Raw genomic sequence first — 141,364 nt, 5'->3', positions numbered from 1 at the left:
AGTGAAACTCCGAGTCTGTTTTTGCAAAACCGACGCCCTAAGGTTTTGTTATATCCTTGAATGGTTCTAATGTAGTTACTGAATCCGAGCTTTCCTCGTTTTTTATGTGTTTTTATGGCATAATCCGTTGTTCCCCGACGTCGGCCATGGACGAGCACATGAGTTGGAGTCGCTGTTCGTTTCCGGCGATGGCTTGGTTTGGAGCCCCACCGTGTCAGTTTTATATGCTTTACTTTGTACGTGTATGCCTGTTGTTTCAGACTTAGAATCTGTAGTTGGGGCCGAAAGTCGGGTGGTCGGATAGTGAGTTTGGTTGTCGGTGGGGAGTTGTGGCTGATTCTTTAGGTGGCCGGCGATGACGGCGTAAGGCCAGCGTCTGTCGTCAATGCTGGCGGCCCAAGCCAACGGCCGACGGCGGGCGTTCCCGGCGTAGCCCCAGTAAAGGCGGGAAGAAATTCTCGGAAGAAGAAGTCTCAGCGAAGAAGCAGGGGAGGAGTTCTGGGCAGAAGGCACGAAAAGGGTGGGGAGGAAGACCAGAAAAGACAAAAATAGAAAAAAGAGGGATTAAAAAGAAAAAATAGAAAAAGAAAAGAGGGAAAATAGAAGAATAAAAAAAAATCAGAAAAGAAATAGAAAAGGGGTCCCGGGCGGGTTAGAGAGCCGGATCAGATAGTCAGGCGGATCGGGTCAGGGGATCCGGTCTGGAATTTTTATTTTATTAATAAAAATATCAAAATATATTAAAAATATTAAAAAATTCCAAAAAGTTCCAAAAAGTTCGAAAAGGTTTAAAAATCCAAAAAATATTAAAAATTCTGAAAAATATTCAAAAACATCAAAAAATAGAAAATTAAAAAAATTAAAAAAAGATTAAAAAATTAATTAAATACTATTTAAAAATTTAAAAAAATCAGAAAAATTCCAAAAAGATCCAGAAAATTTGGAAATGTTCAGAAATCAGTTTGTTGGTTTAATTTCACTAGATATTAATGTCAATTTCATTCTAGATTTAGTCTAAAACTTGTAAAAATTGAGAAAACCTTTAAGAATTGCTCCAAAAATTGAGCAAGCCATTATGGCTTTACCATAGGACTTTTGATTGCATTTTCTTTTTTAGAGACGATGCTAGGTCGCTAGTTGTTTATTTACATGCCGATTATTTGATTGCACACCTTTAATACATTAGTTATTATTTTCCATTTTTAGCATGGTTAGGATGAACTCTAGGCTCCTCGATAGGCTGCCCTGGTGCGTTAATTAGCAAGCGATCAAGTTTAGATACCAAAATGGCACTAGTTAGATGTCTAGTGCAATCAAGTCCCCGATCTTTAGAATTTCTGGTTTTCGCACGTATCGAGACGATACTCTCGCGTCTCGATTAGGGTTTCTAGCCAACCTTTGATTATGGCTAGTGGCGACTCCATTTGATTACGTAGATTAGACAATTCTCGTCGCGTGAGGTACGAGGCTTGAGAGCGCCTTGGTCCTTGGATTAATGAACTATTTGGTTCGTCCTTCAAACAAATCAATCGATGTTCACATTCATCGACAAATACCTCCTGACCTAACCAATTAAATTTAAATCCCCCGATCGGGACGGGTAGGTTGCGACAACGTATTGTATAAATTCCAATGTAATCTTGAACTAATCAATTCTTCCAACAAAGCATATTAAACCTTTGTGTGAAATTCCAATATAGTTCTTTCGATCAATTTTCGTTTGAAATTGCTGACGTGATTGTTCAATTATCATGGATTGTCTTACGTGGTACGACCGACTATCTGACATAGACACGTTTACTCAAAACGGCACCATTTTGTTTAATTTTAAGTCTTTTTTGTTCTTTTCTATTTTCTTCCGGTGATTGCTCATCTTCCGAAGTTGTACTGTTTGTCTTCTTTTGCCAATAACTCCAGCTTAACTTGTTCGTAGTTCTTTAAGGCACAGGATCAACGCCTTCGTTTCCACAGAGCAAGAATCGTCGGCCAAATACAGGAGGAGGCACGAGATAAAACACAAGGCGGACGACAGACAGAACGGCAGAGTCATCTTGAGCCAACGCATGAAATTTTTGATCGCCATCGAGAGCGGTCGAAGCGATGAACGAGCGAAACTATGCCGAGCCTTTCTGTGGGGCGCGTCGAGCTCCCTCGAGACGGTTGGCCTTCCCGTTCCATATCAAACGGAGGAAAACGAAATGCTTCTGGTTCAAGAGACAAAGGTGAAGAACACCAGTCACTGGTCAGAGACGGATCGATCTTTCAGATCTGGTTCAGCTCGTCGCGGAGGGTTTGGACAAGATTAGGGAGGTGCTGAAGCGAGGCGAAGCGACCCAGCTTAGAAGCTCGTGGACTCAAATGATGCGAGCACGGCACGGCCAGACTAATCTTCACCTGGCCATAGACCTGTTAAACGGGTGGATCGGGTCGGGTCATAAATGGTCCGACCCAAATTGACCCATTTATTTATAGTGTAAATATCTTGACCCATACCCGACCCATACCCAACTCATACTCGACCCGACCCGACCCATATTGCTAAAACACTTTTATATTTAACCTAATCTAGGAATACTTGTTTTTTATGATTTTTTTTAAAATTATACTGCTAAAACATTTTATGCAATACAAAGCTAGTGAAAAAATTTTATAATTTTTTTTAAAATTGAGGTTCTGTTTGTTTTACGAAAAATGCGACATTTCTAAAAAATATTTTCCATAAAGTCATTATCCAAGAAAATAAAAAAAATTAATATTTTTTTATTTTTTAAATTGAATTTTTAATTATTTTTTATTTTTATTTTTATTTGTTTCTTTTTCCTTTATTTTTGGCCGATCGCCGGCCGCCGTGGCCGACGACCGACCACAGGCGAGGACAAGCTCGCCGGAGGCTGGCGAAGCTTGTTCTCGCCAATCTGGCGAGGCCGAGGCCTCGCCGGCCTCAGGCGAGGCTCCGGCCTCAGGCGAGGCTCCGGCCTCAGGCGAGGCTCCGGCCTCAGGCGAGGCTCCGGCCTCAGGCGAGGCTCCGGCCTCAGGCGAGGCTCCGGCCTCAGGCGAGGCTCCAGCCTCGCCGATCTGGCGAGACTCGAGCTCGCCGTCCTCAGGCGAGCTCGACCTCGCCGGAGCTGGCGAGGTGGAGCCTCGCCCAAGGCCGGCGAAGCTCGAGCTCGCTAGCCTCGGGCGAACTCGACCTCGCCCGAGGCTAGCGAGCTCGAGCTTCGCCGGCCTCGGGCGAGGCTCCACCTCGCCGGATCCGGCGAGGTCGAGCTCGCTAGCCTCGGGCGAACTCGACCTCGCCCGAGGCTAGCGAGCTCGAGCTCGCCGGCCTCGGGCGAGGCTCCACCTCGCCAGATCCGGCGAGGTCGAGCTCGCTAGCCTCGGGCGAACTCGACCTCGCCCGAGGCTAGCGAGCTCGAGCTTCGCCGGCCTCGGGCGAGGCTCCACCTCGCCAGATCCGGCGAGGTCGAGCTCGCCTTAGGCCGGCGAGCTCGAGTCTCGCCAGATCGGTGAGGCTGGAGCCTCGCCGGGATCGGGCGAGCCTCAAGGTCGCCAGAATCGGGAGAGCTCGAGGCTCGCCAGATCGGCGAGGCTCGAGCCTCGCCCAAGGCCGGCGAGCTCGAGCTTCGCCGGCCTCCGGCGAGGTCGTCCCGCCCCGGTGGCCGGTCGCCGTGGCCGACCACCGGCCGGAATAAAAAAAAAAAAAGAAAAAGAAAGAAGAGAAAAGAAAAAAGAAAAAATAAAAGAAAAAGAGAAAAAAAAATAATTAAAGAGGGAGAGAGTGTATGGATAGATCTAGTAGGTGGGTTGGACATGGGTTCCAAACTCAACCCATTTAGACCCATTTATCTTTAAGCTTTAAAATTTAAAACCCATTTAAGGTTGACTCTTTAAAATTAAAGTGACCCATATATGACCAATTTATTTAAATGGGTCATATATGGGTTTAAGACCCATTTTGACACCTCTACCTGGCCATCGTGCAGGGTCAAGGCGACATCCTCCAATGCCTTTCGAATTCGTGTCCAACTTGGAGGCTTTATTATGAAAAAGATTGCAAAAATTATTGACCAAGAAAAGAAAAAAAATATTAAAAAATTTGCAAAAATTGTTTATGTCAGCGCCGATCGTACCATGTAGGACGGCCGGCATCCACGTCGGCGATTTTTTGCCAAAATCAGTTGGAATGACTACATTAGCAAATCGTCAAAATGTTTAGGACTAAACTAGCTAAATTGAAAGGTTTGTGACTAAATTGATATCCTTTAGAATAACTTTAAGAATCTTTTTGGTAATTATGCCGAATTTTATACTTTTAAGGTTTTCTCTAACTTTGTCTCGAACTTCTATATATGTCAACTTATACCCTATTATTAGTACACATACTAACGTACGTATGGAATTAAATGTGGCATTTCTAAGTAAGTCATATATTGTGTAATGACTAGATATCGATCGAAAATCTATCGTTACATTCTCATTTTCCTTCACAAAAACACATGTTTCAATTCGATATAGGCTACGGAGCCGCTCCCACGTAACCTGCCGAATCTTGCATGAGCGGTAGAGATATGATTGAGGAGTCGAGCCAATATGGTGTCAAACCGGAGCTCGACTCACATACTAGATGCTCGAAACTCTACACCCGAGCTTTGATTACGTCAAGTCCTGAGTTTCTTTCTTCGTTTGATTTTTAATCAGGGTTTTGTTTTTTCATTGCAAAGTATCAGAAGGATATAACTCAAGACTTGCTTCTTTCTACCAAAACCAAGAAGGGCTCATCTCTTGCGCGTTACGACTTAAGCAGCTTAAAATTTTATGTGTGTTGATTTTGGTCCCATCATAATCCACATGATATGAGAGTGGTCTTAAGTCAAAATTTTAGGATCCTTAGGCCAAATCACAACCTAAGCGTGGGAATTTCCGCTTGGAGTTTGATGAAAATGATGTGAATTCAGCTATATTTAATGTAGGGCGAAGCCGCGACGACCCTCATATATATATGCATTATAAATTCTCGAGATCGGTTCACAAATATATGTTAATTGATTGTTGCGACGACTTAGACATATAGACTTATTAAACAACTACATCTCAAAGAGCTAGAGCAAGCATAAACAATCGACTTGTTCCCTCGATCTTCTCAAGAAAGTTAGAGAAAGCCAAGGCGGGGAAGAGAAATTCAAAGAGGAACAAAAAAAGACGGCACTTGCAAGGTTGCTAGGATATTTTAATCTCTCAGATCATCTCTCTCGCAACCTGACAAGATTCTGGGAAAACCTCCCTAACCACAAAACCATCAATTTCTCGTCATTAATTAATTGATAAATGCAAATATTAATTTATTTCAGATAATGTTGATACAAGGGATATTTCATCGCCATCAACGGAATATGATCTATGTGTTTTACAGGTCGGATTGACCTCGATGAGGGATGGTACAAATTGATTGTGTAATCGAACAATTGCTTGTGTGACTTTCGTGTCATTACGGTATTATAGTTGTCAAAACGAGAGGATTCATGTGATAGCTTGATTTTTTTGGATAATTCGGCATACCAAAAGTTTGGAGAAACTCCCACCACATATTGTGGTATTCTTCCCAAAACCATATATTTTTTCTTTTTATCAAACTCCATATTTGACCGTGGGACAACTTTTTTTCCTATACGATGGATCTGCATAACAGAGCAGGATTATCTAAGTAAATCATTTTATTCTTCTTAGGCTTTCAAGAAATTATATTGTAATCTACCTGATGCCATTTACTTTTATACTGGTTTTGAATCACGCTCGATTCCGAGGTTCGTGGGCATCACGCTCTAGTTGTCATCCTAAATAATTAGTTTGCCGAACTTTCGCGCGTGTTTTTATCTTCCTTTTAAGACATATCAAGTCGCCGATTTGATTGAATATTACACATCACCCGTTTAACTTAATAAAACTCTAATCAACTTCACGCAGGCTATTGAGGAAACGTAATTTCATTAGATAGTTACGAAAATTAAACAATACCATGGAATATCAATTTTGGAGGATGGTGTTGGTACGTTTTGCAAGCAATATAAAAGGTGAAATGGAATTGAACCTTTTTGCAAACTTCCAACAAAGCAATTCACATCTTATCCCTTCATTAACTAAACTGAACTTATCGAATGATTTCGCGAACTGCCGGTCGTTTCAAATTAAGGATAATGATATGGGTAATCTTTAAATTTCTTTTTCAATATTTAATGCGGTAGCTAAAAATTCTCCCCGCAACTTTCAAACGCCTTCCTACAGTTGAAAAGTCTAAAACCGTGTGCTGGTGGCCTTTTTTGAGATGTATTACGAAAATTCGAGATTCGTGCACAGCAAATTAAACGGCATTCTCTTTCCATTGACGTTGACATAGACTTGACCAAAACTCGTGTACTTATTATTCCCTCCGCCTTGTCCCCAGAAAGCTAGGGAAAGCCAAGGCGAGCAAAAAAGAGAGAACGAAGAGGAAAAGGCAGATGGCAATCCCAAGTTTGCCCGGAGATGTGGTCGCTCAAATCGTCTCTTTCACCACACCACAAGATGCTTGTACCATGTCGTCCGTCTCTACCAACTTCAGATCGATTGCAGATTCGGATCTAGCGTGGGCTAATTTCTTGCCTCCTGGCTGCGAGGACTTGATCCCTCACGTATCACCCAAGAAGGCTCTCCATCGCCATCTCTGCCATCATCCGGTCCTGATCGATGGCCGGAACGTGGTAAAGCTCGTTTTTCTTTGCAACTTGTTTGCAACTTGCAAGTGATTGTGGGGGTTATATAGTGATTCAAACTAGGGGATTCATGTGATGGTTTTGATCTCCAGTGATTTTGCATATTTGACTGGGGTGTCAACGTTTCTTTTCCCTATAAGGTGAATCTGCATAATAGAGCGGGATTCCAAGAATACCTGGGTTATAATTTAGGCTCCGTTCATTTGGCGAAAAACGTTTTTCGTGGGAAAATATTTTCCTTCCCCCCTCACAAAATAGCCTAAGTCTACGGAAAATGATTTCCGCTTCTTCAAAAGCGGAAATCATTTTCCGGAGCTTCTTCTTCTTCTTCACTAAGGTCGCCGGCCGCCGCCGCCGGTCGCCGGTCACCGGCCGCCGGACGCTGATACGATGGATTTGCATAATAGAGTAGGATTATCTAAGTAAATCATTTTATTCTTCTTAGGCTTTCAAGAAAATTATATTATAATCTATTTGATGCCATTTAATTAACCTGATTTTGAATCACGCATGATTTCGTGGTACATGGGTCTCATGCTCTAGTTGTCGTCCCAAATAATTAGTTTGCTGAACTTTCGCCCGTGTCTTTATCTTTCTTTCAAGACATATCAAGTCGCCTATTTGATTGAATGTTACACATTCTCCGTTTAACTCAATAAAACCTAATTAACTTCAAGCAGCCTATGAGGAATTATAAATGTAATTTCATTAAATAGTTAGGAAAATTAAACAATACCATGGACTATCAATTTTGGACGAGGATGGTGCTGGTACGTTTACAAGCAATATCAATGGTGAAATGGCATTGAACCTTTTTGCAAACTTCCAACAAAGTAATTCACATTTTATCCCTTCATTAATTAAATTGAACTTATTGAATGATTTCGCAAACTACTAATCATTTCAAACAAGGGATAATGATATGGGTAGTCCCTAAACTTCTTTTTCATTATTAAATGTAATCCTTAAACTTCTTCTTTTTTTCAATCTAGCCTAACAACTTTCAAACATCCACCCAATACAGTCCTTCCTTCCATTAAAAACTCTAAAGCCGTGTGGCGGCCTTGAGATGTATTATGAAATCTCGAGATTGGTGCATGGCAAATTAAATAATATTCTTCCAATGACTTTTACATAGACTTGATCAACTACTGTACTTATTCCCTCTACCTAGTCGAGAAAGTTAGTGAAAGCCAAGGCAAGCAAGAGAAAACGAAGAGAAAAGCAGATGGCATTTTCAAGGTTGTCCAGAGATGCAGTCGCTCAAATCATCTCTTTCATCCCATGGGATAATTTTATCCGGATTATATCCCTCCTATATTCGTCTTTACCTTTCTTAGACATGCATCAAACACAAGATAAGATAAAATATATCATATCCTGAATTTTATCCCGACTATCAAACGTAGTCTCCGGGTTTTGCTTTCTAACGACGGCCCTCTTTTGGGCTCTGCTGGCTAAGTTCAACCTATGATATAAATAAAATTTCTTCACGACCAAGAAAAGAAAAAAAAAGATTCATTAATCCGCTTCCAATGACCTTGACATAGAGTCAAATTAAATACTCTACTTATTCCCTCGATCTCATCAAGAAAGTTAGCGAAAGCCAAGGCAAAGAAAGAGAGAACGAAGAGGAAAGAGAGTCAATTTTATCCGGATTATATCCCTCCTATATTCGTCTTTACCTTTCTTAGACATGCATCAAACACAAGATAAGATAAAATATATCATATTCTGAATTTTATCCCGACTATCAAACGTAGTCTCCGGGTTTTGCTTTCTAACGACGGCCCTCTTTTGGGCTCTGCTGGCTAAGTCCAACCTATGATATAAATAAAATTTCTTCACGACCAAGAAAAGAAAAAAAAAAGATTCATTAATCCGCTTCCAATGACCTTGACATAGAGTCAAATTAAATACTCTACTTATTCCCTCGATCTCATCAAGAAAGTTAGCGAAAGCCAAGGCAAAGAAAGAGAGAACGAAGAGGAAAGAGAGTCAATTTTATCCGAATTATATCCCTCCTATATTCGTCTTTACCTTTCTTAGACAGGCATCAAACACAAGATAAGATAAAATATATCATATCCTGAATTCTATCCCGACTATCAAACGTAGTCTCCGGGTTTTGCTTTCTAACGACGGCCCTCTTTTGGGCTCTGCTGGCTAAGTCCAACCTATGATATAAATAAAATTTCTTCACGACCAAGAAAAGAAAAAAAAAGATTCATTAATCCGCTTCCAATGACCTTGACATAGAGTCAAATTAAATACTCTACTTATTCCCTCGATCTCATCAAGAAAGTTAGCGAAAGCCAAGGCAAAGAAAGAGAGAACGAAGAGGAAAAGCAGATGGCGTTTTCGAGGTTGTCTGAAGATGTAATCGCTCAAATCATCTCTCTCACCACTCCACAAGATGCTTGTACCATGTCGTCCGTCTCTACCAACTTCAGATCGATTGCAGATTCAGATCAAGTGTGGGCTAATTTCTTGCCTCCTGGCTGCGAGAACTTGATCCCTCAAATATCACCGAAAAAGGCTCTCTATCGCCATCTCTGCAATCATCCAGTCCCGATCGATGGCCGGAACGTGGTAAGCTTGTTTTCGAGAAATTGGTGGCTCGTGTGCACCTAGCGTGTGATTGTTGGTTACTGTAGTCATTGAACTAGAGGATATATTCATGTGAGGTGGGTTTGATTTTGAATGATTTCGCATAGAAAAGTTTGGAGAAGTTTCTACCACGTATGATCTAAGTGGGTAATTCTATTCTTCTTTGGTTTCCCCGAGAATTGGAGTATAGTTTGACCGGTGCCATTTGATTTAATCAGCTATCAAAATAAAGGCCATGAAGTGGTTATATCTCAGATGAATTGAGCTATGTATTATTTCAAACATCATTGACCATGTAATAGATTTTAGCAGACATTTGAGAAATCTTATCTAGCTTAAGAAGAAGACTGATTGATGAATGTTGATGAGGCCTAGATCGAACCAGGATTCATACGAGAATATTCTCAAAATATAAGAAAGGGGTTTCGTCATTGAATTTCACTGGCGAAATTATCTTGTGTAACTTCTGTTTGATGGAATTGTAAAGTAAAATTGATTTGCATGTAGCATATCTCGATGTCGACATACCCTCATTTTTGTTCAATAGATAGAAAAGTTAAATAGTACCATGAAGTATATTCATATTGGATGTTGGTTGGTGTTTTTAAAAGTAAGATCAAGGGTGAAATTGAACTTATTTGCAACTTTCAAGCGAGTAATTTGTAAATTCTTTTACGTTTTTTTTTTGGTCTAAAAATTCTTTAATGTTGTCAAGTAGAGTCTTTCACCGGATAAGAAGAGTGGCAAGAAATGTTTATGTTGGGAGCAAGAGGAAAAATTACCAAAAAAGTCCTAAACTTTTTGTAATTGTGCCAATTCGATCATAAACCTTTTTTTTTAGTCAATTCAGTCCTAAACCTTTTGCAATTATGCAAATTCAGTCCATCCGGCCATTTTTGGCCGGCCGGCGCTGACGTGGCCGCCGGCCGGAGTCCTCGTGGCAATATTTTAATATTTTTTTTTTATTATTTTCGAATTTTTTTCCTTTTTTCTTTTTTTTTCTTTTCCTTTTCCCCCTGGCCTGTCCGGCCAAGGGGGAGGCTCCCCGGCGAGGGCCCAGCTCCGGCGAGGCGAGCTGGGCCCTCGCCACCGCTGGGTGAGCTCCGCCTCGCTGGAGCTGGGTGAGCTCGACTTGGCTGGGCGAGCTCCGCCCTCGCCCAGCCAAGGCGAGCTCCGCATCGCCGGAGCTGGGCGAGCTTGCCATGGCTGGGCGAAGGCCCAGCTCGCCTTGGCTGGGCGAGCTCCGCCCTCGCCGGAGCTGGGCGAGCTCTCCATGGCTAGGCGAGCTCCGCCTTGCCGGAGCTGGGCGAGGCTCGCCTAGCGGCGGTGAGGGCGGAGCTCGCCCAGCCATGGCGAGCTGGGCCCTCGCCGCCGGCCAGGCGAGCCTCGCCCGGCTCCGGTGAGGCGGAGCTCGCCCAACGGCGGCGAGGGCCCGGCTCGCCTCGCCGGAGCTGGGCCCTTGCCGGCGAGCCTCCCCCCTGGCCGGACAGGCCAGGGGGGAGAAGGAAAAGAAAAAAAAAAGAAAAAAGGAAAAAAAATTCGAAAATAATAAAAAAATATTAAAATATTGCCACGTGGACGCCGGCCGGCGCCACGTCAGCCGATCGGAGGCCACGTCAGCGCCGGCCGGCCAAAAGTGGCCGGATGGACTGAACTGACACAATTGCAAAAGGTTTAGGACTGAATTGGCCAAAAAAAAAAGGTTTAGGACTGAATTGGCACAATTGCAAAAGGTTTAGGACTTTTTTGGTAATTTTCCCGAGCAAGAGACCTAACAATCGCATGGGGAGATGACCGGAATTATTGGAAATGGATAGCGATGTCGGAATCCAAGTCTTGTATGCTTTCTCTTCTTATCTCCGTCAACTGACTAACTTAAATTAGTAAAAATGCACTTTCCAAGATACTTATAATTTACTTCGAAAGATGTTTCGGGACACTCTTCATTATACTTCTAAGGGATAATGACACAAATGATCCCTGAATTTTTGCTCAATGTATAATGTGGTTTCTAAATTTTTAATTTGTTCAATATGATCCATGAACTTTATCTCAGTATATAATGTGGTCCCTGAATTTTTAATTTATTCAATGTGGTTCCCAAACTTTTGAATTATATGAAAATATTCAATATTGTCCATTACTTCAAGTTTAGGAACAATATTGAATATTTTCATATGGTCTAGAGACTAAACTGAACATGTACTAAAAATCTAGGGACCACATTGGATAAATTAAAAGTTCAGGGACGATGTTGCACATTAGGTTAAATTTTAGGGATCACATTGAGTAAATTAGAAGTTTAGGGACCACATTGCACATTGGACGAAAGTTTAGTGACTATTTATGTCATTTTCCTTACTCATAATGATAAATTCTTGGGCAGGTTTAATGAAGCGGCTCAGCTCCGGTATGTGTGGTGGTTTTACATCATTGGAAGAATCAAGACCTTTATGCTCTCATCCTGAACAAATTATGCAGCTTATTTCGTATTCCAGTTCAAAGGCCACAAGGACGGATTTGATCGACCAGTAAAGTCGCACGTCTGTATCGACAACGACGACCTCGATGAAGGGCAATCCGTGACGCTGGATCCTAAAGAAGGCGAACCTAGTGCGATCCGCGAACGTGCAGATAGATGGATGGAGATCAAGATGGATGAGTTCTACAATAAAAATGGAGATGATGGAACACTGGTGTGTAGTCTCAGGGAGGCTGTCAGATGCAAGAGCGGTCTCATTGTTGAAGGGATCGAACTTAGACCTACTGAAATGCTATAGATCGCAAGACGAACATGCGTCTTTTTGTCACGTGGATGTGGTGATTGCTCGTTCTAGTCATTTAGGTGTGTGCTTGTATCGACGATATACACTGCCTGCGCTCGAATCCAAGCTAATCTATGTAAAGAATTCTAAATAATTACGCTAAAAATTTTGTCTTTTACTCTATTAGATCATTGAGTCATGGTTGCATACAGTTAGTGGGATGGGACATATTATGACCTTCAGTTATGTTGGAAATCTCATAATTTAGAGCAATTCGTACGCCTTCTTTTTTAAAATTTCTTTATTCTTTAAAGAAATTGCTTGGAAGTTTCTTAAGAGTCGTTTCATGCATATAGTAATATCCGAAAATTTATTAATTTTAAATGTGGTCTAAAGCTTTTTCTAAAGGAAAGTAAGTCTAAATGTATTTTAGGAACTAAGTTTTTCGCATGGATTAGTAATTTTCTTTATTTGAAGCGTAAGTTGGTGATCAGTATTTTGCCACCATTTTTAGTAATTTTCTTTGAGTTAATAAGAAACTTTTTCTATTAAAAAAGTCATTTCTTCTATTTGTTAATTTTTTCATATTAGAAAATTTGCTTACCTCTTTGAAATTGGGCATCAAGACACAACTTCGTCTGTCAAGTGAAAATGATGAGTTGTGTCTGATGAAGGAATAGCCCTGAGATGCATCATAAAATCTTGAGATTGGTCACGAACAAATTAATTAATGAGATAAGCGCACCAAAAGTCCTATAGTTTGTTCCGAAACTGTAATCGAGTCTTAAAACTTTTAAAAAGTGCAATCAATTTCTAGTCAAATTGATGCAATTAAGTCAAGCCTTTAGCTTCATCCAATTTGTATAACATAAAATGTTGATGTAGCAATTTCAATTGATTTTCAGCGTTGATGTGGCGCCACATCTAAAAAAAGCTTGAAAACCTTACAAAGAAAAACGAGAGGATTCATGTGATGGTTTGATTTTTTGAATAATTTGGCATACCAAAAGTTTGGATATACTCCCACCACATATCGTGGTATTCTTCCCAAAAATATGTAATTTTTCTTTTTATCAAATTTCGTGGGACAATTGTTTTTCCTATACGGTGAATTTGCATGACAGAGCATGATTATCTAAGTAAATCATTTTATTCTTCTTAGGCTTCCAAGAAAATTTTATTATAATCTATTTGATGTCATATAATTTATCCCAGGTTTAAATGATGCGTGATTCGAGGTTGGTGGGTCTCATGTTCCGGTCGTCATCCTAAATAATTAGTTTGCCGAACTTTCGCACAAGTTTTTGTCTTTCTTTTAACACATATCAAGTCGCCTAAGTGATTGCATGTTATACACCCTCCATTTAACTCAACAAAACCTAATTAATTTCAGGCAGCCTACTTAGGAATTCTAAATATAATTTCATTAAATAGTTAGGAAAATTACACAATACCATGAACTATCAATTATGGAGGTTGGTGTTGGTACGTTTGCAAGCAATATTAATGGTGAAATGGTGTTGAACTTATTTGCAATTTGCAAGAATTTTTTCCCTTCATTAATTAAATTGAACTGATTGAATGATTTCGCGAACAATTGGTCATTTCAAACTAGGGATAATGATATGGGTAGTCCCTAAACTTCTTTTTCATTGTTCAATATGGTCCATAAATCTTCTTTGTTTTTCAATTTGGTCCTTGAACTTTCAAACATCTACCCAGTACAGTCCTTCCCTTGAAAACTCTAAAACAGTTAACCGGGGAAGGAGTAGCCTGGAGATGAATTACAAAATCTCTAAAACCGTAAGACTTTTGGCATGCTGAGAAAGGTTCCAAACCTTCATGGAGTTGGCAAAGTCTTCTTTTGGGAAGAGATGCGATATCAAACTCAGTGATCTGGTCTATTGGAAACGGAGAATAGGTCAGCATTAGAACAGACAAGTGGCTGAAGAGGGGACTAATCGGGGGACCAGCGAATAGAAACGATCCGCAACCAGTCTCGGGGTTGATGAATTTTGAAAACAAACATTGGAATGAACAGCTTCTTGACAATCTGTTTGACGAACAAACGACACAAGAAATCCTTGCTATTCCAATCAAGTGTCATCACATAGATGAACTGGTGAGGGCATTTGTGGTCACCGAGGGCGCGATGCCCTCGTCGGCCAAGGTTTGGAAAAAAAATAAGGAAGGAAAAAGAAAAGAAAAGAAAAATTAATTAAAAATTCAAAAAAAATTATCTACGTTAGTGCCGGTTGTGTCCCGTAGGACGGTTGGCGTCCACGTCAACGATATCCGGTCAACACTGAAGGGATGGACTCAATTGGCGAAACACAAAATTGTTTAGAACTCGATCGGCAAAACCACAATAAGTTCGTAACTTTTTGGACAGTTCCACCCCGGCCGCCCCCCCACCCCCCACCCCCAACACCTTGTTGTCCAGATTACCTCGCGTGGGCCTTGCTTACTGCCCGAGAAGTACTAATTCTGTGGCCGACCGAGCCACGCGAGCTCATAGGAAAAATTTGTCTCCTAGCTAGCTAACGGGCTATCTTCCCCGGCCCAGGCCCTTCGGACTTTGCTTTTGTAAGGATGCCCTTGTCTGGAGCTCTGTTGGCTAAATCCAGCCTATTGTATAAATAAGAACTCCTTCACGACCAAGAAAAAGAGAAGAAGAACAGAGGTCAATCAATCCGCTTCCAAACAACTTTGACATTGATTCCATCGCATGCTTTTAACTCCATTCCCCTCGATCTCCTCAACAGAGAGTTGGCAAAAGCCGAGGGCCGAGAACGCCCGGGGGGTTATCGGTCGCGGGTTCAGATCGAGAGTGGGCCAATTTCTTGCCCCTCCCCGGCTGCGAGAACCTGATCCCTCGTATTTCGACCAAGAAGTCCCTCTTTCGCCATCTCTGCTGTCGTCCGGTCCCGGTCGATGGCCGGAACATGGTAAGCTCGATATTCGTTGAACTAGAGTGATCTAAAGTGGGTCATTCTGTTCTTCTTTGGTTTCCCAGAGAACTGGTGTGTAGTCCGACCGGTGCCATTTGATCATGCGATGGTTTGATCTTCAATGCATTTTTGTGCATATTTGATTCTGGGTGTCGACCATCTCTTTTCCTTCTTCTTCTTCTTCTTCTTCTTCTTCTTCTTCTTCTTCTTATCCTTATAATAAGGTGGATATGCACAATAGAGCAGGATTATCATCTAAGTAAATCACCTTTTGTTCTTCTTAAATCATCTTTTATTCTTCTTAATTAGGCTTCCTAGAGAAAATCGGATCGACGGAGAAGGAGGAGGAGAAGAAGAAGATCGGAGGCCCTTCGAAGGCGAACGCGGTTTGGATCGGCGGAGACGAATTGCGCGGAGACTTTCGTTCAATCTAAAGAGAGAGAGAGAGAGACGCAGGGGAGAATGAAAATTGAAAACGATTTCTCTCGGAAATGGAGGGAGAGAGAGAGATGATGGACTGTGGGGCTGGGATATTTATGATATTTATAGCTGGAGGGCAAAATGGGAAGAGGTGAATTATTTTTTTTCAGCCTTGAATTCTTTTTTTTTTTTTCGATTTGAAAATTATTCGGGTTTGAATTGGAAAATTTGAGGGGTGGAATTACACAGTGGGGGAGGAAGCATCCAGCCGGACCGGACCATGGAAATGAGGCTTCACGCGGTCCTCTACATTTTGTCAAACCTTTGACTAAATAATCCGATTGATAAGCGTATTTATTTTTCTCGTTTTCGTGATTTTTTTTTTGAAAACGTCTTAATATGGACTCATGTAATATGGCAATATTATTTGATGCGTGTGAAATTGAAAAAGTTCCACTTTAATGCTTCACTTATTTCGAGAAAAATAAATAATTTGAAAAATATTTTTTTAAGAAAATCGCTTTCATATAGGGGTGAGCACGGTTCCAAGGTAGACCCGGAAACCTAAGTATCGATCTGGTTTCGGGTTCCAAAAATTAGGAAACCTGTTCTGACGGGCAGGTTCCACCTCGGTCCAGTTCCAGGTTTTAGAGTATGTAGGGTAAGTTCCAAATTCTAAAAATTTGGAGAATCTGTTTCGACAGGCAAGTTCAACTTGAAACAAGTTTGTTGACACCTAAATTTTTTGCCCAAAAATCATTTTCGAAAAATTGGAACTTGTTTTTCCACAAAAATATTTTGGAATTATTCTACTAAAAAAAAAAAAAAAAAAAACGGAAGAGCAAGGGCCAAGGATTCGAGTGTAGCTAGCCGAGACCTGAGGGATCAAATTGCAAATGAACCAGCAAGTTGGGGCCAAAATACAATTTCCAAAAGTTGGGGGACCAAATCGCAAAATTTGTTAAATTTGCCCCCAAGCCCTTAAATCATCATTTTTACCCCTAATCAAGCTTGAAATTGAAAACGGGCAAGGTAAAATTGATCAGATCAAGCCAAAAGGACTAAATTGGCTTAAATCGGGCATTCTCGGACAAGAAAGTGGCTAATTTTGAGGGACTTTCCTGCAAACTTGGGCATGGAAAATTGCAAATTCTGATTATCATCTTAAACTAATATACTTCAACTTTCAAACTGATCAAAAATTACGACCAAATGAATGGATTAAAGCACTTAAATTAGCTTCCAAAAACCGGTCCACGATTTGGTCTCAATTCGAGGCTGCTGAGTAGCCAAATTTGTGGCCCCACCATATCCTACTCAGCCAGCCGATCAGCGTGAACTCTGGCCGAGGTGTGAGACCATCATTAGGAGTGCAAATGGACAAAAATTTGCCATGGATAAGCTGCTGAAGACACGTGATAATCTCAGTCAAACCTGCTCACTCAACAGCTGCAAATTATGATGATTTTGGAGTCAGAAAGTTGGTGAAGAGACTCAGTTTGCAGGCTTGGTAAGTGGGCAATCACGGGCTAAAAATCTGGTTGGATTCGGTGGATAGGATCGCTGAAGCACGTTATTTTGGGGGATAAAAATAAAGGGATGAGACAAGAGGAGGGGGGGGGGGGGTCGGTCGTTCCAAAAACTCACCCTCGGACGCAACTCAAACGGAAAATCAACCAAAAAAAGTTCCAGATTGGCTTTTGGAGAGAAAAGGGAGATTTTCATGAACTTCGAGCCAAAATTAGCCAAAACCTTCAACTAGATAGTGGAACTACATTCAAAGATCTTTCCAACCGTAGGTCGCACGTCCCAAATGGATGTCGGGAAGCCATCCAAAATCCCCTCGAAAAGCAGCCCATTCTCGGGTCAAGAGAGAAACCCAGAAATTTTCCGAAGTGTTGGAGTCAGACGGTTACTGGTGAGGGAAAGTGGGAGTTTTTGAGAGACATGAGAAACATATGAGGATACCCTTGACATGGAAATTAAACTAGAATACATCTAGTTGGGGTTGGTGTCAAATTAGTCAGAAGAAGAGGTCGTTGATTCTGGTTTTGGAGAACAACAAAAACCTTCGTTGTCAGTTCTTTCTTTGCAGATCTCATTTTCCAGTTTGAAGAAGCCTATTTCTCCGCGCCTTGGAAGACAATTTTTTGGTTCCCTCAGCCAAGGGATACTTCAAAGAGAAACTAGGAAGCAAGGTGAGTATCCTACATGTATTTTTGTTCCATTTTGAACATGTTTTAGTCATGAAAAAATCAAGAGAAAACTAGCCCAGAGAACTGATTTCTGAGGCTGGAATTTTTCTAAGTGTTGGAACCCCTTCATGAGCCATATATGTTTGACTTGCTACTCCTCTTTGCATGCGTTTTCTACCTTCATGAGCCTGATGAATGTTATATGGGTGTACAAATTATGCTGAGATCCACTTGGTTTGGTCTTTGAATCCCCGTGTGAACCATGAGATGGCTTGCAACTTGAGTAAGAAGCCAAGCTAACCCACATTGATTCATGGCTAGTCATTATGAACCATGCATGTATGCTTCTTGGGGGGGGTTGTTTCGACGTGTTCGCTTGATCATTCTCCATGATGTTTGTTTCATTTAAAAGTAGATGTTACGTATATTCTCTCAGATGAAGTGATGTTTCCTATAGATCTTGCACGTGATGAGTGTCGGGGCTTAAACCTGGGCATGCAACAGGTTTGCTTGACCTGGGTTTAAACCCAAATTTGCAAAAGCAGCCCGAACCCACATATCGGGGGCCGATTCCAACTTGGTTCTCGTGCGTTTTAGGTTGTGATTTCTAGCTAATCTTGTTCTTTGCATGTGATAATATAACCTTGATACTTTGGTTCCACTTGATATTACACACGGAGTAAGATTGAAGGCCACGAATATGGCTCGAGGAAGCCATTTGGGGCATTTTAATGCACACCAAATGCTCGACGAAATGCCCAAACCAAGTTTCGATCTTGAAACGGTTGATTTGAGCCCGGTTCTCGTAATATTCATTTTCTGAGTTGTTTCATGTTCACGTAAACCGAGCATAGGCCGATTTAGGGAATTATTATTATTATTTAAATAAAAAACGAAAAAAAAAAAATAGAAAAATTTCGAAAATCCAAAAATTGGAAATTGGGCTTCAGAATTGCTTTTCTCTCCCTTTTTGTGGAATTAGCGTATGTTTGATTGCTCCTCGCTTGATTCGCACGCTTTGAATTGCATGTTTAATTTAAACTCGCATGTGGTTGATTATGCATGTTAGGTTCATGTAGTGATTGTTGCTTCCCTTAGCTTGGTTAGGAATGAATTTTTTAAACTCCCAGTTAGTGTGAACACGTTAGGTGGTGAATTGAGCAAGATTAGGTACCGAAAGGGCACTAGTTGGTCAATTAGTGTAATCAAGTCCCCGTACCCATTGAATCTCTGGTTCGTAGAAGTAAAGCATTTCTCCCCTGCTTTGCTTGGGTGTCTAATCGACCCACCAAAAACTGATTAGTGGCGACTCCTAGGTGAAATTGATTTCCATGTTAATAACTTTAACTTAAGTCGCGAATTGGTATGAGCTTGGGAGAGCTCGAGCTAGGTTTAACTTAGTAATCCATTAGCCTAACCCCTTAGGCGGCGGGGCCGGTTTAGGAAGGGTCGCGACAGCTTGGCGACTCCGCTGGGGACTTGAGGACTTAGGCCTAATATAACTTGATTGTTTGTTAACTAACGTGGTCTTGTGACAGCGCTTCGTGAAGGCTAAGGTAAGTCCGCTAACGTTGTGTTAAATGTTTTTGTAGGTTAGGAGTTATAAGGGGTGAATTGATTGTTGACATGTTTGTTTTGCAGGTTGGTGTAAAGGGTGTACGTATATGTGAATGAAAATTGAAGTGTTGTTTTGATATCAACTGTTGTGCATGCTTTTACCTGCTTTAGCACTACACCTTGCACACACAAACCGCGATCTAAAACCCCGATCGCCTTAGGAAATCCATAGGAGGTGCCAAAAGTGTGGAAACCGTGCGGGGAAGGACCCATGGCTATCCCCTTTTGGTTCCGCCCATTTTCAAATAGTGATAAAGAGGACTGTCCGACGTAAGTGCGGAATGGGAAAAACTCTTTTGATCTATTTGGGATGGGGACCGTAAGCCTTTAGAATCCCACCTTTTAGTGAACCTCACAGGTGCATATGCGTGTCTGTGTTTTAAAAAAAAAAAAAAAAACGATCATCACCCGTTGTAAGTATGATTTCTCTCATTATTAGTTCACTTTGAATTGAAATTTTGTTTTCGTAAAATCCATGGAAATCAATTGAATGCCCAACATGATTTAGACCCATAATAAGAAAGTTCCTACATGCGACATAGGCCAATATTTCTCATCTGACCCCATAAAACTATTGGCTTGTCGGAATTTTCAATTGTGGGTCTAAGATCAAGTTTTGTCACTAAATTTTTCAAAGTCAACGTTGCAATTTGAGATGTCGAATTGAAATTATATTGGGTGTTTGAATATTTCAAAATTGAAATTTTTTCAAGAGTAGATTCACATTTTAATAGGTGAAATTTTAAAAATTAAAGTCACAAATTTGTAGGAGAATTTCTCGAACTTAAATGATTGGAACTATTTTGGCTTGCAAAATCCAAATGGGCGTTTGATTGATAAACCATGGAATGATCTCTCAATGATACTTTCTCTTACAAGTGAAACGGTGGCAAAACACTTAACCCTCGTTAACGGGGATTCGGGGGCAAAGTATTTTTTACCTCGCTTTCACTATAAGAGACGGCCTCAATGAGAGATCCATTTTTTCATTCCCATACTGACATTGTCTTCCTTTTGCAGGTTATACATGATGGTCACTCCTTAAAATTCTCATGCTTGGGCACGCCAAGAAGTGGACTTAGAAGCTAGGACGAGATTTGTTTATTGTACTCTTCTATGCAAGAGTTTCTTATACTTTGTCATCATCTTTATTCTTAGTAGGAATCATGTTTTGCGTTTTGGGTTTTGATCGCGAACCCAATCGAATGTTCTTGTAAATCTTGCAACTCAAATTCAAGTTCATAAGCAATTTTTTGCTGGGGTCCAAGTGGAGATACCGCAAGCTATCCATATGGGTTGAATTTTCATGGAAGCGCCAGAGAAGCATTCTAGGATGGTAAATTGTGATCGTTCCAATGAAATCAATTTATTCCAAAACTGATTTGTTCATACATTTTCTCACGAACAGGTGACAATGGACAATTTCGAAAATTGGTGGTTATCCCCTTAGAAGACAGAAATTAAATCATCGCCAACTGTCGTGGCAATTACTCCCTTAGAAGACAGAAATCAAATGCTTCACTTCCTAGTAGAACGATGTCTTCCTTCATTGTCACCAAAATCAATGCCTCGAGGAAGAGATTCGCCCAAATGGCAAAGCAAGAGATTGAGTTGTATAGAGAAAAGGTCGGGTGGTCACACCGTCTCGTGGGGACCTTCTTCTTCTTCTTCTGTAGCCATTGGTTTAGCCAATCTTTTGAATTCCTGGCTATTGGCTTCTAATTTTTTGGGGAAGGCATTCAAGCATTCGTATGTTCCAGCCACAAAGCTCGCTGGATTCAGGCAATTAATGTTTACTTGTTATGCTCCTCTCAAGGTCACTATAGAGGAGAGCGAACATTACTTGCAAACTGATTTTTGTAAAACGACTCCTTGCAATCTGTCGGAGCATTCTGTTTTGAGATATGTCCTTGTTTGCGACCCTCGATGTTGGACTCAAGTTATCAACCTTGTACATAAAGGGAAACCATGGCAGGCATACGATGCGAAAAATGACCAGTTCAATTCAAGAACCTCCAACAATAAATGAAGGGTTGGAGCTTGCTCATACGCATGATCCCATGGGGTGTCAGTCATTATCTCGAGAAATGCACAAGGTTTTCAGTATGACCAATTCAAGAGCCAGTAGTGAGAATGTTGCTAGAGGCCATGTCTCTATCGATTAACATCATTAAGTGGAAAGTTGACCAAGGCGAGAAGCATTGTTATTCAGTCTGTTTTTATGGGATCAATTCGGAAATGGTTGGAATACCTCTTCCAATGTTCTCGGCATTTGAGTGACAATCTATTTAGTCACTTAAAGTTGGGAAGGTGGCTTGATGATGGATATGATGGAAAGAGAAGATGATGAATGGAGCAAATCACCTGAGGGGTAGCAACCACCGACGAGGAAGCATGATGAAATGAAGTCTATTGGTTCAACACAAAATCAAGAAATGTGCTGGACCACAACGACAAAACTTTCGACTAAGAAAATACAATGAGGCGTAACCATCCACGTCGGCATAAAAGGAGTTGTATCGTTCCTAAGTTAGTTCAACTGAGAGTGGAAATGACTGGTGCCATCTCTCGTTTTGCAGGTGAAATAATGTGATGAGGCAACACACATTGAAGGGGGTGATAAACAGAGCAGGTCACTCAAAGGGCAATAATCCTCACCCATGATGCATGATAAAGAGGAGTCATTCGATTCAACACAAAAAGGGTGTATCGTTCCTAAATTAGTCCAATTCAATTTTGGGATTGAACTAACGTGTCTCCTCTCTTATAGACAAAGGCACACATTGACCGTGGAGGCGACACCTCCTACCAAGGAAACATGCAATAGATGGGGCAAAGCATCCAAGGGACAATGCCCTTAAATATCGAAATAATGCTGAAAAATCAAGGCGAAGAAAGCAGATGAAGGGAGTTGCCAAACATACATGGAAGCAAATTCAAATGAAGGGAGTTGTCAAACACCCAAGAAGGCGAATTCAAATGAAGGGTAAATTGTATCGTTTCCAATTGTCCATTTTAATACAATTTTTGATATAATTCTCTTTTCCTTTGATAGGAAGCATCAAAGACCTGAAGGACAAATGCAAACGAGGGGTAATGTTGTATCGTTCCCAAATTTTTAATCCTTAAAGTGTCTTTAACTAACACATTCTTTCCAATTCTTTACAGGGTTACCAAGTCGCCATGCCGCAGGTAAGTACCCTTCTTCCAAAATTCAAATGAAAATTTTCTTCATGAAAAAATGGGGGAGTTTATGATGTATTTGAGAAAAGAGCACAAAAGTAGAATTGTGAAAGCAAACTTTTCACGAAAATTTTGAATATCGTCTTTGTCCAAAAATCGCCTTGATGCTTGGCGGATCATTCATTTTGAATCAAAATTCCCTGTGGAGATTAATTAATCCGTGATGATCTCAATAAAATGAAAAGGAGATGTTAATTATGCCAAGTGAGAAACACTTAAGATAAAGAAAGGCAAACCATTCCCAAACACGTCCTGTAAACACTTTGAGAGGAGCGAAAAAGAGAAACTCGTGTTGTTTAAGGACGAGAGATTCATTCGCGAATAGTATACAGATCGAAATGAAAAGAGGCATTTCCTTCTTATATCCTATACACTACAGGTGATCATAGTTAAGCCCATTTGAGCCTTTAAATGTGAAGAATTCTCAAAATACCCCTGTCAAGAACCACCCCACAATTGGGGCAAATTTGGAGATTTTGGTTAACATCATTTGGTGAAAAGATGAAAAAGATTTCTTTGCTCTCACTGGTATCAATCTTTTTGTGGTAACTTCAGGTGAATCCTTGTGGAAGCTCGAAACATCCCAAAATGAAGAAGAGCATTCATTTCTCTACCCAAACACTCATACCCTTTGTTTAGCCAAGTTGAGCCTGAATATTCATTTCTAAAGCCCAAGTGGTGATTATCTCCCTATACCGGGACAAAGCATGTGATTTATCAAGACAATGGATACTCGTGAGACAATGTGAAAAACATCTCGAAAGTCCTAAAAGCTCAGAAAAAAAATGAAAAGTCAAATGAAAACTAGGGGGCATGAAAAAGCAGTGTGCCTAGTAAAAGCAAGGCCAATGCCCATTTTTTTTTTAAAAAAAAAAAGAGAGAAAAGTAGCATCAAGAGAAGAATCCTTTTGTGAGGAAAAAGTGTCAAAAGCAAAATGCATGCATGAAAAGAAAATCATTGCAAATGCAAAAGTCATTAGAGAAAAGAGCAAAGCTCTTGTATTGAAATGATTAGTCAATGGACTTTCGAGACAAATTGGATTTCAAAAGGCAAGTGTCCTCGAAAAGATTGGATGATATGGTAATGATGCCATGGTGATCACCAACTTTTAAATCCTTTTGAAAATTTCTGAGCCTTTTGAGCCTTTACCCAAACCAATGTTATAACCTTCTCCAAAGTCTCTTCGGATTGGGATGGTTTAAGCAGAAATTTGGATTCCCAAACAAGCTATCGCTTGAAGAAGTGGGGGCAAAGTTATCTTATCTCATCTTAAGGTTTCTTGACTTGTAAACCTGATGGAGATGCTGATTGAAAATTATTTCATTCCTTAGCCGATAATGCTTATCCATTGTTGAAACCGTGACCAAATCTACATTACGGTCCTTTGAAAGACCTCTTAGATTGGTCAATGTGTACTTATTGCGAATGATTCTCAAAACCTTCGACAGCGGTCATGTGAGGTATATTGAGTGATCAAACTATTTCCCACATTGATGGAAGGGATCAAGCAGCCTTCTTGAGAGTATGTGACAAGCCCTTTTCCGATTAAGGAGTTCTTGTTTGGCATACTTAATGAGCCCTTTTCATGAGTTAAGGTCATTTTGACAAAAGACTTTCTCCTAAGGGAATTTGATGATTAATGACACTTCTCAAGCCTGATGGCAATCTTGTTATGTTGAATGATGCAAAATATTTTCCAAACAATCAAAACTAGCTTGAATTGCTCATGCAATCAATGCTTTCTCATTGATGATACCATTTTCATATGGCCTCTCGTGATGTTATCTTGCACGGTACCCATTCGCTACCGGAGCACTTGTTATAACACATCCCGTTAGATGTGCGAGATGCCTCCTCGGAATTTCCTCAATATTCGACGGATATGGTGAGCTCTAACAGCCCGAAACTATTCTTACATAAGAAGTCTTTCCTACGTGGGACCGTGCTTTCTGAAGGTTTGTGCATTTGTCCTTAAACTACGCAATGCAAAGGTTTATGCATTTATTGCATAACACCCTGATTCCAAAAGATCAGGTTTTTCTTTAAACCCTGATTTCACAAGGTTCTGGGTCTTCCTTAAACCCCGATTTCAAAAGTTATGGGTCTTTCTTTAAACCCTGATTTCAAAAGGTTCCGGGTCTTTCCACAAACCCTGATTTCAAAGGTTCTGGGTCTTTCCTAAAACCCCGATTTCAAAAGGTTCCGGGTCTTTCCTAAAACCCTGATTTCACAAGGTTCCGGGTCTTTCCTTAAACCCCGATTTCAAAAGGTTCGGGTTTTCCCGAAACCCCGATTTCGAAAGGTTCGGGTCTTTCCCGAAACCCCGATTTCAAAAGGTTCCGGGTCTTACCTTAAACCCCGACTTCAAAAGGTTACGGGTCTTTCCCGAAACCCCGATTTCACAAGGTTACGGGTCTTCCTTAAACCCCGATTTCAAAAGGCTCCGGGTCTTTCCTAAAATCTCGATTTCAAAAGGTTCCGGGTCTTTCCTTAAACCCCGATTTCAAAAGGTTCCGTGTCTTTTTCGAAACCCTGATTTCAAAAGGTTCACAGGTCTATCCTTAATCCATGTTTTTTACAACATAAAGTCCTAAGTGAAAACCTTAGGCACATTACAATCTTGAGTGAAAAACATTAGGTATTTCAAAATCTTGAGTGCAATTTGCCGTTCATAGGGTTTTAGTCCCTAGGTGTACTTTTAGGGTTTTAGTCCCAAAGCTAAATCTTCGACGTTCATAGGATTTTAGCCCATAGGCGGAATCTTCGACGTTCATAGGGTTTTAGTCCCTAGGCGTTCCTTCAAGGTGTTGTTCCTATTGCCGTTCATAGGGTTTTAGTCCCTAGGCGGGATCATAGCTGTTCATAGGGTTTTAGTCCCTAAACAGAATCTTAGACGTTCATAGGGTTTTAGTCCCTAGGCGCTCCTTCAAGGTGTTGTTCCTATTGCCGTTCATAGGGTTTTAGTCCATAGGCGGGATCATAGCTGTTCATAGGGTTTTAGTCCCTAAACAGAATCTTAGACGTTTATAGGGTTTTAGTCCCTAGGCGCTCCTTCAAGGTGTTGTTCCTATTACCGTTCATAGGGTTTTAGCCCCTAGGCGGGATCTTAGCTGTTCACAGGGTTTTAGTCCCAAAGCTAAATCTTCAACGTTCATAGGGTTTTAGCCCCTAGGCGTTCCTTCAAGCTGTTGTTCCTATTGCCGTTCATAGGGTTTTAGCCCTTAGGCGGAATCTTCGACGTTCATAGGGTTTTAGTCCCTAGGCGTTCCTTCAAGGTGTTGTTCCTATTACCGTTCATAGGGTTTTAGTCCCTAGGCGGGATCTTAGGTAGCGAATGATAACCATTCTGTTCCGGAATGAGTTCCTGAACCAGAAATAGATTTTTCTATTTCTGGTTCCTGGATGAGTTTCTGAGAAAAAAAACCCGTTTGATAACGACCAAAAATTTTTATTTCTAGAACAGAAACCCGTTTGATAACAGCACAAAATTTCTATTTCCTGAAACAAAAACCCGTTTGATAAACAATAGAAAATTCTATTTCCAGGAATAGAAATCCATTTTTTTGGAAATGGAATAAAAATAATTAAAAAATCCGAAAAATTCATAAAAATCTCAAAAAAAATTCAGAAAATCCCAAAAAATTGAAAAATTCCAGAAAAAATCATCAAAATGTCGAGAAAATAAAAAAAATTCAGATTTCGGGAAAATAAGAAATTTGTTTAATTTTTTCAAAAAAAATCAAGAAATCAAAAATTTCAAAATTTCACAGAATTGCTTAGAATACCTATAGTCACCCACTTTGAGTAAAATTTATATTTTTTGAGGTGCCCAAAAAAAAATAAAAAATAAAAAAAATTCAAAATTTCACAAAATGGCTTAGAATACATGTGGCCACTCACTTTTTGAGTAAATTTTAATTTTTTTGAGATGCCCAAAAAAATTTTAAAAAATTAAAAATTTCAAAACTTCACGGAATGGCTTAGAATACCGTGGCCAACCATTTCAAGAGAAATTTAATTTTTTTTGAGATTCCCAAAAAAAAATAAAAAATCTAAGACAGCCCCTCGTCACTTGATGTTTGGTGAAGAAATTAATGTTCAAGAACTTTAATCACATCCGTACGTGGTGGTAATCACTGAAAAGAAAAGAAGGGGTCACTGGCTAATGATAACGTATCAAGGCATGCTTTAATTTACTCAGATGGCAATTGAGGGTGTTCAGTGTTTGCATTTCCCGCAAAGCAAAGGATATGTTGGTTACAAAGGTCTAAAGCTTGTCTTTGAAACAAAGCTATCAACTGTGATTCATCCATCTGTAGTTCTCACTCCCACACTTTTGCATTACGTCGAAGCTCGCCTTTTCTTTTTCCGTTTTATTTTGTGGCAATTTGTGAAGAAGATTCCACAATCTATAAATAGGACTATGGCTTTTCTGCTACTATCCGAGTGGATCTCACTTCCGAGGAGTTTTTGGTCTTCACCAAGGTCAGAGACAAGTTACTTCCTGATTCAATTTTCTCTGTTCCTGATAATTGACTATGGAAGGAGCACTTTTTTGCTCATTACATGTAGAATACGACAGAAGTTTCAGAAATATAATCCAGGAACATATCAAGGTAGACATGATCAAGCGAAAAGAAAATTTGCTATGAGTCAAATACTCGAGTCAGTTGCCTCAGTTTGCAATATACATGCTTTTGCATAAGATAGCAGCATGCACACAAGATTTAAGACCTCTATAGACTATACATAGTCTCTTAGCACAAGAGATCCCGACTTCCACCAAATAAAGCTCAAACTGATGAACATTTTAATCATGCACGGTTATTGCAGAGCTCATCTTCTTATTCCTCTCAGTAAAACCGCCGTATGAAGACAATCTAGGGAGGCAACAAGTCACAGTTCTAACCGGTTTCTGCTCCTCCATCACATGGTCTCCATTAGGAGTCCTTTCGCCGCTACACATGAAAGTGGAAGGCGTTCCTTGATCAGAGATCAGAAGAACATCGAGTATAGTTGGCTTGGCTTCAGCCTTTTCTTCTGCCATAGCTTTGTGAGCCGAAGCATCATGATCGGCAACATCTTCTTGATCCGTGAGGCTATCTCGGAAAAGTTCAGCGAGTTTCTTTTTCTTACTTGTTGGGGAAGGCTTGGGAACAAGGACAGGTGCTTTGTCCCGAGGGGCATTCTTAACCAATTGTGTTCCCCTGAATAAGGATGGGTGGATAGGAGTGTTTCCACGGGAAGGAGTACTCCCACGAGAAGGAGTGAAATCTGCAGTAGAAACAAGAATGAGCACACAAATAATACAAAAAAGTATTATAGAATGATATAAGCCAGGAAAGAAAATGATGACACAATAAACAGCATATCTCGTGAGTAAAGCAAAATCTTGCTCCTTCTCTTGTTATTTTTCTTCCTTAGGATTGAATAAATATAAGAGTCAGGAAAATCTGCATAGCTAAAATAAGTGCCACGACCTCAATGACAGAATTTTCCATGCAGTTGTTAACTTTAAGGCATATGATGATTAAAAGCAAACTCATAAAGATGATGAGAGACTTTAGGTAAGTTCATGATGCTATATCAGGTATGGAGTTGGACAACTGCACTTTGGCTGGACAATTATCAATCGATTAGAGATCAGTGCTAGTTGCAGCCCCTGTTCTTAATGTCAAGATGGTCTCAGGTACATTTTTTAAGAGACTTCAATTGATTTCCATCAATTCGCTCAATAGAAGACTGAACACCCAATTCATCGCCCCCTACCCAGAGAGAGAGAGAGAGAGAGAGAGAGAGAGAGAGAGAGAGAGGAATTTGTGAGTGGTGCATACTAATTAAGTGAGAGTGCTAAGATTGTTGTCTAAACCCTGCCATTTTTTAGAGGGGAAATCAAAGGAGTGGCGGTAGCTTAAAAGCGTCCTCCTTAACCAAGAGCAACTTAAATTGATAAATGAAGCAGGCAACTAAAGAAACATTAAACAAACCACGAACCACCACACATGTCACCATTGACACTGAAAAAAACATCTTCACAGTCGTACTCTAACCAGGGCTTCGAATCGAAGAAAACATCCTCTTTACTGCCTGCATTTGACAAAGATATATTGTTCCAGTTCAAGCATTGACAATATAAGAAAATTAAACCACACCTAGGAAAAACACAAAGCACGCATTCAGATTTAGGCATCAAGAGAAGCAAAGCACATTGACCCACTCAGCTCAAAGATCAAAACCAGTAATTACATGATAGTTTATTCCTTTAGTCAGCTAATTATAAAGACAACAAAGCAGAAAAACTAGTGCTGCAAACATCATCACCGCTCTCTAATAGAGCGGGGGGAGGCCAGATCTGGGGGAGGCCGAGCGGCCTCGCCATGGCCGCCGGTCGACCTCGCGGTCGCCCAGGCCGAGCGGCCATGGCGGGGCCGCCGGTCGACCTCGCGGTCGCCCAGGTCTGGGCGACGGCGAGGCCGACCGCCGGCCTGGGCGAGGCCGAGCGTCCTCCCCAGACTGGGGGAGGCCGAGCGACCTCGCCCAGGCCGGCGGTCGGCCCAGCCGTCGCCCAGATCTGGGGGAGGCCGCTCGACCTCGCCCAGGCCGACCGCCGGCTTGGGCGAGGCGGAAGCTGACCCCCCCTGATCACGGCGACTTCCAAATCCAGAAAAGAGAGCGAGCAAACGAGCGGAGGATCGGAGCTTACGTGGAGCAGGAGCGAGCGGCCCTGGCTTCCTCTCGGTCGGAGCGAGCGAACGAGCGGCCGGCTTCCTCTCGACGGCGACAGAGAGAGTTCAGAGAGAGACGGGCAGATCAGAGAGATGAGAGGAGACGAGAGACATGTTTTGAAGAGAACGACTTCCTCAGAAATGGTTCTGAGTTTTGTTCAAGAAACGAAAAACCAACTTTTTTTTGGTTCTGATTTCTGGTTTCAGAACCGGTTCTGGGACAAAACTTGTCCCGGAAATAGAAAAATTAAATTGCGTTAACAAACGGGTTTCTGGTCCAAAACTGATTTCGGGAGCAAAAAACCAGTTCTGGATAGAACCAGAATGGTTATCATGCGGGCCCTTAGCTGCTCATAGGATTTTAATCCCTAGGCGGAATTTTCGACGTTTACAGGGTTTTAGTCCCTAAATGTCAATCCAGAGTCTTTTTCTTGGCACGGTGAGCTTTTGCAGCCCGGAGCACCCATTTGATCTGGCGAGCATTCGCAGCCCAGAGTCTTTTTCTTTGCACGGTGAGCTTTTGCAGCCCGGAGCACCCCTCCGACCTGGTGAGCTTTCGCAGCCCAGAGTCTTTTTCTTTGCACGGTGAGCTTTTGCAGCCCGGAGCACCCAATTGATCCCACGAGCTTTCGCCCCAAAGTCTTTTTCCTTGCACGGTGAGCTTTTACGATCCGGAGCACCCCATTGACCCGCGAGCTTTGCAGCCTAGAGTGTTTTTCCTTGCACGGTGAGCTTTTGCACTGGAGTTTCCTTTATATCTCTTGTGAACATCAGGTAAGTATGTTTACTCTCTTTAAAAATAAAAAAAAAAGGAGAAGAAGAGAAGAGAAGAAAAAAAAAATGAGGCCTTCACAAGTATGTCCCTGAGCCATGCTCCTTATGTCAAATCCTTTATGAGAAACTTAGGCACCTCAAGTCCTTCGTGAGAAACTTAGGCACAATCTATCAAATCCTTGGGTGAGGAACCCGAGTGCTCATTCACTGAATCTTTTCAAGCCTCGCTGGCAAAGAGCCTCTGAGCAATCCGATCCAACCTACAGGTATGTAAACCCAGGTACGCATCAAAGGTTTGTGGTCCAACCTTAAACCACGCTTCAAAGGTTTGTGGTCCCACCTTAAACCACGATTTCCAAAAGTTTGTGGTCCAACTTTAAACCACACTTTATTCATCTTATTTTATTTTACTTATTTTATTCTCATCTTATTTTGTTTTATTTTCTTTTCTTTTCTTTTCTCGTGCGTAAAGCCAACTTTCGCTTGCCTTCCGCTGACAAATTTAGGTGTCTTTTGTCTTTGAAGGGAACCTCTTCGAGCTCCCCTTCAAAGAGGGGCAGCTGTTGACACCTAAATTTTTTGCCCAAAAATCATTTTCGAAAAATTGGAACTTGTTTTTCCACAAAAATATTTTGGAATTATTCTACTAAAAAAAAAAAAACGGAAGAGCAAGGGCCAAGGATTCGAGTGTAGCTAGCCGAGACCTGAGGGATCAAATTGCAAATGAACCAGCAAGTTGGGGCCAAAATACAATTTCCAAAAGTTGGGGGACCAAATCGCAAAATTTGTTAAATTTGCCCCCAAGCCCTTAAATCATCATTTTTACCCCTAATCAAGCTTGAAATTGAAAACGGGCAAGGTAAAATTGATCAGATCAAGCCAAAAGGACTAAATTGGCTCAAATCGGGCATTCTCGGACAAGAAAGTGGCTAATTTTGAGGGACTTTCCTGCAAACTTGGGCATGGAAAATTGCAAATTCTGATTATCATCTTAAACTAATATACTTCAACTTTCAAACTGATCAAAAATTCCGACCAAATGAATGGATTAAAGCACTTAAATTAGCTTCCAAAAACCGGTCCACGATTTGGTCTCAATTCGAGGCTGCTGAGTAGCCAAATTTGTGGCCCCACCATATCCTACTCAGCCAGCCGATCAGCGTGAACTCTGGCCGAGGTGTGAGACCATCATTAGGAGTGCAAATGGACAAAAATTTGCCATGGATAAGCTGCTGAAGACACGTGATAATCTCAGTCAAACCTGCTCACTCAACAGCTGCAAATTATGATGATTTTGGAGTCAGAAAGTTGGTGAAGAGACTCAGTTTGCAGGCTTGGTAAGTGGGCAATCACGGGCTAAAAATCTGGTTGGATTCGGTGGATAGGATCGCTGAAGCACGTTATTTTGGGGGATAAAAATAAAGGGATGAGACAAGAGGAGGGGGGGGGGGGGGGGGTCGGTCGTTCCAAAAACTCACCCTCGGACGCAACTCAAACGGAAAATCAACCAAAAAAAGTTCCAGATTGGCTTTTGGAGAGAAAAGGGAGATTTTCATGAACTTCGAGCCAAAATTAGCCAAAACCTTCAACTAGATAGTGGAACTACATTCAAAGATCTTTCCAACCGTAGGTCGCACGTCCCAAATGGATGTCGGGAAGCCATCCAAAATCCCCTCGAAAAGCAGCCCATTCTCGGGTCAAGAGAGACCCAGAAATTTTCCAAAGTGTTGGAGTCAGACGGTTACTGGTGAGGGAAAGTGGGAGTTTTTGAGAGTCATGAGAAACATATGAGGATACCCTTGACATGGAAATTAAACTAGAATACATCTAGTTGGGGTTGGTGTCAAATTAGTCAGAAGAAGAGGTCGTTGATTCTGGTTTTGGAGAACAACAAAAACCTTCGTTGTCAGTTCTTTCTTTGCAGATCTCATTTTCCAGTTTGAAGAAGCCTATTTCTCCGCGCCTTGGAAGACAATTTTTTGGTTCCCTCAGCCAAGGGATACTTCAAAGAGAAACTAGGAAGCAAGGTGAGTATCCTACATGTATTTTTGTTCCATTTTGAACATGTTTTAGTCATGAAAAAATCAAGAGAAAACTAGCCCAGAGAACTGATTTCTGAGGCTGGAATTTTTCTAAGTGTTGGAACCCCTTCATGAGCCATATATGTTTGACTTGCTACTCCTCTTTGCATGCGTTTTCTACCTTCATGAGCCTGATGAATGTTATATGGGTGTACAAATTATGCTGAGATCCACTTGGTTTGGTCTTTGAATCCCCGTGTGAACCATGAGATGGCTTGCAACTTGAGTAAGAAGCCAAGCTAACCCACATTGATTCATGGCTAGTCATTATGAACCATGCATGTATGCTTCTTGGGGGTTGTTTCGACGTGTTCGCTTGATCATTCTCCATGATGTTTGTTTCATTTAAAAGTAGATGTTACGTATATTCTCTCAGATGAAGTGATGTTTCCTATAGATCTTGCACGTGATGAGTGTCGGGGCTTAAACCTGGGCATGCAACAGGTTTGCTTGACCTGGGTTTAAACCCAAATTTGCAAAAGCAGCCCGAACCCACATATCGGGGGCCGATTCCAACTTGGTTCTCGTGCGTTTTAGGTTGTGATTTCTAGCTAATCTTGTTCTTTGCATGTGATAATATAACCTTGATACTTTGGTTCCACTTGATATTACACACGGAGTAAGATTGAAGGCCACGAATATGGCTCGAGGAAGCCATTTGGGGCATTTTAATGCACACCAAATGCTCGACGAAATGCCCAAACCAAGTTTCGATCTTGAAACGGTTGATTTGAGCCCGGTTCTCGTAATATTCATTTTCTGAGTTGTTTCATGTTCACGTAAACCGAGCATAGGCCGATTTAGGGAATTATTATTATTATTTAAATAAAAAACGAAAAAAAAAAATAGAAAAATTTCGAAAATCCAAAAATTGGAAATTGGGCTTCAGAATTGCTTTTCTCTCCCTTTTTGTGGAATTAGCGTATGTTTGATTGCTCCTCGCTTGATTCGCACGCTTTGAATTGCATGTTTAATTTAAACTCGCATGTGGTTGATTATGCATGTTAGGTTCATGTAGTGATTGTTGCTTCCCTTAGCTTGGTTAGGAATGAATTTTTTAAACTCCCAGTTAGTGTGAACACGTTAGGTGGTGAATTGAGCAAGATTAGGTACCGAAAGGGCACTAGTTGGTCAATTAGTGTAATCAAGTCCCCGTACCCATTGAATCTCTGGTTCGTAGAAGTAAAGCATTTCTCCCCTGCTTTGCTTGGGTGTCTAATCGACCCACCAAAAACTGATTAGTGGCGACTCCTAGGTGAAATTGATTTCCATGTTAATAACTTTAACTTAAGTCGCGAATTGGTATGAGCTTGGGAGAGCTCGAGCTAGGTTTAACTTAGTAATCCATTAGCCTAACCCCTTAGGCGGCGGGGCCGGTTTAGGAAGGGTCGCGACAAAGTTTTTGTGTTTTTCTTGTTCTATATCTTCGCGCAATTCTGCGGCATTTCATGGTGTCAAATGATGAGTGTGTAATGCGTTATCATGACTGAGACTTTTACTTTGTTAATATTTCATATTATTCATGTGTCTAAACATAAGTTGTGAAGTAGATTGTAGCAAATGGAGATAATCGGATATGATGATTCACTGTAATCATTCAATTAAGAGTACCAGCTGGAACCTAGGTAGGCCTTTGAACTGACCCTGGAACCTGGGACAAGATAGGTTCCAATTTCATGGGTATGCAAGGCGGGTTCCATGTTCCAAAAATTAGGGAAAGTGTTCCGATCGGTAGGTTCCAGGTTCCAGATGGAATTTCAACGAAACTTGAAAACGCTCACCCCTACTTGCATTACTTACAAAAATGAATGAACGAAAATAATTTTCATCGTTTACGAATATGTTAAGACATTAATTATTATTGATAATAAATATAGTTTTCATTAGCTAATTATTTTAAGCGATACAAGCGATCATCATCTAAATTATTCATTTTTCGTGAAACAAATGAAGATAATCGATTGCCAAATAAGGAGGAAGAAGTAAAGGAAGTTTGCAACATTCTTCTTTTTAATTTTTGGTGTTTTGGGGGCACAAGCGCAGAAACTCCGCTTCGTGAAGTTCCCCGAGCCTCCTTTCTCCTCGGTCCACAAAGATGAACGCATGCGGCACCACGTATGCTCCGTGAACTGATCAAGTTCAAATCTTTGGCCAGTACAAGGCAGCTCTCGAACAGAGCAATTCGCACATAGTTGGCGGGATCAAACAAGCAAACGACCTCTGGTTCCCGTCGAACGTATGCAGTTCGCACGCTGCCTTTTTATTTTATTTCTTTCTTCGTTCCTATGAGGAAATTGCTCGGAAGTTTCTTAAGAGGTGTTTTCATTTCAAAGCATGCAAAGGACTTCCATCTCTAAAACGACAATGAAGACCAATGGAGGATTGAGTTATATTGCGTAAATTAGTATCGCATCGAGAATGGAAATTGACGGTGGTTATTAGGGGTGTGCAAAACGAACCGCCTAAACATGGAAGTGTGGGTCAATTCCCGGTTCCTAAAAGTAGGTCCGGTTTCCAGTTCCAAGGGAAACCGGACCGAACCGGACCAATCGGACCGGATACTCTTTTTTTTTTTGTGATTATGTGTAGTCGGCATGGGGAATACAATTTCAATTTTAGAATAGATGTGTAGTCGGCATGAAGAACACAATTTGTCATCGCATTGGCTCGAATTACACTTATTTTTGTGATTATGTGTAATCAGCATGGAGAACACAATTCTAATTTCAAAATATATGGTATCAAGTAGTGAAAAAAAAAAAAGTGATCGGTTCTATTGAACGGATCCAATCCTCGGTTCCTAATTTTAGAAATCGGATCGAGAACTGATTATTCATAGTGATTATGTGAGGGAGCGGAGTTTTCATATAAGAGTGCCGCTAGCAGGACGGGGCCACCGTGTTGAATTTCTAGCGGTTGCGTGTCGACCGCAATTTTCCAATTGGTGGGGGAGGTGGCTGGCGACCGGATTTGAGAACGTGGGGAAGGAAGGTTTTGTTTACTTTATTTTATTTATTTAAGGAATAATGTTACATTCGATCCTTTTGTTTTCTTTTTCTTTTTCGGAAATTAAAATCGCCCTCTATCTTCTTCTTCTTCTTTTAAAGCCTCTTTCGACCTTCGAGAAAATGTTGCCGCGAGTCCTCCCGCTATACTTTTTTTCTTGTCGATCGATTTTTGTTGACATATATTGCAGAATTGCTGACACGAACGCTAGAGTACACGTGTCGTGCTATGATTCGTTCAAGTTATTAAATGACGATATTTGGCACCATATAAAAACATAAATGAAGACAACATTAAGAGAGAGAAAATGTCGCTGTGAGTCCTTCTGCTATACTTTTTTCTTATTGGTCGAATTTGGCGCCATATCGAAAAAACATAAATGAATGAAGACAACATGAATGAGAGAGAGATAATCTCAAGCTCTAGCTTGCGACAATCACGCATGTTCAAGCTCAAGTTTGTGGATGCCATAGTCACTTGAGTCGGAAACCATGGTCACCCAATTTGAACTCGCGACAGCCACGGGCATAAGAAGTTTTTGAGTCATGGAGCTTGCAGTGGTTATGTCCACTAAATCTTTTTGAGCCACGAAACTTGAGGTCGCATGATCGCTCGAGCTTCGAGCTCGCGGCGGCCATGGACACTTGAGTTTCAAGTCGCGGAGCTCGAGGCATGGTTCCTCGATTTGAGCTCTTGGTCATGGTCGCTCAATTGGTAATTGTGAATAGTTAGTTACAACATCATGAATTTTGTATTTGTCGTGGGCGTTTTATTGGTTTTCTTCATGTTTATCTTTTCCTTTATTTTATTCAAATTAGGGTTAATACGATGAAAAACCCCAAACTGGTATACATGTGACAAATTACCACAAACTAATTTTTTGACCACAAAAAATTTCAAACCGGTACACCTGTGGCAAATTTTACCCTTATCACCAAAAAACCCAAACTAGTACATTTGTGATAAATTTACCTTCCGTTAAATTGAATTAATACCACAAGAAACTTCAAACCGGTACATATGTAACAAACGAAGGGTAAATTCCAAATTGATACACCCATCAACTGCCACGTACCATCTAACTCAGAAATTTAACTGTTAAAATTTAATGAAAAATAACGGAGAGTAAAATTATTACTACAGGTGTATCGGTTTAAAGTTTTTTTGTGGTCAAAAAATTAATTTGAATAAATTTATCATATGTATATTAATTTGAGATTTTTCGTGATATTAACCTATTGAAATTATATTCACATAAAAGGAATCTCACCGTTGGATTAAAGAAAATCTCAATAAGAAAGATTTTCCTTCCACTAAGGAAACCGGATAAACAATTTAATAAAGGCAAAGAAGGCCCAGCCCCGTTTTCAAGAGGGACGGTGCCGGTAGGTGATCTTTCCTTTTCGTAAATTGATATTGAAAATGATTTGTCGAGAACTGCAAATGACGTGACACCAAATTAAAAGTCTCCGGCTTAAAAAGTAGTATTAAAATTTACTCTTTTTTTTTTTTTATATGTAACGTGATTAAGTTAGATTGCGTTTGGTAGCCAGAATTTAAGTCCGGATAGGATAACAAATTATCCTATTCGGTGTTTGGTGACATTCTCTGAACCAGATAAATCCAGATACATCCGAATAAAATGCCATATAAGAATTCCGTCTTAAGGGTGGGATAAATTTGGATTGGATATAAAATTTAAAAAATAACTAAAAAAATTAATATTTTACATTTTAAGAGAGTGATAAAGTGACGCATCGGATATCGTTTCGTTGGCACGGCTCGCCCGATGACCACCACCAAAATACCGATCATCATCACTTCTGACCACCGCACGATCGCAGTAGCTTCTGACCACGCCATGCCGGTCATCATTGCTGGCCGAGCACAATAATGGGGGTAACTACAGATATGCGGACCAAGTACTAGTCGGCACACCTTTATTAACATATTGTGAGAATGTTGTTTCCAAAACGTTTGGAGCTGATAAGCTCAGGTAAGATGTTCAAACAGGAGAAATTGTATGAAGCGGCGGGGAGAGAGAGAGAGGAGAAGAAATTTATTGGTCTTCAAGAACTTGACCATTCAAGTCCAATATTAAATACCGTGGACTTAGGCCATGGATCCAAAATTGGATATTATAATGTGCATATCTTTGTTGGGTCCTTTTCTGCCTTCACCATTCTAGTTTTTAAGATTGCTGCTAACTGTGTTTTGTTTGTTCAATAACTCCAGCTTAACTTGTTCGTAGTTCTTTAAGGCACAGGATCAACGCCTTCGTTTCCACAGAGCAAGAATCGTCGGCCAAATACAGGAGGAGGCACGAGATAAAACACAAGGCGGACGACAGACATTAACGGCAGAGTCATCTTGAGCCAACGCATGAAATTTTCGATCGCCATCGAGAGCGGTCGAAGCGATGAAAGAGCGAAACTATGCCGAGCCTTTCTGTGGGGTCGCGTCGAGCTCCCTCGAGACGGTTGGCCTTCCCGTTCCATATCGAACGGAGGAAAACGAAATGCTTCTGGTTCAAGAGACAAAGGTGAAGAACACCAGTCACCGGCCAGAGACGGATCGATCTTTCAGATCTGGTTCAGCTCGTTTGGACAAGATTAGGGAGGTGCTGAAGCGAGGCGAAGCGACCCAGCTTAGAAGCTCGTGGACTCAAATGATGCGAGCACGGCACGGCCAGACATTGCTTCACCTGGCCATCGTGCAGGGTCAAGGCGACATCCTCCAATGCCTTTCGAATTCGTGTCCAACTTGGAGGCTTTATTATGAAAAAGATTGCAAGAATTATTGACCAAGAAAAGAAAAAAATTATTAAAAAATTTGCAAAAATTGTTTACGTCAGCGCCGATCGTACCATGTAGGACGGCCGGCATCCACGTCGGCGATTTTTGGCCAAAATCAGTTGGAATGACTGCATTAGCAAATCGTCAAAATGTTTAGAACTAAACTAGCTAAATTGAAAGGTTTGTGACTAAATTGATATCCTTTAGAATAACTTTAAGAATCTTTTTGGTAATTATCCCGAATTTTATACTTTTAAGGTTTTCTCGAACTTTGTCTCGAACTTCTATATATGTCAACTTATACCCTATTATTAGTACACATACTAACGTATGGAATTAAATGTGGCATTTCTAAGTAAGTCATATATATATATTGTGTAATGACTAGATATCTATCGAAAATCTATCGTTACATTCTCATTTTCCTTCACAAAAACACATGTTTCAATTCGATATAGGCTACGGAGCTGCTCCCACGTAACCTACTGAATCTTGCATGAGCGGTAGAGATACGATTGAGGAGTCGAGCCAATATAGTGTCAAACCGGAGCTCGACTCACATACTAGATGCTCGAAACTCTACACCCGAGCTTTGATTACGTCAAGTCCTGAGTTTCTTTCTTCGTTTGATTTTTAATCAGGGTTTTGTTTTTTCATTGCAAAGTATCAGAAGGATAACTCAAGACTTGCTTCTTTCTACCAAAACCAAGAAGGGCTCATCTCTTACGCGTTACAACATTAGAATATTAAATCACTCCTTCATGAAGCAGCTTAAAATTTTATATCAGTTGATTTTGGTCCCATTATAATCCACAGAGAATGGTCTTAAGTCAAAATTTTAGGATCCTTAGGCCAAATCCCAACCTAAGCGTGGGAATTTCCGCTTGGAATTAGGTGAAAAGGATGTGAATTCAGCTATATTTGATGTAGCCCGAAGCCACGACGACCCTCATATATATGCATTATAAATTCTCAAGATCGGTTCACAAATATATGTTAATTGATTGTTGTGACGACTTAGACATATAGACTTATTAAACAACTACATCTCAAAGAGAGAGCAAGCATAAGCAATCGACTTGTTCCCTCGATCTTCTCAAGAAAGTTAGAGAAAGCCAAGGCGGGGAAGAGAAAATCAAAGAGGAACAAAAAAAGACGGCACTTGCAAGGTTGCTAGGATATTTTAATCTCTCAGATCATCTCTCTCGCAACCTGACAAGATTCTGGGAAAACCTCCCTAACCACAAAACCATCAATTTATCGTCATTAATTGATAAATGCAAATATTAATTTATTTCAGATAATGTTGATACAAGGGATATTTCATCGCCATCAACGGAATATGATCTATGTGTTTACAGGTCGGATTGACCTCGATGAGGGATGGTACAAATTGATTGTGTAATAGAACAATTGCTTGTGTAACTTTCGTGTCGTTATGGTATTATAGTTGTCAAAACGAGAGGATTCATGTGATAGCTTGATTTTTTTGGATAATTCGGCATACCAAAAGTTTGGAGAAACTCCCACCACATATTGTGGTATTCTTCCCAAAATCATATATTTTTTTCTTTTTATCAAACTCCATATTTGACTGTGGGACAACTTTTTTTCCTATACGATGGATCTGCATAACAGAGCAGGATTATCTAAGTAAATCATTTTATTCTTCTTATGCTTTCAAGAAATTATATTGTAATCTACCTGATGCCATTTACTTTTATACTGGTTTTGAATCACGCTTGATTCCGAGGTTCGTGGGTATCACGCTCTAGTTGTCATCCTAAATAATTAGTTTGCCGAACTTTCGCGCGTGTTTTTATCTTCCTTTTAAGACATATCAAGTCGCCGATTTGATTGAATATTACACATCACCCGTTTAACTTAATAAAACTCTAATCAACTTCACGCAGGCTATTGAGGAAACGTAATTTCATTAGATAGTTACGAAAATTAAACAATACCATGGAATATCAATTTTGGAGGATGGTGTTGGTACGTTTTGCAAGCAATATAAAAGGTGAAATGGAATTGAACCTTTTTGCAAACTTCCAACAAAGCAATTCACATCTTATCCCTTCATTAACTAAACTGAACTTATCGAATGATTTCGCGAACTGCCGGTCGTTTCAAATTAAGGATAATGATATGGGTAATCTTTAAATTTCTTTTTCAATATTTAATGCGGTAGCTAAAAATTCTCCCCGCAACTTTCAAACGCCTTCCTACAGTTGAAAAGTCTAAAACCGTGTGCTGGTGGCCTTTTTTGAGATGTATTACGAAAATTCGAGATTCGTGCACAGCAAATTAAACGGCATTCTCTTTCCATTGACGTTGACATAGACTTGACCAAAACTCGTGTACTTATTATTCCCTCCGCCTTGTCCCCAGAAAGCTAGGGAAAGCCAAGGCGAGCAAAAAAGAGAGAACGAAGAGGAAAAGGCAGATGGCAATCCCAAGTTTGCCCGGAGATGTGGTCGCTCAAATCGTCTCTTTCACCACACCACAAGATGCTTGTACCATGTCGTCCGTCTCTACCAACTTCAGATCGATTGCAGATTCGGATCTAGCGTGGGCTAATTTCTTGCCTCCTGGCTGCGAGGACTTGATCCCTCACGTATCACCCAAGAAGGCTCTCCATCGCCATCTCTGCCATCATCCGGTCCTGATCGATGGCCGGAACGTGGTAAAGCTCGTTTTTCTTTGCAACTTGTTTGCAACTTGCAAGTGATTGTGGGGGTTATATAGTGATTCAAACTAGGGGATTCATGTGATGGTTTTGATCTCCAGTGATTTTGCATATTTGACTGGGGTGTCAACGTTTCTTTTCCCTATAAGGTGAATCTGCATAATAGAGCGGGATTCCAAGAATACCTGGGTTATAATTTAGGCTCCGTTCATTTGGCGAAAAACGTTTTTCGTGGGAAAATATTTTCCTTCCCCCCTCACAAAATAGCCTAAGTCTACGGAAAATGATTTCCGCTTCTTCAAAAGCGGAAATCATTTTCCGGAGCTTCTTCTTCTTCTTCACTAAGGTCGCCGGCCGCCGCCGCCGGTCGCCGGTCACCGGCCGCCGGACGCTGATACGATGGATTTGCATAATAGAGTAGGATTATCTAAGTAAATCATTTTATTCTTCTTAGGCTTTCAAGAAAATTATATTATAATCTATTTGATGCCATTTAATTAACCTGATTTTGAATCACGCATGATTTCGTGGTACATGGGTCTCATGCTCTAGTTGTCGTCCCAAATAATTAGTTTGCTGAACTTTCGCCCGTGTCTTTATCTTTCTTTCAAGACATATCAAGTCGCCTATTTGATTGAATGTTACACATTCTCCGTTTAACTCAATAAAACCTAATTAACTTCAAGCAGCCTATGAGGAATTATAAATGTAATTTCATTAAATAGTTAGGAAAATTAAACAATACCATGGACTATCAATTTTGGACGAGGATGGTGCTGGTACGTTTACAAGCAATATCAATGGTGAAATGGCATTGAACCTTTTTGCAAACTTCCAACAAAGTAATTCACATTTTATCCCTTCATTAATTAAATTGAACTTATTGAATGATTTCGCAAACTACTAATCATTTCAAACAAGGGATAATGATATGGGTAGTCCCTAAACTTCTTTTTCATTATTAAATGTAATCCTTAAACTTCTTCTTTTTTTCAATCTAGCCTAACAACTTTCAAACATCCACCCAATACAGTCCTTCCTTCCATTAAAAACTCTAAAGCCGTGTGGCGGCCTTGAGATGTATTATGAAATCTCGAGATTGGTGCATGGCAAATTAAATAATATTCTTCCAATGACTTTTACATAGACTTGATCAACTACTGTACTTATTCCCTCTACCTAGTCGAGAAAGTTAGTGAAAGCCAAGGCAAGCAAGAGAAAACGAAGAGAAAAGCAGATGGCATTTTCAAGGTTGTCCAGAGATGCAGTCGCTCAAATCATCTCTTTCATCCCATGGGATAATTTTATCCGGATTATATCCCTCCTATATTCGTCTTTACCTTTCTTAGACATGCATCAAACACAAGATAAGATAAAATATATCATATCCTGAATTTTATCCCGACTATCAAACGTAGTCTCCGGGTTTTGCTTTCTAACGACGGCCCTCTTTTGGGCTCTGCTGGCTAAGTTCAACCTATGATATAAATAAAATTTCTTCACGACCAAGAAAAGAAAAAAAAAAGATTCATTAATCCGCTTCCAATGACCTTGACATAGAGTCAAATTAAATACTCTACTTATTCCCTCGATCTCATCAAGAAAGTTAGCGAAAGCCAAGGCAAAGAAAGAGAGAACGAAGAGGAAAGAGAGTCAATTTTATCCGGATTATATCCCTCCTATATTCGTCTTTACCTTTCTTAGACATGCATCAAACACAAGATAAGATAAAATATATCATATCCTGAATTTTATCCCGACTATCAAACGTAGTCTCCGGGTTTTGCTTTCTAACGACGGCCCTCTTTTGGGCTCTGCTGGCTAAGTCCAACCTATGATATAAATAAAATTTCTTCACGACCAAGAAAAGAAAAAAAAAGATTCATTAATCCGCTTCCAATGACCTTGACATAGAGTCAAATTAAATACTCTACTTATTCCCTCGATCTCATCAAGAAAGTTAGCGAAAGCCAAGGCAAAGAAAGAGAGAACGAAGAGGAAAGAGAGTCAATTTTATCCGAATTATATCCCTCCTATATTCGTCTTTACCTTTCTTAGACAGGCATCAAACACAAGATAAGATAAAATATATCATATCCTGAATTCTATCCCGACTATCAAACGTAGTCTCCGGGTTTTGCTTTCTAACGACGGCCCTCTTTTGGGCTCTGCTGGCTAAGTCCAACCTATGATATAAATAAAATTTCTTCACGACCAAGAAAAGAAAAAAAAAGATTCATTAATCCGCTTCCAATGACCTTGACATAGAGTCAAATTAAATACTCTACTTATTCCCTCGATCTCATCAAGAAAGTTAGCGAAAGCCAAGGCAAAGAAAGAGAGAACGAAGAGGAAAAGCAGATGGCGTTTTCGAGGTTGTCTGAAGATGTAATCGCTCAAATCATCTCTCTCACCACTCCACAAGATGCTTGTACCATGTCGTCCGTCTCTACCAACTTCAGATCGATTGCAGATTCAGATCAAGTGTGGGCTAATTTCTTGCCTCCTGGCTGCGAGAACTTGATCCCTCAAATATCACCGAAAAAGGCTCTCTATCGCCATCTCTGCAATCATCCAGTCCCGATCGATGGCCGGAACGTGGTAAGCTTGTTTTCGAGAAATTGGTGGCTCGTGTGCACCTAGCGTGTGATTGTTGGTTACTGTAGTCATTGAACTAGAGGATATATTCATGTGAGGTGGGTTTGATTTTGAATGATTTCGCATAGAAAAGTTTGGAGAAGTTTCTACCACGTATGATCTAAGTGGGTAATTCTATTCTTCTTTGGTTTCCCCGAGAATTGGAGTATAGTTTGACCGGTGCCATTTGATTTAATCAGCTATCAAAATAAAGGCCATGAAGTGGTTATATCTCAGATGAATTGAGCTATGTATTATTTCAAACATCATTGACCATGTAATAGATTTTAGCAGACATTTGAGAAATCTTATCTAGCTTAAGAAGAAGACTGATTGATGAATGTTGATGAGGCCTAGATCGAACCAGGATTCATACGAGAATATTCTCAAAATATAAGAAAGGGGTTTCGTCATTGAATTTCACTGGCGAAATTATCTTGTGTAACTTCTGTTTGATGGAATTGTAAAGTAAAATTGATTTGCATGTAGCATATCTCGATGTCGACATACCCTCATTTTTGTTCAATAGATAGAAAAGTTAAATAGTACCATGAAGTATATTCATATTGGATGTTGGTTGGTGTTTTTAAAAGTAAGATCAAGGGTGAAATTGAACTTATTTGCAACTTTCAAGCGAGTAATTTGTAAATTCTTTTACGTTTTTTTTTTGGTCTAAAAATTCTTTAATGTTGTCAAGTAGAGTCTTTCACCGGATAAGAAGAGTGGCAAGAAATGTTTATGTTGGGAGCAAGAGGGGAAAATTACCAAAAAAGTCCTAAACTTTTTGTAATTGTGCCAATTCAGTCATAAACCTTTTTTTTTAGTCAATTCAGTCCTAAACCTTTTGCAATTATGCAAATTCAGTCCATCCGGCCATTTTTGGCCGGCCGGCGCTGACGTGGCCGCCGGCCGGAGTCCTCGTGGCAATATTTTAATATTTTTTTTTAATTATTTTCGAATTTTTTTCCTTTTTTCTTTTTTTTTCTTTTCCTTTTCCCCCTGGCCTGTCCGGCCAAGGGGGAGGCTCCCCGGCGAGGGCCAGGCTCCGGCGAGGCGAGCCGGGCCCTCGCCACCGCCGGGTGAGCTCCGCCTCGTGGAGCCGGGTGAGCTCGACTTGGCGGGCGAGCTCCGCCTCGCCCGCCAAGGCGAGCTCCGCATCGCCGGAGCCGGGCGAGCTTGCCATGGGCGGGCGAAGGCCCGGCTCGCCTTGGCCGGGCGAGCTCCGCCCTCGCCGGGAGCCGGGCGAGCTCTCCATGGCTAGGCGAGCTCCGCCTCGCCGGAGCCGGGCGAGGCTCGCCTAGCGGCGGTGAGGGCGGAGCTCGCCCGGCCATGGCGAGCCGGGCCTCGCCGCCGCGGGCGAGCCTCGCCCGGCTCCGGTGAGGCGGAGCTCGCCCAACGGCGGCGAGGGCCCAGCTCGCCTCGCCGGAGCTGGGCCCTTGCCGGCGAGCCTCCCCCCTGGCCGGACAGGCCAGGGGGGAGAAGGAAAAGAAAAAAAAAAGAAAAAAGGAAAAAAAATTCGAAAATAATAAAAAAATATTAAAATATTGCCACGTGGACGCCGGCCGGCGCCACGTCCACATCAGCGCCGGCCGGCCAAAAGTGGCCGGATGGACTGAACTGACACAATTGCAAAAGGTTTAGGACTGAATTGGCCAAAAAAAAAAAAGGTTTAGGACTGAATTGGCACAATTGCAAAAGGTTTAGGACTTTTTTGGTAATTTTCCCGAGCAAGAGACCTAACAATCGCATGGGGAGATGACCGGAATTATTGGAAATGGATAGCGATGTCGGAATCCAAGTCTTGTATGCTTTCTCTTCTTATCTCCGTCAACTGACTAACTTAAATTAGTAAAAATGCACTTTCCAAGATACTTATAATTTACTTCGAAAGATGTTTCGGGACACTCTTCATTATACTTCTAAGGGATAATGACACAAATGATCCCTGAATTTTTGCTCAATGTATAATGTGGTTTCTAAATTTTTAATTTGTTCAATATGATCCATGAACTTTATCTCAGGATATAATGTGGTCCCTGAATTTTTAATTTATTCAATGTGGTTCCCAAACTTTTGAATTATATGAAAATATTCAATATTGTCCATTACTTCAAGTTTAGGAACAATATTGAATATTTTCATATGGTCTAGAGACTAAACTGAACATGTACTAAAAATCTAGGGACCACATTGGATAAATTAAAAGTTCAGGGACGATGTTGCACATTAGGTTAAATTTTAGGGATCACATTGAGTAAATTAGAAGTTTAGGGACCACATTGCACATTGGACGAAAGTTTAGTGACTATTTATGTCATTTTCCTTACTCATAATGATAAATTCTTGGGCAGGTTTAATGAAGCGGCTCAGCTCCGGTATGTGTGGTGGTTTTACATCATTGGAAGAATCAAGACCTTTATGCTCTCATCCTGAACAAATTATGCAGCTTATTTCGTATTCCAGTTCAAAGGCCACAAGGACGGATTTGATCGACCAGTAAAGTCGCACGTCTGTATCGACAACGACGACCTCGATGAAGGGCAATCCGTGACGCTGGATCCTAAAGAAGGCGAACCTAGTGCGATCCGCGAACGTGCAGATAGATGGATGGAGATCAAGATGGATGAGTTCTACAATAAAAATGGAGATGATGGAACACTGGTGTGTAGTCTCAGGGAGGCTGTCAGATGCAAGAGCGGTCTCATTGTTGAAGGGATCGAACTTAGACCTACTGAAATGCTATAGATCGCAAGACGAACATGCGTCTTTTTGTCACGTGGATGTGGTGATTGCTCGTTCTAGTCATTTAGGTGTGTGCTTGTATCGACGATATACACTGCCTGCGCTCGAATCCAAGCTAATCTATGTAAAGAATTCTAAATAATTACGCTAAAAATTTTGTCTTTTACTCTATTAGATCATTGAGTCATGGTTGCATACAGTTAGTGGGATGGGACATATTATGACCTTCAGTTATGTTGGAAATCTCATAATTTAGAGCAATTCGTACGCCTTCTTTTTTAAAATTTCTTTATTCTTTAAAGAAATTGCTTGGAAGTTTCTTAAGAGTCGTTTCATGCATATAGTAATATCCGAAAATTTATTAATTTTAAATGTGGTCTAAAGCTTTTTCTAAAGGAAAGTAAGTCTAAATGTATTTTAGGAACTAAGTTTTTCGCATGGATTAGTAATTTTCTTTATTTGAAGCGTAAGTTGGTGATCAGTATTTTGCCACCATTTTTAGTAATTTTCTTTGAGTTAATAAGAAACTTTTTCTATTAAAAAAGTCATTTCTTCTATTTGTTAATTTTTTCATATTAGAAAATTTGCTTACCTCTTTGAAATTGGGCATCAAGACACAACTTCGTCTGTCAAGTGAAAATGATGAGTTGTGTCTGATGAAGGAATAGCCCTGAGATGCATCATAAAATCTTGAGATTGGTCACGAACAAATTAATTAATGAGATAAGCGCACCAAAAGTCCTATAGTTTGTTACGAAACTGTAATCGAGTCTTAAAACTTTTAAAAAGTGCAATCAATTTCTAGTCAAATTGATGCAATTAAGTCAAGCCTTTAGCTTCATCCAATTTGTATAACATAAAATGTTGATGTAGCAATTTCAATTGATTTTCAGCGTTGATGTGGCGCCACATCTAAAAAAAGCTTGAAAACCTTACAAAGAAAAACGAGAGGATTCATGTGATGGTTTGATTTTTTGAATAATTTGGCATACCAAAAGTTTGGATATACTCCCACCACATATCGTGGTATTCTTCCCAAAAATATGTAATTTTTCTTTTTATCAAATTTCGTGGGACAATTGTTTTTCCTATACGGTGAATTTGCATGACAGAGCATGATTATCTAAGTAAATCATTTTATTCTTCTTAGGCTTCCAAGAAAATTTTATTATAATCTATTTGATGTCATATAATTTATCCCAGGTTTAAATGATGCGTGATTCCGAGGTTGGTGGGTCTCATGTTCCGGTCGTCATCCTAAATAATTAGTTTGCCGAACTTTCGCACAAGTTTTTGTCTTTCTTTTAACACATATCAAGTCGCCTAAGTGATTGCATGTTATACACCCTCCATTTAACTCAACAAAACCTAATTAATTTCAGGCAGCCTACTTAGGAATTCTAAATATAATTTCATTAAATAGTTAGGAAAATTACACAATACCATGAACTATCAATTATGGAGGTTGGTGTTGGTACGTTTGCAAGCAATATTAATGGTGAAATGGTGTTGAACTTATTTGCAATTTGCAAGAATTTTTTCCCTTCATTAATTAAATTGAACTGATTGAATGATTTCGCGAACAATTGGTCATTTCAAACTAGGGATAATGATATGGGTAGTCCCTAAACTTCTTTTTCATTGTTCAATATGGTCCATAAATCTTCTTTGTTTTTCAATTTGGTCCTTGAACTTTCAAACATCTACCCAGTACAGTCCTTCCCTTGAAAACTCTAAAACAGTTAACCGGGGAAGGAGTAGCCTGGAGATGAATTACAAAATCTCTAAAACCGTAAGACTTTTGGCATGCTGAGAAAGGTTCCAAACCTTCATGGAGTTGGCAAAGTCTTCTTTTGGGAAGAGATGCGATATCAAACTCAGTGATCTGGTCTATTGGAAACGGAGAATAGGTCAGCATTAGAACAGACAAGTGGCTGAAGAGGGGACTAATCGGGGGACCAGCGAATAGAAACGATCCGCAACCAGTCTCGGGGTTGATGAATTTTGAAAACAAACATTGGAATGAACAGCTTCTTGACAATCTGTTTGACGAACAAACGACACAAGAAATCCTTGCTATTCCAATCAAGTGTCATCACATAGATGAACTGGTGAGGGCATTTGTGGTCACCGAGGGCGCGATGCCCTCGTCGGCCAAGGTTTGGAAAAAAAATAAGGAAGGAAAAAGAAAAGAAAAGAAAAATTAATTAAAAATTCAAAAAAAATTATCTACGTTAGTGCCGGTTGTGTCCCGTAGGACGGTTGGCGTCCACGTCAACGATATCCGGTCAACACTGAAGGGATGGACTCAATTGGCGAAACACAAAATTGTTTAGAACTCGATCGGCAAAACCACAATAAGTTCGTAACTTTTTGGACAGTTCCACCCCGGCCGCCCCCCCACCCCCCACCCCCAACACCTTGTTGTCCAGATTACCTCGCGTGGGCCTTGCTTACTGCCCGAGAAGTACTAATTCTGTGGCCGACCGAGCCACGCGAGCTCATAGGAAAAATTTGTCTCCTAGCTAGCTAACGGGCTATCTTCCCCGGCCCAGGCCCTTCGGACTTTGCTTTTGTAAGGATGCCCTTGTCTGGAGCTCTGTTGGCTAAATCCAGCCTATTGTATAAATAAGAACTCCTTCACGACCAAGAAAAAGAGAAGAAGAACAGAGGTCAATCAATCCGCTTCCAAACAACTTTGACATTGATTCCATCGCATGCTTTTAACTCCATTCCCCTCGATCTCCTCAACAGAGAGTTGGCAAAAGCCGAGGGCCGAGAACGCCCGGGGGGTTATCGGTCGCGGGTTCAGATCGAGAGTGGGCCAATTTCTTGCCCCTCCCCGGCTGCGAGAACCTGATCCCTCGTATTTCGACCAAGAAGTCCCTCTTTCGCCATCTCTGCTGTCGTCCGGTCCCGGTCGATGGCCGGAACATGGTAAGCTCGATATTCGTTGAACTAGAGTGATCTAAAGTGGGTCATTCTGTTCTTCTTTGGTTTCCCAGAGAACTGGTGTGTAGTCCGACCGGTGCCATTTGATCATGCGATGGTTTGATCTTCAATGCATTTTTGTGCATATTTGATTCTGGGTGTCGACCATCTCTTTTCCTTCTTCTTCTTCTTCTTCTTCTTCTTCTTCTTCTTCTTCTTATCCTTATAATAAGGTGGATATGCACAATAGAGCAGGATTATCATCTAAGTAAATCACCTTTTGTTCTTCTTAAATCATCTTTTATTCTTCTTAATTAGGCTTCCTAGAGAAAATCGGATCGACGGAGAAGGAGGAGGAGAAGAAGAAGATCGGAGGCCCTTCGAAGACGAACGCGGTTTGGATCGGCGGAGACGAATTGCGCGGAGACTTTCGTTCAATCTAAAGAGAGAGAGAGAGAGACGCAGGGGAGAATGAAAATTGAAAACGATTTCTCTCGGAAATGGAGGGAGAGAGAGAGATGATGGACTGTGGGGCTGGGATATTTATGATATTTATAGCTGGAGGGCAAAATGGGAAGAGGTGAATTATTTTTTTTCAGCCTTGAATTCTTTTTTTTTTTTTCGATTTGAAAATTATTCGGGTTTGAATTGGAAAATTTGAGGGGTGGAATTACACAGTGGGGGAGGAAGCATCCAGCCGGACCGGACCATGGAAATGAGGCTTCACGCGGTCCTCTACATTTTGTCAAACCTTTGACTAAATAATCCGATTGATAAGCGTATTTATTTTTCTCGTTTTCGTGATTTTTTTTTTGAAAACGTCTTAATATGGACTCATGTAATATGGCAATATTATTTGATGCGTGTGAAATTGAAAAAGTTCCACTTTAATGCTTCACTTATTTCGAGAAAAATAAATAATTTGAAAAATATTTTTTTAAGAAAATCGCTTTCATATAGGGGTGAGCACGGTTCCAAGGTAGACCCGGAAACCTAAGTATCGATCTGGTTTCGGGTTCCAAAAATTAGGAAACCTGTTCTGACGGGCAGGTTCCACCTCGGTCCAGTTCCAGGTTTTAGAGTATGTAGGGTAAGTTCCAAATTCTAAAAATTTGAGAATCTGTTTCGACAGCAAGTTCAACTTGAAACAAGTTTGTTGACACCTAAATTTTTTGCCCAAAATCATTTTCGAAAAATTGGAACTTGTTTTTCCACAAAAATATTTTGGAATTATTCTACTAAAAAAAAAAAAAAAAAACGGAAGAGCAAGGGCCAAGGATTCGAGTGTAGCTAGCCGAGACCTGAGGGATCAAATTGCAAATGAACCAGCAAGTTGGGGCCAAAATACAATTTCCAAAAGTTGGGGGACCAAATCGCAAAATTTGTTAAATTTGCCCCCAAGCCCTTAAATCATCATTTTTACCCCTAATCAAGCTTGAAATTGAAAACGGGCAAGGTAAAATTGATCAGATCAAGCCAAAAGGACTAAATTGGCTTAAATCGGGCATTCTCGGACAAGAAAGTGGCTAATTTTGAGGGACTTTCCTGCAAACTTGGGCATGGAAAATTGCAAATTCTGATTATCATCTTAAACTAATATACTTCAACTTTCAAACTGATCAAAAATTACGACCAAATGAATGGATTAAAGCACTTAAATTAGCTTCCAAAAACCGGTCCACGATTTGGTCTCAATTCGAGGCTGCTGAGTAGCCAAATTTGTGGCCCCACCATATCCTACTCAGCCAGCCGATCAGCGTGAACTCTGGCCGAGGTGTGAGACCATCATTAGGAGTGCAAATGGACAAAAATTTGCCATGGATAAGCTGCTGAAGACACGTGATAATCTCAGTCAAACCTGCTCACTCAACAGCTGCAAATTATGATGATTTTGGAGTCAGAAAGTTGGTGAAGAGACTCAGTTTGCAGGCTTGGTAAGTGGGCAATCACGGGCTAAAAATCTGGTTGGATTCGGTGGATAGGATCGCTGAAGCACGTTATTTTGGGGGATAAAAATAAAGGGATGAGACAAGAGGAGGGGGGGGGGGGGGTCGGTCGTTCCAAAAACTCACCCTCGGACGCAACTCAAACGGAAAATCAACCAAAAAAAGTTCCAGATTGGCTTTTGGAGAGAAAAGGGAGATTTTCATGAACTTCGAGCCAAAATTAGCCAAAACCTTCAACTAGATAGTGGAACTACATTCAAAGATCTTTCCAACCGTAGGTCGCACGTCCCAAATGGATGTCGGGAAGCCATCCAAAATCCCCTCGAAAAGCAGCCCATTCTCGGGTCAAGAGAGAAACCCAGAAATTTTCCAAAGTGTTGGAGTCAGACGGTTACTGGTGAGGGAAAGTGGGAGTTTTTGAGAGACATGAGAAACATATGAGGATACCCTTGACATGGAAATTAAACTAGAATACATCTAGTTGGGGTTGGTGTCAAATTAGTCAGAAGAAGAGGTCGTTGATTCTGGTTTTGGAGAACAACAAAAACCTTCGTTGTCAGTTCTTTCTTTGCAGATCTCATTTTCCAGTTTGAAGAAGCCTATTTCTCCGCGCCTTGGAAGACAATTTTTTGGTTCCCTCAGCCAAGGGATACTTCAAAGAGAAACTAGGAAGCAAGGTGAGTATCCTACATGTATTTTTGTTCCATTTTGAACATGTTTTAGTCATGAAAAAATCAAGAGAAAACTAGCCCAGAGAACTGATTTCTGAGGCTGGAATTTTTCTAAGTGTTGGAACCCCTTCATGAGCCATATATGTTTGACTTGCTACTCCTCTTTGCATGCGTTTTCTACCTTCATGAGCCTGATGAATGTTATATGGGTGTACAAATTATGCTGAGATCCACTTGGTTTGGTCTTTGAATCCCCGTGTGAACCATGAGATGGCTTGCAACTTGAGTAAGAAGCCAAGCTAACCCACATTGATTCATGGCTAGTCATTATGAACCATGCATGTATGCTTCTTGGGGGGGTTGTTTCGACGTGTTCGCTTGATCATTCTCCATGATGTTTGTTTCATTTAAAAGTAGATGTTACGTATATTCTCTCAGATGAAGTGATGTTTCCTATAGATCTTGCACGTGATGAGTGTCGGGGCTTAAACCTGGGCATGCAACAGGTTTGCTTGACCTGGGTTTAAACCCAAATTTGCAAAAGCAGCCCGAACCCACATATCGGGGGCCGATTCCAACTTGGTTCTCGTGCGTTTTAGGTTGTGATTTCTAGCTAATCTTGTTCTTTGCATGTGATAATATAACCTTGATACTTTGGTTCCACTTGATATTACACACGGAGTAAGATTGAAGGCCACGAATATGGCTCGAGGAAGCCATTTGGGGCATTTTAATGCACACCAAATGCTCGACGAAATGCCCAAACCAAGTTTCGATCTTGAAACGGTTGATTTGAGCCCGGTTCTCGTAATATTCATTTTCTGAGTTGTTTCATGTTCACGTAAACCGAGCATAGGCCGATTTAGGGAATTATTATTATTATTTAAATAAAAAACGAAAAAAAAAAAAATAGAAAAATTTCGAAAATCCAAAAATTGGAAATTGGGCTTCAGAATTGCTTTTCTCTCCCTTTTTGTGGAATTAGCGTATGTTTGATTGCTCCTCGCTTGATTCGCACGCTTTGAATTGCATGTTTAATTTAAACTCGCATGTGGTTGATTATGCATGTTAGGTTCATGTAGTGATTGTTGCTTCCCTTAGCTTGGTTAGGAATGAATTTTTTAAACTCCCAGTTAGTGTGAACACGTTAGGTGGTGAATTGAGCAAGATTAGGTACCGAAAGGGCACTAGTTGGTCAATTAGTGTAATCAAGTCCCCGTACCCATTGAATCTCTGGTTCGTAGAAGTAAAGCATTTCTCCCCTGCTTTGCTTGGGTGTCTAATCGACCCACCAAAAACTGATTAGTGGCGACTCCTAGGTGAAATTGATTTCCATGTTAATAACTTTAACTTAAGTCGCGAATTGGTATGAGCTTGGGAGAGCTCGAGCTAGGTTTAACTTAGTAATCCATTAGCCTAACCCCTTAGGCGGCGGGGCCGGTTTAGGAAGGGTCGCGACAGCTTGGCGACTCCGCTGGGGACTTGAGGACTTAGGCCTAATATAACTTGATTGTTTGTTAACTAACGTGGTCTTGTGACAGCGCTTCGTGAAGGCTAAGGTAAGTCCGCTAACGTTGTGTTAAATGTTTTTGTAGGTTAGGAGTTATAAGGGGTGAATTGATTGTTGACATGTTTGTTTTGCAGGTTGGTGTAAAGGGTGTACGTATATGTGAATGAAAATTGAAGTGTTGTTTTGATATCAACTGTTGTGCATGCTTTTACCTGCTTTAGCACTACACCTTGCACACACAAACCGCGATCTAAAACCCCGATCGCCTTAGGAAATCCATAGGAGGTGCCAAAAGTGTGGAAACCGTGCGGGGAAGGACCCATGGCTATCCCCTTTTGGTTCCGCCCATTTTCAAATAGTGATAAAGAGGACTGTCCGACGTAAGTGCGGAATGGGAAAAACTCTTTTGATCTATTTGGGATGGGGACCGTAAGCCTTTAGAATCCCACCTTTTAGTGAACCTCACAGGTGCATATGCGTGTCTGTGTTTTAAAAAAAAAAAAAAAACGATCATCACCCGTTGTAAGTATGATTTCTCTCATTATTAGTTCACTTTGAATTGAAATTTTGTTTTCGTAAAATCCATGGAAATCAATTGAATGCCCAACATGATTTAGACCCATAATAAGAAAGTTCCTACATGCGACATAGGCCAATATTTCTCATCTGACCCCATAAAACTATTGGCTTGTCGGAATTTTCAATTGTGGGTCTAAGATCAAGTTTTGTCACTAAATTTTTCAAAGTCAACGTTGCAATTTGAGATGTCGAATTGAAATTATATTGGGTGTTTGAATATTTCAAAATTGAAATTTTTTCAAGAGTAGATTCACATTTTAATAGGTGAAATTTTAAAAATTAAAGTCACAAATTTGTAGGAGAATTTCTCGAACTTAAATGATTGGAACTATTTTGGCTTGCAAAATCCAAATGGGCGTTTGATTGATAAACCATGGAATGATCTCTCAATGATACTTTCTCTTACAAGTGAAACGGTGGCAAAACACTTAACCCTCGTTAACGGGGATTCGGGGGCAAAGTATTTTTTACCTCGCTTTCACTATAAGAGACGGCCTCAATGAGAGATCCATTTTTTCATTCCCATACTGACATTGTCTTCCTTTTGCAGGTTATACATGATGGTCACTCCTTAAAATTCTCATGCTTGGGCACGCCAAGAAGTGGACTTAGAAGCTAGGACGAGATTTGTTTATTGTACTCTTCTATGCAAGAGTTTCTTATACTTTGTCATCATCTTTATTCTTAGTAGGAATCATGTTTTGCGTTTTGGGTTTTGATCGCGAACCCAATCGAATGTTCTTGTAAATCTTGCAACTCAAATTCAAGTTCATAAGCAATTTTTTGCTGGGGTCCAAGTGGAGATACCGCAAGCTATCCATATGGGTTGAATTTTCATGGAAGCGCCAGAGAAGCATTCTAGGATGGTAAATTGTGATCGTTCCAATGAAATCAATTTATTCCAAAACTGATTTGTTCATACATTTTCTCACGAACAGGTGACAATGGACAATTTCGAAAATTGGTGGTTATCCCCTTAGAAGACAGAAATTAAATCATCGCCAACTGTCGTGGCAATTACTCCCTTAGAAGACAGAAATCAAATGCTTCACTTCCTAGTAGAACGATGTCTTCCTTCATTGTCACCAAAATCAATGCCTCGAGGAAGAGATTCGCCCAAATGGCAAAGCAAGAGATTGAGTTGTATAGAGAAAAGGTCGGGTGGTCACACCGTCTCGTGGGGACCTTCTTCTTCTTCTGTAGCCATTGGTTTAGCCAATCTTTTGAATTCCTGGCTATTGGCTTCTAATTTTTTGGGGAAGGCATTCAAGCATTCGTATGTTCCAGCCACAAAGCTCGCTGGATTCAGGCAATTAATGTTTACTTGTTATGCTCCTCTCAAGGTCACTATAGAGGAGAGCGAACATTACTTGCAAACTGATTTTTGTAAAACGACTCCTTGCAATCTGTCGGAGCATTCTGTTTTGAGATATGTCCTTGTTTGCGACCCTCGATGTTGGACTCAAGTTATCAACCTTGTACATAAAGGGAAACCATGGCAGGCATACGATGCGAAAAATGACCAGTTCAATTCAAGAACCTCCAACAATAAATGAAGGGTTGGAGCTTGCTCATACGCATGATCCCATGGGGTGTCAGTCATTATCTCGAGAAATGCACAAGGTTTTCAGTATGACCAATTCAAGAGCCAGTAGTGAGAATGTTGCTAGAGGCCATGTCTCTATCGATTAACATCATTAAGTGGAAAGTTGACCAAGGCGAGAAGCATTGTTATTCAGTCTGTTTTTATGGGATCAATTCGGAAATGGTTGGAATACCTCTTCCAATGTTCTCGGCATTTGAGTGACAATCTATTTAGTCACTTAAAGTTGGGAAGGTGGCTTGATGATGGATATGATGGAAAGAGAAGATGATGAATGGAGCAAATCACCTGAGGGGTAGCAACCACCGACGAGGAAGCATGATGAAATGAAGTCTATTGGTTCAACACAAAATCAAGAAATGTGCTGGACCACAACGACAAAACTTTCGACTAAGAAAATACAATGAGGCGTAACCATCCACGTCGGCATAAAAGGAGTTGTATCGTTCCTAAGTTAGTTCAACTGAGAGTGGAAATGACTGGTGCCATCTCTCGTTTTGCAGGTGAAATAATGTGATGAGGCAACACACATTGAAGGGGGTGATAAACAGAGCAGGTCACTCAAAGGGCAATAATCCTCACCCATGATGCATGATAAAGAGGAGTCATTCGATTCAACACAAAAAGGGTGTATCGTTCCTAAATTAGTCCAATTCAATTTTGGGATTGAACTAACGTGTCTCCTCTCTTATAGACAAAGGCACACATTGACCGTGGAGGCGACACCTCCTACCAAGGAAACATGCAATAGATGGGGCAAAGCATCCAAGGGACAATGCCCTTAAATATCGAAATAATGCTGAAAAATCAAGGCGAAGAAAGCAGATGAAGGGAGTTGCCAAACATACATGGAAGCAAATTCAAATGAAGGGAGTTGTCAAACACCCAAGAAGGCGAATTCAAATGAAGGGTAAATTGTATCGTTTCCAATTGTCCATTTTAATACAATTTTTGATATAATTCTCTTTTCCTTTGATAGGAAGCATCAAAGACCTGAAGGACAAATGCAAACGAGGGGTAATGTTGTATCGTTCCCAAATTTTTAATCCTTAAAGTGTCTTTAACTAACACATTCTTTCCAATTCTTTACAGGGTTACCAAGTCGCCATGCCGCAGGTAAGTACCCTTCTTCCAAAATTCAAATGAAAATTTTCTTCATGAAAAAATGGGGGAGTTTATGATGTATTTGAGAAAAGAGCACAAAAGTAGAATTGTGAAAGCAAACTTTTCACGAAAATTTTGAATATCGTCTTTGTCCAAAAATCGCCTTGATGCTTGGCGGATCATTCATTTTGAATCAAAATTCCCTGTGGAGATTAATTAATCCGTGATGATCTCAATAAAATGAAAGGGAGATGTTAATTATGCCAAGTGAGAAACACTTAAGATAAAGAAAGGCAAACCATTCCCAAACACGTCCTGTAAACACTTTGAGAGGAGCGAAAAAGAGAAACTCGTGTTGTTTAAGGACGAGAGATTCATTCGCGAATAGTATACAGATCGAAATGAAAAGAGGCATTTCCTTCTTATATCCTATACACTACAGGTGATCATAGTTAAGCCCATTTGAGCCTTTAAATGTGAAGAATTCTCAAAATACCCCTGTCAAGAACCACCCCACAATTGGGGCAAATTTGGAGATTTTGGTTAACATCATTTGGTGAAAAGATGAAAAAGATTTCTTTGCTCTCACTGGTATCAATCTTTTTGTGGTAACTTCAGGTGAATCCTTGTGGAAGCTCGAAACATCCCAAAATGAAGAAGAGCATTCATTTCTCTACCCAAACACTCATACCCTTTGTTTAGCCAAGTTGAGCCTGAATATTCATTTCTAAAGCCCAAGTGGTGATTATCTCCCTATACCGGGACAAAGCATGTGATTTATCAAGACAATGGATACTCGTGAGACAATGTGAAAAACATCTCGAAAGTCCTAAAAGCTCAGAAAAAAAATGAAAAGTCAAATGAAAACTAGGGGGCATGAAAAAGCAAGTGGTGCCTAGTAAAAGCAAGGCCAATGCCCATTTTTTTTTTAAAAAAAAAAAAGAGAGAAAAGTAGCATCAAGAGAAGAATCCTTTTGTGAGGAAAAAGTGTCAAAAGCAAAATGCATGCATGAAAAGAAAATCATTGCAAATGCAAAAGTCATTAGAGAAAAGAGCAAAGCTCTTGTATTGAAATGATTAGTCAATGGACTTTCGAGACAAATTGGATTTCAAAAGGCAAGTGTCCTCGAAAAGATTGGATGATATGGTAATGATGCCATGGTGATCACCAACTTTTAAATCCTTTTGAAAATTTCTGAGCCTTTTGAGCCTTTACCCAAACCAATGTTATAACCTTCTCCAAAGTCTCTTCGGATTGGGATGGTTTAAGCAGAAATTTGGATTCCCAAACAAGCTATCGCTTGAAGAAGTGGGGGCAAAGTTATCTTATCTCATCTTAAGGTTTCTTGACTTGTAAACCTGATGGAGATGCTGATTGAAAATTATTTCATTCCTTAGCCGATAATGCTTATCCATTGTTGAAACCGTGACCAAATCTACATTACGGTCCTTTGAAAGACCTCTTAGATTGGTCAATGTGTACTTATTGCGAATGATTCTCAAAACCTTCGACAGCGGTCATGTGAGGTATATTGAGTGATCAAACTATTTCCCACATTGATGGAAGGGATCAAGCAGCCTTCTTGAGAGTATGTGACAAGCCCTTTTCCGATTAAGGAGTTCTTGTTTGGCATACTTAATGAGCCCTTTTCATGAGTTAAGGTCATTTTGACAAAAGACTTTCTCCTAAGGGAATTTGATGATTAATGACACTTCTCAAGCCTGATGGCAATCTTGTTATGTTGAATGATGCAAAATATTTTCCAAACAATCAAAACTAGCTTGAATTGCTCATGCAATCAATGCTTTCTCATTGATGATACCATTTTCATATGGCCTCTCGTGATGTTATCTTGCCTGGTACCCATTCGCTACCAGAGCACTTGTTATAACACATCCTGTTAGATGTGCAGATGCCTCCTCGGAATTTCCTCAATATTCGACAGATATGGTGAGCTCTAACAGCCCGAAACTATTCTTACATAAGAAGTCTTTCCTACGTGGGACCGTGCTTTCTGAAGGTTTGTGCATTTGTCCTTAAACTACGCAATGCAAAGGTTTATGCATTTATTGCATAACACCCTGATTCCAAAAGTTCTGGGTTTTTCTTTAAACCCTGATTTCACAAGGTTCTGGGTCTTCCTTAAACCCCGATTTCAAAAGTTATGGGTCTTTCTTTAAACCCTGATTTCAAAAGGTTCCGGGTCTTTCCACAAACCCTGATTTCAAAGGTTCTGGGTCTTTCCTAAAACCCCGATTTCAAAAGGTTCCGGGTCTTTCCTAAAACCCTGATTTCACAAGGTTCCGGGTCTTTCCTTAAACCCCGATTTCAAAAGGTTCTGGGTTTTTCCTGAAACCCTGATTTCGAAAGGTTCTGGGTCTTTCCTGAAACCCCGATTTCAAAAGGTTCCGGGTCTTACCTTAAACCCCGACTTCAAAAGGTTCTGGGTCTTTCCTGAAACCCTGATTTCACAAGGTTCTGGGTCTTCCTTAAACCCCGATTTCAAAAGGCTCCGGGTCTTTCCTAAAATCTCGATTTCAAAAGGTTCCGGGTCTTTCCTTAAACCCCGATTTCAAAAGGTTCCGTGTCTTTTTCGAAACCCTGATTTCAAAAGGTTCACAGGTCTATCCTTAATCCATGTTTTTTACAACATAAAGTCCTAAGTGAAAACCTTAGGCACATTACAATCTTGAGTGAAAAACATTAGGTATTTCAAAATCTTGAGTGCAATTTGCCGTTCATAGGGTTTTAGTCCCTAGGTGTACTTTTAGGGTTTTAGTCCCAAAGCTAAATCTTCGACGTTCATAGGATTTTAGCCCATAGGCGGAATCTTCGACGTTCATAGGGTTTTAGTCCCTAGGCGTTCCTTCAAGGTGTTGTTCCTATTGCCGTTCATAGGGTTTTAGTCCCTAGGCGGGATCATAGCTGTTCATAGGGTTTTAGTCCCTAAACAGAATCTTAGACGTTCATAGGGTTTTAGTCCCTAGGCGCTCCTTCAAGGTGTTGTTCCTATTGCCGTTCATAGGGTTTTAGTCCATAGGCGGGATCATAGCTGTTCATAGGGTTTTAGTCCCTAAACAGAATCTTAGACGTTTATAGGGTTTTAGTCCCTAGGCGCTCCTTCAAGGTGTTGTTCCTATTACCGTTCATAGGGTTTTAGCCCCTAGGCGGGATCTTAGCTGTTCACAGGGTTTTAGTCCCAAAGCTAAATCTTCAACGTTCATAGGGTTTTAGCCCCTAGGCGTTCCTTCAAGCTGTTGTTCCTATTGCCGTTCATAGGGTTTTAGCCCTTAGGCGGAATCTTCGACGTTCATAGGGTTTTAGTCCCTAGGCGTTCCTTCAAGGTGTTGTTCCTATTACCGTTCATAGGGTTTTAGTCCCTAGGCGGGATCTTAGGTAGCGAATGATAACCATTCTGTTCCGGAATGAGTTCCTGAACCAGAAATAGATTTTTCTATTTCTGGTTCCTGGATGAGTTTCTGAGAAAAAAAACCCGTTTGATAACGACCAAAAATTTTTATTTCTAGAACAGAAACCCGTTTGATAACAGCACAAAATTTCTATTTCCTGAAACAAAAACCCGTTTGATAAACAATAGAAAATTCTATTTCCAGGAATAGAAATCCATTTTTTTGGAAATGGAATAAAAATAATTAAAAAATCCGAAAAATTCATAAAAATCTCAAAAAAAATTCAGAAAATCCCAAAAAATTGAAAAATTCCAGAAAAAATCATCAAAATGTCGAGAAAATAAAAAAAATTCAGATTTCGGGAAAATAAGAAATTTGTTTAATTTTTTCAAAAAAAATCAAGAAATCAAAAATTTCAAAATTTCACAGAATTGCTTAGAATACCTATAGTCACCCACTTTGAGTAAAATTTATATTTTTTGAGGTGCCCAAAAAAATAAAAAATAAAAAAAATTCAAAATTTCACAAAATGGCTTAGAATACATGTGGCCACTCACTTTTTGAGTAAATTTTAATTTTTTTGAGATGCCCAAAAAAATTTTAAAAAATTAAAAATTTCAAAACTTCACGGAATGGCTTAGAATACCGTGGCCAACCATTTCAAGAGAAATTTAATTTTTTTGAGATTCCCAAAAAAAAATAAAAAATCTAAGACAGCCCCTCGTCACTTGATGTTTGGTGAAGAAATTAATGTTCAAGAACTTTAATCACATCCGTACGTGGTGGTAATCACTGAAAAGAAAAGAAGGGGTCACTGGCTAATGATAACGTATCAAGGCATGCTTTAATTTACTCAGATGGCAATTGAGGGTGTTCAGTGTTTGCATTTCCCGCAAAGCAAAGGATATGTTGGTTACAAAGGTCTAAAGCTTGTCTTTGAAACAAAGCTATCAACTGTGATTCATCCATCTGTAGTTCTCACTCCCACACTTTTGCATTACGTCGAAGCTCGCCTTTTCTTTTTCCGTTTTATTTTGTGGCAATTTGTGAAGAAGATTCCACAATCTATAAATAGGACTATGGCTTTTCTGCTACTATCCGAGTGGATCTCACTTCCGAGGAGTTTTTGGTCTTCACCAAGGTCAGAGACAAGTTACTTCCTGATTCAATTTTCTCTGTTCCTGATAATTGACTATGGAAGGAGCACTTTTTTTTGCTCATTACATGTAGAATACGACAGAAGTTTCAGAAATATAATCCAGGAACATATCAAGGTAGACATGATCAAGCGAAAAGAAAATTTGCTATGAGTCAAATACTCGAGTCAGTTGCCTCAGTTTGCAATATACATGCTTTTGCATAAGATAGCAGCATGCACACAAGATTTAAGACCTCTATAGACTATACATAGTCTCTTAGCACAAGAGATCCCGACTTCCACCAAATAAAGCTCAAACTGATGAACATTTTAATCATGCACGGTTATTGCAGAGCTCATCTTCTTATTCCTCTCAGTAAAACCGCCGTATGAAGACAATCTAGGGAGGCAACAAGTCACAGTTCTAACCGGTTTCTGCTCCTCCATCACATGGTCTCCATTAGGAGTCCTTTCGCCGCTACACATGAAAGTGGAAGGCGTTCCTTGATCAGAGATCAGAAGAACATCGAGTATAGTTGGCTTGGCTTCAGCCTTTTCTTCTGCCATAGCTTTGTGAGCCGAAGCATCATGATCGGCAACATCTTCTTGATCCGTGAGGCTATCTCGGAAAAGTTCAGCGAGTTTCTTTTTCTTACTTGTTGGGGAAGGCTTGGGAACAAGGACAGGTGCTTTGTCCCGAGGGGCATTCTTAACCAATTGTGTTCCCCTGAATAAGGATGGGTGGATAGGAGTGTTTCCACGGGAAGGAGTACTCCCACGAGAAGGAGTGAAATCTGCAGTAGAAACAAGAATGAGCACACAAATAATACAAAAAAGTATTATAGAATGATATAAGCCAGGAAAGAAAATGATGACACAATAAACAGCATATCTCGTGAGTAAAGCAAAATCTTGCTCCTTCTCTTGTTATTTTTCTTCCTTAGGATTGAATAAATATAAGAGTCAGGAAAATCTGCATAGCTAAAATAAGTGCCACGACCTCAATGACAGAATTTTCCATGCAGTTGTTAACTTTAAGGCATATGATGATTAAAAGCAAACTCATAAAGATGATGAGAGACTTTAGGTAAGTTCATGATGCTATATCAGGTATGGAGTTGGACAACTGCACTTTGGCTGGACAATTATCAATCGATTAGAGATCAGTGCTAGTTGCAGCCCCTGTTCTTAATGTCAAGATGGTCTCAGGTACATTTTTTAAGAGACTTCAATTGATTTCCATCAATTCGCTCAATAGAAGACTGAACACCCAATTCATCGCCCCCTACCCAGAGAGAGAGAGAGAGAGAGAGAGAGAGAGAGAGAGAGAGAGAATTTGTGAGTGGTGCATACTAATTAAGTGAGAGTGCTAAGATTGTTGTCTAAACCCTGCCATTTTTTAGAGGGGAAATCAAAGGAGTGGCGGTAGCTTAAAAGCGTCCTCCTTAACCAAGAGCAACTTAAATTGATAAATGAAGCAGGCAACTAAAGAAACATTAAACAAACCACGAACCACCACACATGTCACCATTGACACTGAAAAAAACATCTTCACAGTCGTACTCTAACCAGGGCTTCGAATCGAAGAAAACATCCTCTTTACTGCCTGCATTTGACAAAGATATATTGTTCCAGTTCAAGCATTGACAATATAAGAAAATTAAACCACACCTAGGAAAAACACAAAGCACGCATTCAGATTTAGGCATCAAGAGAAGCAAAGCACATTGACCCACTCAGCTCAAAGATCAAAACCAGTAATTACATGATAGTTTATTCCTTTAGTCAGCTAATTATAAAGACAACAAAGCAGAAAAACTAGTGCTGCAAACATCATCACCGCTCTCTAATAGAGCGGGGGAGGCCAGATCTGGGGGAGGCCGAGCGGCCTCGCCATGGCCGCCGGTCGACCTCGCGGTCGCCCAGGCCGAGCGGCCATGGCGGGGCCGCCGGTCGACCTCGCGGTCGCCCAGGTCTGGGCGACGGCGAGGCCGACCGCCGGCCTGGGCGAGGCCGACCGCCGGCCTGGGCGAGGCCGAGCGTCCTCCCCAGACTGGGGAGGCCGAGCGACCTCGCCCAGGCCGGCGGTCGGCCCAGCCGTCGCCCAGATCTGGGGGAGGCCGCTCGACCTCGCCCAGGCCGACCGCCGGCTTGGGCGAGGCGGAAGCTGACCCCCCCTGATCACGGCGACTTCCAAATCCAGAAAAGAGAGCGAGCAAACGAGCGGAGGATCGGAGCTTACGTGGAGCAGGAGCGAGCGGCCCTGGCTTCCTCTCGGTCGGAGCGAGCGAACGAGCGGCCGGCTTCCTCTCGACGGCGACAGAGAGAGTTCAGAGAGAGACGGGCAGATCAGAGAGATGAGAGGAGACGAGAGACATGTTTTGAAGAGAACGACTTCCTCAGAAATGGTTCTGAGTTTTGTTCAAGAAACGAAAAACCAACTTTTTTTTGGTTCTGATTTCTGGTTTCAGAACCGGTTCTGGGACAAAACTTGTCCCGGAAATAGAAAAATTAAATTGCGTTAACAAACGGGTTTCTGGTCCAAAACTGATTTCGGGAGCAAAAAACCAGTTCTGGATAGAACCAGAATGGTTATCATGCGGGCCCTTAGCTGCTCATAGGATTTTAATCCCTAGGCGGAATTTTCGACGTTTACAGGGTTTTAGTCCCTAAATGTCAATCCAGAGTCTTTTTCTTGGCACGGTGAGCTTTTGCAGCCCGGAGCACCCATTTGATCTGGCGAGCATTCGCAGCCCAGAGTCTTTTTCTTTGCACGGTGAGCTTTTGCAGCCCGGAGCACCCCTCCGACCTGGTGAGCTTTCGCAGCCCAGAGTCTTTTTCTTTGCACGGTGAGCTTTTGCAGCCCGGAGCACCCAATTGATCCGGCGAGCTTTCGCAGCCCAAAGTCTTTTTCCTTGCACGGTGAGCTTTTACGATCCGGAGCACCCCATTGACCTGGCGAGCTTTCGCAGCCTAGAGTGTTTTTCCTTGCACGGTGAGCTTTTGCAGCCCGGAGTTTCCTTTATATCTCTTGTGAACATCAGGTAAGTATGTTTACTCTCTTTAAAAATAAAAAAAAAAGGAGAAGAAGAGAAGAGAAGAAAAAAAAAATGAGGCCTTCACAAGTATGTCCCTGAGCCATGCTCCTTATGTCAAATCCTTTATGAGAAACTTAGGCACCTCAAGTCCTTCGTGAGAAACTTAGGCACAATCTATCAAATCCTTGGGTGAGGAACCCGAGTGCTCATTCACCGAATCTTTTCAAGCCTCGCTGGCAAAGAGCCTCGAGCAATCCGATCCAACCTACAGTATGTAAACCCAGTGTACGCATCAAAGGTTTGTGGTCCAACCTTAAACCACGCTTCAAAGGTTTGTGGTCCCACCTTAAACCACGATTTCCAAAAGTTTGTGGTCCAACTTTAAACCACACTTTATTCATCTTATTTTATTTTACTTATTTTATTCTCATCTTATTTTGTTTTATTTTCTTTTCTTTTCTTTTCTCGTGCGTAAAGCCAACTTTCGCTTGCCTTCCGCTGACAAATTTAGGTGTCTTTTGTCTTTGAAGGGAACCTCTTCGAGCTCCCCTTCAAAGAGGGGCAGCTGTTGACACCTAAATTTTTTGCCCAAAAATCATTTTCGAAAAATTGGAACTTGTTTTTCCACAAAAATATTTTGGAATTATTCTACTAAAAAAAAAAAAACGGAAGAGCAAGGGCCAAGGATTCGAGTGTAGCTAGCCGAGACCTGAGGGATCAAATTGCAAATGAACCAGCAAGTTGGGGCCAAAATACAATTTCCAAAAGTTGGGGGACCAAATCGCAAAATTTGTTAAATTTGCCCCCAAGCCCTTAAATCATCATTTTTACCCCTAATCAAGCTTGAAATTGAAAACGGGCAAGGTAAAATTGATCAGATCAAGCCAAAAGGACTAAATTGGCTCAAATCGGGCATTCTCGGACAAGAAAGTGGCTAATTTTGAGGGACTTTCCTGCAAACTTGGGCATGGAAAATTGCAAATTCTGATTATCATCTTAAACTAATATACTTCAACTTTCAAACTGATCAAAAATTCCGACCAAATGAATGGATTAAAGCACTTAAATTAGCTTCCAAAAACCGGTCCACGATTTGGTCTCAATTCGAGGCTGCTGAGTAGCCAAATTTGTGGCCCCACCATATCCTACTCAGCCAGCCGATCAGCGTGAACTCTGGCCGAGGTGTGAGACCATCATTAGGAGTGCAAATGGACAAAAATTTGCCATGGATAAGCTGCTGAAGACACGTGATAATCTCAGTCAAACCTGCTCACTCAACAGCTGCAAATTATGATGATTTTGGAGTCAGAAAGTTGGTGAAGAGACTCAGTTTGCAGGCTTGGTAAGTGGGCAATCACGGGCTAAAAATCTGGTTGGATTCGGTGGATAGGATCGCTGAAGCACGTTATTTTGGGGGATAAAAATAAAGGGATGAGACAAGAGGAGGGGGGGGGGGGGGGGTCGGTCGTTCCAAAAACTCACCCTCGGACGCAACTCAAACGGAAAATCAACCAAAAAAAGTTCCAGATTGGCTTTTGGAGAGAAAAGGGAGATTTTCATGAACTTCGAGCCAAAATTAGCCAAAACCTTCAACTAGATAGTGGAACTACATTCAAAGATCTTTCCAACCGTAGGTCGCACGTCCCAAATGGATGTCGGGAAGCCATCCAAAATCCCCTCGAAAAGCAGCCCATTCTCGGGTCAAGAGAGACCCAGAAATTTTCCAAAGTGTTGGAGTCAGACGGTTACTGGTGAGGGAAAGTGGGAGTTTTTGAGAGTCATGAGAAACATATGAGGATACCCTTGACATGGAAATTAAACTAGAATACATCTAGTTGGGGTTGGTGTCAAATTAGTCAGAAGAAGAGGTCGTTGATTCTGGTTTTGGAGAACAACAAAAACCTTCGTTGTCAGTTCTTTCTTTGCAGATCTCATTTTCCAGTTTGAAGAAGCCTATTTCTCCGCGCCTTGGAAGACAATTTTTTGGTTCCCTCAGCCAAGGGATACTTCAAAGAGAAACTAGGAAGCAAGGTGAGTATCCTACATGTATTTTTGTTCCATTTTGAACATGTTTTAGTCATGAAAAAATCAAGAGAAAACTAGCCCAGAGAACTGATTTCTGAGGCTGGAATTTTTCTAAGTGTTGGAACCCCTTCATGAGCCATATATGTTTGACTTGCTACTCCTCTTTGCATGCGTTTTCTACCTTCATGAGCCTGATGAATGTTATATGGGTGTACAAATTATGCTGAGATCCACTTGGTTTGGTCTTTGAATCCCCGTGTGAACCATGAGATGGCTTGCAACTTGAGTAAGAAGCCAAGCTAACCCACATTGATTCATGGCTAGTCATTATGAACCATGCATGTATGCTTCTTGGGGGGGTTGTTTCGACGTGTTCGCTTGATCATTCTCCATGATGTTTGTTTCATTTAAAAGTAGATGTTACGTATATTCTCTCAGATGAAGTGATGTTTCCTATAGATCTTGCACGTGATGAGTGTCGGGGCTTAAACCTGGGCATGCAACAGGTTTGCTTGACCTGGGTTTAAACCCAAATTTGCAAAAGCAGCCCGAACCCACATATCGGGGGCCGATTCCAACTTGGTTCTCGTGCGTTTTAGGTTGTGATTTCTAGCTAATCTTGTTCTTTGCATGTGATAATATAACCTTGATACTTTGGTTCCACTTGATATTACACACGGAGTAAGATTGAAGGCCACGAATATGGCTCGAGGAAGCCATTTGGGGCATTTTAATGCACACCAAATGCTCGACGAAATGCCCAAACCAAGTTTCGATCTTGAAACGGTTGATTTGAGCCCGGTTCTCGTAATATTCATTTTCTGAGTTGTTTCATGTTCACGTAAACCGAGCATAGGCCGATTTAGGGAATTATTATTATTATTTAAATAAAAAACGAAAAAAAAAAAATAGAAAAATTTCGAAAATCCAAAAATTGGAAATTGGGCTTCAGAATTGCTTTTCTCTCCCTTTTTGTGGAATTAGCGTATGTTTGATTGCTCCTCGCTTGATTCGCACGCTTTGAATTGCATGTTTAATTTAAACTCGCATGTGGTTGATTATGCATGTTAGGTTCATGTAGTGATTGTTGCTTCCCTTAGCTTGGTTAGGAATGAATTTTTTAAACTCCCAGTTAGTGTGAACACGTTAGGTGGTGAATTGAGCAAGATTAGGTACCGAAAGGGCACTAGTTGGTCAATTAGTGTAATCAAGTCCCCGTACCCATTGAATCTCTGGTTCGTAGAAGTAAAGCATTTCTCCCCTGCTTTGCTTGGGTGTCTAATCGACCCACCAAAAACTGATTAGTGGCGACTCCTAGGTGAAATTGATTTCCATGTTAATAACTTTAACTTAAGTCGCGAATTGGTATGAGCTTGGGAGAGCTCGAGCTAGGTTTAACTTAGTAATCCATTAGCCTAACCCCTTAGGCGGCGGGGCCGGTTTAGGAAGGGTCGCGACAAAGTTTTTGTGTTTTTCTTGTTCTATATCTTCGCGCAATTCTGCGGCATTTCATGGTGTCAAATGATGAGTGTGTAATGCGTTATCATGACTGAGACTTTTACTTTGTTAATATTTCATATTATTCATGTGTCTAAACATAAGTTGTGAAGTAGATTGTAGCAAATGGAGATAATCGGATATGATGATTCACTGTAATCATTCAATTAAGAGTACCAGCTGGAACCTAGGTAGGCCTTTGAACTGACCCTGGAACCTGGGACAAGATAGGTTCCAATTTCATGGGTATGCAAGGCGGGTTCCATGTTCCAAAAATTAGGGAAAGTGTTCCGATCGGTAGGTTCCAGGTTCCAGATGGAATTTCAACGAAACTTGAAAACGCTCACCCCTACTTGCATTACTTACAAAAATGAATGAACGAAAATAATTTTCATCGTTTACGAATATGTTAAGACATTAATTATTATTGATAATAAATATAGTTTTCATTAGCTAATTATTTTAAGCGATACAAGCGATCATCATCTAAATTATTCATTTTTCGTGAAACAAATGAAGATAATCGATTGCCAAATAAGGAGGAAGAAGTAAAGGAAGTTTGCAACATTCTTCTTTTTAATTTTTGGTGTTTTGGGGGCACAAGCGCAGAAACTCCGCTTCGTGAAGTTCCCCGAGCCTCCTTTCTCCTCGGTCCACAAAGATGAACGCATGCGGCACCACGTATGCTCCGTGAACTGATCAAGTTCAAATCTTTGGCCAGTACAAGGCAGCTCTCGAACAGAGCAATTCGCACATAGTTGGCGGGATCAAACAAGCAAACGACCTCTGGTTCCCGTCGAACGTATGCAGTTCGCACGCTGCCTTTTTATTTTATTTCTTTCTTCGTTCCTATGAGGAAATTGCTCGGAAGTTTCTTAAGAGGTGTTTTCATTTCAAAGCATGCAAAGGACTTCCATCTCTAAAACGACAATGAAGACCAATGGAGGATTGAGTTATATTGCGTAAATTAGTATCGCATCGAGAATGGAAATTGACGGTGGTTATTAGGGGTGTGCAAAACGAACCGCCTAAACATGGAAGTGTGGGTCAATTCCCGGTTCCTAAAAGTAGGTCCGGTTTCCAGTTCCAAGGGAAACCGGACCGAACCGGACCAATCGGACCGGATACTCTTTTTTTTTTTGTGATTATGTGTAGTCGGCATGGGGAATACAATTTCAATTTTAGAATAGATGTGTAGTCGGCATGAAGAACACAATTTGTCATCGCATTGGCTCGAATTACACTTATTTTTGTGATTATGTGTAATCAGCATGGAGAACACAATTCTAATTTCAAAATATATGGTATCAAGTAGTGAAAAAAAAAAAAGTGATCGGTTCTATTGAACGGATCCAATCCTCGGTTCCTAATTTTAGAAATCGGATCGAGAACTGATTATTCATAGTGATTATGTGAGGGAGCGGAGTTTTCATATAAGAGTGCCGCTAGCAGGACGGGGCCACCGTGTTGAATTTCTAGCGGTTGCGTGTCGACCGCAATTTTCCAATTGGTGGGGGAGGTGGCTGGCGACCGGATTTGAGAACGTGGGGAAGGAAGGTTTTGTTTACTTTATTTTATTTATTTAAGGAATAATGTTACATTCGATCCTTTTGTTTTCTTTTTCTTTTTCGGAAATTAAAATCGCCCTCTATCTTCTTCTTCTTCTTTTAAAGCCTCTTTCGACCTTCGAGAAAATGTTGCCGCGAGTCCTCCCGCTATACTTTTTTTCTTGTCGATCGATTTTTGTTGACATATATTGCAGAATTGCTGACACGAACGCTAGAGTACACGTGTCGTGCTATGATTCGTTCAAGTTATTAAATGACGATATTTGGCACCATATAAAAACATAAATGAAGACAACATTAAGAGAGAGAAAATGTCGCTGTGAGTCCTTCTGCTATACTTTTTTCTTATTGGTCGAATTTGGCGCCATATCGAAAAAACATAAATGAATGAAGACAACATGAATGAGAGAGAGATAATCTCAAGCTCTAGCTTGCGACAATCACGCATGTTCAAGCTCAAGTTTGTGGATGCCATAGTCACTTGAGTCGGAAACCATGGTCACCCAATTTGAACTCGCGACAGCCACGGGCATAAGAAGTTTTTGAGTCATGGAGCTTGCAGTGGTTATGTCCACTAAATCTTTTTGAGCCACGAAACTTGAGGTCGCATGATCGCTCGAGCTTCGAGCTCGCGGCGGCCATGGACACTTGAGTTTCAAGTCGCGGAGCTCGAGGCATGGTTCCTCGATTTGAGCTCTTGGTCATGGTCGCTCAATTGGTAATTGTGAATAGTTAGTTACAACATCATGAATTTTGTATTTGTCGTGGGCGTTTTATTGGTTTTCTTCATGTTTATCTTTTCCTTTATTTTATTCAAATTAGGGTTAATACGATGAAAAACCCCAAACTGGTATACATGTGACAAATTACCACAAACTAATTTTTTGACCACAAAAAATTTCAAACCGGTACACCTGTGGCAAATTTTACCCTTATCACCAAAAAACCCAAACTAGTACATTTGTGATAAATTTACCTTCCGTTAAATTGAATTAATACCACAAGAAACTTCAAACCGGTACATATGTAACAAACGAAGGGTAAATTCCAAATTGATACACCCATCAACTAGGCGTACCATCTAACTCAGAAATTTAACTGTTAAAATTTAATGAAAAATAACGGAGAGTAAAATTATTACTACAGGTGTATCGGTTTAAAGTTTTTTTGTGGTCAAAAAATTAATTTGAATAAATTTATCATATGTATATTAATTTGAGATTTTTCGTGATATTAACCTATTGAAATTATATTCACATAAAAGGAATCTCACCGTTGGATTAAAGAAAATCTCAATAAGAAAGATTTTCCTTCCACTAAGGAAACCGGATAAACAATTTAATAAAGGCAAAGAAGGCCCAGCCCCGTTTTCAAGAGGGACGGTGCCGGTAGGTGATCTTTCCTTTTCGTAAATTGATATTGAAAATGATTTGTCGAGAACTGCAAATGACGTGACACCAAATTAAAAGTCTCCGGCTTAAAAAGTAGTATTAAAATTTACTCTTTTTTTTTTTTATATGTAACGTGATTAAGTTAGATTGCGTTTGGTAGCCAGAATTTAAGTCCGGATAGGATAACAAATTATCCTATTCGGTGTTTGGTGACATTCTCTGAACCAGATAAATCCAGATACATCCGAATAAAATGCCATATAAGAATTCCGTCTTAAGGGTGGGATAAATTTGGATTGGATATAAAATTTAAAAAATAACTAAAAAAATTAATATTTTACATTTTAAGAGAGTGATAAAGTGACGCATCGGATATCGTTTCGTTGGCACGGCTCGCCCGATGACCACCACCAAAATACCGATCATCATCACTTCTGACCACCGCACGATCGCAGTAGCTTCTGACCACGCCATGCCGGTCATCATTGCTGGCCGAGCACAATAATGGGGGTAACTACAGATATGCGGACCAAGTACTAGTCGGCACACCTTTATTAACATATTGTGAGAATGTTGTTTCCAAAACGTTTGGAGCTGATAAGCTCAGGTAAGATGTTCAAACAGGAGAAATTGTATGAAGCGGCGGGGAGAGAGAGAGAGGAGAAGAAATTTATTGGTCTTCAAGAACTTGACCATTCAAGTCCAATATTAAATACCGTGGACTTAGGCCATGGATCCAAAATTGGATATTATAATGTGCATATCTTTGTTGGGTCCTTTTCTGCCTTCACCATTCTAGTTTTTAAGATTGCTGCTAACTGTGTTTTGTTTGTTCAATAACTCCAGCTTAACTTGTTCGTAGTTCTTTAAGGCACAGGATCAACGCCTTCGTTTCCACAGAGCAAGAATCGTCGGCCAAATACAGGAGGAGGCACGAGATAAAACACAAGGCGGACGACAGACAGAACGGCAGAGTCATCTTGAGCCAACGCATGAAATTTTCGATCGCCATCGAGAGCGGTCGAAGCGATGAAAGAGCGAAACTATGCCGAGCCTTTCTGTGGGGTCGCGTCGAGCTCCCTCGAGACGGTTGGCCTTCCCGTTCCATATCGAACGGAGGAAAACGAAATGCTTCTGGTTCAAGAGACAAAGGTGAAGAACACCAGTCACCGGCCAGAGACGGATCGATCTTTCAGATCTGGTTCAGCTCGTTTGGACAAGATTAGGGAGGTGCTGAAGCGAGGCGAAGCGACCCAGCTTAGAAGCTCGTGGACTCAAATGATGCGAGCACGGCACGGCCAGACATTGCTTCACCTGGCCATCGTGCAGGGTCAAGGCGACATCCTCCAATGCCTTTCGAATTCGTGTCCAACTTGGAGGCTTTATTATGAAAAAGATTGCAAGAATTATTGACCAAGAAAAGAAAAAAATTATTAAAAAATTTGCAAAAATTGTTTACGTCGGCCGATCGTACCATGTAGGACGGCCGGCATCCACGCTCGGCGATTTTTGGCCAAAATCGAGTTGGAATGACTGCATTAGCAAATCGTCAAAATGTTTAGAACTAAACTAGCTAAATTGAAAGGTTTGTGACTAAATTGATATCCTTTAGAATAACTTTAAGAATCTTTTTGGTAATTATCCCGAATTTTATACTTTTAAGGTTTTCTCGAACTTTGTCTCGAACTTCTATATATGTCAACTTATACCCTATTATTAGTACACATACTAACGTATGGAATTAAATGTGGCATTTCTAAGTAAGTCATATATATATATTGTGTAATGACTAGATATCTATCGAAAATCTATCGTTACATTCTCATTTTCCTTCACAAAAACACATGTTTCAATTCGATATAGGCTACGGAGCTGCTCCCACGTAACCTACTGAATCTTGCATGAGCGGTAGAGATACGATTGAGGAGTCGAGCCAATATAGTGTCAAACCGGAGCTCGACTCACATACTAGATGCTCGAAACTCTACACCCGAGCTTTGATTACGTCAAGTCCTGAGTTTCTTTCTTCGTTTGATTTTTAATCAGGGTTTTGTTTTTTCATTGCAAAGTATCAGAAGGATAACTCAAGACTTGCTTCTTTCTACCAAAACCAAGAAGGGCTCATCTCTTACGCGTTACAACATTAGAATATTAAATCACTCCTTCATGAAGCAGCTTAAAATTTTATATCAGTTGATTTTGGTCCCATTATAATCCACAGAGAATGGTCTTAAGTCAAAATTTTAGGATCCTTAGGCCAAATCCCAACCTAAGCGTGGGAATTTCCGCTTGGAATTAGGTGAAAAGGATGTGAATTCAGCTATATTTGATGTAGCCCGAAGCCACGACGACCCTCATATATATGCATTATAAATTCTCAAGATCGGTTCACAAATATATGTTAATTGATTGTTGTGACGACTTAGACATATAGACTTATTAAACAACTACATCTCAAAGAGAGAGCAAGCATAAGCAATCGACTTGTTCCCTCGATCTTCTCAAGAAAGTTAGAGAAAGCCAAGGCGGGGAAGAGAAAATCAAAGAGGAACAAAAAAAGACGGCACTTGCAAGGTTGCTAGGATATTTTAATCTCTCAGATCATCTCTCTCGCAACCTGACAAGATTCTGGGAAAACCTCCCTAACCACAAAACCATCAATTTATCGTCATTAATTGATAAATGCAAATATTAATTTATTTCAGATAATGTTGATACAAGGGATATTTCATCGCCATCAACGGAATATGATCTATGTGTTTACAGGTCGGATTGACCTCGATGAGGGATGGTACAAATTGATTGTGTAATAGAACAATTGCTTGTGTAACTTTCGTGTCGTTATGGTATTATAGTTGTCAAAACGAGAGGATTCATGTGATAGCTTGATTTTTTTGGATAATTCGGCATACCAAAAGTTTGGAGAAACTCCCACCACATATTGTGGTATTCTTCCCAAAATCATATATTTTTTTCTTTTTATCAAACTCCATATTTGACTGTGGGACAACTTTTTTTCCTATACGATGGATCTGCATAACAGAGCAGGATTATCTAAGTAAATCATTTTATTCTTCTTATGCTTTCAAGAAATTATATTGTAATCTACCTGATGCCATTTACTTTTATACTGGTTTTGAATCACGCTTGATTCCGAGGTTCGTGGGTATCACGCTCTAGTTGTCATCCTAAATAATTAGTTTGCTGAACTTTCGCGCGTGTTTTTATCTTTCTTTTAAGACATATCAAGTCGCCTATTTGATTGAATATTACACATCACCCGTTTAACTTAATAAAACTCTAATTAACTTCACGCAGGCTATTGAGGAAACGTAATTCCATTAGATAGTTACGAAAATTAAACAATACCATGGATTATCAATTTTGGAGGATGGTGTTGGTACGTTTTGCAAGCAATATAAAAGGTGAAATGGAATTGAACCTTTTTGCAAACTTCCAACAAAGCAATTCACATCTTATCCCTTCATTAACTAAACTGAACTTATCGAATGATTTCGCGAACTGCCGGTCGTTTCAAATTAAGGATAATGATATGGGTAATCTTTAAATTTCTTTTTCAGTATTTAATGCGGTAGCTAAAAATTCTCCCCGCAACTTTCAAACGCCTTCCTACAGTTGAAAAGTCTAAAACCGTGTGCTGCTGGTGGCCCTTGAGATGTATTACGAAAATTCGAGATTCGTGCACAGCAAATTAAACGGCATTCTCTTTCCATTGACGTTGACATAGACTTGACCAAAACTCGTGTACTTATTGTTCCCTCCGCCTTGTCCCCAGAAAGCTAGGGAAAGCCAAGGCGAGCAAAAAAGAGAGAACGAAGAGGAAAAGGCAGATGGCAATCCCAAGTTTGCCCGGAGATGTGGTCGCTCAAATCATCTCTTTCACCACACCACAAGATGCTTGTACCATGTCGTCCGTCTCTACCAACTTCAGATCGATTGCAGATTCGGATCTAGCGTGGGCTAATTTCTTGCCTCCTGGCTGCGAGGACTTGATCCCTCACGTATCACCCAAGAAGGCTCTCTATCGCCATCTCTGCCATCATCCGGTCCTGATCGATGGCCGGAACGTGGTAAAGCTCGTTTTTCTTTGCAACTTGTTTGCAACTTGCAAGTGATTGTGGGGGTTATATAGTGATTCAAACTAGGGGATTCATGTGATGGTTTTGATCTCCAGTGATTTTGCATATTTGACTGGGGTGTCAACGTTTCTTTTCGCTATAAGGTGAATCTGCATAATAGAGCGGGATTCCAAGAATACCTGGGTTATAATTTAGGCTCCGTTCATTTGGCGGAAAATATTCTCCCCGGAAAATATTTTCCGGGTTTTCCGGTGTTCGGGGGGCGGAAAACGTTTTCCGTGGGAAAATATTTTCCTTCCCCCCTCACAAAATAGCCTAAGTCTACGGAAAATGATTTCCGCTTCTTCTTCTTCTTCACTAAGGTCGCCGGCCGCCGCCGCCGGACGCCGGACGTTGGCCGTCAGTCGCCGGTCGCCGGTCGCCCGTCGCCAGTCACCGGCCGCCGGACGCCGCCGCCGGCCGCCGGTCGCCGGCGAAAAATATTTTCCGAAACTTTTTCATATTGGTCACCGAACACCAGAAAATTATATTCCGGGAAAACATTTTCCAGGAAAATGACTTCCGGGAAAATATTTTCCAAAATGAGAATATTTTCCGCCAAACGAACGGAGCCTTAGTCAACGTATTTGATTTGAGCTATCAAAAAAGGGCATGAAGTGGTCATTGAAGTGTCGTAACTTGTTCGCAGCACAGGACTAAAGTATAGAGGACGGACGTGTACGAAGACGGAATTTCTTTTCGCTTTTTCGCCTCGATTGATGTTGAATTGCTATTAAAATCTCTGATGATCCATGACGTGTTGTCACGTAGAGCTGGTCACTGGATGCGAGGAGTGGAAAGAAATGCTTCATGATTGGATCAAGAGAGCTGGCGATCACATGGGGAAATGACCAGCGTTACTGGAGATGGATTGATGAGCCAAATTCCAGGTCCTACAAGCTTCTCCCTTTTATCTTCTATCATTAATTTATTTTTGTAAGCGAGACGAGCCATCGTTTTGAAGAGTACTGTTTTCCGAACCATCGATTTTCCGCCGGAGAAAAATGGACCCTGTAGGATGGATTTTGGCGCACGTCGTTCGTTGCATTTCGCGATCGGGACACCTCTTTCCGCATGAATACCCTCCATGTTCCGTCAATTTCTTCCTCCTGGCTCTTTCTTTCTACAGGTTTGGTCAAGTGGCTCAGCTCTGGATCGTGTGGTGGTTTCACATCACGGGAAAGATCGAAACGAAGATGCTGCCGCCAAAGACGACCTACGCGGCATACCTCGTCTTCCGGTTCGAAGACTACAAGAGGGGATTTCATCGGCCCGCGGCGTCGCGCGTGTCGGTCGAAAGCGGCGAGCACGGAGAATGGCCGAACGTGATCCTCGACCCCCAGGAAGGGGAGCCTCGGTCGGCCCGCGAGCGCGGAGACGGGTGGCTGGAGATCGAGATGGGGGAGTTCTACAACGAGAATGGAGACGATGGGACTCTGGTGTGTTGTCTCAAGGAGGTTGACAATTACACTGCAAAGAGGGGAATCGTTGTTGAAGGGATCGAACTTAGGCCCAAAGAAATGTAAACTCTGATCAGAGCCTGAGCTTTGATCCGAGCCAATCTATACGAAGGATTCTATAGAATCACACTAAGTTTGTCTTTTTGGTCTTTTACATCATTAATTTAAGTTTTAATTACTTAAAAAAAATCTACGCCTTTGTCTCGAATTCTAGTGTCCATCAAGTTATATCCCCATTGCTAACACACATACTCGCGTATGTAATTAAAGGTCGACCGGGGCAGGGTCGCCAGTGCTGCCTCCGACCTGCTCGGCGCCGCCCGCCACTACGGCGAGCTCGAGCGCAGAATGAGCCTTCGAGCGGTCCGCGAGCGCGACGGCGGATGGTTGCAATTCGAGATGGGGTAGCCCTACGGCGAAAATGGGAGACGATCGCAATGTAAAGAGAGGGTCCATTGTTGAAGGGATCGAACTTGGACCTAACGAAATGTACTATGAAACTTTAGTCACTCATGCGTTTGCTTGTATGGCTTGATCTTTGATCCAAGCAATCAAAGTGAGAAATTTCGAATTTCTAGATCACACTAAATCGTCTTAAAATGTTATGCATGTTTCGTTCAATCCTAAAGAGAACCCTCATTTTAAGGGGAGAGAGAGAGAGAGAGAGAGAGAGAGAGAGAGAGAGAGAGAGAGAGAGAGAGAGAGAGAGAGAGAGAGAGAGAGAGAGAGAGAGAGAGAGAGAGAGAGAGAGGACAACCTTGAAATTAGGCAGAAACCTTGTCTTGAGAAAAACCTAACTATAGTAAAGAGATGCAAGCCACTAAATTGGGAAACAAACTTGGCCTTCTCAACTCTTCCTTTCCATCCATTCAACACAATTCTCTAGCAGCTCAAACAACTTTCATGACCCAGGACTCTGTATTGCTTCTTACCATCCCCATGAAATCCCACAAATGGCTTGCATTCACACTGATGAAGATTGAATGCGCGGAGACGAGGTAAGCATACGATGGCAACCCCGACAAGTCCCACGAAAAGATCATCCTCCCTGTCGTCGCCGGCCGCGGGCCGGCCGCCTCAGGCGGTCAAGTTCTCGAGACGGACGTCCAGCGGCCGCATCGTCAGCCTGTCCCGAGATGACGAGCTGGACATGTCGGGCGAGTTCTCGGGCCAAAACGATTACATCAACTACACGGTGCTCATGCCGCCCACACCGGACAACCAGCCGATGGGGGAGCCGACGGGGCCGAGCACATCCTCGGACTCCAAGAAGGAAACTTCGAGGGGTTACAAATCTACCCGGTTTGGATCCGACACGCAACGGCCGGGAGACGGGGGCGGAGGCGGGAGCGGCGGGGCGAAAATGGACCGCAGGTTGTCCCTGATGAAGTCGAACAACAAGTCTATGCTCCTGAGGAGCCAGACCGGGGACTTCGACCACACGCGATGGCTGTTCGAAAGCAAAGGAAAGTATGGAATTGGGAATGCATATTGGCAAGAGGACCAGGAGGATGCTTATGATGGCGGGATGAGCATGGAGGACTTCATGGACAAACCTTGGAAGCCTCTCACAAGGAAGATCAAGGTTCCACCAGGTGTTCTTAGCCCTTACAGGTTCATATGCTTATTGAAACTCTCTGACATGAACTCAAATTCACGGAACATCATCGGTAGCTCCAGAAATGTCCCTTCGTTAGGCCCAAAGAGATCTCAATAGAAGCATACCATATCAAATGCAGCTCATACATTACCAAAGAAAAAGATGCAGCTCATAAAGCTTGTTCATTGACACATGAACCAGCCAAACAAGCACATTGGACCGAGCAGATTATTGCCGCAAATCAAAATTATGAGCTCAAAAGTTATTAATATGCTTGAGATTGAAGCTGTATGTTTGTAGCACTATAATTACCACCTAAACTGATTCTTTCGAATCTAATCACGCAAAATTTCCTGGCATGCAATATGAATTGTGCCGTTTTATTTTATCGATCGACAGAAAAATCATGATATACACTTTCGGATACTAGTTAAAACCCGTTCCTGATAGCTGACATAGAAAAAGATCCTCACTTTCCGTAGCACGGTACCTCTAATCCCTCCCTTACTGCCTTTTTGGATATTCCTCATTGTCCCGGGCTAGAGTTGATCAAGATCAAAAGCATGCAATATGAATTGTGCCATTTTATGTGTTGGAAACAGGCTACTGATAATGATGCGGATGGTGGCATTAGTTCTGTTTCTTTACTGGAGAGTCGCGAACCCAAACCAAGACGCGATGTGGCTATGGGGCATGTCCATCGTTTGCGAGCTTTGGTTCGCCTTCTCGTGGCTGTTGGACATATTGCCGAAGTTCAATCCCATAAATCGAGCGACCGATCTCGCGGCCCTCGCCGATAAGTTCGAGAGGCCTTCCCCATCCAATCCCCATGGCCGGTCGGACTTGCCCGGGGTCGACGTGATGGTGTCGACGGCCGACCCAGAAAAAGAGCCGCCTCTTGTCACCGCCAACACGATCCTCTCAATTCTTGCAGTTGATTACCCCGTTGAGAAGCTTTCGTGCTACATTTCGGATGATGGCGGGGCGATTCTCACCTTCGAGGCAATGGCTGAAGCCATCAACTTCGCTCAGGTACTTCTCTGCTTAGATAAACTATCTCGGCTGTGCTCAAATCCATTCAATGAAGTAAGACAAAAGTCACGGAACATTGTGTCCTCTATTTTCTCCCAATGCAACAGGTATGGGTGCCCTTTTGCAGAAAGCACAACATTGAGCCTAGAAATCCAGAGAGTTACTTTAGTTTAAAATCCGACCCCACGAAGAACAAGAAGCGGCTCGATTTCGTAAAAGACCGACGTTGGATCAAGAGGGAGTATGATGAATTTAAAGTCAGAATCAATGGCCTTCCCGAGGTGATACGAAGACGCTGCGATTCGTACAATTTGAGGGAAGAAAAAAAAGAGAAGCAGCTTGCTCGGGAAAAGAATGGAGGAGTCCTGCCACAGGAACCGATCAAGGTCACGAAGGCTACGTGGATGGCCGACGGGACTCATTGGCCAGGGACATGGTTCAATTCAAGTGCCGATCACGCTAAAGGAGACCATGCCGGGATATTGCAGGTAACGAGTTGATCATCAAATCAATGAGCAGTTGAATTCGGTACTAAACGCAATTCCCATTTCTCTTATTGTCCGCAATGCAGATAATGAGTAAGGTCCCGGAGAACGACCCCGTGATGGGCCATCCGGATGAGAAGAAATTGGATTTCTCGGGTATCGACATTCGGTTGCCGATGTTTGCATATGTGTCGAGGGAGAAAAGACCCGGGTACGACCACAACAAGAAGGCTGGAGCGATGAATGCCTTGGTTAGAGCATCGGCGATACTATCCAACGGACCGTTCATACTCAATTTGGATTGTGACCACTATATTTACAACTCGAAAGCTATAAAGGAGGGCATGTGTTTCATGATGGACCGTGGTGGAGATCGCATTTGCTACATTCAGTTTCCACAGAGATTTGAAGGGATCGATCCATCAGATCGATATGCCAATCACAACACCGTCTTCTTTGATGGTAATGTCATCTTCTGCGGTCAACAGATTCACTTAATCCTGTGACAAACCAAAATATGAGCATTGCTGCATACCAACATGTGAAGTTTTATCTTTCATTTTGATCGTGACAGGTAATATGCGAGCGCTCGATGGTCTCCAAGGGCCGGTATACGTGGGAACCGGTTGTATGTTCCGGCGATTTGCGCTTTACGGGTTTCAACCGCCAAGAGCAAACGAGTATGACGGTCTCTTTGGACAAATCAAGACTCCGGCACAGAATGTTCTGATGCAAAATGAGGATGAGGACTCGGACACGCAACCCCTGACGTCGCACCCGGACTTAAGTTTACCAAAGAAATTCGGAAATTCATCCATGCTCACTGAATCGATCCCCATTGCGGAGTTTCAGGGGCGACCACTCGCTGATCATATTTCGATAAAGAATGGCAGGCCTCCTGGAGCCCTTCTTCTTCCTCGCCCGCCATTGGATGCGCCTACAGTTGCTGAGGCAGTGGCTGTCATCTCCTGCTGGTAATTGCTTTCAATGTTAATTGGAGTCATTGCAATAATGTGATAAGCTTTCGAATAATTTGAGACGAGGCAATACTTGTATCTAAGTCGAGATACAATTCCAGTTGGCTTTTTAAGGAACTGTTTCTGTCAGCTACTTTTTGTAGTAATCTACCCTTTTTACGCGCCTGCAGGTATGAAGACAAGACTGAATGGGGTGACAGGATAGGATGGATTTACGGGTCGGTGACGGAAGACGTGGTCACTGGATATCGTATGCACAACCGCGGGTGGCGGTCCGTGTATTGCATCACAAAGCGCGATGCGTTTCGCGGCTCCGCACCGATCAACCTCACCGACCGCCTCCACCAGGTGCTCCGATGGGCAACAGGGTCTGTAGAGATCTTCTTCTCTCGAAACAATGCTTTGCTCGGGAGCCGGCGCCTCAAGTTCCTGCAACGCATTGCGTACCTAAACGTCGGCATATACCCGTTCACCTCGGTCTTCCTCTCGGTCTATTGCTTTCTCCCCGCGCTTTCCCTCTTCTCGGGCCAATTCATTGTCCAAAGCCTCAATATCGCATTCCTTACTTACCTGCTCATCATCACAGTCACACTCACCCTCATCTCCCTCCTCGAAGTGAAGTGGTCTGGGGTGGGCCTCGAGGAATGGTGGCGGAATGAGCAGTTCTGGGTCATAGGCGGCACGAGTGCCCACCTTGCCGCCGTCCTCCAGGGCCTGCTCAAGGTAATAGCCGGCATCGAGATCTCCTTCACATTGACATCCAAATCCACCGCCGAGGACGAGGACGACATCTATGCCGATCTCTACGTCATCAAGTGGACAAGCCTCTTCATCATGCCCCTGACCATAATGGTGGTCAACATCGTGGCGGTCGTGATCGGGTTCTCGAGGACGATTTACAGCGAGATCCCGCAGTGGAGCAAGCTCCTAGGAGGGGTGTTCTTCAGCTTCTGGGTGTTGGCTCACATGTATCCATTTGCCAAGGGGCTGATGGGCAGGAGAGGGCGAGTCCCAACCATTGTCTATGTCTGGTCAGGCCTGGTCTCAATCACAGTCTCTCTGCTCTGGATCTCAATCAGCCCTCCTGATGATTCATCTACTACTTCTGGTGGTAATGTACAAATCTAGTCACAGCAGAAAGAAAAGAAGAATCAGAAGCTCGAGTTACTTGTGCATCACCAGAAAAAAAACGGGCATTTCTTGGATGGCGTCCTCTGTGAATCGCTCAAAACAGCTTGACTCGCGACCGGGGCGAATCGGGTATGAGAGGATATGCATGATTTATTGTTTAGCAAAATGTAGGGTTGAACTTTTGTCACTTGGGTGTGTAGATGAAGTAGTCGAAGTACATAACAGTATACGATAAGGCATATCATCTGTTCTATATGGAGATGCTGAACAGAGCCCAGAATTCTGATCACGTTCTCACGTTTTTGGACTTTGAATTTCATTACCTCCGGGACCAAAATTTACAAGGAGGACTTAAACGCAACGTCTTTTGGATCTAAATATGGAATTTCATCTTTATGATCAAAGTCTATGAACTTGTTGCTGTGAATTTTCCATTGGGTTTTCCATGCTAAAAACAGGGAAGGAAGCTGAAAAACGTTCCTGCATTTGTGAACTTCTCTTTTTCTTGGAAGGAGTTGATGGCATTTTAATTACTCAATTTGTGAGCATTCACTGCCTACTACTGCAAACTCCGCCCAGCTAGTTGAATCTGCAAATAAACTGCGGGGAAAATTACACAAACAGTCCCTGAACTTTGGTTTAATATGCAATTTGATCCCTGAACTTTTAATTTGTTCAATGTGGTCTCTGGACTCTTAGTACATGTTCAATTTAGTCCATGGACTATATGAAAATGTTCAATGTAGGTTAAAGTCCAGGGACTATATTGAATAAATTAAAAGTTCAGGGACCAAATTGCACATTGAACCAAAGTTCAGAGACTGTTTGTGTAATTATCCCTAAACTGGGGGAAAATTTATTATTTGCCCCTCGGTTTTTAAGTGCATTGCAAATTTGTCCCCGACATCTCAATTTTGGCGACCCCGATGATTTCAAATCGATTTCAATGTCCCCCCAGTGTTGACTCTAGCCGCATTGTCACCTGAAAACCAATCACGTGATCCGACGGCGAGAACGTGAGGGCAAATTGTCCTCAAGAATTACATTTTGCTCCCAATATTTGTTGCATAATTACAAGTTACCCCCTTTTGTTTCGAAATTTTAGCTATAGGCCGCCGGATCAGTTGAAATTCGTTGTAATCTTCCCTTTGTAGTAATTGCAAATTTAGAAGAAACGGATTACAACTAAAAAAGAAGATGAAAGAAAGCTGAAAAAGGAAATGAAGAGGGGGAAGGTGATCTTGACCCTTTTTTCGGTCTCAAAGTGATTTTCGTCTCACATTCACGTTTGCTAGACCTGTTAAAATGGGTCAATTCCCTCTTCTTTTAGCACTATAATGTGAATAAGATGAAGTGTTTTTCAACTCATGTGTTAAGGTAGATGGTATGACGGGAACTAATTGACTTGCATGAAGTTGGAAGAGTTAAAGGTGAACACTGAACCAGGTTTAATCCGGGAACCGGATCAAATTGAACCGATTTCTTGTGCTGGACTGGACCGACGGACCAAACCAACGGAACCGGTAAGCGATGGGATTTGCATCATCTCGCAGCTGGCACATATTGGAGATGAAGGGAAAACAACAACCGAGTTTTTTAAGGAGAGATTAAGAGGGCAAAAGACAAACTCTCGAAATTTTGGAGTCTCCTTAAGGTGGAGAGTTTGGAGTGAAGCAAAACCAATAAGAGAATTCTGGCGGTGGAGTTTTAAGGAGAGTATGAGAGATTGAAAAACGGGGGCCACAAAGTGAACTTAAGAAGATCTAAATTTTCGTGAGTCCCATTGTTGCCTGAGTAGCATTAAGTGATTGTCCGCTCGATAGGTAAGCAAGGAGATTTGGTTATTGTTGATTCTCAATCCAAGTGACGATACTAAAGAAAAGCACCCGGCAAGCTTTTAGGTTGACCTAGAATCGGCCCAAAACTAATTGGTTCGGTTCAGTTCGATTTCAAAGTCAATAAGGTCGGTTTCCAGTTCCACAAATTAAGAATTGGCTCTGCTCACTCCGAAACCGATCACCCTTAAAATGAGTAACTAAAAGAATTGACAATGCAATTTATAAAGGCTTTAGAAAATGAAATATTGTATGGATGAAAACTACATATCCAAACCAACAACTTAATTGGATTGTGGTGGTTCATGCGGCAACTTAATCTTTGTAAGCAAAGATCAGATCTATTGAGGGGAGAATGTTTAATGGGTTTTCTTTGACAAAGTGTACATGAATTTTCATATGTTATTATCGTCGTACGAAGATGTCATTAACACTTCGGATCGAGATATGTATAATGGAAGTCTTGAAACTTATTTTGAAAGCACAATCAAGTTCAAAAACTTTTAATCCGTGCAGTCGAGTCCCAAAATTTGTCTAACATTTTACTTTTAAAGTATTAATTGTGCATATTAAACAAAATAAAAGTGATAAGTGCATTGGAAGTCATAAAATTTGTCATGAAAGTGCAATTGAGTTTTTAAACTTTCAAAAAGTGCAATCGAATCCTAAAACTTATCATGAAGTGCGATTTAGTTCTAAAGCTTATCAAATTGGTCCAATCAATTCTTTCCGCTGATTGCACTTTTTCAGAGTTCTAAGATTCGATTGCACATCGGCGACTAGTTTTACAACTTGATTGCACATTTTGAAAGTTTTAGGACTAGAATGTACTTTCATGACAAGTTTTAGGACTTGATTACACTCTGCAAAAGTTTTAGGACTCGATTGCACCTTCGCGACAAATTTTATGACTTGATTTTTACTTTTTGATAGTTTTAAGACTTAATTGTACTTTCGTGATAAGTTTTAGGACCATTTGCTGCAATTATCCCTTGAAACAAAATTTAAGGTACTCGAAATCAAGTTGAAAACACACATCGTTTGTAGAAGGAGTACTTCCCGAAAACGACTCGTCGTTTCGGCTTGTATACCGGGTCTCCTCGGCCCCCTCTCTCTCTCTCTCTAGAATACGTCAGCAGGAAGCGCTCTCTCTCCTCGAGATCGACTGAACCAGAAGGGTAGGCGAAACCCTAACAGAGGAAGACCGACACAGCCATCAGTCTCTCCGCCGGGAGACCTCCCCTCGCACCCTCTCCACCATGGCCATCAAGCACTTGCTGGCCCTCGCCGTACGCTCCCGCGGCTCCCGCGCCGCGGCGTCGCTGCTCTCCCGGACCGCCGTCCGATCCGCATCGACCGCGCCCGCCGCCGTCGCCGCCGCCTCTTCGTCGGCGGCCTTGGCCCCCGCCCCGCCGCCCCCCGACGCCATGGTCTACGACCGCCTCGCCGAGTCCGTGAAGTCGAAGCTGAAGCAGCTGGAGAACCCGGATCCGAGGTTCCTCCGGTACGCCTCCCCGCACCCGGCCGTCGCCGACCACACCCGCATCCTCGCCGCCCCCCAGACGCGCGTCACCACGCTCCCCAACGGCCTCCGCGTCGCCACCGAGTCGAACCTCGCCGCCCGCACCGCCACCGTCGGGGTGTGGATCGACGCCGGGTCGCGATTCGAGACCGACGACACCAACGGGACCGCCCATTTCCTCGAGCATATGATTTTCAAGGGTATTGAATCGATTGGCATCTCTTTGTATTCTGTGTTGTTTTTGATGATTGAAATTTGCTCAAATCGGAGCCTTTTTTTTTGTTTGGTTCCTCTTCGGCTTTGTTGTAGGGACTGAGAAGAGAACGGCAAGGAAGTTGGAGGAAGAGATAGAGAACATGGGAGGACACTTGAATGCCTACACTTCTAGGGAGCAGACCACTTACTATGCCAAGGTGATGGATAAGGATGTCAACAATGCCCTCGACATCTTGGCCGATATCCTGCAGAACTCCAAGTTTGATGAGAACCGCATCAACCGTGAGCGGGATGTGATCTTACGTGAGATGGAAGAGGTAATTCTTTTGATATGCCGTTGTCTGTGAATTTGCTTGTTATTTATCGGATCAGTTCATGTTTCTAGTTCAGTATTAGTTGTTGAATCTACCATCATTGTCTTGAGCTACTCTTTTTTTTTTGTAATGCTGGGATTTAGTCTGCCTTGGTGGCATTAGTGTCCATTTAATCTTTTATCAGATATTTCTTCTGTCTAAATATGAAATAAGGGTGTGTTTGTTTTGCAGAGAATGGATGATTCGGAAAACATTTTCCTAAAAATGGTTACTTGTATCACTTACAAAAATGAATGAAAAAACAAAATTTTGCCATCCATGAAAATGTTTGGACGTAAATTGTTTTCAATAATGAAAACATTTTTGATTGACTAATTATTTCAAGCTAAAGCAATGATTTTTTTGGAAAGTGTTTCCCGAATCGTTCATTTTCTGTGAAACAAGCCTAAATAAATGGCAGGACTTGTTTAAACCTGGGTTTAGTTGGGTTAATTGAGAATGTTCAAAAAGGTCGAGTGGAATTCTTAGGGTAGAGGGGCTTCTATTGAGTTTTTAGCAATTTCACATTCTCATTGAAATTTTAGCCGAACTGATATAGGGTGCTTATACTTGGCATTGCGATAGAAGATAGTAATAGTTGGTAAGGAAACTGCAGTATGTTCTCAGCTCTTTTAACTGGCTCTGAACTTGTCATGATGCATTGTCATTTGTTTATTGGTTGCCTCATTATGATGCTTTCTCTGCAGTAAGTCTCTCTTTAAATGCTGTAGGTTGAAGGCCAAACTGAGGAGGTGATATTTGATCATTTGCATGCGACGGCATTCCAGTACTCTCCTCTGGGAAGGACTATTCTTGGACCTGCTCAAAATATAAAGACAATTACGAAGGAACATCTTCAGAACTACATAAAAACACACTACACAGCTCCTAGAATGGTAATATCCGAGATGCAACCTTTCTTTTTGCCTGTTTTTTGCCACCCTGCTTCTCTTTTCACAACCAGAAAAGAGCAAATGACAAGAGAAGTCAATTAGGACATGAGAAATAAGAGTACGATGTGTGCCTGCTGTACTAAATTGACTAGATACTCTTATTGTCTCCAGTAGTTAGTGATAGGTACTAGCTGCCACAAGCATTTCTCTTTAATAACTCCATATTTGTTTTTTTTTTTTTTGTGGCTTAGGTTATCGCTGCATCTGGAGCTGTGAAGCACGAAGATGTTGTTGAGCAAGTAAAGAAATTGTTTACAAAGCTATCTGCAGATCCAACTACTGCTTCCCAGTTAGCTGCAAAAGAGCCTGCAATTTTTACTGGTTCGGAGGTGGGAGATTTGATTGTGTAGCAGCCCTTAACGTGATATGATGCTGTATCATATGTTTCCCATAAATATATTCATTTTTGAAGTAATGCAATAACAGGTTAGGATAATCGACGACGATATTCCTCTGGCACAATTTGCAGTCGCTTTCAGTGGAGCATCTTGGACGGATCCAGATTCCATTGCTCTGATGGTGATGCAGGCAATGTTAGGCTCATGGAACAAAAACGCTGGAGGTGGAAAGCACATGGGGTGGGCAATTTAGTAGTGTCATTTACTTGTTTTCAAGCACTTACATGGTTTAGTAGTGTCATTTAATATATGTTACAACCTTTTCGACAGTTCTGAGCTGGCACAAAGAGCTGCAATTAACGAAATAGCAGAATCTATTATGGCATTCAATACCAACTATAAGGACACTGGTCTCTTTGGCGTTTACGCTGTTGCCAAGGTGAGCTAAACATATATATGTGAAAATAGGGTATGACTTTGTGTTATATGGTCTCTTCAGTAATATGAGAATGAAGCAGTAAAATTGAATTTCATTTTCATGCATGGGAGGATGAAACTTAAGAGAAGATCGGACACTCTGAAAAATTATATGGTTGATCTTTATCTAGTTTCCTCTGTTCATTATGTGACCACACCCTGTTCCCCTCGCTCTCTTGTTTTGATCTTTCATCTTTCATAGTCATAGCATAAGGAGTGGGTTAAAGACAGCTAGGGTCTGAAAGTTTTGCATGGACGTGAAGGAAACTAAAATGAGCTGAGGGTAGTTACTGAGTGGAGTAGTCCCGGTATTTTGATTTTTAAGAACAATGAAATATTTCAAAGGCAGAGAATGAGATTATATTAAAGATCTTTGAGATGATGAAAAAATTGAACGAAGCCTTTGATTATACTAGAAAATCCATCCTATGATTAGTTTTCCAACCACAGACAACCATGGTCTTTGAGCTTTTATCACATATATTGTGCCAAAGTTAAACTTTTTATGAAGAATTTTGAGTTGAATGTTAATTTTCTGTTTCAGCCGGATTGCTTAGATGATTTGGCTTATGCAATAATGTATGAGACAACCAAGTTGGCCCATCGTGTTTCTGAAGCTGATGTTACCCGAGCTAGGAATCAGGTATTCTTTCACCTCTTACAACTCTTTGCATTTATAGTTTCTAGAATCTACATGTCTCAGTAAATTGTAAGCATTCCTTATGGTGGAAAGGCTTCTGATTTGAAGGTTGTTCCGTAAAGCAGGGTTTTATCTTGGGTGGGATAGCATCTTCTACATGGATGAGGATAATCCTTATTTTCATCTTTTTGCTCCTATTCTCATTTTATGCATAAGTTTGATCCAACCTCTTTTCAATTCATCCCATGGACCATATCCTGCTCTTTTCAATTCCAGAGAAGATTTGAAATTTAACCCAAAGGAGGTCCATTTGTACTAAATTTTAGGCCAGTAGGCTATTATCCTTTGCCTTTTGAGAGTAACGTCTGGGGAGTGCTCTTTGGGTATCATATACATATGCTTATTTTGCATGAATATAAGAATGATAGGGATCTATTAATTTTTCTTTTGCAAAATGAGGGAATAATGTTTCAGAGACAATATGTTTTCATCCAAGAAATTGTTTGAGCATCTTAATGTTGATGCTGGTTTTCGAGTGGAGACCCCTATTTTTTCTGTTTCCATTCAATGGAATTATGTGCAGACTAAATATTGCTCAATTATCTGAAGCGCGCTGCTTATGGATCTCCAAATGCGGGCTTGTTTAATGTTATTGGATACAAATGTTGTTGGCGAAATGAAAATTGCAGTGATTATTTCTTATTCTAATGGCCCTACACTTATTCATGTCCTCTGTTGCAGTTGAAATCTTCTCTACTGCTTCACATTGATGGAACAAGTCCTGTGGCCGAAGATATTGGACGCCAGGTAAGGTTTTCTTGTAACTAGTGAATTAGTACTTTACATATGGTTCAAAGGTTTCTTTTTTTTATGTCATATGTCATAGAAAACGGAATATGCTGATACTGCTAGGAAATGGCTCATACTTTTATCTCAAAGTTTGACAATTCACTGAGGTTACAGCCGTGACTGACCTGCCTGTTGCCTACAAGGTGTTCCCTTGGTAGTTTGTAACTACCGAATTTTCTTCAAGCTTAATGAGTATTAAAAGGCAATATCGAAATGTGCTCTAGTTGTTTGGAAATGTTGTGGCTGTGGAAATGTGAAAGATTAAATTTTAATTGTCATTTTATCTATCCAAAAGAAGATATGTAGTAACAAATTATCTGCAAATGCTTTCGTTTTAAGAGCATATAGAAAATGTTAGTTTTGTGATTTAGATATTAGACATGTCTTCTTATGGGTCTTCGCTTCAAAATGTCTCAGTGTACTTAATTTAGAGCATTTGCTGAATAGTGAATAGTTACCCGGGCACATATTGTCACCCAATTGTATTGTGTCAAATGAGTCGGGGCTAACTCTTGCATGAAATTAGGGTAGCATGTTAACAAATTTAAGAGAGAATGGTAACTAAGAATTATGGTTCTACGTTGTTCTCTATTAGCTGCAGAAGGTGTTGAAGCAGTGACTATGTAGCTACCAGCGATAGTACTGATAACCTGTGTTTGCCTGTGCCCCACAACATAGGAATTGCTTTCTTAATTTTCCTTAGAACTCGAATACCCCTCTTGAACTACACAGAGACATAAAATCTGCCTTGCTTTTGCATGCTAAAGTCATATCCCTGCTCTCGCTTGATAATGTGTTTTGTTAGAACATCTTGGAAAGTTTACTAACTGATCACAGTTAATATCCTTCAAACCTGATCGCAAGCTTTTTTTGAGATAAACCAAAGGAGGAATAGAGGCCTTTTGCATCAACACTTTGAAAATGAATCAACTTATCAACAAATGTCGCTGTATGAAATCTGTACATGTTATAATTTAAGCTAGTTCATCGCACAGACTTCAGAACTATCTCAGTTATATCTTTACTAACGATGGCGGATGACTGGAAGTTGCGGGCTTTTTTTCCAGCCTCATTTGATTGTTATAAATTAAAGTTAAAATAAAGAGTTATGTCTGCCTTAAATGATTGTTTGGAAGGAGTAGAAGCTCTGTGCATCACAGATCAACTGGCTCTTTTTAAGATATGAAGGGAAACAAACAGTATGTATCAAATTGTGCAAAAAACCTCGTGAAGAACATGAAGAGGTGCGGGTGATCAAGGTTTGGTCAATGTACCAATTATAGTGCATTCAGATGTTGGATGTTAAGTGCTCCCTGTTGCATTTATCTACATATTTCTGTGGAATAAATAAAATAGTGTGCTTTCTCTATTCTTTGATTGGTTAAATTTGTCTTCCGTTGATTTATGACTGCAATACACGATGTATGCTTTGGGATGAGAATGGTGTATGTTTTGAGGTAGACTGTTATAAGATGAGGTATCGTAACCATTATCTGGGCACTTGCATCTAAGTTCCACAGCTGACTGTGTATGATGCGTTGCTCAGAAATTTTATGGTGCAGTCCTTCGACGATTCATATTATTTATCTTCTGTTCTTGCAGCTTCTGACTTATGGCCGGAGAATTCCTTTTGCCGAATTGTTCGCCAGGATTGATGCTGTTGATGCCAGCACTGTCAAACGTGTAGCAAATAGATTCATCTATGATAGGGTGAGAACGAGAAAGATACCTGATCTCCTTTTTGCTTTTAAGGCTGGATTCAGCATGCTCATGTTGTCTTTTTCCTTCTCTTCTTTATAGGATATTGCTATTGCTGCAATGGGCCCAATCCAAGGCTTGCCTGATTACAACTGGTTCAGACGCAGGACCTACTGGAACCGATACTAGTCTCCCTTTTTTCTTTTCATCATTACCTTCTCTGGCAATTTGCTTCGATATTTTCTCGTGACTCACCAATTTTCAGTGGCAAGCCTCGAGGGCTCGTACTTCTCTCTTTATCGCTCTACTTCTTTTGGTCTTTGTACAATTCTCCTAATAATTATGTTGTATCCAGTGACAGATTCGCCCACTATTCTTGAGGTGCTCTCTACGAGTACATGATCCTCATTGATCTTGAGTTGCTTCAAATAATTTTGCCTTCTCCTTTGTCCTTCAGGGCTATTGGGTCATGTTGAAGGGTATAGTGATCTCTGTTTCATGTGTAATTTTGCAAGTACCGAGCACGATGTAAGGTGTTTGCACTTTATGCTTTGGTTGGTGCGAGATCGCGTATTTGTAGATTGAGCTAGTCTTCTTGGCCGTTACAATTAATGAAGAAAGGGCAATTCTGGTGGTATACTCTGCATCGTCCGTAGTTGGTAGTCCTTGGTTATTCTTTTTGCAAGTGAATATGCTTGTCTTCATTGCGCATTAAGGCGAAAGTTGAAATGCATTAACCCTCCAGGATTCATGGATTGAAAACGGGAATTTGTCTATTGCAGTAACTAGAACGTTAATGCTCAATAAGGTTGATTTGTCCTCGTTTGTTCTGTTTTGCCGAACGATGAGTCATGCCAATCGTATCGAGCCATTGAGATTCGATTCGCCGTCGATATCTTTGATAAAAGAACAGCGCCGTCCGATTCGAGAGATGCTCCCTAATACATCTTCACATAGAGAAAGAGGAAAAGCCAAAGAGATGGGGACATGCTTTGCTTTTAAAGGGACCAAACAACATCCCATGACTTCAGGGCAAGAACGCAAAAAGGACCCCACAAGTGAAGCTGGTCCATGTCCATCCCAAAGTCGCAAAGATCGAAGAAGGAGACGGTGCACTTTACGTACTAGATTTCAATTGGGTACGCAAATGGCCAGCCACCCGTGAAATTTATATGCTTGGACACAGCAGAGAGGCAGGTGCTTTGTGAGAGCAAGAGGAACGGGAGTCGGCCAATTTCATGATTGTCTCCTATTCTAGTCTTCACATGCTCGGATGCACATGAACATATTGTGCTTGTTTGTACAAGTACAGGATGTCTTCTTGAAAGGGCTTAAAATGTGTGTAATTTGAGCCAAATACGAAGGCGCGGTACGTTATGAAAGTGAGACGGTGATACGAGGGCGCTTGAGTGTTGACAATGTCCCACATTACTTGAATAAGCAGAGGTCACGAGGCTTCGTTTGTTCCCTTGTGGTTCTCGAGGGACGCTTCCAATACTAGTATTGCATCGAAATGACGTATTCATCCCTTGATAGGTTAGAAATTTCTTCTCATATGTATCTTCAATATAGAAGTCGACGGATTTGTAATGTTTCAAAAAAAAAAAAAAAATTCCGCGCATACCATATGCACGATTAGATGAGCGCCACGCAAACTTATGTTTCAGTTAATTGCAAAATGTCCTTCAAGAACCTTAATCCCACAACCTTCCTAATCTCTCTCCTCTCTTTGCCATTAGAACATGCCGCCATCATCTATCCGTGCCACGGTCATCGTTCTTCACTTCCGACATTGCCGACTTCAACCCCTCCCTCTCTCTCTCTCTCTCTCTCTGTTGCGTCCTCCATCAAGGACGGCGATGACGTGCCTCAAGTTTCTTTGTGAAAAGACTTGAGGCTCGTGGTTGACATCGAATTTAGGTCACTTGGGGTTGGCACTGATAGTCGCGGAGGCGACGGCGGAGGCAACCCCTACTCCGATGGTGGTAGACCAATATGAAATATCCTAATTATCTCACCACATATTGTTGTAAGTAATGACATAAAAAATACCACCTATACAACCGTTCTATTAGACTCTACACCTCATCAACAGGGTGTGTCTAAATAGAATTTTTGCGTTTTACTTACTCTAAATCTTGCGGCGGGTGCAATACGTCTTTCCCTTAGCCCGGAACACCCCCAAATATTTAGCAAATCAAGTTTCCGCTTTCACCTTAGCTCATATTAACATGGCTCATTCCCCAAAAAAAATAAAAAAATAGATCCTCTTAACAAACCTAAAATTATCAAGGCAAAATAGAAAACTTAAAAAACCCAACTTGAAAATATCTATTAATAATACTACTAATTTCTTTCCGTGACGTTTCTTCTAATAAAATTCCAGATATTCTTCTTGTTTTGTTCATATAATATATATATATATATATATATTTAATGGACTGGGGCCCAATTAATATTGCCAAGGGAGGATCACGTGCATCCCAGTACCCAAAGACAATAGAAAAATGGGGGGGGGGGGGGAGGAGGGAATTGAGAGACCGTGGGAGAGACAGGGAGAGAGGAACATCAGCAACGGACAAATGTAAACGGAGATGGGCATCTCCTCCTCCTCCTCCTCCTCCTCCTCCTCATTGTTTATATGAAACTCTCGCATGATTTCTCTATGTCGTTCATTGGAGCGCCCTCCCTGTTTTGTTGTTTCCTTTTTCTTTCTTGTTTTCTTGGGGATGGTTTTGTTGTCTGATGAAGGTCCTCAATTCTTTCAACCAAGAAAATCCCCTCCCCCCCCTCGATGTTTTCTAGAGTTGAATGAGGTTCCAAAGCCAAAAGAGCTCTTTATTCCCCTGAATCTTCCCTCTCTCTCTCGCTCTCCAGCTCTCCCCCTTTGAAGTCCTCCCCCTCCCCCCCACCTTCCCTTTCTTTTTTTGTGTCCCCTTTAAATCTCTCCTGCTCATGGCCATTCAAAGCGCTCATCATGTGGAATCTGCTTTCCAGTGGCACACGAAGTGAGAAGAAGGTACTTGCTCCGTAACCCTTCACTCCGTTTGCTCTGTGCAATGAAACTTTGGGTGACCCATGTTGTAAAGTTCTTGTCTTGTGCTGTGAATGTTGGAGCTTGTGCCGCTTGTGTGGTTTTGCCTTCTGGGTTTTGGGTTGTACTGAATCGCGCGAGCAACGCACCCGCATTATGGACTCTTTGCGTTCTCGTCGCCTGCTGATGTAGCCGAAAAAAAGGTAGCTTGAGCTGTTTTATGTCTGGTTTCGTTGAGTTCGGATTTGGTTTTCGTGTAATTCTGGTGTGAGCAGGACAAGGAGGATTGTGGATTTTTCCAGGAGGTTATACGGCATTCGTGCAAAGATTTGGGGGAGTTAAAGCTGCCTTGTTTGGACCGATAATTTATATAAACATGGGAAGGGAACTGGGGAAAAGAGCATATGATTGTTGGGACTTAAGTAAATTTTCCCTTGAGTATTGTGATATTGTTCTTTATATTTTTTGGTTTTGTTTGGAGTAATCTGTTATGACATCTGGCAACGAATCTATTGCTATATAAATGAGTTGTGAGGAGCTTGGGTTTCTGTTGGGTTTGTGATATTTGGCTAGGTAAGACTAGACCTTTGAAGGATGTGATGCGATGTGTTCTTGGTCGATGTTTATTGCTCTTGGCGCCATTGAGCAGTGAAAGAGATGCTAAGCTTACTTTCGACGGTGTATTAGCCATCCGATTTTGATTGCTAGTTCCATCTTGACTCTTGAGCGGTTGGATTTTGTTCTGTCACACGAATATGCCTCTCCATGTGCAATATGATTATCATGAGGCATGAACGGCACTTGCAGGCTGTTTTGAAGTTTCGTATCTCTTGTACTTCCAGCAAACATAACTTAACTTCTCCAGACAATCTTGAGTTTCTTATATGTGGATTGCTCTCAATGGAATTTGAATGTCAAGTTGATCAGAATTTGGGTTCCTATGAAAGCATAAAATTATTTGTTTCAGGATTTCTGTCTCCTGATTTTATCTGGCTGTGCTGTCATTGAGTTACTGCTGTTTGAAAATCTGGATCTTGTTCTTTAGCATTTGGAAACTTTATCTCCGATATTTGTAAATCCAGTCGAGAGATTCTATTCTCACAGATAATTTATTTCTCATAGCTATTAATCATTCCTTCTGCTAAGGAAACAGATTATATTTCTATGTATTTAGTTTGCACTGCAAGTTGAAGGGAATCATCTGTCAACTGTTCTAGAAAATCAGATAGTGAGAGTATCTTTGCTTCCACAGTGTGAACTGTGAACAACAGTGATATCTGTGCTAGAACATAAACCTCACAGATTGTCCTACTATTCGGTGAAAGTCCGTCTTGCTACTGTCTTGACTATGTGTGATCTTGGCAGTCATTACGGACAAAAGCAAAATCTTTTTTATGTGAAAATTACCTATTATCGTCCTTTTGCTGAATGTCAGCCCTTTTTTGCTTGAGAAAGGGTGGGTGGGGGGGGGGGGGTATTTGCAAATTTTGGTGGGCAGGGATTTAGTGTTTTCCACAGGTGCTCTAATAATTGACCAAATTTTCTCTCTTTCCACTAGGAAGATTCCCTAACAAGCCATTGAACTTTATGTTTCTGTTGTACTTGTATATTTATGAGCAACTGAATCCATGAAGTGCTGGTCCTTGCCACTTGGTTTATATTTTCCCCATAATTTTCAATTTTGACCAGCCTTTAATTAGAAAACTCTCGTTCAGACTTGGTTTTCTTTAACGCTCTTTAAAAAACAAAAAAACCAGTCATTTTCCTGATTTGTCTCAATTACTTGAGGTAGTCTGTTATTTTCATTGCTTGTTTTGGAATTCGTCTATTCCATGTGCTTGCTTTTTATTCAGTATCAAAGAGCAAGATCGTTGTTAATTGTTTTGTTGGCGTACGATGCTATGCCATACATAATAGAGGCCATTCTTAGATCTTGCCCATGCATTCCGTATCTGATAAATTAAAGAAACAGTTGATAGACAACATAAGTTAACTTAGTTGCTGGGGATAAAAAAGGAAACATGCATTGGCATTGGATGTTCCCTGAGCAAGGATGAAAGCGTTCGAAATGTTCAAAGTATCTATAAGTCTTTACATAATTAGCTAGAGAAGTTTTCTTTAGTGACAATTTGTGATTTTCCAAATTCTCCTCTATTAGCTGGGAAAATTGTTGACTACTTAGACAGAACGTCAACATAAAAAACAATGCCCAGGTGAGCGTACTTGACTGCATTTTCTCCTTGCACATTGCAGATTGCATGATTTGCCAGCAGTTGGAATTGGAGAAACCATCATTAGACATGGAGTTGACACCACCCATCAATGGTCACACTTCCCTCAATTCTTTCACTTCTAGCTTTACAAAATTCAATTCTGCTCTCACAGCTGGGCTGTTGAACCCAATGTCACCGCCACCCCGATCAAGCCCAACCTTGTTCGAGATGATGGCTAGCGAGCCAGACATCCAACCTAGTACTCATATTCTTCCAAACCCTTCCGTGCCTCTAGTGCCAAAGCCCCAAATATCAGCTGAAGACAAGCAGGCCTTGACTATGCAAAGATTATCAGATATTTTGGCCGCCAGAAGTCCTGGGAACCAGTTCAATGATGCTTCATCAAGTGACATCAAGCTAGCATTGACTTCCAAGGATGGGATCACCGTCAGCATGAACGTGCACAGGCCGATACTCGTGGCACACAGTCGCTTTTTCGCCGTGAAGTTGTCTGACAGATGGATAAAGCAGCAGCGAGTTTTGGGGCCATACATCGTCGAGATCGCTGATTGTGACGATGTTGAGGTATATATCGAGACATTGCGCTTGATGTATTGCAAGGATTTGAGGAAGAAGCTTATGAAGGAGGATGTCACCAGAGTCCTTGGTATCTTGAAGGTGATAGTTGGATCTATTAGTCGCTTTCCGTTCCATCTAGTAGTCGAATTCCAAATTTGTGTACACTTCCTTTTGTTCTCTCTCTCTCTCTCTCTCTCTCTCTCTGTGTAAGTGATTTGGATGGAAACAAACGACTTGAGATTGTAAAATATTTTAGTTTCTAATCTTGTTACTGTTCTACAGGTTTCAGCTGCCATTGGATTCGATGCTGGGGTCCTATCTTGCTTGGAGTACTTAGAAGCTGCTCCGTGGGCTGAGGATGAAGAAGAGAAGGTTGTTTCGTTATTAACCGAACTTCGTCTTGATGGAGCCGGGGCGGCTGAAGTTCTAAAGAGAGTCTCTTTTGAAGTCAACCATGGGATAGAAGAGGAAAGAAGCGAGAATGGAGACGTGCTGCTCAATCTTTTACACGTAGTTCTAGGAGGAAAAGATGAGAGGGCGAGGCGGGACATAAAAGGACTAGTCTCAAAGATGCTCCGGGAGAATCCGTCTCTCAGCGATCTGCGAAAGGAATCTTTATATTCAGCATGCGACATGTGTCTTCAATCGCTGCGTCGTCATTTCCTACAGGCTGCAGTGTCAGATTTTAAGGAAGTAGGCCAGATTTCACGTCAGGCCGATAACTTGCATTGGATGCTGGACATTCTAATAGACCGGCAGATTGCGGAGGAGTTTCTCAGAAAATGGGCTTCTCAATTTGAACTCTCCAAGGCACATTCTTCTATCCCTGCCATTCATAGGTACGAGGTCAGCCGAGTGACAGCCCGATTGTTCGTTGGCATCGGGAAGGGGCAGATATTGGTCCCTAAGGACACGAGGAGCTTGCTCTTGGAAACATGGCTGGTCCCATTTTACGGGGATTTCCCATGGATGAGGAAGGCGTCAAAGGGTCTCGACCGGCACCTGATCGAAGAGGGTCTTGGTAGCATGATCCTCACCCTGCCTCTGGCTCAGCAACAGGAGATTTTCCTGGGTTGGTTCGAGAGGTTCTTGAACTCGGGCGAGGATTGTCCGAATATTCAAAGAGGGTTCGAGGTTTGGTGGAAACGGGCATTCTGGAGACGCAATGGGGAGGAAGGACGGCCGCGGCCATTACGGATTACGGTTGCAACTATCGATAAGCGATTATAACAGAAGCTTAATGTTGTTTCATTTTGCAGCACATATCTTTGATTGAGAAGCTTGCCTGGCACAAACAGTCCATCTTTTATTCTTAATGCTGTATACTTTTGATAATTTTGTTCCACGACGCAGTATTTGTCTTTCTCTGGTAAGCTATCTTTTACTTTTCTTTTTTTCCTTTTGCCATTTTCAGGGCTATATACACCTGACCTGAGCAGTACTTCAGGTGTTCTTATCCAGTGTGACTCACCATTCTTTTAAATTGGAGATATATTTGGAAGCGCACGGGTTAAGTATGCAGATAGAAGTTTATCTGTCCCCATCTTGTGGGGACGGACTTCATGGATGTTTTTTTTATTTTGTCCGCACCTTTTGCACCCTCAATTCCTTCTGAATCTTTTTCGTGACTTTACATTATGAAAATCCCGAAATCCGAATGAGACTCGAGATGAAATAGTTTACCGTTCCTTTAAGTTGGAGATATATTTGGAAGTGCATGGGCTAAAGTGTACAGATATAACTCTGTCTACATGTTAGAAAGTGAAAAAATTTCCCCTTAATTAATTTTTTCCCTACTTTTTACTTTCCCTCAAATATAGAAAAGGGAAAAGAATATTTGAAGTTTTAGAAATGTACTAGTAAAAGAGAAGTACAATTCTTCGACAAGTCGATAATTATATAGACGCCTTACCATTTTCTAAATCATTTTTTTTTCCGGCTAAGCAAGTACGGCTAATATTCGATATATAGAATAGATTGGTGTTGATGCTAAGTTGCTACCTTTTTTTATGCGCATAACTTAGTCATATGCATGTCAAAACGAGACCTTTTGGATTTTATTATTTTCTTGAAGTGTTCAGGGTAAGGGTTGGCCCAAAAGCTTAAAAGTAAGGTGAGAGTTCGTGGTCAGCACCATTGCAAAAATCGTGCAATTTCAGCAAATTGACAACTCAAAATTAATTAACAATTAAGATTAAATTAATATTAAGAAAAGGAAAATGGATTGAAAAAGAAAAAGTGGAATTGGGGTGAGAGAGGCTCGAACTCTCGACCTCAGGATAACTCAGAAGCTATGAGACCTACGCGCTAGCCAACTGCGCCACCACCCCATGATGTTCACAACTTCACAATACTAAATATTTATTGACTAAAATTTGATTATTCGATGTTTAGAAATGGGTAAATGACACAAATGGTTCCTAAAATTTGACCTAATGTGAAATGTCATCCCTGAATTTTTAATTTTTTTAATGCGGTCCCTAGACTTTTAATACATTTTCAATTTAGGAAAACGTTCAATGTTGTCTCTAAACTTGAATTAATTGAAAGATAATATTGACACATTTTATACAGTCCGGAGACTAAATTGAATATGTATCAAAAGTCCAAAGATCACATTGAACAAATTTAAAGTTCAGGAACCTCATTACATATTTGACCAAAGTTCAGGACCATTTGTGTCATTATCCCTTTAAAAATTATACGTCATATTATTTAGTAATACGGTGCTAAGTGTACTGAAATTGATATAGAAATTGATTTAGAAAATTGTCACCCAGCTTCTAAGTAATTGGATAGTGTGAAATCACCGATAAGAATCTGTTACGTGCGGATCATTTGGAAAATTAGCCACGGAGGATCTAATATTATCCGACACCTTATATGTTAGGCGAAGATCCTTCATAGAGATGACCATCTTATCAAGGTTTGTTGCGATTCTTTTTAATCACGCATGTGATGTATATACTATGTAATGGATCGGCGCTCCTAATTAAGTTCAAGGAACAAAATTGCATGTGTCATTTCTCGTAGCGTACAAGTTTTTTTTTTTTTTTTCAAAGCTAGTTCAATTTGCTAATTCCTACTGGCATTGAAGAGATCTTTCATATTGATCTTCATGGTGATTGTGACTTATCGACTTTGGAGGTTTTGACAAAGTGTGGTAAGATGGAAGGAGACTTCAAGCCTTAAAAAAAAAAATCAAATCTCGGGCTCAATTTTATTTTTTCAACGTAGTTTTTTTTTTTTTTTGGTGACCCAGGGAACCCCCGCACGGCCGACAGCCGGGAGGTAAACCCTGGGGGCGACACGTGCTAGCCACCACACACGTGCACCGGTTAAGTCACCCTGCGGCACCCGGGATTCGAACACTCAACCTTTTGCGAGAGGAAGGGTGCGCGCTCCAGCAGCGCCACCCAGGCGGGTGGTAAAAAATCAAATCTCGGGCTCAATTTTATTTTTTCAACGTAGTTGTCGTTGATTATTTATGCCAAGAAAATGTGCATATGATTGCATCATGCAATGTTCACATTGGCCGAGTTTATAGTAATGATTTATCAACTTTGAAGGACGTTGTGCCCCAAAAAGCGCATGAAGTTTCGATTGTTGGATTTTTATCGAAGTCAATTTTTTTAATACACCAATGACCTCAATCTCATATTATTTATTTTACATTTGGACAGTTTCGAAGACCTTCTATCAAAGAAATGAGATCATCTGCCTATATCGGGTAATTGTATCCGGTAAAGTTACTCCCTAGTTCAAAATTCCTATGTCTTTCGAGAAATTAAAATCAAAGTATCAATTTGCCAAACACTCTCTGGACCGCCCCTCTCTCTCTCTCTCTCTCTCTCCACCACTACCACCGATACGCCGGTGCCACCTTCCATCAAAACGCCGCTATCACACCTTGTCCCATGTTGCTACTTGGGTCACCGTTGCTTGGGTTGCCATCAGCAGTCGTGCTATGTCTCTCCTCCCCGTCGTCACGACCCGATGGTCATAGCCTCACTACAGTTGACGTCACGACCATCCCAACATAACCCCCTAGCCTTGAGCGGCCACAAGCCTTTGGGAACGTCCGAGGCTGGTGCCTCTCTTCCTTTTACCTTGTTTAGGACAGAGGAGCGACCGATGGGATTACGACCTCGCTGCTATTGAGATCGCAACCCCACAATGTCGCCTGAGGCTGGGCCTGAGGCTAGACGACGCCGAATCTGGCTACACGAGCTCAACCGATGGTGGCGACAGTGTCAACGCGAGGCCCCGGCCAGGTGACCACAAATGCTCAGGTGGGCATGCTAGCAATCAATGGTTGGGGTCCTCGGGCTTGTGCACAGTGTAGTAGGTGGTAACTGTGCGAGAGCAAATGGGGGAAGAAAAGAGGACATGAAGCACAAGGTCGACCAATATCTGGCCAATTCAATTTGTCAAAATGAAGGAACTTGATGATGATCACTATGAAAAAGGACAAGCAAAAGACAAATGACTCGGTGGAAAAAACTACTCAAAAAAGGGAGGAGGTGCTCCGCTTTTGAGCCATCTAAAGAAACAATTGATGCGTTTTTTCTTCATTGGCGTGCTCAATCGTTGACATTTATTTAAAAAAGAAAAAGAAAATCCATCTAAGCAGACTAATCAAAAAAAAAAATTATCCCAATTTTATCAATATGAAGGTCGGAAAACAACATCGATAGCTCCTTCCCACCGGCTTTGATAAGGCTGACGGTTTGTGCCTTTATATTATAATCAGCGTCGTACCATAATTGAATCTTATTGAATTTTCGTCCGATCCGAACACGACGTGCTTATTCCATATATCTTTGAAAATCAGGTACGGGGTGGATTGCACCACACAACACGTCGAACACGCTAATTAAGGTATGAAATCTTAGATAAATCTATAAAAAAAAAAATTTCTTAGACGTGTGTTAACGAGTCAATACGCGCCTCAATAGGTCAAATTGACACAAGTAACATGTCAAATTGTTTGACTAAACATGCTCGGGAGTTTCATTAACCCAATTGAAAGGGCCGACTCGGGAACGACGATTCGAGGCATCTAACTTGTCCGACCCATCTGTATACAAATACGAGTAACTACGTATTGTGTACCGCGTCGTATAAACGCGCTAATCTTTGCTAATATCCTTTCTTTATATACACTATGCTGTTTTTATTTATCTAATTACTATTTTTTATGGCAAGATTCTCCTTCATTATGGTTGGCTTCTTAATCTTGTCAGCGAGCAAAGGTGATATGATAAAATAGTCAAGTGATTTAATTTCGTACCAAAGATTGACGTCAACATTTTTATCTGCTTTTGCATATGAAAGATGTATCAAGAACTAGTGCAAGCTTTATTGATATCAGAATTTTGAAAAGTTGCAGATTAAACTATAATCGCTTGTTTACTATAATCGTTTGACGTCATCGTTAACACCGTCATGCCGGTAGCCTCGGAACTTAGAAAAATTACTTATTACCCCCCATTAACTTTGGTTTTTTACTATAATCGTTTGGTTTTTTTGATCTGGAAAACCGTTTAACGTTCCTTAAAAATAGAATTATTCATTTGTCTTGACCAAAATAACTTCTCGTAAAGTTTAATTCATTTCATCAACCATGTATCCTCTCGATGTCATTGACCATGTGGTATAGGTTATTTTGGTAAAAAAAATACGAATAAGTTCATTTTCAAATGACACTTTACGACTAGGTAAACATGTTAGTTGACTACTGCTGTAGAATTCAAAGTTTAGAGGAATTGAATTTAACTTTTCAAAGTTGGATGGCTATTTTGCAACGGTATCGAACGGTATCAAAGTTGAGAAAAGGGTTATCTGTAACTTTGAAAAATTTGGGGTTAGTTGTGCAACGGCGCTAAAGCTTTAGAGTGGGCAGGAGGGCTTGAGCACTTCTCTCTCTTCCATTACATGAGTAAAAGCGCGAGGAAAGGCGACCAACGCCATCGATTCCTCCCCAACGATATACGGAATGTTCAAATTGAGTCATATTTATTCGGCCTCAACCGCGATTCGAAGGTCAGAGGCTGGCTGGCCCATCATCGCAGCCCACCAAGATGCTAGCAGACAGAAAGCCTTTCCACACAAAACGTATGGCGACTAGACGACGATGCAGCACAAGCCGTTCACATGAATCGAATTCATGATCTCGTGGAAGACAAAGAAAGCAAACCATGCCCTTATGTCGCGATTGTGAATCGACTTGAGGGAGATGTCGGGTTTGAATTTGGGTGCTCTTGGGTATTTTGTCAAGGAAGAGGGTCAAGAAGAGAAGCCTAATAAGATAGGAAACGAAAGAGACCAGAAACGGTGCATGGATGAGAACATGTTCAAGTGTTTGGTTTCTAGAAGGAAGAAGACCTTGGAGAGCAATGAGGATAGATGAAGAATTTTCAGCAGTTTGACCAGGCACGACTAGCAGAAGATGTGCAAGAGGAGGCTTTCTTGATAGTCTAACTTGGACTTTCTTAGCGTATGATCAAATAATAAAAAGAATGAGATATATCACAACAAAATCTAGAAGATCATCCTATAGGATTAGGACCTATTTTGAATACCACTATGTATAAAGTGGTTAGGAAAGCTATGGCTACGTTGAGGCATGTATACATAGATGCGTACACACATAAATGGTTAGTGTTTCGTGCAAATATAGAAGGAACGCGATCATATTCACGCCACCAAGACCTTCTGCCATCGACCATTATTGGCAATGTCGTGTTGCTTATTGACATCATTGATGCGGTGAAAATATTTCGGCGGCACCAATCTGGGCACCGACAAAGAGCTGCAATCGGTAAAGCATCCGACGCAAATCGAGTATTCGATTGGATACTGAAACCTAGCCCGAAAGTCCATAATCTAATCGAATTTCGGTTCTTCGATCCGAACCGGCTTTCTGTTGAGATGCAAGTGTAAGTTGTGTTACAAAAGTTTCACATCAGAAAATTTGATATGGTGTGTAGTAGTTAATACATCTTAATTGGCCCACAACTCATAGACCTGAACTTTTGAGTAAATGTGGATCTAGCTAAATATGTTGACGGGCTAAGACTTTGGCTTCCTCTTGGCGATCTCCCTCGAGGAAGGTATCGGGTTTCTGCTGCACGCTCCCAACAATTATATCAGAGCACAAAGCAGATTGGTGGCCCTCACGATCTGTTCCGGTGTTTGGAGATTAAGGATGAAAGTTGACGTTAGAGATTCAAGTCGAGATAAATTGATGCATCGGAGAATTGGCGCGGTGGGCGGCTCCAACTCGATATGTTGATGGGCACGGACTTAGATTTCCTCCTGGCGATCTCCCCTAGTGAAGGTGTCGGGTTTCTTTATCGGCTCTGCAATAGGACTTTCTCTTTCGCCTAGGCACTCAGGCTCACCTCCGACCAAAATAAGAAGGTAAAAAAAAAAAATTAGAGAATAAGATGGAAAACGCACGTTGAAAAGAGAAATTAGAAAAGAAAGGGAGGTAAAATCGCCGACCTCATGTCCAAATTTCCACTACACCTAACGGATTGTCACAAGTCAAAACACGCCCCGTCGCATTCACATTTTGCCAATGGCCCCCCTCCTCCTCCTCCTCCGACCTTTTGGACGAGGACGAGTCAAACAAAGTGACCTCTCACGAATGACGCTGACCCGCTAGTCGCTACATTTCTTCCATTAACAAGCTCGAAAGCAATTTTGTATGGACTCGTTCCAACGAAAATTACTTTGGTCGGATGAGCCGACAACATCACCATATGGGGAATTACATCTCGATTTGATCCTTCTTTACGTCCGTAATCTGATCGGAACCCGATCGGCTATTTTAAGCGAATGACGACGTGGCACGTTTGCCACGCCGTGTGCTTGCCCGGAAAAATCGGGCGGGTTCCGAATTGATGGCCGTTTGATTTTGCGAGTGATCGGGAGTTTAGTGCGGTTTGAATCGAAATTCAGTGACTTCATTGTATAATCTATCGAGGGACGGTGTTTGTCGGGTGTGGCTTCTCGAAGAACCGTTTTTCCGGGTTCTAACGCAATCCATGGAAGCTAGGGCAGATCGATTCTACACAGGAAGTTAGGAACCATATCGGGCTATCCTGAAAGCTGGTCCAGTTTCTAGTTTTAAATTTTCAGAATAGGGAGAACCGGCTCGGTTCCTGATTCCAAGTGAAGAACCAACCAAGAATCAGACCAATCGGTCCGAATTTTGAACCGGTTTCATAAAGTCTAAAAACCTGATTTTTCAATTGGCATCTTTTTACTCTATCTCTTTTTCTCTATTTTCTCTAACCTCACTCTAACACTTCACAACTTTCTCTCTCTATCTCTCTCTCGACTCACCCTCCTTTTCGCTCGCCCTCGCTCATTCGAGCCTAACAACCTTCGCTCGCTCGCTCACCTTCATTTACCTTTGGATCGTTTCATCGCTCATATTATTTTCCTGTAAAAAAACGGAACCAATAAAAGGAACAAAACAAAAACAGGGTTCTCGGTAGACCCTGAACAGGACTGGAAAACGCACGATAGGTTTCAGGGCAAACGAGGTAGGTTCCGGTCTGGAACTTACCCATCCTGGACCGGAATCTTGGACTCGGGAACCAATCGCCCCTGATGAAATGGAATAGCATACTCCTACGTGCGTCGCCTTTTCTCACCGCGCCACGTGGCGACCCGAGAGGAGGCCCCCAGTGGACAAGTCCAGCTCCAGGCGGCTCCTTCCACCACCACCACCACCACCACCGTCGCTCATTTATTGCCCAGCCGCTCTCAATCAAACTCTCTCTCTCTCTCTCTCTCTCTCTCTCTCGGCGACTTCCATTCTCCTCGGGCGATTTGCCGATCCTCTCCGCCGATTCATCGGGCGCTTCGGATTCCGCTCCCGCCTCTCGCGCTCTCCTCCGCCCGCGATCCCCGGCGATCCTTCCGCCGTCTTTACGCGACCGGAGCCGGACGAGGGGAAGGGAAGGTTGATGGCGGGGCGCCGGTCGGGTTCTGCTGCGGCGGCGGGGGGCGGCAGCTGAATCGAGCTCGTTCGCGGCGGTGGTGGTGGCCGGCCGGCCGGCCGGCGGGCGTTCGCGGCGGCGGCGGCGGCGGCGGCGAGGGGGTGGTTCTTGGGTGGGGGAGTGCGCCGGGTTGCTTTTGAGTAAGTCGACATGATGGGCGGGAGCTTGTTCCATCACCGGAAGCATTCGTGGCCGACGGAAGAGTACATCAACAGATCGACTCTGCAGCAGGCGAGTGTCTTGTTTCTTTTTTCTTTTTTTCCTATTAATAGAACCCCGTGTGTTTTGGTTTTTTGTTTGCTAAGCTGTCTTGCTGATTCTCTTGTTCGGGGAAATTAAGCATTCTGTTCCTGCGACGATTCGAGTGAAGTGGCGGGGGATCGAGAGCCGTAGCTTGACAGCTTTTTTTACGCTTTGTGTCGTCGTCACCTGTTTAATCTATGGGGTGATGGGTATGGTTCAACATTTTGCTTCCGATGAAGTGCGTGATGAGCAAATTATGGATCTTGTTGCAGAGTGCCCGTCCGTTATGCATAATCCAAAGCTTCTTTGAATTTTCCTTCTTCTTTTTTTTTTTCTTTTGGGTATTGTTTGTTTGCTAAGGACTCGGGGGTGCTCAATCTTAGAGGCTTGCCTTTTGCTGATCAATTTGATGGTGTTCTGCAGTTTGACTTCGATAGCGCTGCTCCTCCGGAGCAAGCATGGAGAAGAAGATTAGACAGTCATGCGAATATTCTCAAAGAATTCAGCGTTACCTTTAGGGAGGCTGTACAGATGGTATATTTTCTGCCATCTTTCTTACATTTGTTTCTTGTGTCGATTTTGTCCATGATGCTGCTGTGCATCTCCGCATGCGCTTTTCGAACCTTTCTTATTCTTGGATTCTATAGCTGGCCTTTTCCATCTTTCATGATTTTTTGATCTCCAAAATTGTAGGTTCGGCTGGGCATACGCCTTTGGTCTTACGTTAGAGAAGAGGCATCCCATGGAAGGGTACTTTCCCTTTTAGTTAAAGCAATTTTCTTTTTCAGTTTATTCTATGAGATTCTATCAATTCTATGTAGTAAGTTGTGATATTACAATTTAATTGTCGATATTCTATACACCATGTGCAGAAAGCACCTATTGATCCTTTCACTCGAGGGAGTTGCAAGCCATCTGCATCTCAAGGGGTTCCTCTAGGAGGGATGGGGTATGTCCTTGGTAAAGCATGATCTTTTGTCCCTTCATAGAACTTCTCAATCTTTTCGTCTCATTGGGTTTATTTTGCAGAAGTGGTAGCATATCTAGAGGGTTTAGAGGCGAGTTCAGGCAGTGGCAAATAATTCCTGGTACACGTGAAGCTTCACCTGTCATGGCTAATCAGTTCTCTGTAAAGCTCTGCTCTTCATATAGTATAGAAACGTATTGTATTCTTTTCAATTTACGTATGATGATGTGAGTGATTTTCAAGGGTGAGTTTACAGCTCATGTTATAATGCGATTTAGATAATCCAAAGATTTCAGATGTTCAAAATATGAAGTCTTCCCTTTTGATGTTTAAACTTCTGTTGGATAATTTGGTTATTGGGGTTCTACAGATTTTCATATCTCGGGATGGGGGAAATAAAAGTTATGCATCAGTCTTGGCTCCGGGCCAGCATGAAGGGCTAGGGTGAGATAAAAAAACTTTTGCATTTGAATATTTGCTGATGATCTTACTGCTTGTCCTGTGGTGAAGTATTCACAGGGTCTTCATGTTGTTAATGTGAAATACTGCCCACCAATTATAACTGTTTTATCACATTTAGAGTTGTTAGAATAATTAAATATTAAACAATGCCTTCATTTAACAGCTTAATCTTTTAAAACAGTTGGCACTGGTCCCACCAAAATCTAACATGGTATCAGAGCAGGAGGTCCTGAGTTCAAATCTTTCCAAGTCCCATTTGCCTCCCCAATTTAATATGTCCACGCTTAGTATTAGGCAAAAAAACCAGACTAAGCGTGAGGGGGAGTGTTAGAATAATTAAATATTAAACCATGCCTTCGTCTAACGGCTTAAGTTTTTAGAACAGTTGGCAGTGGTCCCACAAAATCTCACAAGAGTGTTGGTTGTGAAGGCGTGGACCAAAGGAAATAAAAAAAAAAAAAAGAGAAAAAGAATGGGATACTCTCCTGACAAGTTAGCACTCCCTATATTTCCAAGAAAAAAATTATGGATTGTATGTGAAGCTTTCTGGCACTCCTCGTATAATTGCTAATCAAATTCTTTGGAAAGTTAAACTAGCTTGGGTAGGACATTGATGTTTCATGATTGGAGGATGGATTCTAAAATTGGCTTCGGTTTCTTTGACTATGTTATCATATATCTACTTCCAAAGGATTGCTGGTTTTCTTGGAGTCTAATATTCTGCTGTTAAATTTATGAACCGAGGAGACTGGTTTCTTGTCTAGTTAATGCAAATTGATGAAGTGTTTTCCTGGTTATATGAAGGTATAACAACATATACAAGCGGTAGATTGGATAGAGAATCATTAATAGTTGTTGGAGGGTTGTGTGTTATTCTGGGCCCTATGAGTAGCATTGTTGATCTTGCAGGAAAAACAACGATGAGGGTATATCATCATGGGGTTGGAATTTGAGCGGTCAGCGTTCAACATACCATGCTCTATTTCCTAGAGCATGGACAGTTTATGATGGTACGTTGTTTTTGTCACTTGATTTTGGAATATTCAGCTAATGATTTTTCATCTTTCTCCAAAGCTGCATTTCTTTCTCTAGTCATACTGAAATACTTATTTATCAGGTGAGCCAGACCCAGATTTGAAGGTGTCTTGCCGGCAGATATCACCATTTGTACCTCATAATTATAGAGATAGCAGTCTTCCTACTGCAGTATTTGTTTACACGGTACAGTTTTTTTTTTTTTTCGAACTTGATTACATGAACTTCGTTTTTCCAGCAGCACCAAAAGTCCTTTCGTGTATTTTCACACTCCTAGCCTTCTACTGTGATAAAGGAAAGCCAACAAAGCCAGCCTTAACAACTAACTCTAAACACAATTTATTTTAAATGATGGTTAACCCATATAAAATCAGAAATACAAGTCCCAGGTGACTTTGACATTTCAAAATCAGCTAACATCATTCTCCGACTTCAATTGAAACTTGCAATTCTGCTAACAGATGATTTTTTGCTTTCGGGTGTCACAAACATAGAGCAAATTCCATATTGCGGCCAGGATTCTATTTACTAATCCTAGCTTGGTGGGCAGTCTATCTAGCATAATCGACCAAGCTAAAATTAGTGTTTTGGAATAGGTGTAAACCATATAAGTTTTCACCAATCAACCTTATGGTTTTTTATTTGTCAATCATTCCTAGTAATAGGAACAGAGAAAGCTCTCTTCTGGCTGGACGTGGGGGGACTCTTATCTGCTCTTGAATCTATCAAAGAAGCTGCAAATTTCACAATGGAATTGACAACTTTTATGGATTCTATCATGGACATTCTTCAGCTTTTATTACGTGTAGGAGATCCTCTATGGCTAGTTAAAATAAAGTTCGGTGGAAGATCAATTTTATTAGTTACTGGTAGAATGAGCTCATAAAGTGGTAGGAACTGAGGGGACAATGCACATTTGATTCGAGATAGATTGTTGGGTGGTTCAATATTTACTTGTCTGCCTTATTGCTGATCCTGCCATCTCTGAAATCCCTTATCTAGAGTAGGATATGTGTCGGCCAAATAATTTATAGGTCCGCTGCTGTTATATGTTTGCTCATTGTGGCTATTATTCTTGTTTAGTTGGTCAACACTGGGAAGGAAAGGGCAAAAGTCAGCCTTCTCTTTACATGGGCGGTAAGCTTTCTTTTCTGTTGGAGAAATTCACAGAGCCTTTTTCTGTTTGAGTTAGGATGCATCTTTTCTTCTGCAGAACTCAATTGGAGGGGTCTCACACATGTCAGGAGATCATGTAAATGAACCCTTTATGTGAGTATCTAGTTCTATGCACTTAGTTTTTTATTCTGCAACATGTGCTGATATGTACTCTTTGGGCTCGTCTTTTTTTTTTTTGCTAGTGGAGAAGATGGAGTTTCTGGTGTCCTTCTGCATCACAGGCAAGTCATTAAAACCATGTCAGAGATGGAGATTGGGAGTTATTACCATATTCTGCATTATCATTGGCTTTGTCTTTCGTCTTTCCTACTTTTAAAAGACAACCAAATGTTTCTGAGGCTCGAGCACTTGCTGCAGGACTGCAAAAGGGGGCCCACCTGTGACTTTTTCGATAGCTGCCTGTGAAACTCAAAATGTGAGTGTAACTGTTTTGCCCTGCTTTGGGCTTTCTCAAGAAAGCTCTATAACTGCAAAGGACATGTGGGATACTATGGCTCGAGTAAGTGTTCTTATTTGTACTGGGAGCTATATTTTTGGGCTGGATGTACATTTTCTCTTTTTGCAGCCATTATTCAAAATTTGCAACTTTCATTTTCTCTTTGGCCAAAGATTGACTTCATTTTTGATAGAGAATTTTAAGAGGATTGGTTTCTCCAGTTGTGTGAAGCAGTGTCAAAATCTCCTCACACTAGGTATTGTCTTTTCATTTGGTTGTGCCTCAAGGATGGTCAATTCGATAGGGAGAACTTCAATTCTGGGTTAAGCACGCCTTCATCACCAGGAGAAACGATTTGTGCTGCAGTGTCAGCTACTGCATGGGTGGAACCCCATGGGAAGTGCACTGTTGTGTTCGGTCTTGCGTGGTCTTCTCCAAAAGTAAAATTCCTTAAGGGAAGCTCCTATAATAGGTCTCTCTCTCTCTCTCTCCCTCTCTCTCTCTCTCTCTCTCTCTCTCTGTGGAGTACAAGCGTCTAGGTTGGATGTTTTACTACTCTTGTTAGTTTGTTGGATTCCCTTAATGGACATGCTCTACAATTTTACAGGAGGTACACTAAATTTTATGGGACATCAGAAACAGCTGCTGTGGACTTGGTTCATGATGCATTAACAAGTAATCTCCTATTCACTTGCTTTTCTTCAATTCTTTTCCCTTATTTTCTTGGTTTGTCAAATCACTTGTCTAGTTTTTGCACTACTTTTTAGGTTCGGTTCATGACTTGGTAAAAATTTCTCTTTTGCAGTTTGTATTTTGGAACTTGTAAAGAGGATTCCTAATTCTTATATGTGTTTGATCTATGACACTGTGCATAGAGACCTTTAGTACTAGATTTCAAGTTAAGGTCTTTCATCTTTTAGTTCATCCTAACATTTTAATTTTGCTTTGTCAGATTATAAACGATGGGAAGAAGAGATTGAAAAATGGCAAGCTCCTATTCTTAAGGACGATAAGCTTCCAGAATGGTAATTCACTGCTTTGTGTATATATAGGTGTCAATTGTCAAGCATCTTGCCTGGGCATTGCGCCATGTTAGTGGGATGAGAATCTCGCTTATCATGCATTGTGTTCCTTGAGATTGCTCGTGCAAGCAAATTACAAGCACTTCACTCAGGCTGTCAGTTGGACCTGACAGAATGATAGATTCAGTATAAACAAACGCTTAATTCTCATCAAGACTTTTATGATAGGAATCTATAGGTAGTTGAAGTTAACGAACCGTTGCTTATAAAGGATATCATCAATTAAATTTTGGACATCACTGAACCGAAGACCATATGCATTCTTTATAGAAGCTGGATTATTTGGTGATGACTCCACTGAGGCTGCAATGGGGATAGGGCTGGAGCACAGCATGACTCACCTGTTAGAGAATGACTCTAGAAATGATTATATCTGGTCACAAGCATTCTGGTTTTTGTCAGCCCTGTATCCAAACATCTTTTTGTTCTTTGCAGGTACAAGTTTACTCTATTCAATGAGCTTTACTTCTTGGTCGCTGGTGGAACGGTCTGGATTGGTATTCTACTCTTCTTAAATGGAAACGCTCCTCATCTCCATCTCCGTACTCCCTCCCTTCCCCTCAAAAAGAAGAAGAAAAAACATGCATGCATGCGCCTCCACACACACACACACAGAGAATTAACTTGCTGACACAAATAGATGCATTCAGAACACTCATTGGCAGGAATAAAGGAAAATAAGATAATACAAAGAGATGAAAACAAGTAAATCAGACTCGTGATGTCACATTGTCTTGAAGGTTCTTATCCTCTTTTTGAGTTTTGAACAAATGGAAGGAAGCATTCGATCCTTTTTGGGAATGTTTTAATCCATTCTATTGCATATGAATAACATAAGTAAAAACTGTCTCTTATAATTTCACTTTGGCCTGAACAATGATATGGTTCCTTTGCAACTATTGTAGACTCCTCATTGCCAAGTGAAGGCATGACAGTTGATCATCGTCCAGCAAGGAAAATGGAAAAAGGAGATAAAGCAGTAGTTGAAGCCAAATTGAACTGTGGAGAAAGGGGAGTAGAGCATACTTTCAGCGTTGAAAGTGAAACAAAAACTTTCCCTCAATTATCAGGGGAAGATATGTCAATGATCCCATGGAAGGTGGATGAGTCTCGGAATTCTTCCCAGTTGTCAACAGTGCATGATGTGCACACTGAAATGGATGATGTTGGTAGGTTCTTGTACTTGGAAGGGGTCGAATACGTTATGTGGTGTACATATGATGTGCACTTTTATGCATCTTTTGCCCTTCTTGAGCTGTTTCCCAAAATTGAACTTAGCATTCAACGTGATTTTGCTAAAGCAGTCTTATGTGAGGATGGAAGAAAAGTGAAATTTCTTGCCGAGGGGAAGTCGGGAATTCGTAAGGTTAGAGGTGCAATTCCTCATGATCTTGGAACACATGATCCATGGCACGAAATGAATGCCTATAACATTCATGACACAAGCAAGTGGAAGGATCTGAACCCAAAATTCGTGCTTCAAGTTTATAGGGATTTCTCAGCAACAGGAGACATGTCCTTTGGAGTAGATGTATGGCCATCTGTTCGTGCTGCTATGGAATACATGAAACAGTTTGATCGGGACGATGATGGTCTTATTGAAAATGATGGATTTCCAGATCAAACATATGATGCCTGGACGGTTCATGGTGTTAGTGCTTACTGTGGTGGCTTGTGGCTTGCTGCACTTCAAGCTGCAGGTGCCATGGCCCTTCAGCTGGGAGACAGGGAGTTCGCCGATTGGTGCAAAAGCACTTTTTTGAGGGCTAAACCTGTATTCGAAGAAAAGCTGTGGAATGGTTCGTATTTTAACTATGACAGTGGGTCAAGTAGTAATAGTAAATCTATACAAGCGGATCAGCTTGCGGGGCAATGGTACACTGCCTCGTCTGGATTGCCTCCGCTTTTTGATGAATGTAAAATAAGAAGCTCTCTACAGAAGGTATATGATTTTAATGTCATGAAAGTGAAGGGTGGAATGATGGGTGCAGTGAATGGAATGCATCCCAACGGAAAAGTGGACGATACATGCATGCAATCACGAGAAGTATGGACCGGTGTGACTTATGCTGTGGCAGCTACCATGATCTTCTCTGGAATGAAAGACGAAGCATTTGCCACTGCTGAAGGAATTTTCACTGCTGGCTGGTCTGAAGAGGGATATGGGTAATTCCTTGCACTCGCATTTCGAATTTAGTAGTCATATCACTTCAGAGGTTTACTTTGTGTTTGAGTCCAGTTTATATGTTTGTCAAGTTAATTGCTTGGTTTCTTGCCTTTAATTGAAGAGGTTGGTGGAGTTTCATTGTCATATGATACATGTTATAAAAATGGATTTGCGAATGTGTTTTGTTCTCCATGATGTGATGATACCTTGTGTGTAGATATTATTTAGGACTGTTATTATTCAGATTATGCCCTTAGAGCAAACGGACCTCAATCAAACCTCTTCATTAGTGGAGGGAGAAAGATAGCTTGGAATATTTTGTTTATGATTATTTTCTTAATATCCTCATGGAGAGATGTTAAAAGGCACGTTTCACCGATAAAAAAAACAAAAGAAGGAAATTGCGTCTATATGATTTCTTTATAAATAGCTAGTCAATGTTTCTAGTTTTTTAAATAAACTTCTGAATCTGATTATACATCAATGACACTACCAGATTTTTCAGTCTTTTTCTGCAAGGAATGCACCGGAAACTTAATTTTTAGTTAACAAGGTAGGGTCTGGAAAGGGAAATTCAATTTTTGTCAGGTCTACTTCGACCTCATAATCTCTGTTGTGAATAGATTTAGGTCATCCTAACATGGAGTATGTATCATTGTTTGAACTTTGACTAGGGACAGCTCTTCTTGATTCTCAGGATGAAAAATTATATGCTTTATATATGCGCCCGTCATTCTTCTTGTTACTCTACTACGTGGCAAATGCTCTTTCTGATGTAATGTATAGTAATTCGGTAAATTCTCTGTGAACAGGTACTGGTTCCAGACTCCGGAGGGTTGGACAATGGACGGTCACTTCCGATCACTAATGTATATGAGGCCGCTTTCTATCTGGGGCATGCAATGGGCTTTGAACCCACGCAAGGTCATTCTCGAGGCTCCTACAATAAATACGATGGACAGGATGTACATTCCTCCTGCTCCTTTTAGGTCCTGCCAGCACGAGACGAGCGCCAGGAGCGTCGCGAAAAAGGCAAGGTGCTTCGGGAATTCCGTTTTCCACTGTTCATGTGAATGATGATCTACTGCGAGTTTATCCGCAAAGGAAAAGAGCATGTATTGTGTGCTTGCTTCCTCTGACTCTCTTCAAGTGGAAAAGAATGCTGGAGGTGGGTCTCGGGCGGTCTTCCCCTAGGAACTAATAGTGTAAATTAAGCATGACGTATGGTACGGATTTCGTTCCATGCCCCCAATGGGAGATTGATGACAAATTGGGTTCGTTCTTTTTCTTGATTGCCAGGATCGGTAATTGAGAACTGAAGACAATAAGAGTGAGATTCTCAAATGTAACCTTTTACTGAATTTTGAGTTTGCCAGGATGGAGGAATGATAAAATCTCTGGCTAACACTGTACTGCATTCATTCCTTTCTCTTTCTTAATCCTTGTTTCGGTTACGGCGCTCATTCCATCAAAGTACAGGAAGGGCGTGCTTGTATGCCTTCACATGTAGTTGACTCCCTTGTCCTAAAGCACCCGTTTGGTTCAGCTTTCCTAATGGGCTTTAAGCCCCTAAAGCCTCTTGGAAAAAGTATAAGGTATTTGACAAGCATTTTTGGGACTCCATTGGCCAAATACTAACATTGGGAATGCCAAAAGCCAAAGCAGGTCCTAGAATGCTATAGTAGCGGTTTAATGATTTTTTTTTTATTTCCAATATTGTCCTCACTAATAATTATGTATTCCACTTTTGCCCTAAAAAATTAGTGTTCATCTTCTTCCTCAAGCTTGCTGTCGCGCATGCCATTGAGCTGCTGTCTTCACCGGAGGCACTATCTTTGCCAGAGCTGCTGTCGGTCGAGGACAAGATTGAGGGTCGAGCGACCCAGATCTGGTCAACGCGAGGGCGATCCAAATTTGGCCGATCACGATCATGTAACCTCGCGTCGCCTGAGGTCGCGTGACTACCCAGGCGTCATTGGCCTGGGTCGCTCGACCTCAGGTGATGGCCGCCGGTGCTAGATCTGGCTCGCCGGCGGTCACTTGACCTCGGGCACCGGTGGCCGTAGCCCTTTGCCGGCTCCAACGAAGGGTCACCCTTTTTTTTAATAAAAAAGAAAATCCCAAAGCCCTTTGCAAAAAAAAGTAGCCAAATACTATTTGGACCAAAGTAGTTTCACAAAGAATTTTTTACCAAATACTATTTGCATTTTCCCAAGAGGCTTTAACCTAAAGGTATTTGCATTCCCCCAATGCTCATTTACAAAGTTGAAGCAAACGGGCCCTAAGTACTAGCTTTTGATCAGCTCGTTACATAACATGTTCGATTACGTGACAGGTGTGGAGTCGATATCAGAACACTGACGGTGATGCTATGAATGATGGATCAGCATTGTGAAGGTACCAAACATGTCGAGTGATGGTCGAGTCCCTCTTGGATTTTTTTTTCTTTCTTTCTAAGTTGCATCGAAAGTGCTAAAACTCGCTGGAAAAGCGCAATCAAGCCCACGAGTGGACTCCTGAGTTGCTTGAATTGAGCACTGATGTCCCAGTCGGTGATTATCAAAGCACCAAAAGGTGAAGCTGCAATCATAAAGCTCATTGACATTCTTAAATGGATAGAGATAAACTTGTAAAGAGTAATGGATAAGTGCACTAAAAGTCTTAAAACTTATCACCAAAATGTAATTGAGTTCTTAAACTTTCAAAAAGTCCTAAAATTTATTATAAAAATACAACTGAGTTCTAAAACTTTCAAAAGTATAGTCAAGTCCTTCCATTAATTCCGTCTAACTTGACAAACGGAAAGTGCTAACATGTTTAAAGATTTAATTGTACAAACGTAATAAATTTTTGGATTTAATTGCACTTTTTTAAAATTTTAGAACTCAATTACACTTTTATGATAAATTTTAAAACTTAATTGTATTTTTTGAAAGTTTTAATATTCAATTGCATTTTTGTGACAAATTTTAGAACTTTTAATTCACTTATTTAAAAAGGTAATGTCGAGGGATAGTACAAGTTTTAGTAATGATGACATGCAATTATCATTAAGTTGAAGTTAATGAGTGTGTCAAGTTAAAGGGTATATCATTATATGTTCCAAACAGATAGACGTGTACAGAATTATGTCATGAATCTCTTGGCTATTGTAGATCTCATAAAATACCACCCCTTGAGTCTAATGATAAAAATAATCTTATTTTTACTAGTTCGTATCTTCAGAAAAGTTAGAAAGGGTTGATGACGAAGTTTCAAACTTTCGATTCTATATGCCTTGAAACCAAAGCAATATTTTGGGTTTTTGTTTGAGCTGTACGAGATAAAATTCTCAGATACGGTTCTCCGAGGGGGAGTACTATTGGTTTACCTATCTCAATAAAGTCTATGCTTGGTTTGAAGAATGTCTCAAGATTCAGGCGATTGACGAATTAATTTCTTTTTGTACATGACCACTAAATCAAATTCAGTCATATTTCTCGATTTTAAACTCCCCAAGTTCATATTTGTATATCTTATTTATGGCTAGATAAATAAAAATCTCATCTAATATTTATGGGTTAATATCGCTAAAAACTCTAAACTGGTACATCTGTGACAATTTTACCCCAAACTAATTTTTTGACCACGAAAAACTCCAAACTGGTATATCTGTGATAAATTTACCCCAAACTAATCTTTTAACCACCAAAAATCCCGAACTGGTACATTTGTAATAAATTTACCTTTCGTTAGTTTCCATTAAATTGAATTAATACAAAAAAAATCATAAATTGTCACGCCTGTGACAAACGGAGGGTAAAACATAAAATTGGTACATCCGTCAATTGCCGCATGTCATTTAACAAAGCAAATTGACAGTAAAATTTAACGGAAATAAATTAAGGATAAATTTGTCACAGGTGTACCAGTTTGGGAATTTTGATGGTCGAAAAATTAGTTTGGAGTAAATTTATCACAAGCGTACCAGTTTGGGGTTTTTCGCAGTATTAACCCAATATTATTCTGATGTTGTAAATTTGTTTTATGCGCAACATAACTATGAACAAAAAACATTTTTTCATAAAATTCAAGTATACTAAAATATTATTAGTTATAAATGGAAAGTGAATAACAATAATAATGAAATAGACACTGAAAATGAAAATGGCTCTCGCCTGTTTTTGTTTGACAAACCCATTCACCATTGATTGACAAATAAAAAATGACACAAATAATTATCGTCTTTGGACTTTTAACTTGTCAATGTGATTAATGTATTTTGACTCAATGCGTAATATTGTCCTTGACCTTTTAATTTATTAAGCGTGGTCCCCTAATTTTTTTTATAAATATTTAATTTAATCTCTAAATTACGTGAAAATTACGCAAACGAAAGGATTATATTTAATATTTACCAATAGTTTAGGGACATTGAACATTTATCAATAATTTATGGACTATATTTAATAAATTAAAAGTTTAGAGATAATATTGCACATTAGGCAAAAGTTCAGGGATTACGTTGCACTAAATTAAGAGTTGCACTAAATTAAGAGTCCAGGGCGATACCGCGTATTAGATCAAAGTTCGGGGACTACCGTGTTAATATCCAAAAAAAAATAAAAAGGAGAAAAAAGAACTCTTCTTTCAATCATCTCTCTCCTCAGGGTTTAGGGTTTAGCAGCAATCAGCAGAAACTCCAAAGATCGATTTGCTCTGCGGAGCAAAAGGAAGGAGAAAGCAAATGGAGATTGATCTCGGGAACCTCGCGTTCGACGTCGATTTCCATCCCTCGGAGCAGCTCGTCGCCTCCGGCCTCATCACCGGCGACCTCCTCCTGTAACACCTCCTCCTCCTCCTCCTCCTCCTCCGACCTCGAGCGGCTCCCGCTTGCGATCTCAGCTCCACCTCTCGAGCTCGTTGAACTATCGTCGTTTCTGACTCGTTTCCGATGTTGCAGGTACCGCTACGGCGACGGTTCCTCGCCGGAAAGGTAAAGGCGTGCTCTTTCGGCGCGATTTCTCCGGGGAATTTTTTGCGATTCATGCTGGGTTTTCTATGGTGAATTGAATTCGTGACGAGAGAGGGGTTTTCGGATGTTGTGCGGTTAGGTTACTGGAAGTACGAGCGCACAGGGAGTCGTGCCGGGCTGTTCGGTTTATCAACGATGGGAAAGGTGGACGCTTTGCTTGAATTTCATTCTCTTTCGTCGATGAATTCGTTTTTCACTTTAATGATTCGATCCAGCTAAAGAAGTCTTTTTTTTTTATTATTACTAAGAAAGAGCATAGCTGCTGTTCTGAATTTTAAGTCTTACCGTTTGCATTGTGTGCGATGTGGCGTACGGTCAGCGATCCTGACGGGTTCTCCGGATTGCTCGATTCTCGCGACGGATGTGGAGACGGGATCCGTTGTTGCTCGAGTTGAAAATGCTCACGAGTGAGTTTGTATTAGTGCTTCCTTCTGTCCTTGTCCATCCATCTCCATGGTAGGTGATACTGAAACTTTTGACTTTGGAGACCAGGGCTGCTGTCAATAGGTTGGTCAATTTGACGGAGTCTACTATTGCCACGGGAGATGATAATGGGTGCATTAAGGTGCTTACGCTCTGATCGTCCCTTCAATATTCTCTTCAATTCAAATTTCATTTACAGTTTTGCCAGAGCAATGCTGGATGGTCCTGATTGTTGGGCTTCATGTAGAGTGCCGTAGTTTGACTGAAGTCGCCATTGTCGTTCTAAGTTTCAGAATCAAGGAAAGCTTTTCTCTTCCACAAATACATTATTGCGATTGCTAAGCATCCTTCTCCATCATTTTTCTGTTGATTTACTTTTGTTCCAGCCTCTTGTGGAAAAGTACCTTTAAGAAACAATGATGAGAATACATAATAAAGAGAATAGCTACCACGTTGCTGTGCGTCCTACTTCGCAATGGGCATATATGTAGCTATCCCGTCCTAGAAGGGCATGCTTCAAATTTATAGTGTCTAGCGTTAGCTTTAGCTTATTATTACCAACATTTCGATGGATCACTTGGTTGTAGGTTTGGGACACAAGACAATGTTCTTGCTGCAACACATTTAGTGCCCATGAAGATTTCATATCAGACATGACATTTGCATCTGATTCCATGAAACTTGTCGTCACAAGGTGGTTCCTTCAAAACAATGTATTTAGCAATTGCTGGGATTTTTTCATTGCTTGTCTACATAAATATTGCTTGGAGATGGACTTTGTCTGTCTTTAAAGATAGACCGTCTGTCCTAGTCACACATGTGCCAGCAGTTCCTTCAGCATAATGACATTATCTTTTGTTTTTCAATAGTGGAGATGGGACTCTATCTGTTTGCAATCTTCGAAGTAATAAAGTAAGCTTCTCACTTTCCTAAAAGTTTTGTAAAAGAGCATTATTTTAGTGCTGCTTCTTTTGCTTCCCATTGGCTTGCATTCTGTAATATGCTGATCCATTCTATTTGAACAACAGGTCCAAACTCGGTCTGAGTTCTCTGAAGATGAGTTACTATCTGTCGTTATTATGAAGGTAGATGTCAACACTTGACTCCTATGTACTTGAAGCAGTATATACTGATTCTTGTGACATTACCCAAAAAATGGAATTTGATTTCTTTCACTTCCATTCCCATCTTTCAGCACATATCACTCTGGGTTTTTGCTCCCATACTCCCGCTTAATCTGTTATACCATTTATAAAGTGAACCTGTTTTACGTTAGCGGTGGGGTGTTTTGTGTGTGAACCTGTTTTTAGCCATTTTCTTTATTAGAAATGTGCTATCTGAGCCATTATTCTTGCTTGGAAACTTATACTGTAAAATATTATCTACTTGACTGCACGGCCAGTATCACTGCACGCATGCCTGGATATTTTTCCGTCCCATATGCAATGTATCGGATAGGCAGGTAATTACATAATAGAAATGACCCTCAATACAATATTTTGCACTGTTGTCAACCGAGCTGATCCTAATTTGGTTTGCCAGAATGGCAGGAAAGTCGTTTGTGGAACACAAAGTGGAACATTATTACTATATTCATGGGGATTTTTCAAGGATTGCAGGTAGTAATTTTGCTATTACATTTGAGAATTTGTACTTCCACAAGATTTATTTGTAAGTGAAAGCATAATTGATGATTGGCTACATGTTTGATTTAAGTGATCGCTTTGTGGATCTCTCCCCCAGCTCAGTTGATGCATTGCTGAAAGTGAGTGGTTAAATTCTGAACGTTATAAGGTTCTGAAGTATGCAGGATTGCACTTGTCTAACATCTTAACGTCATAATTGTCAGCTCGATGAGGATAGGATCATTGCAGGATCTGAGAACGGACTCATCAGGTGAGAATGCTGGTGTAGTTAGAGGAACACTTGGCAGACAACAGATACTTATTTTGCACCCTTTTTATGTCACACTGCTTTCTGAATTGGTGTTTTTGTCCCATTCATCTGTAGTCTGATAGGAATATTACCCAACAGAATCATCCAACCGATTGCAGAGCATTCAGATCATCCTATTGAGCGCCTTGGTAATAATGCCAGCCCTGTCGTGCGCAGATATTTTTCTATGAACTTCAGAATCTCTCTGGACGTGATCTTTGTAAAACTACACAGAAAATGTTTCTCAGTTTATTGCTAGTCGTTTTGCAGTTGACAAAAGACGTTGAAATTATAAGGAGTTCTAGTAATACTTCTTGATATCATATTGTCTCTTTCTACATTTGGTTTACTAATTTCTCTGCAAGCTTGTTCATCCAGTGTCATTTTTTGTTTGTATTTTGTAGCCTTCTCTTATGATAGAAAGTTTCTCGGCAGCATATCGCATGATCAGACATTGAAGGTGTGTAGATCTCTCTCTCTTCCACCCTCCACACCCCCAACACCACCACACCACACCCCCCGCTCTTTCTTTCTCCCCATGTAGGCACATGCGCGCGCGTGCACTTGTGCATTGTTGGTGCAGGTGTACTGCCCGGTGCATGTGTGTGTTTCTGCATTTCTCGAGGCATATGCAAGACTGTGCATATGTGCGTGAGGAAAATAGGTGAGTACATTTGCTCACAAGGTAGTGGAGGAATGATTTGGGGTCGTCCCTACTTACAGCACTTGTTCCGTCTTCCCTTAGTAGTTTGTTAGGCAATCATCATTCTCCTTTGCTAAACTTGAATACAAAATCATGCCGGTAAAGTGTCTTTCTTATTAGGCACTAATCTTTCTTGCAGCTCTGGGATTTGAATGACATATTGCTAGAGTCTGGAGATGCTCCATCGAATCAAGCAGCCATAGATGACAATGATAGCGATGAGATGGATGTGGATGCGAATCCTCCTGCTTCTAACAAGGGTACATTCTGCTCGGACATTTTTGTGCTTGTGGCACCGGGTGCATACTGCATGTTGATGCAGTCTCTACTAGATTGAGCGTTCCTTCATCATATCTAGTAAATCGTGCTGAAATATTTCATATTCTTGGTGGTAATTACCTGAATGACCTGTATGAATTGGCGCTCAGAATTTGATATCGAATACTTCTTTATGTCTCTCGATCTTTCTTTCATTTTTTTCTTCTAAACGATGACACTTTTCTTGGGTTTGATAACTAACGGAGGAATTTATAACCTGTTGCAGGGAACAAGAAGAAACATTCTGGCAAAGGAAATGATGTTGGCAATCCCAACAACTTTTTTGCCGACTTGTAGGTGATTGATGGCTTAAATCTTCATACGTACATGACATGTTGATGTTCATACAAATATATCAAGGCTCGATTCTAGTTGGCACATTTGGCAAGCTATTCGCACGTGTTGTTTTCATTGACAGTGTGTTCTCAGGGGGAAAATTTGACAGGACTCCGTGACCAAGGGCTTCTTATTGTCTATCTAACATTCTCGAAGATGTAATGTTCCATCTTAAAATTTTTTTATGTATTTTGAGTGTTCTCGGGACTACTTACTATATACAAAGTAGAAATCCAAATTGCAAAACGCCTACTCCTCCTCCTGTTGGCATCAATGACTGAAAAAATGAAAGTTAGATGATTGAAATAGGTAAGAGCAAAGATCGTTCCTTCTACATTTCGCCTACGGCTGATTTGCTTGTTCCTCGCATGAACTTGCATGACGTTTAATTGAAAACAAGTCAGATTCAGACATATATTGCAGCTGATAATGACGTTTCTCTAGCGCCTCATCCGTATATTTGTCAAGCGGATGGATCGGACTGGATCAAATTGATTCATTTAACTCATTTTGACTCTTTTATATGCAATATAAATCTATGACACATTCTCGATCAATATTGCTAAAACACTCTCATATTTAACTCAATCTGAGAAAATCATACCCAAACTAAAATGAGAGAGTGGAGTTAGTAAGCGCAAAATCGAGTGAGGGCGAGAGAGAGAGTGAAGAGAGAGTAATAGAAATAGGTTGGAAGTAATCTATAAATCATTTAATATCTATATTATTTTGCGCTTTACATTTCTAAATCAATTTATAACCCATTTGTTAAATATAACTAACCTATATAACAACTCTGTCCATCAAATATAGATTAAGAAATGGATCCATAACCCATTTTGACAGATCTATCTATATCCTTACCTAATAGAAAAAAGCTCAATTTCTGAGGTCTTCTCAATGGCAATCCCTCACCAAAACTATTCATAGGACGATTAAATCATTGCACGTACGTAATTTGTCTTTGCACTCATACACACACATACAAAGACAGATAGGCGAGTGATCGACCAACGACCTGATGATCAGCTTTATATTATCAATACTTGGTTTAAAATTTCTCCCAATGAACGTACGAGGGATGCTAGAGAGACAAAAGACTAGAGGGTAAATTAAGTTCATAAAGTGACGCGACCAACTTTTACTTAGTATTTACGTACCAACTCGATCGCATCAACACAATTTGACACATCGTTTAGAAAAAAGATATGGTACTTACATTTGACAAAGAGGGTAAGAGAATCTCCTAATTGAAAGCTCACACCCAAACAGATTTGGCAATCACTCCAAATATTTCAGTGTCACGAATGCTTGATTCATGACCTCTATTAAAGTAAGTAATAATTAATAGTGTCCTTCAAGCGTTTTCCTTCACATAAAGTGAAGGCGATTTGCTATTCAAAACACACGAAAACTCTCATAAAAACAAGCAGCTTCCATCCGGAGGCGTGCACATGGAAGAAGATGGCTTCTCGACTTGTCTCCAAGCATATACCGATTGCAATTATCTATGCCATTTTACTGGCCAGTCTCTTCACTTTCACTTTCGGTAATTTTCTTGACTACTGGAAATTTATATGATATATTTTCCTTGTGCTTTTCCATAGTGACATAATTCAGCATCTTCCGAGCTCATACGTCCTCTCCAAATGTTGTTTGGACTTTGGAAATACAAATGAATGAAAGCAGGTTCGGAAATGAGAGTGAAAATGAAAAATAGCTTCAGGAATGAAAATAGAAATTGCGGGTGTATTTGTTTCACTGAAAACTTCTTAATATAGGACAATATTTTTTATGGAAATTATTTTCGATAAAAAGATTAGTTTTCCTTTTTTATCGTAGCTTAGGAAAAGTGATTTCCTTCTTACTAAAAGGAGAAGTCATTTTTCCGTCAATCTAAACTTGTTTTTACGTAGATCGATTAGTTTTATGTCATCCAAATATTAGAGAGTCGGAAAACAATTTTCCGAAAACAGTGTCCCTTCAAATAAACAAACCCTCAAATATTAAAAGGTTTCCCATTTCTCGTCTATTTTTGTCCAATTATATTTTTGACTCTAGAGAGAATATATGTGCTCCTAATTGCATCCTATCAAATGTTTTGTTAAATAGAATTACAACAATATTTTCTTCTTTTTTCCCCTTCTTTTTTTGGTTTTTAAGGGGATCCAAAGTACACCTGCCAAGAGAGACAGTGAAGATCTGCCCCATTGCGACGCCTCTTGCCGACTTGCGGGATTTAAAGGAGGGAAATGTCTCGAGCCACACTACCAATTCCGTTGCCGCTATGAATAGTTTCTTATTTTCTCCTCCGTTTACATCACTATGGTTAGGTGAATAGTGATGTAATATTGGTATTTAAATAAAAAAAAAGTTGAAAATAGTTCTTTCTATTTGAGTTCCATTACTCCTACTAAGATATGGTCTTCATGGGACTTTAGCTTATACCTATAATAATTACATGAATTTCTGCACGTTTTAAATCCTCCTTTTCAAATTCGATTGAACCATCAAATAAACATTTTATTTTATGGGGATGTGTGGATATTGCAGAGTGGCCAAATATGAGAATCATTTGGATGTTGGTTTACATTTTAGGGAGCTGATAGGTCAATATATAGTGTTTCGAAAACAAATGATCGCATATAATAATGTACAAAATAAATAATAAATCGAATACCGGGTTTGCATGATTTGGCCGAGGTGACCCTGGAAAAGCTCCACAGTAGATTAAATGCTACAATGGAGAATATAATCACACTCAAGTTACTCAGACACTTTGGTGTTTCTCAAATCCAGTTACACTCGATAACTCACAATATTTAGTTTATTACAACTCTCTTGCGAAATAATCAGTCAATTATAGGGGAATTACACAAAAGTTATCAAGATTTTCACGCCAATCAAATGCTAGCTATTATTTTTGTCCGGACGTAATTCACTACCTTATGCACAACTTCTCACGATTTAAGATCAAACGACAATGAAGATTCCCCCTCTTCCTCGAAGTCTGATGTTACAAGAAACTTAGAGTTAGGCTATTAGTTCAATATGATGAGTTACTTCTGCAAATATGCTCTCCACTTGCCACTTCGTAAATTTTATGGATCATAAAGTTTCTGAGACCTCAAAGCCTTATAGTATAGACTAATGATTTTTGGAGACAAAAGGCAATTTCCTTGCCCCTTTTTTCTTTTTTTTGGCTCAGCTCACTTGTTGACATAAAAAGCTTCACATGCTCGTTCAGAATTCATTGGCTCAAGCAGTCCTTGCTGCACTAATTCTCCATATGCCTAATTATGAGCACGCTCGAAGTCTAAGTTAGACTCTCCTTTTTCGATTTTCTTGACCAGCTTCAACTTCAAGATTCTGACTTCAACATGTAAACTATTGTACTGCTTCAATGTGGGCCGGGTTTGATTCGCCGGGTTTAAGTTTGACATAGATCCTCAATGCTTCTTTCGAGAATCCTACTCATTCTCCCGCAATTCCTCGAGAGCTCCTCAACCACCATTTACATCTTTCAGGTCTTTGTCGCGCTAAAACTTCGTATAAGCATGCATCTTTACCTACTTCACAAGATTTCTCAGACACAACGTGGTCTATTACTGATAAATTAAAACCAGTATTGCATCCATCACTATGAGAGGATTAAACTCGGGTCTTTAGCTACTCCACGAGTTTAAATCGCACTTCTTTAAAGTTTACAATTTGATTAAACATAAATATGGTTGGTGCAATTTAGACCGTCAAACGGGTGGTCGGGTCGGGTCGAATATGTTCCGACCCAAATTGATTTATTTAACACATTTTTACCCATTTCCATGCAATATAAATCTAGTGATGCATACCCAACCCAGTATATACCCGGCTTGAACCATATTTAACACAATATAGGAAAACTCATATCTGATTGACGAAAGAGAGCGGAGCGAGAGAGCGCGAGATCAATTGAGGGTGAAAAAGAGTGAAAGGAAAGTCATAGAGATGGATTGGGCTAAGTAAGTTGTGAACCCATCTAACACCCATATTATATCGAGTTTTATCATTCTAAGCCCATTTATGACTTATTTACTGAATATAACTAACCCGTATAACAATTCGGCCTATTAAATATAGATTAAGAAATGAGTTTATGACCCATTTTGACAAGTTTACTTATCAGCACCACATTTCAGTATTTAACCATCGAACCGATGGCATGTTAACAACTTGATAATGTTAGTAACTATAGGCAACTAAGAAATTTGATTGCACAAATCGAGAAAGAAGATTCGCATTAAAGGATCAAATTGCATCAACAACAGTACTTAGAGGACTAAAATTGTACTTCATCCTTTCTTCATGAATGTACTTAAACCTTTCTTCATCTGTGTCATTATTACAAATTTTTATGTATTGTGTCACCCCTTTTATCTTTTCAAAATTTAAAACTTTGGGACTTCTCCGTAGATACTTCTAAAGTTTCACCATGTATGCAAGTACACAAATTTGACGCAAAGTCATAACAAATGGAGATTTACTATTTCTCTAATCCACTTAGGAAAATAAAAACAGAAACTACCGCTCCGTTTGTTGCGTGCAAAATAAATTATTTGAAAAATATTTTCCTAAAAATGATCGCTTATTTTACTTGAAATAATTAGTCAAATGAAAAATATCTTCATTACCGACAACAATTTACATCTAAATATTTTCGTAAACGATGAAAATATTTTCCATTTATTCATTTTTGTAGTAGATACAAGCGATCAGCTTTATTCAAATAATTCATTTTATGCAAAAATACACCCTATATACTAACCGAAACCGATGAATCCCTAGCAAATTTCTCTATCCAGAAAAGTTGAGTAGTTAGTCACCTAAGCAATTATGTAACAAGTAGTCCCTAGTCACTAGTATAATTAGAAATGTAATAATTACTATTTACATTTACGATATGCACTTTAATAGCCTAGATTTGCATTTACATAAAAAAAAATGAAGTCTACTATAGTATGGGACACTCGCCATGTGGAATGAAAAAATTGTGTAATTTCTTCTGCAAAAGTTACTAATGCATATAGAAACAATCCCTAGATTACGTTTTAGGCTGTGTTTGGTCGTTTGGATTTCTAGTCATGATATGATTGGATAAGATAGAATATGAAATATCTATTGTTTGGTGAATCATAGTAATAAAATCGGATATTTTTACATATTACCATATCTATTATTTGCAATGAACGTCATATCAGTGTAAATGAATATAAAAATTACACAAACTAAAACGATAAAAATTTCTCATCACACTCTTACCTACTTCATTTTTATTTGCTCATTTTTTATTATTTTTCCCTCTCTTTTTTAATTCTTTTCTTTTTTTATTTCTTTTTTCCCCTTACATCATTATCTAATAAAAGTTTATTAAATAGTAAACTATACTAATATACCTAAATTATTTAGTAAATACAAATACTAAATTTTTATATATATAAAAATTTATATCATAAAATAGAAAGAAATTTGAATATATAAAAAAATAAGAATAAAAAAAAACGAAATTGTTGTTATTTTTTATATTAAAATTCAAATATTATTGATATTCATATATTATTTTAATTTTATTAGTTTAACAAGTTTGTTATTTGAGAAAAATAACTTTTATATGAATATTAGAAATCATATCCACCTTTATCTCACCTCTCCCATGGGATTATTTTATCCGAAATATATCCTTTTTATATCCGATTTTATTCTATCTTGGGCAGGCGCCAAACACGGGATAGAATAAAATTTATCCTATCCTGAATTTTATCCCAAACGTAACCTTAGTCTTTACTTAATCAAAATTTTACGATGTGCGTAGTCTTCTTTTAATCCAAAACACCGATACTTTCACAAAATGCAAAAGTTGACACATAAGATTCACATTTTTTTCATCCTTTTTTTGTTAAATTCGAACAATATTTTAAATTGTGGAGGAAAACAAAAAAGAGTAGCTTGTCATGTTACTTTTACTCTAGCTGAAACAGGCATGCTCTCTACCAGGCATTCACCCATAGAACAAAGCTACACATTTAACTTTGTTAGAAGCTTTCAAGAGGTCTAGGCAAATGCTGCTACGCAAATGTGGGTAATATCAAATGCCAATGCATCATGTATATCGATCAACTATTCCATCTAATAGCTGTAATGAACTACAAACCGCCAACAGCTGTCTGATAGTCCCTGCTACAAATACTTTTTGCTCGTTGTCTCTAATACAGCAGTAGAAGTCTCTCTAATAGTTAGTCTAGAAGAAAAACACCTGCAAGACCGAGTGATCCAAATCATACCCATGACCGGCTTCGTTATTGTGAGTGGAGAGAGTAACTCAAATTTATCAGAGGAATAGGTCTCCTCAACGAAGTCCGGCAGTGTCCAAAGGATAACAAGCTCTTCCTTCTGTTCTCTCCATTGTTTAGCCAGCACGTCCTCGCACATCTTCACCTCGCGGCTCCGACGGCACAAGCTCATCTCCAGAATAAGTCATCATTGTTAGAAGCCTGAACAAAAGCTTGTGCATCCACCTTGACAAGCAGGTCCGTTGCAACAATATGTGCAGCTAGGCCATCACTCAGCGTCCACACCAACATTCCTGGAAAAACCAATAATCCAGTGAAATCAGAGGAAACTTGACCACAAATTGAAGAAACCGAAGGGAGGTGATGTGAGGGAGACAAAGAGCAAGGGCTTTCATGTGACTTGAGAGCCCCTATGTGCGTTCGTGTGTGTGTGTTTGCACGCATTCTCGTTATCTGCTTTAAGACATCAATTATGTGACATCAACATTTTGACAATAATAAATAGATTATTGAATCACACAAAAAGTGGAGTTCGAGGAAGATATTCACAGAAAAACAGTAATCTACTAGATTACTCGAGGAAGGATGCTTATTAATCGCTAAAATTAAAAAAGTAGCACAAGCGCGAGCATAAAAGGTGCTCTACTGAAAGGATTATAAACAAAAATTACATATGCCAACCTTGGTCTATTTATTCTCTGAACTGCACACAATGACAAATGGAAAAGAAGAATGTAACATCAAAAGATCAACTTGCCATGTACTGTAGTTCAATGTTTGGCTCCCCCAGTTTCATCAAATTCTGCAAGTAAAAAGAACATGTCACCAAACGGCAACTCCTAAAATAGTGATCTAAATAGAACCTGTACTTCAATAAGAAGTTGGATGACATAATAGCGTTTCGATTTACTCCACAGAAATCAAGTTTACACATTTCGGTAAGAAATCAAGACCACAATTTTTACCTTTTTCTTTTTGTCATTTTGGGATGACACTCCGCTCCCACAAATGTGAACTTGTAGCTAGATGCATTCTCCTTGCGACATTATATTGTTCTTGCAGTATGAAACTTTCTGCAGAAATATGACATGAATTTAGTAGAAGTGCCAACGAATAGCCAAATCTGTGAGCGAAAAGATTATCTACACTTAGCAAGAGTCAGGTAACACTGCATACTATAGGCTGTCTTCTAAATGAGAGTACTAGCTCAATCGGCAATTTTCTTCTGTAACTCGTGATTTCTTACGCAGCAAGCTCCATATCAACAAGAGGCCAACCCAACCAGATAGCATACCAATAATATGTTGCATAAGATATTCTGTGGAAAGTTTGCCTCAACATGATGCTAACATTGTGCATGGACAAACTAAAGGGGGAACCCCCTTTAGATATTTTTTGTAACTGCTTCTTCACTGACAGTTAAATCCCTTCTGGAGCTCCGTCGTGGTATCCAAAATCCTGATGAACCATAATCGAATTCTTAGCTTGATACATGACAGACAGAATTTCTTATTAACTGAGAAGTAAACCTCCAAAACAGAACTGTTAAGCAGAAATTTAAACCGATCCATTGGACCATGTCAAAAACAACACAAACCACCAGTTAGGCATTCCAAATGACAATGCAGAGAACTCGTGAAGCAACAATAATGAAGTTTAAAAAAGAAAAGAAACAACTCACAAGGAGAAATGAACAGAAACAGCAAAAAGTGCTCTTATGCCAAAATAGAAAGGCTTACCAAAAATCTAACAATGATTTACACTTAGAAAGCGGGATTGGATGAAAAAAAACAGATGAAATATTGGTCAATGGTCCTTGACCACGCTCCCTAGGGTTCATTGTATGACATGAATTTATCATGTCATTATTGTACGTCAAGAAAACCTGAAACTTCACTTTTGGAGATTCTTTAGTAGTAAATTGAGAAAGCCATCATTTTTTCAAGGTCCTTAATTCTGTAAACTCGTAAAGAAATTTGCAGGAGTCGAAATCATCCTATTAAACAACTGAATAGAATGAAAGAATAAAAGTGGCAACCCTCAAATCTTTAAGTCAGATGATAACAATCCTCAAAATGTTCTAGCAATCACAGGCATAGAGTAATAAAATTCAATAAACTCCAGAAACAATACAAGATAAACACACCTTGGATCAAGCTGCTGCGCAATACACAGCCACTACACATGGAAACAGCCACTGTCATGAACTATGCCTAAGAGAAATTGCAGTTGCATTTGACAAGAATCCCAACTTCTCTAGCATAAAATGGAAATTAGTTCCAATTTGATAGCCACTTCTTATAGAGGTTAAAAGCCAGATTAAGCTTCCCCATTTTGCAGTATCCATTAACAAGGATCTTCAGGGGAACATGATCGATTGGTATTCCAGATTTTTGTATCTTGTCAAAAAGCCTTTCTGCCTTGTTCAAGTCACCTCTCACACAGTAAGCCCTGATTAGTTCAGTATAGGTTACAATGTCCGGTTCACACCCCCTTCTCAGCATTTCATCGTGTAACCAAAGTGCAAAACGCATCTGGCCTAAGTTACAAGCAGCACCAATCAACAAATTGTAAGTAACCACATCAGCAAAAAGCCCATTTAGATGCATCTCTCGCTTGAGCAAGTAAGCATCAGAAAGATTTTCCCTCTTTACTCGTGCATCTATTAATGCATTATAAGTAAAAACATTTGGCGCAATGCCAGACACCAACATCTGATCCCTAACAAATAGGGCTCTACCAAGATCACCGCCTCTTCCATAACCATATATTACACAATTCCATATGGATGGATCAGGCACCATTGACTCCTCTAACATAAGCTGAAGAAACTCATATGCTTTCTCAACATCTCCATGAGCACACAAGCCTCGAATAATTATTTTATACGTGATCAGATCCGGAGCAACTCCCTTCATTAACATAATGCTGTAGACATGGGACGCCTCACACAATTTTCCTTCCTCGTAGAATCCTCTTAAAAGAATATTGTAAGTAAAAACATCAGGATGGAAACCTTTTTTCAGCATTTGACAAAATGCACCAATTGCACTCCTCATGTCTCCATTTGAAAGAAGTCCATGGATAAAAGCATTGTAACTAATCACATCCATCTTATTATTCTGCTGAGATATCTTGTCCCATATAGTAACTGCTTCAAGCACATTACCATTCTTAAAATAACCATCCATCAGTATAGTTGATGTAATTAAATCCGAGGTTGCCTTGTCATTATCCTCACTAACTAACTGACCAAGAAGCTTCCTAGCTTCCTCCAAAAGACCCTTCTTGCACAAAGCATGCGCAAGTATGTTACAGGTTATACGATTCGGCTGAACACCACAACTCACCATAGAAGACAAAAGATAGAGAGCATTGTCCATGTTATTAGTACGGCAATAGCCCATGATGTAACTGTTGAAGGATACACAATTGGGAAAAGGTCCCATTTTCAACATATCCGCAAAAAGAAAACCTGCCTTCTCTAAGTTACCACTTCGACACAATCCACTTAAAAGATAATTATGAGAAACTATATCAGGAACAGCACCAAGTTGTATCATTTTCTCACGCAACCATAATGCAGCCCCCAGCTTACCCTCTGAACACAAATTCCTTAATATACCTTCATGATCCTCATAATTAGCCACTAAATTGTACCCACCATCAACCATTCCTGCCACATCTATGCTCTCCCTACAAATTTTGAGAAAGAAAATCAGTATAAAAAAATAATTGTGTGAAAGGAATTATATCAATCGCTACTACGACCTGATAGAAGTTCATTGACTGCAGTAGCTAAACTAGATATATTCAGCATCATAATCTCAATAATTTGAATATCAAATCCAACAAAGCTATACATCGTTAAAAAATCACAATTACCAATACAATACTCAACCTTCCTTCAATGGACATTTCATGTCAGTATGCAATGACAAGTATGTTGACATGCTTACAAAGTGATACATTGAGACACGAGAAGCATTGTCAGTCGTAACTGATAATTACCGAGTCATCAAATTCTAGGAAACTAATAATGTCCGCAATAAACATAGGAAACCAACTTATAAATCAACCTAGACACGGGCAGATTCAGAGATGTGCTAAGAGAGATTCAAAGGATACTCACCAATTCATGATGTCACACACATAATTACACTAGATACCTTTTTTCTCCGCTAAACCTGATCATATATGGTCCTAGAAAGTTAAGGATCATTTTTACTAGCACCTCCACACAAGGATGCCTCATATTTTCTGTAACAGACACATATACAGAAGGATCACATTACAAAACCACGATCATAATCAGAATGGCATTATTTGTTTTTATAGATGCTATTAAATTTCCATTACAAAAGCAATGAAAAATGGAAAAGGACTACCCAATTAGTATTTTGCAACATCAGTGGGAATAAAATAAAAGCTTATGCCTGTGACTCAGTTTTGCAAGGGCAAAATAAGCATAAACTAAGCAACATTGATGCAATCAAAGCATATATTTCCAATGGGGAAACTCATTCTAGAGGAAGTTGATCAGCACACATGAGCCTCAGCATCAAAAAATTTTAATTCAAGCACCACACCTCATTGATTTTAGACGCTCCAAATTGCCCTTTAGCAATCCATCCAAAACATTGTATACTTCCTTTGGGTTCCTCTTGTTTTTAAAGTTATCCTCTTCTGGATAGCAATCTTCTCTTGCGATCCAGTTTGGCAGAGTTTCCACAGCATCTTCAAGAGGCAAAGCAAGGCCATTTTGCTCACAAATTCTTCACTCCATAGATAACAAAAAAGTGAAACAACTTTAGCAAGTTCAATATGCAGCTTGATAAAAATGATAAAATCTCATTTAGTTAACATCTATCTGTTACAGATAAAGCCGCACACAAATGGAGCTTTTACCTTGGGTGAGGATGACTATAGGTTTTGGAGAAGAGGATGTCAGCAACATTGCACTTGATGCAGTCAAGGATACTGTCCATGAATTGGAGAACGAAAATATGGGAGGACAACAAAGGTGCTAAAAGTGGATCTCCACGGGCAATTAATAACTGGAAAAGAATTGACAACTTTAGAAATTTAACAATCAGCTTAGTAAGGAGAAAATGAGTGCTAGACTTGTAATGGAAGTTATCTAGGAGAAGGATTTATCAAAGTTCTCAGAGGTTAACTTACAGCCATGATACAGTCTCCCTTTATATCTCCCAATCATGGGCATCTACAGCATCTCTGTCAGAACATCCACTGAATTGAAATTCATCAACCTCCTCTCCTCTCCCCAGATTCTCCATCATATATGTTCTCAGTTAAGAGAAATGTATGAGAAATTACCTCAGGATCAGCACTGCTTCGTTCCATGTTCTCATACAACCATAATGCAGACATCAAATGCCCCAATAAACACATATGTCCACATAATTATCGAAGCAGTATCTAAAATGCATCCACTATCAACCCAAAGCCAAATGTATACTTCACCTGCAAATTTCAAAACAGAAAACAGAGAGAGATATCATGTATCATGGAAACTATATTACTCACTCACCGTACTAGAAAGTTCCAACCAATAGCACTCGCCATCACAACATAATACAAATTCGTTGACTACAGTATTCAACAAGACATACTCAGTACAGCCATGGACAGATCAACATAAGGGTCCCCCAAATACATATGCATTGTAAAACACCAATGTGCTAAAAGCAAGTCTAGTGGCAGTATCCTCACAATATCAACCTCACTGACAACCCCACAAGCAATAGACAGAAAATACAATATCAATGATGTTTCAAATGAAAAAATCCCACCCAAAAAAAATTTCCAACAATTTTTGCACTTTACTCACCTCGAACTATTATCCTCATCAATTTTCCGCGCCCAACCCACGCCATTATCTTTTCTTATAGCACAATTAAAACAGCAAAAAAAAAAAAGTCGATTACTTGCATTAGATCAACGGGGAAAAAACCTAGAATAACGCACACATTGGGATCGTATACTCCAAATTGATTCTCAACATATGATGATAAACACCAGCAGCAGACACATGCTCCCAGAAAACATAAGCAAATGCGAGCTTTACAACCGCAGACAAAATGCGAAATCAACAACCAATTTCAAAATCATGCTTACATCGACTGAACTGAGTTGAAAAGGAAATGCACATCGAAGCCCGGCGAGAAGGAGAAATCGACGGCCGGAGTGGAGTTCACCGCTTCGCCGGAGGTCGGCGTCGCTGCCCGTCGCCGGCGACGGCGTGAATTTGAAGCCGAGAGAGACGGCCTGAAGATGAAGCGGAGCCGGCGGTGAAGCTTTGGTGCCCTAATATATGGTCCCACTGAGCCTTTGATCCTTCTGATAAAGAAGACAAGGTAAAATTTTTCTTTTATTTTTTAATTAAATTAAGGGTTAATATCACGAAAAATCCTAAACTAGTATACCTGTGATAATTTTATCCCGAATTAATTTTTTTACCACAAAAAACCCTAAACTGGTACACCTGTGACAAATTTACCCAGAATTATTTTTTTGATCACCAAAAATCCCACACTGGTACACTTATGATAATTTTATCCCGATCTAATTTTTTAATCACCAAAAACCCCAAACTGATACAGCTGTGACAATTTTACCCCGAATTAATTTTTTGACCGCTAAAAACCTTAAACTGGTACATTTGTGACAATTTTACCTTTCGTTAGCGTATGTTAAATTGAATTAATATCACGAAAAATCACAAATTAGTAAACTTATGACAAACAGAGGGGTAAAACCCCAAACTGATACATCCGTCAATTACCACGTGTTATCAAACTTAGCAATTTAATAGTAAAATTTAATGGAAACTAATGGAGGGTAAATTTATCACAGGTATACCAGTTTGGGATTTTTGGTGATAAAAAAATTGGTTCGGAGTAAAATTATCACGAGTGTACCAGTGTGGGGTTTTTTGTGGTCATAAAATTAGTTCAAGGTAAAATTATCACAGGTGTACCGGTTTGGAGTTTTTTGTGGTAAAAAAAATAGTTTGAGGTAAATTTGTCACAGGTGTACCGGTTTGGGGTTTTTCGTGATATTAACCCTTAAATTAAATATTTTTCAATATTTTTCTATTTTGTAGAGAGGTTGCTCGCGAAATTAGACTTGCTCATTGAGCGAACCTAGGGCGGGCTCGGACCGGGGCTGCTTGTGCCGAAACCTCCCGAGGTCCTACCCACGTCCATCGAGGCTCGAACTCACAGGTTTTGACAAGTGCCTAGGCTCGCCCAAGGGGAAACTACAGGCGGGTCGAGGCAGGCCTCTTTTTCTTATTTTTAAAATTTTTAGCTAAAAAATTTATAAGAATTGGAAATAAGCAAAGAAATAAATAAAAGTGTTATTTTATCTTATTATTTTACATGTAAGTTTTATATACTCTTCCTCTATTATATTAGATTTTTCTTTTTAAGTTTTATTTTTTTAAGGAAAATCCTAAATCTATTTAATTAAATAACACAACGTAAAAGGCAGAAGGCGACATTTAAGAATTTATTTCATCAATGGTCAACAAACACTTTGAATGTGCATTTTAGTTAATATTATTAATTTAAAACCAATTGTAATAACTAAGTTCACAATTGGACATAAATTTGTTAATGTCCCATATACAACTAAAGTGTGTATTGAATACTATAGGCACCAATGCAACTCATTTTAAACCATTTCCAAAACTTTCAGCCACCTCTTATAACTTATGCAGTAGTAATACATTTTGATCTTACAAATATCATATAATTACTAAAATCTCGCAAAATAACTACCACCGTAGCTTTTTATTTATGTTAGGCTCCCTTTATTTTGCAAAAAAAAATTTCGGGGAGAACAATTTTCTCATTTTTTAGTGTTTAGATCGCTTTGAAAAATAAGTCAACGAAAATATATGCTTAAATTCAGGCAAATAATTTCTTCCATCAAAAATAAAATAATTATTCCATCAAACATTTAATCTGAAACCTTAGTTCCTGTTCAAGATCAACCTCTCTTCTGATCTTACTTTTAGAACGATTTCCTCCCTTTTTGTTTTCCCTGGTTCAGAGAAGGTTCAAGCTCAACAATTAGTAAAAAATGAGACACCGAACAATTCTATGCCGAAACCCGAAAACGACTCCATCAAGGCTTGATGTTAGGCTTTGAATCAGTCGAAAAGCACGGAGCCAAGCCATAATTTGAGTTCAACAATGATGCTGTCTACTATTGCTAGCGATGCTTGCTGGGCAGGAGCTATACATCTATAATGTAAAGATACTCTACACGAACAAAATTGTGTATGCTGCCTAAACCACAGTTTTCCCCTCGCATACATCGCAAATTGTATGACCGAGGCCTTCGCAGTAAGGGCATTTTGCTCCCTCGCCTACCCATTCCATGAACTGCATGCAAAACACTCGGTAAGTTCGATCTCGGAAAACTGCACGCGCAACAACGTACAAAAGGGAAAAACATCCATTCCTCGTTTTACCTGTGGTTCAATGTTTGGCTCCCCTGTCCCGTCACATTCTGCAAGTAAGAAGAACGTGTTACTAAGACCGCAACTTCCGTTAGAAACTTTAGTAACCTATAACAGCTTGGACTTTCGCACGAAATATTGGACAGAGGACAAGCGAACCCATATTCAAAGTCAGATCTCAACACCCATTCCGATCTGTTTTTTGGCAGGTTTTGCTGCTATTTAGTGGAACCTGCTGTTGCGGTTCTTGCGTAATTCGCTTATGTCCTCAACATGCATTTAACTCAACTTTTGCCCAGAATTAAGAACTTTGAATCGACCATTGCCAAGCTCCACAAGTAATGAATCTACTTGACAGAATTGTGCTTAGCAATGACTATTTTCTCTACTGCCACATCCATTCATGAGACTTTTGTGTTCTAAACAGCATGAATTCAGTGTTAAACTACAGCAAACTGATTGAGATATGAGCAGTATTTTGAAGTTAGCGTGACTTTAACCTCAGTTTCTAATTTAGAAGAATCACAAGTTCCTTACGGAAAGCTATAAAGCAGAAGCATGGTTCAATTGTGTTCCATTTTCAAGCACCTATCCGATCATCTATGCAGAGGATAGGGAAACCACTAGTGATACCTGTGCACATTAAGTGACCCTCTCCTCTACAAGCGAGGCACTTGGTCGTTGTGCTGCCACTCTTGCTTTCACGAACTTGTCTATTTCTGCCAGCGAGTCTTTTTGGTTCCTCCCAGCGGTTCTCACCAAGTAGAAACACTCGATGTTGAGATACTTCAACTTCTGAATCACTTTGTTTGACAACTGTCTGCTGAATTTCCGACATTTCTGTCACCGACAAAGCTGCAGCTCCATTTGCACCATCCTAGAAAACAGCAAAACGCTTTGCCAATTATTCACTATAAAATTTATATTGAAAAGAAATAATTTTCTTCTGCTGCATTCCAATCTTGTAAGTTTCAAAATAACCAGCTGCGGCGAGAAACTCAAGTTTAAGTTCATAAATGGTATGATCAAAAATTGAAATTAAAGACATGGTGTAGAAAGTGTTCTTAGACATGGTGTAGAAAGTGTTCTTACTTCTTTCCCGAAGTACAGCCTTTGCAAAAGTTCTACAGTCATTATCCCATCTTCTTTGGCACCTACTGAGGCCTGTGAAGCAGCATTGTTTTATCAACGATGGGAATGAACAGAGAAAGCAATCAGAAAATTTGAGTTGAACGGAAGCAAACATTTGGATCTCACAACTTACTTGCCAAGTTTTCACAGCTCGCTCAGTCCCGCTGGAGAAGCTGGAATACTCTATGTCTTCCTCACCTGAGTAAAATCCCAACCTCTGAAGCGCTTCCTGTCAGAGCAAAACATTTTCGAGAGAATCATTACTATCAGAAGAAGACTGACTGGCAATTCAGCTAACAGGTATAGCACAACCGAGAAATAGAGAGTATGACAACGGAAGAGAAGATGACTTCGACTGCCATGGCCCATACTTACCCCTCCTTGTCGAATATGGACCATGTTACCTGTTCTTCTTCTGATATTGGTTTTTGTGAGATAACCAACTATAAGCTTTAAATTAAATCCAAATCAAACTAGCAGGGCTACATTCAGTTTTTCAGCTCAAAACGAATTGTCGATCCTAAAAAGAATTGCATCTACCTGATTGCTTACACCTGAAACTGACGACCACAGCAGCTTCCTTAGCATTTCAATTCACGTTAATGTCCCCTAATATAACTAGTTCTACTCGGCACGTTAACAAATCTGTTCGACTAGCGCGTGAAACGTCAAAAGCTAAACTCGAATTCCTAGGACATTTACCACTCGAAAAGTCATACAACCTATGGGCACCTTTAGGACCGCCATAACTCCAATCCACTAAACTCTCGGTTCTTCTCATCAGAGTCAATTAATCTAGAAAAACTGCATAGCACAACACATTCCCACATTAAACTTTTTATAATCTGGGACCTCACCGGATCAGTGACATGGTGATCTTTGTGGACATAATCCAAAGATTGCAGAATAACCTTCAGTAATCAATTCACAAATCGCACAAAGATTAATGACCTGTAGTCTTAAGTAATTTACTCAATCATCTAAAGGCAAGACGATACACTTCTCACAAATAATCTCCAGTTTAACTAGTAATCCTTATTCAGCATTACCAAACAATCAGATGGAAAGACAAAGAGGAAATCTATAATTGCAAGAACTCGCCTTTCGAGCAACATTTGTTAATTAGGGGTTGCAAGCAGACCTGCATTGCTCGAACCTCATCTCCTTCAGCTCCCACTCTCAGTGCCCTCCTCATCATCTTCTTCTTCTTCTCACTCTCATTCTCTTCTTCCTTAGTTTCGCCTTTCGAAACCCGAACGACTTTCTCCTCCACTACAATCTTCTCCTCCTCCACCGCCTCCTCCTTCTTCTCCTCCAATACCATCGGACTCGCGCTCGACCCGCTCTCCGCAATCAAACTCCTCTCCTGCAACGCCCGCAAGAGTGCGGCCACGTTTGCCGCCTCCCCCGGATCGCTTCCCGGGATCTGAACCTCGCGCTCCAGGGCCTGAACCCGGAGCTTCAGCCTGGCGATCTCGCCGAGGAGGGACTCCCTCTCGCGGGCCCACCTCTGCTCCTCGCGGAGCCACCGCTGCTCCTCGCGCAGCCACCGCTGCTCCTCCCGGAGCCAGCGGGACTCCTCGAGGCCATAGTCGGGGCCGCCTGGAGATGCCGAGAGGACGACACGGAGGTGGCGGTGGGCCTTGGGGAAGAGGCAGAGAGAGGAGGGTTTGGAGACAGGGAAGGTGAGGGAGGATGGGTGGTGGTGGGGTTTGGAGTGGAGAGAGAGAGTGGTGGGGTTGATAGAGTAGGATGGAGAAGAAGAAGAAGAAGAAGAAGAAGACATGAGAGTAAGAGAGAGAGATGTTGCAGAGAAGATGGAGTGAGACGGGAGGTTGGAGGAAGAGGAGGAAGAGGAGATGGGGGGCAGAGCAGAGGAGGATATTTGTTGATGGGTTTTGCTTTTGAGTTGGTTAAGTTTTGAACCACATGTTAGTTAATCGGTGGCGGGAGGCAGGATTCTTTTTATGTTATTTTTTTATCACTCTGTGTTTTTTTTTTTTAACTAATAAAAATAAAATATGATCTTGAAAGAAAACCGGGCTTAATACCCACATGCTTAATGCCAACAAAAATGCGGATTCCTCGTTTGAAAAGGGGAAAAGGTCGTAAAAAAATATCAAATTATACTCATTATGACACATTTTATCTCGAACTTTTTTTATGACATCAAGAACTCCAAATTATAGCCACTGTCACACATCTACCCTAAGCTTTTTATTGTGATATAAAACTTCAAATTTATACCTATATGACACATTTACCCTCCATCAAGGTTCCATCAGCTAATTTTTCTGTCAAAACGACTTTTTTATTTCACTTAAGTTACGTAAGCGCTATGTCAACAACATTTGCTTTCATGCGTCAATATAGGCAGATTTTTAACGGTCCTCATTGACGGATGGCAAGTGTGTCACACAAGTACAAATTTAGAATTTAAGTTTAGAGTAAATGTGTCATATTGGGTATAATTTATGATTTTTGGTAACTTTTACCCTTTAATAAAAGTGAGTTTTTACCTTAACATTACTAACAAACTCTTATTTTCAAGATATATATCCACATCTTCACTTTAGCAAAGTCGTAGGATGATGTACCAAAAGCCGAGCATGACAAACGTTTTGCAAAGCTCAAGGAGAAAGTGAAACAACTACAAGGCTTACAAAGCCAATGCCCGACCGACTTTCCTATCTATGCCATGGTCAATATGCCGAAGAAGTTCAAAATGCCGGAGTTCGAAAAGTATGATCACACTTTCTACCCGAATATCCATTTACAGACATATTTGGTTCAAATGACTCAATAGTCGATAATGTGCCTTGATGATTCAATTCGTTCCAAGCAAGCTTGATTGGAATTCTAAGTAAAAACTGATGTATAGCTTTTAGTTGTTTTATAAGAAAATTCAATGCTGAATTTTGTGTTCGTATTAACACAACCAATGCCGAAGTGGGCATGACAGCTGTACAAAAGGAGAGAAATTGAGTATTGGCACAGAGTCTGGAATTCTCATGTTCACTAAGGATGATCGATTTCAGGGCAGGTCGGTTCTCACCTTAGAACCTAAAATCGAACCGGGTAGGATCGATTCCCTATTTGTGGAATTGGGGACCACCCACCTGATCCTAGGATCGATCCAGTCCGGTTCCTCAATCCCAGAATTGGTTATTGGTTCTTCTATTTTTTTTTTTTTTTTTTGGTAACCGAGGTATCCGGGCCAGCTTGCGCGCACTTCGACTATTCCTCGGGGGAGACTAGTACAGCAACCCATCGCCATGGCCCCCCACTTAAATCACAAGTGCTCAGCTGGGGAATCGAACCTGGGACCAGTGCACCTAACCACACAATCCCAAGTACGCCCTAACCAACTGAGCTACTCATGGGTGGGTTTGGTTCTTCTATTTTATTTCTTCTACTCCCAACAAGTGGGAGTTTTTCAACATTAAAATAAACAAATAATTTACTAATTAGAGTTTGTTTCAAAATAAAATAATAATAAAAATTTAGAAATTTTGGCTAATCCGTTGGCTTGCTTTGGGCTCTTATGTGGAACTAGAGATCGAACAAGTTTCCCTGGGAACCACCAAGAATCGGCTCGTTGAATCCGGTTCGGTTTCCAGGTTGAATCAAAACCAATGCACAACCCTAGTGCTCACCACGGTCCAAACTATAAGAGGGCAGACCCAACATACAAGAGTTTAGTGAATACCTATTAATTTTAATACCACATATTTTTGTTTGTTTGATTTTGATGGATTAGGGGTGAGGAACCCATCTAGTTCAACTTCGAAATCAAACTAAACTGACGCTAATCAGTTCACAGGGAGAATCGGATAGGTTTGTGGATGAAAATCAGGGAACTGATCTTAACCGATTCGATTTCCAATTTTATGCCATGAATCTTCGGTTTTACATGAGAACCGGCCTACCCATGCATGGGTAACATATGTTAAAGAAAATGGTTAATACCACGAAAAACCCTAAACTGGTACACTTGTGACACATTTACCAAAAACTATTTTTTGACCATAAAAAACCCCAAAGCCCGGTACACACATGACAATTTTACCCAGAACATACCACAAAAACCCCAAACTGGTACACATGTGACAATTTTACCCTGACCTAATTTTTAATATTATTTTTAATTTTTTTGAATTTT

The 141,364-nt window shown here is 40.6% G+C and overlaps 9 protein-coding genes, 1 non-coding gene and 2 pseudogenes across 17 annotated transcripts; 8 read left to right on the top strand and 4 right to left on the bottom strand.

The window, feature by feature from the left end:
- Positions 1–10,068: 10,068 nt before the first annotated feature.
- On the top strand, positions 10,069–12,307 carry LOC115667566 (F-box protein PP2-B11-like; annotated as a pseudogene).
- A 14,872-nt stretch (positions 12,308–27,179) lies between these two features.
- On the bottom strand, positions 27,180–63,285 carry LOC130137812 (uncharacterized). Its single transcript, XM_056310093.1, has 4 exons — positions 63,133–63,285; positions 62,426–62,496; positions 28,556–28,565; positions 27,180–27,823 (listed from the first exon to the last, which is right to left on the bottom strand). The coding sequence occupies exons 2-4, from the start codon at positions 62,437–62,439 to the stop codon at positions 27,359–27,361; spliced, it is 489 nt and encodes a 162-aa protein (XP_056166068.1). The 5' UTR covers positions 62,440–62,496; positions 63,133–63,285; the 3' UTR covers positions 27,180–27,358.
- On the top strand, positions 41,787–76,077 carry LOC115665440 (F-box protein PP2-B11-like). Of its 3 annotated transcripts, XM_056310091.1 has the most exons (4): positions 41,787–41,869; positions 42,994–43,219; positions 75,320–75,438; positions 75,678–76,077. In XM_056310091.1, exons 1-4 carry the CDS (start codon positions 41,856–41,858, stop codon positions 76,072–76,074), a joined length of 756 nt encoding a protein of 251 aa, XP_056166066.1. In that variant the 5' UTR covers positions 41,787–41,855; the 3' UTR covers positions 76,075–76,077. The 3 variants fall into 3 exon arrangements, with proteins under 3 accessions (XP_056166066.1, XP_056166063.1, XP_056166060.1); XM_056310088.1 differs by lacking the exon at positions 41,787–41,869 and having other exon boundaries at positions 42,923–43,219; XM_056310085.1 differs by lacking the exons at positions 41,787–41,869; positions 42,994–43,219 and adding an exon at positions 74,240–74,500.
- On the top strand, positions 43,950–46,171 carry LOC130137814 (F-box protein PP2-B11-like; annotated as a pseudogene).
- Positions 76,078–76,856: 779 nt separating the features above from the next.
- Positions 76,857–81,642, top strand: LOC115665441 (cellulose synthase-like protein D1). Its single transcript, XM_030587330.2, has 6 exons — positions 76,857–77,622; positions 78,211–78,640; positions 78,748–79,128; positions 79,212–79,587; positions 79,700–80,099; positions 80,273–81,642. Exons 1-6 carry the CDS (start codon positions 77,018–77,020, stop codon positions 81,228–81,230), a joined length of 3,150 nt encoding a protein of 1,049 aa, XP_030443190.1. The 5' UTR covers positions 76,857–77,017; the 3' UTR covers positions 81,231–81,642.
- Positions 81,643–84,160: 2,518 nt separating this feature from the next.
- On the top strand, positions 84,161–90,546 carry LOC115666031 (probable mitochondrial-processing peptidase subunit beta, mitochondrial). Its single transcript, XM_030587831.2, has 10 exons — positions 84,161–84,790; positions 84,900–85,123; positions 85,891–86,055; positions 86,304–86,441; positions 86,539–86,690; positions 86,781–86,889; positions 87,472–87,570; positions 88,309–88,374; positions 90,019–90,126; positions 90,217–90,546. Exons 1-10 carry the CDS (start codon positions 84,328–84,330, stop codon positions 90,301–90,303), a joined length of 1,611 nt encoding a protein of 536 aa, XP_030443691.2. The 5' UTR covers positions 84,161–84,327; the 3' UTR covers positions 90,304–90,546.
- Positions 90,547–92,644: 2,098 nt separating this feature from the next.
- LOC115664546 (BTB/POZ domain-containing protein At1g63850-like) lies at positions 92,645–97,313 on the top strand. 2 transcript variants are annotated; one of them, XM_030586469.2, is made up of 3 exons: positions 92,645–93,133; positions 95,402–96,039; positions 96,223–97,313. In XM_030586469.2, the coding sequence occupies exons 2-3, from the start codon at positions 95,407–95,409 to the stop codon at positions 97,168–97,170; spliced, it is 1,581 nt and encodes a 526-aa protein (XP_030442329.1). In that variant the 5' UTR covers positions 92,645–93,133; positions 95,402–95,406; the 3' UTR covers positions 97,171–97,313. The 2 variants fall into 2 exon arrangements, with proteins under 2 accessions (XP_030442329.1, XP_056173131.1); XM_056317156.1 differs by lacking the exon at positions 92,645–93,133 and adding an exon at positions 93,168–93,351.
- An 872-nt stretch (positions 97,314–98,185) lies between these two features.
- On the bottom strand, positions 98,186–98,270 carry TRNAM-CAU (transfer RNA methionine (anticodon CAU)). Its single transcript is given in 2 exon segments — positions 98,186–98,221; positions 98,233–98,270. It is a non-coding gene; the product is annotated as a tRNA-Met (tRNA).
- Positions 98,271–105,038: 6,768 nt separating this feature from the next.
- Positions 105,039–114,054, top strand: LOC115694226 (uncharacterized). Its single transcript, XM_030621344.2, has 18 exons — positions 105,039–105,188; positions 105,624–105,734; positions 105,894–105,950; positions 106,073–106,149; positions 106,230–106,329; positions 106,538–106,611; positions 107,539–107,639; positions 107,747–107,850; positions 108,748–108,801; positions 108,878–108,933; positions 109,023–109,061; positions 109,198–109,339; positions 109,564–109,748; positions 109,884–109,951; positions 110,229–110,301; positions 110,794–110,855; positions 111,264–112,524; positions 113,338–114,054. The coding sequence occupies exons 1-18, from the start codon at positions 105,108–105,110 to the stop codon at positions 113,600–113,602; spliced, it is 2,910 nt and encodes a 969-aa protein (XP_030477204.1). The 5' UTR covers positions 105,039–105,107; the 3' UTR covers positions 113,603–114,054.
- A 3,108-nt stretch (positions 114,055–117,162) lies between these two features.
- Positions 117,163–121,443, top strand: LOC115694227 (WD repeat-containing protein 55). Of its 2 annotated transcripts, none has more exons than XM_030621345.2 (15): positions 117,163–117,346; positions 117,468–117,500; positions 117,619–117,683; positions 117,859–117,946; positions 118,032–118,104; positions 118,550–118,656; positions 118,832–118,874; positions 118,991–119,047; positions 119,505–119,581; positions 119,679–119,727; positions 119,812–119,858; positions 119,973–120,046; positions 120,302–120,357; positions 120,740–120,860; positions 121,145–121,443. In XM_030621345.2, exons 1-15 carry the CDS (start codon positions 117,252–117,254, stop codon positions 121,213–121,215), a joined length of 1,056 nt encoding a protein of 351 aa, XP_030477205.1. In that variant the 5' UTR covers positions 117,163–117,251; the 3' UTR covers positions 121,216–121,443. The 2 variants fall into 2 exon arrangements, with proteins under 2 accessions (XP_030477205.1, XP_056175412.1); XM_056319437.1 differs by having other exon boundaries at positions 117,301–117,346; positions 117,792–117,946.
- A 5,927-nt stretch (positions 121,444–127,370) lies between these two features.
- On the bottom strand, positions 127,371–133,927 carry LOC115694229 (pentatricopeptide repeat-containing protein At5g24830). Of its 4 annotated transcripts, XM_056319422.1 has the most exons (10): positions 133,719–133,927; positions 132,918–133,064; positions 132,762–132,830; positions 132,489–132,637; positions 132,170–132,355; positions 129,727–131,276; positions 128,757–129,038; positions 128,546–128,653; positions 128,262–128,382; positions 127,371–127,873 (listed from the first exon to the last, which is right to left on the bottom strand). In XM_056319422.1, exons 3-6 carry the CDS (start codon positions 132,765–132,767, stop codon positions 129,854–129,856), a joined length of 1,764 nt encoding a protein of 587 aa, XP_056175397.1. In that variant the 5' UTR covers positions 132,768–132,830; positions 132,918–133,064; positions 133,719–133,927; the 3' UTR covers positions 127,371–127,873; positions 128,262–128,382; positions 128,546–128,653; positions 128,757–129,038; positions 129,727–129,853. The 4 variants fall into 4 exon arrangements, with proteins under 4 accessions (XP_056175397.1, XP_030477208.1, XP_056175395.1 ...); XM_030621348.2 differs by having other exon boundaries at positions 128,875–129,038; positions 132,762–133,064; XM_056319420.1 differs by lacking the exon at positions 128,262–128,382 and having other exon boundaries at positions 132,762–133,064.
- Positions 133,928–135,747: 1,820 nt separating this feature from the next.
- Positions 135,748–139,046, bottom strand: LOC115694223 (protein disulfide isomerase pTAC5, chloroplastic). The gene is made up of 6 exons (XM_030621339.2): positions 138,344–139,046; positions 137,336–137,431; positions 137,164–137,235; positions 136,705–136,948; positions 136,084–136,121; positions 135,748–135,994 (listed from the first exon to the last, which is right to left on the bottom strand). Exons 1-6 carry the CDS (start codon positions 138,986–138,988, stop codon positions 135,899–135,901), a joined length of 1,191 nt encoding a protein of 396 aa, XP_030477199.1. The 5' UTR covers positions 138,989–139,046; the 3' UTR covers positions 135,748–135,898.
- Between the last annotated feature and the right edge of the window lie 2,318 nt (positions 139,047–141,364).

The sequence above is a fragment of the Syzygium oleosum genome, unplaced genomic scaffold (genome assembly GCF_021117445.2).
Source record: "Syzygium oleosum isolate NSW1041296 unplaced genomic scaffold, Sole_v2.1 Sole_v2.01, whole genome shotgun sequence".
Taxonomy (NCBI): Eukaryota; Viridiplantae; Streptophyta; class Magnoliopsida; order Myrtales; family Myrtaceae; genus Syzygium; species Syzygium oleosum.
The sequence above is the reverse complement of the archived record's forward strand: the minus strand, read 5'-3'. Positions and strand labels throughout refer to the sequence as shown.

Coding starts and splice junctions, on each gene's coding strand:
- LOC115665440 (XM_056310091.1), top strand. Junction 43,220..75,319: donor CGATCGATGGCCGGAACGTG/GTAAGCTTGTTT, acceptor GTTGTCACGTAG/AGCTGGTCACTGGATGCGAG. Junction 75,439..75,677: donor ATTGATGAGCCAAATTCCAG/GTCCTACAAGCT, acceptor TTCTTTCTACAG/GTTTGGTCAAGTGGCTCAGC.
- LOC115694226 (XM_030621344.2), top strand. CDS start 105,108: ATGATGGGCGGGAGCTTGTTCCATCACCGGAAGCATTCGTGGCCGACG. Junction 107,851..108,747: donor CTGCAGTATTTGTTTACACG/GTACAGTTTTTT, acceptor ATTCTTGTTTAG/TTGGTCAACACTGGGAAGGA. Junction 108,934..109,022: donor CATGTAAATGAACCCTTTAT/GTGAGTATCTAG, acceptor TTTTTTTGCTAG/TGGAGAAGATGGAGTTTCTG.
- LOC115694223 (XM_030621339.2), bottom strand. CDS start 138,988: ATGTCTTCTTCTTCTTCTTCTTCTTCTTCTCCATCCTACTCTATCAAC. Junction 136,949..137,163: donor GGCTGTACTTCGGGAAAGAA/GTAAGAACACTT, acceptor GCTGTTTTCTAG/GATGGTGCAAATGGAGCTGC. Junction 135,995..136,083: donor AGCCAAACATTGAACCACAG/GTAAAACGAGGA, acceptor TTTTGCATGCAG/TTCATGGAATGGGTAGGCGA.
- LOC115694227 (XM_030621345.2), top strand. CDS start 117,252: ATGGAGATTGATCTCGGGAACCTCGCGTTCGACGTCGATTTCCATCCC. Junction 117,947..118,031: donor CGAGTTGAAAATGCTCACGA/GTGAGTTTGTAT, acceptor TTTGGAGACCAG/GGCTGCTGTCAATAGGTTGG. Junction 118,105..118,549: donor ATGATAATGGGTGCATTAAG/GTGCTTACGCTC, acceptor ACTTGGTTGTAG/GTTTGGGACACAAGACAATG.
- LOC115665441 (XM_030587330.2), top strand. CDS start 77,018: ATGGCAACCCCGACAAGTCCCACGAAAAGATCATCCTCCCTGTCGTCG. Junction 79,588..79,699: donor CAACACCGTCTTCTTTGATG/GTAATGTCATCT, acceptor TGATCGTGACAG/GTAATATGCGAGCGCTCGAT. Junction 80,100..80,272: donor GTGGCTGTCATCTCCTGCTG/GTAATTGCTTTC, acceptor ACGCGCCTGCAG/GTATGAAGACAAGACTGAAT.
- LOC115666031 (XM_030587831.2), top strand. CDS start 84,328: ATGGCCATCAAGCACTTGCTGGCCCTCGCCGTACGCTCCCGCGGCTCC. Junction 86,890..87,471: donor GCGTTTACGCTGTTGCCAAG/GTGAGCTAAACA, acceptor TTTCTGTTTCAG/CCGGATTGCTTAGATGATTT. Junction 87,571..88,308: donor TTACCCGAGCTAGGAATCAG/GTATTCTTTCAC, acceptor CCTCTGTTGCAG/TTGAAATCTTCTCTACTGCT.
- LOC115694229 (XM_056319420.1), bottom strand. Junction 132,356..132,488: donor TATAGTCATCCTCACCCAAG/GTAAAAGCTCCA, acceptor TATGGAGTGAAG/AATTTGTGAGCAAAATGGCC. Junction 131,277..132,169: donor GAGCGTCTAAAATCAATGAG/GTGTGGTGCTTG, acceptor CAAAATTTGTAG/GGAGAGCATAGATGTGGCAG.
- LOC115664546 (XM_030586469.2), top strand. CDS start 95,407: ATGATTTGCCAGCAGTTGGAATTGGAGAAACCATCATTAGACATGGAG. Junction 96,040..96,222: donor GAGTCCTTGGTATCTTGAAG/GTGATAGTTGGA, acceptor ACTGTTCTACAG/GTTTCAGCTGCCATTGGATT.